Below are 144,179 nucleotides of genomic sequence, written 5' to 3'. Positions count from 1 at the left end.
CTCCCATACTCAGTCATCGGCTTCTCTTCTGTCCTGGCTTGACCTTCTCGCTTCCACCCTTCTGGAGATCATGAATAAGGTTAAGTCTGGCTCTCCATTAGACCCTGTGCCCGTCTCTCTAATACGCTTGTTCGATCTCCCCCAGATTTCTATTATCTGCACGTTGCTTAATCACTCCCTTAATACTGCTACGGTCCTCAGTTGCTCGAAGCATGCTATGGTTACTCCTCTTTTGAAGAAACCTACTGCTGATCCCAATGTTTCTTCCAATTTTCGCCCAATCTCGTTATTGCCTATTTTTTCTAAAGTTCTGGAGAGACATATTCATGTACACTTGTCTCAGTACGTCACGTCCAATAACCTATTACACTTTTCTCAGTCCGGCTTCCGCCCGGGATTCTACACTGAGTCCACTCTCCTAGGTGTGACAGAAAATCTACGCCTGCTTCTGGATCGAGGGGAAACAGCTGCACTGATATTGCTTGATCTCAGTGCAGCATTTGACACTGTATCCCATAACATCCTCATTAGATCCCTTTCGAACATTGGCATTGGTGGTACAGCCTTGGACTGGCTCTCGTCTTTTTTGCAGGATCGGACCTTTCAAATTTTCTCTCACTCATCCTCTTCTAAAACTTACTCCTCCCTACACGGTGTACCCCAGGGTTCTATTCTGAGTCCCCTTTTGTTTAACCTTTATGTCACCCCTTTAGCTTATATTGCTCAAAGGTCAGTGTGAAACTTATTTACTTATGCTGATGATTCACTAATTGTTTTTTCCTTAACCCATGGTGACCCCACTCTGCCATCCACCTTGCAAACAGGACTCAACTATATAGCTATTTGGATGATTAGCAACCTGCTTAAATTAAATGGTGGGTAGACAGAGGTTTTGGTACTGGGAAACAAACCTGACCTCTGGAGCCCGAGACACTGGCCTCTAGTCATGGGTGCCCTGCCGGTCCCGGTCGACCATGTGCGCAATCTTTGAGTGACCATTGACAAGAGGTTATCTATGAAGGATCAAGTCAACAAAGTGGCAGCCACCTGCTTTACCATCTTGCAGTGGCTCAGAAAAATCGTCTGGATGCTTCCTTCTAATACCCAGAGATCTGTGGTTAACGCCTTGGTGACCTCCAGATTGGACTACGGTAATGTGCTCTATCTGGGGTCCACCAAGGCGGTCACACGCCGCCTCCAATTAGTTCAGAATGCCGGGGCTCGGCTCCTTTGCGGTTGTCGGAAAACGGACCACATTACGAAGCGTCTGAGGGAACTCCACTGGCTCCGCATTGAAAGCCGTGTGAAGTTCAAGGCTCTATGCTATATGCATAAGATCAAGGCGAAAGTAGCTCCTTTGTACCTTCAGTCTCTAGTTAAGCCTTACATCCCTTCCCGCTCGCTCCGTTCCTCTTCTCAATATTTATTCTGTGTACCCAAGTTCAAACTGTCCAGAATGGGCGGCAGTGCCTTCGCCAATCTAGGACCTAGACTTTGGAATTCTCTTCCATTGGCTATTCGCACTGAGGAAAGCCATGTTCATTTTCGAAGAGCAGTGAAAACCTGGCTCTTCAATCAGTAGGTCACTTTTTGTGTGGTGTCAGGATGTTTCTGTTCAATTAGCACCGGGAAACCCCTACGGGTAGCTGTCGCGCTTTATAAACTCAATAAATAAATAAATACATTTTATCCAGTTAGTAAAAACAAATGGGACTCCCATGCGACGTAGGACTGTGATCATATACGACTAGGATACGGAATCAAACGCTTTTGCATCTTTGAGTAGCACTGCCACTGCCGATAATGTGGGCTCCAGCACGTGCATGGTTGCGAACACTGTACGCAAATTATGTGATGTAGAGCGGGTGGGGACGAATCCCGATTGATCAGGGAGCACCATAATGGGAATAAGGAGCTGCAGCCTGGTTGCTAATATGTTTGCTAATATTTTAACGTCCGTATTGATTAAAGACAACGGACGATAAGAATCGCATCTATCCGGCGGCTTCTCAGGTTTTAAGAGTGCGACTACCAGAGCCTCGCGTTGAGTTGGCGGTAGACATTGGGTCTCGTACGTCTCTTCATATATTTGAAGGAGTCATGGAGCCAGTTGGTCGATATATTCTTTGTAAAATTCGGTCGGCAATGCATCGGTGCCCACAGCTTTCCCATTAGGTAATGCTGCAATAGCATCATGCACTTCGCCCAATGTGAGTGGATGCATCAAAAAGTCTTGCTGCCCCTGTTACAACCATACCAAGGCAATATCATTAAGGTAGCTCTCGAGCTCGTCAGTATCTGCCGTGGGCTGCTGAGCATACATCTTGGTGTAATACTCTATAAATGCATTCAGGATAGCCGGTGTGTCGGAGTGTGCGCCGCCATCAGTAGCAATCTCCTGTATTGTGTATGTCCTGGCATGGGGCTCCTGTATACGATTAGCCAATTTTCTACACGGCCGGCCGCCCTCCCCGTAATAACGTGCCCTGTACAGACTTGATAGATGCTTTATCTCCTGATCAGCTACTTCATTGTATTCTGTGATTTTCTCTTTAATAAGCGCCAGCATAGTGGGATCCGCTCGTTCGCCATATCTGCACTCCAAGTCACTCAACCCACATTCAAGCGCCGCCATGGAGTGACGCAGTGACTTTAAAACCCCGGCTTAAAGACCTATGCATGCCCCTCGATTGTCACCTTGAAGGTTTCCCATAGTGTCTCCATAGTTTGGACAGACCCAGTGTTAAGCAAGAAGTCAGATATAGCCTCGAGAATCCCCTCTCTAAAGACCTCACCAGCAGCGAGGATGATTGCAGCCACCATTGAAAGGGAGGTGGGATGTGCGATGGTAGATTCATGTCAAGATCTACTGGAGAGTGATCCGAGAGCGTTCGAGGTAAGTGTCTGATCTGGGTAGTCCACGTACAGATCTCCTGCGTGCCCAGCCAGTAATCGATGCAGGACCAGGACTGTCGAGCATATGAGTGACATGTACCCTCTTTAGTGTGTGGGTGCCTAAATCTCCATATATCCGTGAGACCCAATAACCACATCCCATCACACACTGATAAGGCAGCTCGCCGGAGAGGGGAGTCAGCCGCAGTCACCCGATCCATAGCAGGATTCAAAACCACATTAAAATCACCCCCACAGATAAGTGGTGCGGGAGACAGCTTGTAAAGTTTACACCACAATGCTTAAAAAAATACAGGGTCATCTACATTAGGCCCATATAAGTTTACAATAGTCAGCCTTGTATTATAGAGCGTTCCCTGCACTATTATGTATCGCCACTCTTCATCTTAAACTACATGTGCTGGTACAAATGGAACTCCCCTCTTTACAAGAATCATATCTCCCCATGCACATGAAGAGTACAAAGCAGCCAACCGTACCCCCGCCCATCTAGTGGAAATGTGTGAGACTTAGTAAGATGCATCTCCTGTAGCAGGGCAATTTGAACATGATGCCAATCAAGATAGGTTAGCACCTGCCGCACTTTCTTAGCATTATTTGGTCCTCTCACATTCCAACTGACCCAGGAGATGTTAGCCCGTGTGAAATCAGCCATGCCTGTGAGTTTGAGATATAAAACCTGTAGTACTGTCTAATAGATGCAAACCATATAGCCCAAGTCTTGTCAACATACCATAACCAATGCAAGTATAATAGAAAAGCGTTCCCCAACCATCCCTCCCACCCACTTCGGCAATGGAACTATGCCATGAGCAGACCCCCCAGTTAGAAGGACAAAAAATAAGCAGTAGTAACCACACGTTGCATAACTTGAGAAGGATTAAAAGAAACAATAGTCGCTTAACGGCACCAAAAAGGGCCCAACCAAAACCCAGAACATTTTGGGGAATTCCCATATCGTGGGTCGCCAGTAGCCCCCGGACCGCCGTGTGAACAGGGTGGGTCGAGATAGGTAGAGATAGGCAAACATACTAACAATCAACAGAGACATACAACAACAACCCCTCATTAATTCAATACCTGTCATGAGGTGCCCCCCCAAGCTGGAATTTTAATGGAAAGTTCAATTAGCCTTCAAACAAACTTTACAAAACCAGAGAGGAACTGAAATAGCTATCATAATGCAGGGGCTACTCCCCTGTCAGGGTGAATCCAAACATAGCACATGCTATAGCCCTGCAAAACAGGACAGACATGTTAGACAGGTACAGTTATCAGCAATGCCTCAAGTGCTCATTCCTCAGAGTCGGAGTCCACATCCTTCTCACGTAGCGTCTCCTGTCATTCAAGCCGCTGGGTATAATGAAGCGCTTCCTTCGGTGTCGTGAAAATACATGCCTTCCCCTTATGTTGAATCCTCAGACAAGCAGGATAAAGCATTGCATATTGAATATGGAGAGCCTGCAGCTTCGTCTTGACTGCATAAAATTCTCGCCAAGCTTGCTGCATTGCGACGGTGAAATCAGGAAAGAATTCCACCTTCATCCCTTGATATTCGAACTTTCCCTTTTCTCTAGCCAGACGAAGCACTGTATCCCTATACCGATAGTTCAGGAGTCTGGCAATTATGGGACGCAGCAGGGCACCAGGGACTGGCCGAGCAGCTAAGGAACGATGGGCCCTCTCCACGATGAGTACCTTAGAGAAGTGTTCTGTACCCAGCAATGTTGTGAGCAGCGTTTCGACGTACGCTTACATGGGCCCGGTAGTTTCCGAAATACCAGTGATATAGAGGTTTTTTCTGCGGGAGCGGGCTTCTATATCTTCGTTCTTTGCCCTGATTACCTCCAGCAGCTTCTCCATGCTAGTACATGATGTGCTAATGACCCCTAGCGACGTGACTTCTTATAGGCCATTGTCAATGCTAACAGTCGACTATAAAATCTTGAGCAAAATATTGGCCTGGTACACACTGATCAGGCGGGGTTTATTCCAACAAGGAACACATCGATTAATGTATGTCGATTGGTGCGAGTGCTGGAATGTGGCCTGGAGGATGACATGTTCCCGGCTGTACTGTTGGTGGACATAGAGAAGGCATTTGACAGCCTAGAGTGGGTCTACTTGGATAGAGTGCTGGAGAAGTTTGGCCTTGGGGAGCGATTCAGGAGATGGACGACCATATTATATTCTCTAGCGACGGCTAGGGTGCGATTGGGGCCTGTTATATCGGCGCAATATCCAATGCAGAGAGGCAGAAGACAGGGCTGTTCGCTCTCGCCTCTGCTGTTCGCATTGGCCATTGAACCTCTAGCGACCCGAGCCAGAATAGGGAGGGCGTATGATGGCCTATCATGTGGTGGGGACCTGCACCATATCTCGTTGTATGCGGATGATCTGCTCCTGTTCCTGGAAGACACAACTGTGGCACTACAAGGAGCAGTGACCCTGCTGACGGACTTTGGGGCACTTTCAGGCCTCAGAGTTAACTGGAGTAAGACATGTGTTTTCCCTCTGAAGGCGGAGATGCAGCAACCAGCGCTGCCCGCTGGACTGATATGGGAACGATCATGCTTTACCTACCTGGGGGTCCGGATCTATCATGATATGGAAGCCATGCTGGAAGGGAATGTAGGGCGCTGTATTAGGGCTTTGAGAGGCTGCATGGCGTTCTGGGCTACGCTTCCTTTGTCGGTATTGGGGAGAGTGGCGCTGTTGAAGATGGTGGCTCTGCCTCGCCTACTCTACTATTTCCGTACGCTTCCGTTATGGATACCCCCAAGATTCTTCAGTGAACTGAAAATGCTCACAATAGATTTTATATGGGGGCATGGAAGGAGCCGAGTAGCGCTTGATACGCTACTAAGACCAAAATTGGACGGAGGATTGGCTGTCCCTAATTTTGAACTCTACTATTTAGCAGCGCAGCTGCAGGTCCTCACGCAGAATGTTGCAAGAGAGTTCAGGGGTACGGAAGAGGCCCGCGGGATGGGAACCCAGAGGCATGTGCTTTCTTATATTGTTATGCAACAAAAACTAGAGTTAAAGGAGTTAACATCAGAAAAAAGAACCCTGAGATTGTGCTGGAACAGAAGCCAGCGCAAGGCAGCTGTGATCCACCCGTATACGCCTGAAATCGCTCTGGGCATGTTGACGGCGCTGCCGCATGGGGGGGGATTGGCCGAGACTATTGGAATGGGAAGAGTTGGGGCTTCAGGTGGTAGGAGACCTATATGCTGAAGGTGAATTGTTGTCCTTCCCGGCACTACAAGACCAGTTTGGACTTCCGTATGGAAGTTTCCTGTTACACATGGCTGTTGTATCCGCGATGAAGAAACATTGGAAGTCAGGGCAAATGGAACCTAAGACCACGATGGCCTGCCAATATGTGGTGATGGCAGCGGGAACCTTCAAGGCGGTCACCTGCCTGCAGTCTCGCATGTTGCAGGAGGGTTTGGTACCACTGGAGGCACTTAAGCAGAAATGGGAAGAGAGTGTGGGGAAGCCCATACCGGATGTGACCTGGGTCCAAATACTGAAGAGGACGTGGAAGGGGAGCAAAAATGCTTGTTTCCAACATGTGCACTTTTTTGTGCTGCACAGGGCCTACCTTACTCTGGGGAAAATCAAGAAGTATTTCCAGGTACAAGATGCAGCTTGCCTCGTTGCTTGAAGGCTGAAGTGGAGTTAGAGCACATGCTGTGGGACTGTCCAAAGCTAGGACGCTATTGGGCGGAGGTAGGGGAATTGTTGAATGAAGCTACAGACAGACAGGTGGAGTACGATATGGCGACTTGTCTGCTGCTTTTGTTCCCCCATACGAAAAAGATTAAGATCTCCAGTAAATTTATTGATTTGGGACTTATGTTGGCACAGAGGGAAATAACCTGGCACTGGAAGTCAAACGAGGGCCCCTCAAGTAGGAGATGGGCGAATGAGATGTGCAAATGGGCTAGTAGTGAAGGAGTAGTTAGACGTAGGCAGGCAACCCGCACGGCTAATGAAAAGAGTTTAGAAATGGCGAGGGCATGGGAGGACTTAGTACAGACATTTAAAAACAGCTTAGAGACTGAAGAAGGTTGAGTTTGTAGGGTTCTGAAAGGAAGTTCCTGGAGATGCATTATATCAATCAATCAGTCAATCAATCAATCAAAGACATTTGTAGAGCGCACTACTTACCCGGAGGGTCTCAAGGCGCTTGGGGGGGGGGGGTGCTGCTACTGCTCGAACAGCCAGGTCTTGAGCTTCTTCCTGAAGGAGAGGTGGTCTTGGGTCAGGCGCAGGTCAGTCGGGAGGGAGTTCCAGGTCTTGGCGGCCAGGTAGGAGAAGGACCTTCCTCCTGTTGTCGCTCTTCGGATGCGGGGGACGGCGGCGAGGGCGTGGTTGGTCGATCGGAGGTGGCGTTTGGGAGCGTAGAAGTTGAGGCGGTTGTTGAGGTAGCTCGGGCCTTGGTCGTGTAGGGCTTTGTGTGCGTGGGTGAGGAGACGGGAGGTGATTCTCTTGTTGACGGGGAGCCAGTGCAGGTCTCTCAGATGTCCGGAGATGTGGCTGCGTCGGGGGATGTCGAGGATGAGTCTGGCTGAGGCGTTCTGGATCCGCTGGAGTCTCTTCTGGAGCTTGGAGGTGGTTCCGGCGTAGAGGGCATTGCCGTAGTCCAGACGGCTGGTGACGAGGGCCTGGGTGACCGTCTTCCTGGTCTCGGTGTGGATCCACCGGAAGATCTTCCGTAGCATGCGCAGGATGTTAAAACAGGACGCGGAGACGGCGTTGACTTGTCTGGTCATGGAGAGGGAGGAGTCCAGGATGAAGCCCAGGTTGCGTGCGTGGTCTGTCGGTTTGGGTGCGGTGCCCAGGGCGGGGGGCCACCAGGAGTCGTCCCAGGCGGAGGGCGAGGAGCCCAGGATGAGGACTTCCGTCTTGTCTGAGTTCAGTTTCAGGCGGCTGGTCGTCATCCACTCGGCTACGTCTTTCATCCCTTCGTGAAGGTTGGCTCTGGCGGCGGCGGGGTCGTTGGTCTGGGAGAGGATCAGCTGGGTGTCGTCAGCGTAGGAGATGATGTTGAGGTTGTGTTGGCGTGCGATGGCCGCGAGGGGGCTCATGTAGACGTTGAAGAGGGTGGGGCTCAGCGAGGATCCTTGAGGGACGCCGCAGATGACTTTGGTGGCCTCTGACTTGTACGGTGGTAGACGGACTCTCTGTGTTCTTCCGTCGAGGAAGGAGATGATCCATTCCAGTGCCTTCTCCTGGATTCCGACGTTGCTGAGGCGCTGCACTAGGGTGCGGTGGCAGACAGTGTCGAATGCCGCGGAGAGGTCTAGGAGGATGAGGGCCGCTGTTTCTCCGTTGTCCATCAGGGCTCGGATGTCATCGGTGGCAGCGATGAGGGCTGTCTCGGTGCTGTGGTTGGCTCAGAAGCCAGACTGTGAGGGGTCGAGGGATCCATTCGTCTCGAGGAAGGCGGCCAGCTGTTTGTTGACGGTCTTCTCGATGACTTTGGCTGGAAACGGGAGGAGCGAGATGGGGCGGTAATTCTTGAGTTCGGTGGGGTCCTCTGTAGGTTTCTTGAGTAGGGCGCTGAGTTCGGCGTGTTTCCAGCTCTCCGGGAAGGTGGCGGTGTCGAAGGATGTGTTGATGATGTCCGGCAGGTAGGGTGCGATGACAGCGTCGGCTTTGTTGAAGACGTGGTGAGGGCAGGGGTCGGTTGGAGATCCGGAGTAGATGGAGTTCATCATGCGGACGGTGTCTTCGGTGCTGATCGGAGTCCAGGAGCGGAGGGTGGTGGTGGGGGGCGGTGGTTCGGTCGTGGCGTGCGTCGGTTGAGTGCTGAAGCTGTTGTGTATGTCCGCGATCTTGTTGTGGAAGTAGGAGGCGAGGGAGTTGCAGAGGTCTTGCGATGGGGTGATGTCGTTGTTTCCTGCGTTGGGGTTGGAGAGCTCTTTCACGATGTTGAAGAGTTCCTTGCAGTTGTGTGCGTTGTTGTCCAGCCGGTCCTTGAATGAAGTTTTCTTGGTGGCGCGGATCAGTTGGTGGTGCTTCCGGGTGGCAAGCTTGAGGGTGGTCATGTTGTCCGGTGTTGGTTCACTTCTCCAGGCTTTCTCGAGGGCTCGGCAGTTCTTCTTGGAGCTCTCGAGTTCGTCGGTGAACCATGGGGCCTTCTTGCTGCCGGGTCTGCTGGGCGGGGTCCTCAGTGGGGCGAGTTCGTCCGCGCAGTTGCTGATCCACTTCGTGAGGTTGTCAGCGGCCTGGCTGGGGTTCGCTGAGCTGGCGGGAGGGTGCTGGCTCAGGGAAGCGGCGAGCTGGTCGGCTGTGATCTTGTTCCAGCTTCTTCGAGCAACCTGTTGCTAGTGGTGGTGGATCGTCGTTCTTTTGAAGGTGAAGTGGACGCAGCTGTGGTCCGTCCAGTGGAGTCCGGTGGCGTGGCTGAAGGCGATGTCTTTGCTGGATGAGAAGACGGCGTTGAGTGTGTGTCCGGCGAGGTGGGTGGGGGTGGACACCAGCTGCTTGAGACCGAGGTTGGCGAGGTTGTCGAGCAGGGTGATGGTGTTGCGGTTGTTGTTGTTCTCCAGGTGGAAGTTGATGTCTCCCAGGAGGATGTAGTCAGCGGAGGGGAGGGCATGCGGGCTGATGAAGTCGGCGATGTCCTCGCTGAATTGAGTGCGTGGTCCCGGGGGTCAGTAGATCAGGGTGCCTCTGAGGGTGGTTTTGGGGTCCGTGTGGATCTGGAAGTGCAGGTGTTCAGCGGTTGTCAGGGTGTCGTCGGTGTTGGTCGTGATGCGGATGGTGTCCCTGTAGATGATGGCGATGCTTCCTCCTGTGTTGTTGATGCGGTCCCTTCGGGTGATCTTGTAGCCCTCCGGGATGGCGATGGCGATGTCGGGCGCTGAGGAGTCGTTCATCCAGGTTTCCGTGAGGAAGGCGACGTCAGGGGCTGTGGTGTCGAGGAGGTTCCAGAGTTCGATGGCGTGTCTGTGGACGGAGCGGGTGTTGAGGAGGATGCACTTCAGGTGGTTGCTGCTGGTGTTCGGCTTGGCGGGTGTTGGTGCGGGACAGGTCCGGATGCAGGTGAACTTGCAGGAGTGGCAGCTGAAGGGTCCGTGGGTTCGTCTCGGGGTGGCTCGGTAGCATCCCGGGATTCGGCCGGTGTTGAGTGCGTTGAGGGTGGCGGCGTCGTAGGTCCGGCGGGTGGGCGGATGTCTGCGGGGGCCAGGGGTCCTGGCACTGGGCGCGGTCCAGGCGCGGACGGGCGCAGACGGGCTTACCTTTGGCGCACCTTCGGCGCTCAATCGGTGCTCCCGCTGCGCACGTCCACTGCGCGGTCGCTCTGGGGGCGTCATAAGAAGGGAGCCGTGAGGGAGGGTCAGCTGGGGGCGGGAGCGTCTTAGCCAATCGGCTGGCGGGGGGGCGGGTCTGCAGGCAGGCGGCGGCGGCGGGAAACCCGGGTGCGGGCTTCTCTGGCGGCCCTGCGGCGGCTGGGGCGCCGGGAGCAGTCGTCGATGGAGGTCGGGCGTCACAGGCAGCAGGAGGGCACAGGAGCAGGAGCGGGGATCGTGGGGGACCAGGCCGGTAAGGGCGCAGTGGTAGCTCCTGAGCGGGAGTAGAGGGTCCCCTTAAGAAGGGAGCCGTGAGGGAGGGTCAGCTGGGGCGGGAGCGTCTTAGCCAATCGGCTGGCGGGGGGCGGGTCTGCAGGCAGGCAGCGGCGGCGGGAAAACCGGGTGCGGGCTTCTCTGGTGGCCCTGCGGCGGCTGGGGCGCCGGGAGCAGTCGTCAATGGAGGTCGGGCGTCACAGGCAGCAGGAGGGCACAGGAGCAGGAGCGGGGATCGTGGGGCGACCAGGCCGGTAAGGGCGCAGTGGTAGCTCCTGAGCGGGAGTAGAGGGTCCCCTTAAGAAGGGAGCCGTGAGGGAGGGTCAGCTGGGGGCGGGAGCGTCTTAGCCAATCGGCTGGCGGGGGGGCGGGTCTGCAGGCAGGCGGTGGCGGCGGGAAAACCGGGTGCGGGCTTCTCTGGCGGCCCTGTGGCGGCTGGGGCGCCAGGAGCAGTCGTCGATGGAGGTCGGGCGTCACAGGCAGCAGGAGGGCACAGGTCACAGGCAGCAGGAGGGCATATTGTATAAGGACAAAGGGTCTCTTCCTTATGTCAGACATTTAGATTAGCGAGGCCCACACCAGTTGCAGTTAGGCGGGGGGTGGGATGGGAGGGAAAGGGACACCATGCGGCTGTAAGGGATGTTGATATGGGAGGGCGGCATGAGCAGTCACCAGGCGCAGGAGGTGGAAACTTACATGCTGAACTGGGGGCACATGGGAAATGTCACCCCAAACGCGTCCATGAGATAGCTGGGAGGTTGGAGACGGAATTAGATATATAGGGACGGCGTGTGCTAGAACCTCCAAGGTGGGCTACAGCGTGGACTGTCCATAGTTTGGGGTTGGGGAGGGGGGTGTTAAAGTAAAAAAGCAGATACTAGATCCTTTGACCGAGTGACGGTCCTGATATCCCTGAGTTACTACCGGGGTTGAATGTTACCGGACCATGCGCCGCCCAGCCTCCGGGATGTGGGCATTCAGGCTGTGTAATGGTTGATGATGGGGTGTGTATGGCGGGGAGGAGGGGCAGTCACATCGGTATGTACAACTGTATGTTTTATATTTTACATCTGCAATAAAAACTATTTAAAAAAAAAATTATGTGCTGATGACCTCCAGGAAATCCTCCGTGTTCGAAATACGCTATTCTGCCTCAGCAATTTGTGAGCCATGTTTGTCAATTTTAGAGGCCATAGTGTCCATACGTAAATTGAGGTGATCAATTTTGTTGCATAGTTAGCATCATATGCTCCAACTTTGTAGTCGCACCAGACTCAGGGTCAGGCTCGGTATCTGAAGCATTAGGTGTCTGGGACTTAGTGTGCTTCTTAGCTTCAAACTGCAACTTACTCTGTTGTTTGTCCGTTCTCCCCATGTAAGATGCTTTTAGTTCCCAGAGTTGCAAATAGAGGTGTCACAGGGAGAGCAGAACACAGTGGTCAGTTCTGCTTCAAGGCACGTCAATAACAGTACATGCAATCCCAGTGTAGCACGCCAGCAAATGGGCGAAAAGTGGAGTCCAAGAGCCAACCCTGTGTTGATATGGGTTAGTCAGCGGCAGCTAGATCACAGTGAGTCTTTACACCAATGCAATGGGCAAACTTCACAATTCACGCGTGGGGTGGGCCAAACTGTCATAACACAATGAAGCGTCTAGCTCCCTCAGCCATAAAGGTCCAGCCAGCTGTAACCCAGGGCAGCGAGTGAGCGCCGTGGGAGAATTACCCCATGCAGTACAGAGTTTTGGCAATATGTGCAACTGGCGCTTGAGATCCGCGCTAATGGAGTGACCAAAGCAGGTATTGGCGCTGAGAAGCACTCATCGAATTAGCCATCAAGCAGGGTGCCCCATACATGCTTCAACCGTAGATGCCACTGTACGCTACTGAAGGGCGGGCTACACAGGGGCAGACCGACCGCCAACACCTCTAAAAAGGCCGTGCCGCAGCCGCGGCAGGGCAGCAGCTGATACTAAGGCCCGAGATTGAGAGCCGCCAGCCGATATCACCCGGGGGTCAAAGGCAGCACTGATAGGTACTCCGAGTCCCTGGCTGACTGCAGTTCTCATGCCCGCCGGGACACCTCCCGCAGATCTCCAGCGCAGGACACAGCACCGCCGCCGCAGCACGGCAGCAGCCGATACCGAGGCCCAAGATCAGGAGCCGCCAGCCGAAATTACCCGGGGGTCGCAGGCCACACTGATGGGCACTCCAAGTCCCCGGTTGATTGCAGTTCTCCTCTCCCGCTGGGACACCGGCCGCAGATCTCCAGCACAGGACACAGCACCGCCGCCGCAGCTAAGAAGCGTGCGGTGAGCCTCTCACCGCGGATCCTCAGGGACACGAAATGGCGGCTGACCGGCGCTGCACAGGACAAGCAGATCCCAACACAGAGCCTTCCACAGCGCACCGAGAGCCAAGCAGCTAGTAGGAAGATTAGTATCACCAGGCAGGTCCCCTGGAAATGAGTCCAAGCGCCATAGATAGGAGATTAACAGCCTGCAGCTCCCAGGGCCACCATCTTGTAATGAGCGAGGCTTGTCGAAATTGGAGCCGTTAGAGGTAGCAGAATTCCAAAGAAAATATTGTGGAGTTGTACGTATCTAGGACCCTAATTAAATATTCCCGATTTATGCCCTTATGTGGTTATAACAAATCATATCCTTATAAAGGCATAAGAATCATATCCATATTTAGTAATAGCCAATGCAGCCCCAATACGGCAAGGCTACTTCCTTAGACTCCTAGAAAGTACAACGAGTTCTTTAAACATACCAAACCTCCAGCAACTCGGGAATTCCCCCTGCTTTTGTTTTGATTTGTCCTAGAAGTCCTGTGAGTCCTGAAAGAACTGCCAGTTCTTAGTGACATCTCTTATTGACGTCTTATGTCCAAACTTACTTCAAAAACGGCACCTTCCAGGTATAAATATACCAACACTTGCCTTAAGCAACACACGGTGGTTTGGAGCAGAGCGGCTATCTACTTACCCGAAGCCCAGCTGATGCGAGTGCCGAAGGAAGCCGTCCCTCCCATTTGACGCACTGAGAAAGACGCTGTCTTTTCTCCTGCCGAACAAAGCCAGCTCCAGTGTTTCCAGTCACCCTTGCGGGTTACTGGGAGATCGAGTCCTGAGAACGAGATACAAGACCTCCTTCATTCTAAAACCAAGGTACGGAGCTGATTAGATCCTTAGAGAATTCTTGATTCAGATTCTTGGCAAAACTAACTTAACTTAAACTGCAACTCCCTTACTCCTTCCCACGTACTAGGCTTAGGTTAGGTACACCGGGGTAGGCGTAATTAGAAGCACCAGTTGAGTACGTTTAGTCAACTTTTATCATTATATGTATTGTATATATTTTATCCGTTTTAAGTATCATATGGCTCAGAAACCATATAAATGCTTTTACAGTATTATTTCATAATACTCCTTTTACTGTACGCACTTTACTTTATGACAAGTATTGCAATTGTGGCAATTCACTTCTCTTGCATGAGAAAGAAGACTGCTCAATAAATAACACCTTTTATTGAAAACGCCCGTCTCTCTATTTCTCTGCACTCTGGTGAAACTAAGCATGCACGATTGACTGAATGAAATAGCTATCTATTGCTTTCACGCGACTCTGGAAATATACTCCTTATTCTGGAGGGAGCAAAGTTGTCATGTTTATGTGGTTGTCAGAAGCTAATTCCTTCTTGTCTAATCAGGGAAGTTAACTCCTCCCTGTTAATTCGAGAAAGTTTCTAGTGACCTCTGAGCTAGCTGGCATACCTAATTAAGTCTAACATATTCAGTAGAGACCTAGTCAACCTCATTCCTACGTCTAAACTACCGTTTATGTTATTACAATGCGCAGAGCCTATTGGGAATATAGGAACTACACTACAGAGTAGTCTTCAGCACTTCAGAAACAGTCTCTGGTCGATTTCAGCCATGGATGGCGCCAGGATATGCGGATGATAAGCGGATAGTAATCCTGACAAGCAGAGCAGCACTAATGTGCGGCCTTCTTCCTCCGGCCTCTCGAGCGCTCCCCCCAAAATATCAGTAGTTAGGAATGCACATATGAAGCATATTTTTTTGTATTTATGTAGTGTGATGGAAAGAAAGATTTTAATAGGGTCAAATCAATTCAACAGACTTTGTTTGGTAAAGTACAAATGATAAATATTTGCTGAAATCTGATTTCCACACAATACTGTTTCTTTGCTATATAATTTTATTAGTAAAACTGCATGTCAGTGCGAAATTTCTTGCCATTTGAATGAAAAATGTCCTTTCTGTATATGACATTATTTATTTATTTATTTAATTTATTTAAGTAGCTTATACAGCCCGCAGCTACCCCCGGAGGGGTGTCCCGGCGCTAAAAACAGAACCTCAGGGAGGGAGGGGTGGGACTAGCTTCTTACAAGACAGGGATCATAATCTGGAGAACAGCCAGGTTTTTAATTTAGCACGGAAGATGGATTCAGACGGGCTGAACCTGAGGTCGAGAGGGAGGCAGTTCCATAGTTTGTCAGTGATTACGCTGAACCCTCTGCCGCCCATTCTGGAACGTCGAAAGCGAGGTGTAATCAAGAGGCGTAAGTTGTTAGATCTCAGTGATCTGACAGATTGAGAAATTGACACTCGCTTTTTCAGGTAGCAAGGTCCGAGGCCGTTGATGGCTCGAAAGGCGAGGGTGAGGATCTTAAATTGAATGCGGCTTGCAATGGGAAGCCAGTGGAGCTCTTTGCGATAGGCGGCAACCGACTGACGGTAGGGGATATTTCCGATCAGTCTGGCTGCCGCATTCTGAACGATCTGAAGCCGATCGATCAGATATTGAGGAGCACCGGCATATAAGCTGTTGGCGTAGTCTAGGTGAGAAGTGATGACGGCCTGAGTGATTGTTTGGCGGGCGTCCAAGGGAAGATAAGGAAGGATCTTCTTAATCATGCGCAGCTTCGCGAAGCAGGCAGAGGTGACCTTGTTGACTTGTGCTTTGCAAGAGAGTGAGTTATCGAACTGGAAGCCAAGGTTACGTGCTGATTGGACAGGGGTGGGCGCAGGGTCAAGTGCTGTGGGCCACCACAGGCTGGGGGAAATAGGTGTTTTTTGGTTAAAAAACAGGACTTCTGTCTTGTCAGCATTCATTCTAAGGTGATTGTTGGTCGTCCAGTCACAGATGTTGTTCAGACATTGGCGGAAGTTGGCAAAGGTGGAGTCTGAGTGGTCTCTAAAGGAAAATATCAGCTGAGTGTCATCAGCGTAAGAGAACACTCTGACTCCACAGGACTCCACCACTGGGGCCAAGGGTGCGAGATAAACGTTAAAAAACAGAGGGCTCAGGGCAGAGCCCTGTGGAACACCACACAGCAGGGGTTTACCCTCTGATTTGAAAGGCCTAAGCACCACCTTCTGAGTTCTGCCAGTGAGGAAGGATTCGATCCAGGCGAGAGCGGAGCCATTGATTCCGACCTGCTTTAGACGGTTTAGTAGGATTTTGTGAGAGACCGTATCAAAAGCGGCGGATAGGTCGAGGAGGACCAGCATGGCCTCCTCGCCCCTATCCACACACTCACGGATAGTCTCAGCCATTCCAGCAGAGCAGTCTCAGTGCTGAAACCTGCTCTGAATCCGGATTGGGAGTCGTGCAGCAGGGAGTTATCTTCCAGATACTCTGTTAGTTGCAGTTGCACAGCTTTTTCCAAAATTTTTGCGGGTTTGGGGAGGAGGGAGATGGGGCGATAATTGGAAAATTTAGTAGGATCGGCGTCCGGTTTTTTCAGAATGGGGACTAGCAGAGCTTCCTTCCACGTAGTTGGGAAGATGCCATGATGGAGGGAGGCATTCCAGATAGAAAGAAAAGAGTTGGCCAGAGAGGGGGCTAGGTCACCCATGGCCTTGGCAGGAATTGGGTCGGAAGGGGAACCAGATCTGCATTGGGTGAATAGCCTGAGTGCGGACTCAAGAGACAACTCGTTATAAGACTGCAAGGAGACGGATTCCGGGGCAATCACATGGGGGATCAGGGGGGGGTACCTCAGGGAATGAGGTACAAATTTTTTCAATTTTTTCAAGGAAATAGTCCGAGAGTCCATCGCATAGTGCCTGGCTGGAGGGGTTCTGCGTGGCCCTGACGGGGGGGTTTACAAATTCTTTGACAATGTTAAAAAGGGTTTTTGAGGAGTTTTTAGCGTTGAAGATTTGTAATGAGAAGTAGTCTCTCATGGTGGCTTTTTTTTGTTTAAGGAATTTTTTCAGAGCGGTTTTGTAAATAGCTTTGGATTCAGGGTCGTAGTTCTGCCACCACTTGCGTTCAAGTAGTTTGCATCGGCTTTTTTCCTCACGGAGGGTTGAAGAGAACCAAGGGGCAGAGGGGCGGGTCCTAACAGAGGAGATGGGTTTGAGGGGGGCGATGGAGTCGATGGCAAGGAGCAATGCAGAGTTGAGTCTAGAAACGTTTCCATCAATGTCACTGGATAGAGGGTCTGGCTGAAAGTTGAATAGGGGGTCTAAGGTAGCACAGGTGACTTTGTGCCATTTTCTCCCTAGCTCTTTCCTGAGGACAGTGGGGGCGGGTCTCGAACTTAGCTCTAGGTTAAAAGGGACAAGATGATGATCAGACCAGGTGAGCGGGAGGGAAGGAAAGACTGTGATATTAGAGAAATTAGCAAAGATAAGATCCAGGGTATGCCCAGCAGTGTGTGTAGGGCCCTTAACTAACTGGCGTAAGTTCAGGCTCTGCATTGTTTCTAGCAGGTTGTTAGCTTTTGAGCAGAGAGAGTTGTCCACGTGGAGGTTGAAATCTCCTAGCACCAAAAAATGTTGGTGTTTGAGGGAGAGATCCGCCAACAGGTGGGTGAGTGCTGTTAAAGAGAGAGTTGAGGCAGTAGGAGGGTTGTAGACTAGTGTGCCCGCCAAAACTACTGCCGCGGTATCCGAGATAGTGAAGTGCAGAGCTTCAATCATCCCGATGTTCGCTAATTTGGTAATAGACAAATTGAGGTGGGATTTTAGGATGATGGCAAGACCACCTCCTGATTTGCCCCCTTCCCGATTGATGCCCTTTAAGAGGTAACCCGGAGGGGTAGCAAGATGGATATCGGGAGAGGAGGTATCTGTGAGCCAAGACTCGGTGAGGAACAGGATATCCCAGGCGTCAGAGATTATTGACGTCCATATCTCGTTGGCGTGGCGGGGCAATGAACGGCAGTTAATCAGACCTGCTTTTAGCTTCAGGGGATGGGACAGGCGTTTCGGCAGGCTGAGGCAGGGAGCGGGGCGAAGGCTCCAAGGCGGGAGCGTAAAATTACATTGAGGGCAGTTGAAAGAGGCATCCTCCAGGTGATCGGGACTACAGCGTGTGGTGGAAGGACAAGTAGTGGGCTTTAGAAGGAGAAGCTGGGATCTGGTCCAGCACGTGCGAGCAGAGACAGCCGGGGAGGCAAGGGGGCTGGCCCTAGGCACGGGCCAGGCGCGGACGGGCGCAGACGGGCTTGCCTTAGGCGCGCCTTCGGCGTGCAAACGGCGCTCCCGCTGCGCTCGTCCGCTGCGCTTGCGTGGGAAGCACATTTAGGGAGAGGGGGTGGGCGTGGCCTAACAGGTGGGCGTGGCCTCGCGCTAGCAGCGATGGCGGCCGTGAGATCTTTCCCAAGGAACAGCGCTAGATCCGCTGTTTGTGGGGTGCCTGCTAGGTGGTAAACACAGAGAAGAGCTCTGGGTAAGATGTAGAAGTTTAAAAAAATGAATCAAACACAAAGTAAACAGTTTTAAAAAACGAGTCACACCACCTCCGGCTTCTGCCTCAGAGGTCTACAGTTTCAATGAGCGCGCTATCAGTCAGCGCTATTCATAGGCTAGGGGGGTGGGCGTGGCACCACCACACCATGCTTTAGTAATTTATTTGTGACAGTGTGCTGTGATGCACCACCAGCTACATACCACACCTTTACCACACTTGGGGGTATATTTACAAGCCCTCATCGCCACTGGAGCATAATTTTTTTTGACTCTCCGGTGGCGCACAGACTTTTTCCATATTTACATGGTGGCTTAACGCCCTCTTGTAAATATGCCCCTTTCCACTGCAGTCCTTTGTGGCAAAGTGGAGTGCACTGGGTGTTGCTATAGGTGTTCCACCACAACACCCATTGCTTTTAGACTCCGACCCAGATTTATAAGGCTGAGGCAGAGCCAACAACTAATGCCATTGAATACCAGGCATTAGAATGACACAGCAAGTAGAAATGATTAATTTCTACTTGTTTTTTTCTCTTTCCATGTGCTACTTTCTGCAGCACACATAGAAGGTGCAAATTGTCATTATTGATTGTTTATGTGCACAAGGGTGTCCCTTCCTGCACATAAACAATCGTCCCTGCAATCATTCAACCTTGCAACATCATGGCAGAGTGACCTCGCTGGCACTAGGCAGCTTTTTTTGCACCATCACTAGGGGAAACACAGGGGTGCACAGTATTCTTGTGAATACGGCACAGCCATGCTTTTTGAAAATGCCGGAGCGCGGCACTGCCAAATTTGGTGCAGCTCTGCGCTACGACATTTTACTCTGAATATGCTCCTTGGTTTTTTCATAATCCCCGTGACTTTAGTGATGTAACATTGATGGCAGCATCCCCACTCTGAAAATTGTTCCAGCACCACTTGTCCTTCTTCTCTGCCTCTTTGATATATAATATTAATCTCTCTAGTATATAACCTTTGATAATATCTCAAGCTAGTTCCTATCTAGGACTTCATGATTGCCTGTTCGTTTTGGATCTGTGTTATAAAGCATTGGGTTGGTTTACATCGCAACTTGGCCACTGGCATTCTATTGACTATGTTATGTAAATTTTTGATTGACTTTAACTAAGGGGTATTCTGCGTTATTTATCTCTATTAAGCACAACTGGACCCTAAGTACCAATATTTTGCACCAGAAATTCTGCAATTGCATCACTGCATATTGTTTCATCAGAGCTCTGAGCTCCCTCCGAATATCTCCTGGGACCTCCTGCCTAATTTCCTCAAACCTGGCTGTTTTTTTTTGCTATACATGTTTCCATCACTGCAGCTTTCAGGGAGTTCCAAAGAATGTAGGCTAAAGTTCCAATTGTCAATAAAACATAGACACTAATTAATCCGCGAGGCTATCTCTTTCCTGATTGCTGAGTCTCTGCAATCAGAGTCTCTGGTGAGGGCCTCATTAAATCAGCAGGGGCCATATTATCAAGAAAGGGCGATACATTATCGCCGCTTTTATCGGCAGGAAACTGCTGCTAAAGTGGCGATAATGGGCTTGATAATATGCCCTTGTGAATTCCCATAGAAGCCCAGGTTCTGGTGTTAACCTGGGCTTCTATGGGAATTCACAAGGGCATATTATCAAGCACATTATCGGTGCTTTAGCTGCAGTTTCCCGCCGATAAAAGCGGCGATTCATTTTATTTTATTTATTTATAAAACTTATTAAGCGCACGAATACCTGAGGGTGTATTGGTGCTGCAATGTATCGCCCTTTCTTGATAATATGGCCCCAGGTTAGATCTTTTTTCGTGTCAGCTAGCTCCTAGCCTATGGTACAGATTACCGATCCAATGATCCGAAAATGTATTTTTCCCCTTGTTCAGAAGTCTTATGACAGGACAATGTTTGATCTATGATTAGAATGTCTATCGTGCACATGTCTTATGCACTGCACAGTGACGGGTGGAGTCAAGCTCTCTAGGGTGGGGAGATCAACATAGGTCTATTTTTTACTCTGACACTCACTCATTCCCCTCCCTCGTTAGTGTTATCATGCCTCATAGGGTGAACCTGATTTACCACTGTCTCCATCCAATACATCACCCATAATAATAGGAACAGTTGCATGTTGAAGCAGTGACAATAGAGTGTATTTGAAGAATTTCTACTGAACCTGGTTAGATGCACATACTGCTGCAAGAGACCAGTTTACCGTCAGGAGATCATGAAGCAGCAACCACCGCCCTCCTTATCAACAGTAGAATGTTGCAAGGAAAACCCAACATGGTGTGTGAATAATAGCCCAACTCCCTCCACTTTTTGTTGTGGCTTAGTGAAAAACCTGGGAAGGACTTGACCTTGACCTAAGTCTCGAATAGCAAACATGTAGGTCTCCTATTGTAACAATATATCCCTCTTTGTTCACTTCAAAACCCTTCATAGCAGAATTAAAGCATTGTACATTGAAAGAAATACATACAAGAGCAAGACTCGTGTATCTTGCTTAATATATCCTCTCTGAGAGCTAGCTCGCCCCTCAACCATTGTGCTTGCTTTCCAAACTCGGGGTGTGTGGAGCTGCATACACATCATTGTAATTTCGTCTGAAGTGGGTGTCCAGTGAATGCTGGACCTGCTCCATTTTAAGCATCTTGTTGTTTAGAAATGTATTTTTTTTTTCAGGGCGCATATCTGGTATATTTGGTCTTTCCATCTGAACATCACGTGTACGGTGTATTGTTTGCTCTGAGGCATTCAATCACCTGGAACAAGGACCTCCTTTTTGCAAACTCAGTGCTGAAAGATGCTGAAGCAACAGAATACAGTGCCCTCAAAAGAAAAATCTACTTTCCCTCTTACCACCTCCATTATCTTTTCTTTTGTAAAAAATATGGTTGAAATCTGATAAGGACTTCCAGGTACACCTTTTTACTGGGGTGAGGCTTATGGTCCCATGTTTCCTGTATAGCTCTATAGCCTCAGACTCCCTAGATCACAGAAATGCATATAATATTCTCTGGGCCTAACCCTTGACAGCTTTTTCCTCAAACCCGGCCGCACCCCACAGATTCCAAAGTTGTTTTGCCTAGCTTGATTTTCCAAGTTTTCAAACTTTCCCTGAATGATGAAATATTCTGCTCCTGCAAGGTAATAATTTCTTGTCTGTGGAGCTCATTCTCCTTTGCTCTATTGTCTCCATTTTCTTCTAGGGAATACACATATTCTGCCAGTGAGCTAATGTCTATCGTAACTTCCAGGAGCTCCTAAGGTCGGTTCTCTGCGCAAAAAAATCCTTTTGCCTTCTGCGTTGGGAAAGGGTGCGGCATCTATTGGAGTATACCTGAATTTTGTTCTTCCTTTGTGCCTTTATCTTCAGTGATAATAGACCTAAGTCACAAGACCACTGGCACATTTAAGTTACACTCAGGTGCACAAAGAATGCCAACTGGGGGTGCAAATTGCATTCTGATTGATAGAACTCTGAACATTTACACTTCCAGGTGGAAACTACAACCCTGGAAAAACGGTGTTGTCAATCATTCATGGGCGTAGGTTGGGCATAGGAACATGCTTGTTCTCTCTGGTTGGAATGGGACTGGGAGGGGATGCCATTCGGAATACTGGAATAGCACACAAAGTAGGGACTTTGTAACCGATTAACAAGGAAAACTGTTAAATATACACCTGTCTACATGCTCCTACACGTTTGTAGAGTTATGAGCTTACATGTTTTAGATACATTTTAAAGAGTATGGCACAGGTCTCCAGGTGTACCGGTAAAGCTGCCATGTGGCATTTTTTCAAGGTGCAGTTTACCCAATGCAGAGTTATACCTACATTACATTTTGTACTGAAGAAAGGAATCTTGCTGTAGGAATGCATATGTTTTCAATGCCCTTTTTACTTTTTACCATATGGAAAAATGTTTATCCATCCAGGAATCCCTTCCCTCCACCCCTGCAAAGCTTTGCAGTGTTCTGTCTCCCAACCGGCCCTAAGAGACTGCTGGGGCAAATATGCAACCCTTTCCAGTGCAGGAAAGGGTTGGAGAGAAGTTTGTAAATGGCCACAAACTCACAGGCATATAGACATTCGCAAACTCTCATGTAAACCGCTTCTTGTTCTGATCATCACAAGCCGCACGTCAGGTTCACAATTGAGTAACCACACACAGTAGTGGCATACAGTTACATAGTATTACACGCATGAATGCCTGCTAGATAATCTCTTTTGTACAACTTGCAGTAGTGAATTGAGTCATTTTTGTCCTTAAATGTACATTTACATTTTCTTGTACGGTCACATTTGGTGCGAGTATGCTCGTAATAGGATGTAATTAAATGCACTACGAATTATGTTGAAAATTAATTCTTGTAAACCATTTGTGCTTTTTGTGATTGAAAACAGAAGAAATCTGTAGGCTGCCACAGTATCCCTACCGTCTTCTTAATTATGTACATCGGGCTGAGCGGCCCGACTCTATGACAGAATCCTGAGTAAATTGTCTTCTATATGGTTTTATTTCTTTTTAACTTTAAACTATTAAATTATTATGGTTTGGATTTTAATTGTTAGATACATGTTAGGAAAATCTTGGATAATGATGATATTTAATCTTGCACTGAGCTGTATGATTTTATGGCATGGATATGGATAACATACCTTTTTATCTTTTGTAATTGATATTTTTTTTTGGTATGTTTCTCTTTTTTATCATTTCTACAGGCGAACACAATATTTTATGACACTTTTTATATGTGTATTGTGTCTTTTATGATTGAAATTATCGAATAAAGACTAACTTGAACTGAACCGATTTAAAAAGAGGATAAAGTAAAGTTGGTGCAGTCATAGAATCATTCCATACACATTTTAACGTTTTTTCACTCCTTATAACGGAATACTCTTCGTTATATTCTTTAACACCATTGTTTGGGCCTGGTCTGCCCTATGGAAATTGGCTCGGATAAATAGCTAAATAAACCTAGGGAGCTCGTGTAACGTTTCTCAATAGGTAAGAAATTGATAATAGGAAATTGTTTTTATATTAGCCAGTTATAGTATATTTACAGAGTTGTGCTGTTTTGTAGCACCATGAGCACAATTGCTCTGTAATCCACCTCAGTGATACCAGTAGGTGCAGCCAGGTTTCAAACCTGTCAGTTTGGGTTAAATGGAGATTTTATGCCAACAGCAATTATCTAACTCAGTGTGTTGTCCAGCTGACTTTTAAAGATGTTGCTGCTTAAAGACGACAAGTGATGACCCTAGACTGCAGTGGCCAAACCAGAATACATTGATCCGCTGACACCAAGCATTAAGGTACTTAAAAAGAATTACGTCAATGGCTGTGTCAAGTGCAACATAACAAAGTGATGGAATGAAGACTTAAATGAATCTCAGCCATTGATGATCTCATAGGCTCTGTTCCAGTCCATCTTTGTTGTCCACTGTGGCACTCGGGGCAGAGATCAGCCATATTCAAATCAGCCTTGGTTTCGCTCCAACAGGAGCAGTCCAGCTTGAACTGATAGGCTCAGTCTCCTCCAGATGAGATCAGAAACAACTGCAGACCAGTTCCAGCCTGCTTTGACTTAATCAGCGAGGGACAGCTTGGACTCTGTGGCATGGCAAGCATGGAACCCATGCCATGGCACATCTGTTACACTTAGGGCCGCTACTGCACCAAAGAACAACACAAATAATAATGTGATGGAGGGGATGCTTCAATAAATCTCAGCCACTGACAATCTCTCTGGGCAGTATTCCACTCCATTGGTTTTGTCTGCTGCACTACCCTGTACAGACACGTCCTATTCAAGTCAGCCTTGGTCTTGCTCACTATCAGTTCTGCCTAAACTGCAAGGTCAGGTCCCTTCCAGGTTGGAACACAACACAAGTTCAAATTCAAAATCAAATTGCATGGGAGAAGAGCAAGAGGAGATGTACTCAAGAGGTTTTCAGAAGAAAAGCAGATTTGTGGAAATTGGAATGAGATCAAATCATCTTTCTTAGGATTCTACAGATTATGTCAAGAATCTCACCTGATTTTCTGCAGGAGTGAGCAGATGAAGCAAAGTGATGTCTCAACTTCCCCAAAAGACAAGGGAGCCCAATGAATACTCAAGGCAACTCTTGTCGCTCAGGCTAGAGGGGAATGAATAGAGAAACAAACACTGCCTCTGGTAACTGCAATTTCTTGAGGGAAGTTCTAACACTCATGAGTTGTCTTCTGACTCGACACCTAAAATATAAACAGAAAAGGATTATCAAGGATTCTATTAAATGTCCCAGGTACACTAGGTGAATCCTTAGTATAAGACATATGTACCTGACAATTCTCCTGTCCTGTCTATGGAGAGTTGTAGAAAATGGAGAAATACTGAACCTCAGTAAGAGCAGGAGTATAGACGTCTGAAATTGATCATGCACACTTGCCAAAAGCACAAAAGACATAAATGTAAAGATGTTTCCCAGATTGTTCCTACCAGATAAATATACATGTACTACATCAGCCTACCTCCTACCATCGTTAGACCCCAGAAATGGTAAAGAGCAGTTTCCTGAAATATAACTTAGCAAATCATAACACCGCAACATATACGGTACATGTAGAGGACTCCAAGACTTCAGTGCCTAATGTGAGCAAAGAGTTAGGGAACATAAACCTGCTTAAATAATACTACTCTTGTAGCACCATTTGGGATATACTAAGTCTTGTGTTTCATTCTAACAGGTGATTCCATAAAATAGAAGAGTTCAAGCGCCCAGCATAGTTCAAGGAGTATTAAAAAACAGGTGAGTATTGTATGTCGAGAGAACATTAGAAGAAAGAGAAGAAGTAGAGAATCTTGAGGTTGGTGATATGGGATTATTACTCGATTTACAGCAATTGCATCGGGAGGGCAAGGGTTTGCAAGGGATGGAAACTGTGAGTCAAACAACAGATTCATTGTGCCTGGATGTGTATGATTGCACTACAACATTATTTAGACCCAAATCTACATTCAAGCCAAATACACTAGGGGTGGGCGGAATTTGCGTAATCGCGTTACGAAAATGTCAGGATCTAGCTAATGTGCCTGCCAAGAAGAAAGGAAAGGAAGCACAGTAGCAGAATGGAACTATGAGTCCCAGAAGGCTCAGGGGGAGGAGGAGTAATTAAAAGGAGGAAGAGCGCAATACTGGGCGAGCGTAATTCTGTACTCATTCGGAGAACCACGTCGGATGGCGAGGGAAGCTGCCAATGCAGAGAGACTGTTAAGCTTTATCGGGGAACTACGGAGCGAGGATCCGCTTGTACTGGACCCGAGATTCTCAGAGCTCAAAATGCCGTCAGGTAGGGAGAGAGGAGTTGCTTAATCCGTCTCTCACGATATCGCACCCCTTTGACTGTTATATATTCAGCTGGCGAAGCCGTGAAGGTAACGGAGTTTGCCGCCTTTTTCATTCCGCCTCTTGAAGCAAAGAGGGCGGAATAAGAACTTCTACCAATTAGGTGTCAACTGCTGTGGAGGCTTCTTTTGATTTACCATCAGCGCGTTGCTTCCCCAGTGATAGAGGAGCGCTGCTGGGTTTAAAGTAATTTTGTTTTCACTTCCGAGGAAGCGTGTTGATTCCCCTGAGAGGAGGAGCGCTAAACTGCTTGACTATAAAGGCGGCGGTTGTTACACCGTGGAAGCCTAGTGTACACTGTTTGGTGACTTAATGGATTCAACATAAACTTGTATTTACAAGAGGCATCTCGGGAAGGGCTATTGATTAACAAATCTCCTGATGACGTAATCAGGAAGTTATTTTGTGTAGGACCAGGTTCATTGTACTTATAGTGGATCAGAGCTTATTTGGTCATTTGATTTGTCAGAGGATCTGCAGTGAAGGTACTTATTGTTTAGTGAGACCTAATGAGAGTAGCATTTGGGGGGGAAGTGTGTATGCTAATGTTGTCTAATTGTGTCTTTCAGATCCTTTGTCCCTGCAGTCCCTTCCCGTCCTATATCCCCTGCCTGATCTGACTTGAACTCAGTGTATATAAGATTGACTTCGGAAAGATCTGGAAGCGGAACCCTTATAGCATCATCCTGACCCTGAGGAGCAAGAGGATCATAACAGAAAATCTCCAAGAAACTGTAAAAAATCTCCACGAACACGCAAAAATTCCGCGAACACCCACAATTGCTTTTTTGCGATGCTTTTTTACTGTTCGCCATCGCTGTTTGCGTGCTCGGGGGAAAATATCTTGTGAAAACGCATTTGAGAACGCGAACAAGCAAAAAATTTAGCGAAGTCGCGGAACGCAGAATTTTGGGCAATTTCGCGTTCTCCGCGGAACTCGGAATTACCCAAATTCCGCGAGCGGAACGGAATTTACCGCCCAGGCCTAAAATACACCCAGAGATGCTTCAGACATATTTTCAGACTTAGTCATTAAAGATTTAAAAGATCTATCTGTTAATTCAAGCAGAGACTTTTGAAAGAATGACAGTAATTTTGAAAAAGATTATCAAGCATTAATCACCAAAATAAAAAACAGACAAGACATAGTGGTCAGACAGGCCGATAAAGGTGGGAATCTTGTCCTTTGGCCACTAGAAGCATATCATTTCAAGGCAATCTCACCATTGAAGGACAAAAAATGATATCTTAAAGTCCCACAAAGCAACTTGTCTGAGGTTAAACAGAAATACCTAAAAGACCTAGCTAGATGGCGAACATTAGGACTACTCACACAAACTGAATATTTGTTCTTCAAAGTAGACAATCTATTATTACCCACCTTATATCTGATCCCCAAAATTCACAAGAATAAAGAAAAACCACCTGGGCGGATGATAATTTCAGCCATTGGTAGTTTATTTGAGCCAACCTCGAGATACCTAGACTCATTCTTACAAACAGATGTACAAGCATTGCCTGCATATATATACAGGATACAAGAGACTTCCTGAATAAGATAGACACAATGGGCTGGAAATAAACATATCTTTTGATTACTTTGGACGTCGCTAGCTTTTATACCAGCATAGCTCACGGAGATGGCTTGCGGGCGATATGTCACTTTTTGAATACAAGACCCATCAATCTATATCAGCACACAAACATGCTAGTTGAAATGTGTAGACTGTGCCTGACAAATAATCATTTAATGTTTGGAGGAGATACACACAGCCATCTACAAGGTACGGCGATGGGTACCTGCTTCGCCCTCAGCTATGCTAATTTACATATGGGCTGGTGGGAGGAGCAGGTGCTCAAAACCAAATATGGCATTACCACATAGTTACGTGGATTAGTTTCATCGACAACCTTTTCATTCTAAGGGATGGTTCAACAGAATTGGCTGAGGTGTTCATACAGGATATTAATGACAATGATTTAAATTTGAAATTTACTGAACACATTAGCATGTCCAATGTTACATATTTAGATCTTGAAGTGTATGTGAACCAAGAAATGATTTGTACTCGCACATACAGAAAACCCACTGCTGGGGATACAATCCTGCATGCCCAAAACTTCCATCCACCACGTTTGAAATTGAGTATACCATATGCGGAGCATTTGAGAATGAAGCAAAACTGTAGCCTAATTACTTACATGAAGCACAGGATGCCCTCACTGAAAGATTTTTGCAAAGAGGGAACAAACATAAGACATTAAAGCAGGCTGAAAAAAAAGTTGACAAGATTGAAAGAGATATACTACTGAAATCTGACACAGAGAAGGCAAAAGAAAAGAAAAACAGCACTGGAAGTCATCTTAGGATGATCACTGGATACAATGCCTACCAGGCTAAAGTGAAAGATGGCCTGTGTAGGCATTGGTATCTAGTTAAACAAGACCCTATATTACAGGGGATGGTATCACGTAGACCTATGGTGACTTTTTATAAAGCAAGGTCTATGAGAAATTACTTCTTTAAAACTAACCCAGAAACAGGGAACGGGGGAGTATGGCTAAAGGCCAGTCCTGGCTTCCACAAATGCTTTAAGTGCAAAGCATGTAGGTTTGGTAAGAATGAATGCCAGGTCATAATTCCACTTATGAGTAGTACATGGAAAATACGATGTTCGTTAAACTGTAAAAGTGACCATGTTTTCTATAGCATTCAGTGTTCTTGCCCCAAAATATATGCTGGGAGTACGATTCACATGGTACACATCGGCATTTTTCAGCATCTCAGGGCGGTAAAGAACAATGAAAAAAGCTATGAGGTTCATAAAGGGAACATTAATAATTTATCGTATTTTGCTATTGATCAAGTACAAAAACTGAGAAGAGGTGGAAACAGAGAAAGCAGACTCCGCCAACTTAAATCAAAATACATAATGTTGTTTACCTCAAAAAATCCATATGGATTGAATGCTGATGAGGATCTGCATGTTCACTTGATATGAATGAGCCATCCATTGCAGTAAGATTGTTTTTATGATATTTTTAATATTGTGTCACTGACCATGTCATGAGTGATGTAATATGTGACGTCATCAGCAGTGCATTGCACGCGCAAGTTATAGTGAGTCCAACTAACTATAACGTGGAATTTCATTGGTTTTATATCAGTAAAATTTCCAGCTAACTATAACATGTGTCAAACCTATGGTCTTTTCAGTGAATTTCATAGGTTTTTTAAATGCTACTTCCTAACTATAACGTGTGTAAAACCTATGGTTTTTTCTGTGAATTTCATTGGTTTTTAAAGTGCTAATTCAGAAAAATGTCGTGTATGCAACCTATACTTTTGTCAATAAAGTTCTGGCAATATTTTTTTCGAAAACAAGCCGTTTTCTTCACTGTTCAAGTTGCATAGAGACTCCTTGTAAAGCGATAGAGAATTCGAAAGTCTGTACCTTGCCTTTTTTAAACACATTAAAATTTGTCTGTAAATAAAAATAGCCTTACTAAACTTTTGTGCGCGACCCGGTGTGCGCACTCTCGGCAACAGTTGTCAATAAAATGGATATCGCATTTCCAGGCTTTCGTGCGCGACCGAGTGCGCGCACCTGCCTATATATTTCGTGAAAACTTTGCAATTTGAACTTATTGAATTTCTTCATACACCCCTCAAAGAACTTATAGTACGTCAAAGAGACTGTACCTAGACTTCTTTTTTTATTCTTATGAAACTTTTCAGTAAATGGAGCCGAATGTCTTTTTAAACTTTCGTGCGTTACCGGATGTACACACCTTGGTATTTTTTTTAGAAATATAAAACGTTTCATACTTTAACAATTGTGAGCTTAAATCCAGCTCAGAAGATATACAAAATCAGGATGGTAGTTGGTTCAACCCGGACCGTTTATTAGAGGTAGATCGTCCGACTCCACCGGAGGACACCCCTAATAAAAAGGACATATATATAAAATGCGGACTAGCCGCTGTATCGTGCTAGCAAACTATAACATATAAATCGTTAGAAAAAACAAAAGGAATCGAGCAAAATCAGTAGGCCACTGATGGGATCTTTTTTTGACCTCGCTAAAATAGAAAAATTAGGAACAACCCCTCATGAGAAATATGAAACTAGTGAGAGGAACCGAGCTCGACGCCATAATGGCTGCAAGACAGCTCGGCTCCGCCGCCCACCCCACCCAAAATAACGACAAATATTATAAAGATATACAACACACAAGCAAAGTAACAGGGTAAAACGTTTTATTAAATAACTATTTACATGGCAGCCTGCTGCAACATGAAAACAACACTTTCAATTGGTTCTTAATAGTTTCAATTCTGGAGTTTACACGCAGCACTCCACCCACTTCCCTCACTATCTTTTCTACTCTCAAGAGAGAACAACGTCCTACATCTTTCGGAAGACTTTGGTGAAATGGCTACCGTATCTCATTCATCTTCCGAATCTGACCAAAATGATCGACTACCTTTAATAAGAAAAAATAAATCTTTCATCTGGCAATTTTTCACTTATCCTGAAGATCAAAAGAAAGTGAATGCACCAAAAGTAACCTGCACGATATGTGACTTGGTTCTCTCAAGAAGAAATCCAGCAAAAAAATATTCCTTTTCCATACATACCATGGTGCGGCATGTCAAACAAGTACACCCTCTGCAATTTGCAGAGGCAACGACAAGAGCCCTGGCCACGCTATTACCATTAGAGGTGGCCAGCACATCTTCTGATCGACGACCTGTATCTCCATCGAGTGCAGAGATGGACTTCAGATATTTAACTATATATGGTCTATAACCTATGGTTTTTTCAGTGATTTTCTTTGGTTTTTTAATAGCAAATATCAAAAGCTTTTTTGTGGAAAATTAGGTATACATAAGCGGCGTTCATTTATGTTCACCACAGCCATTGTTAAAAGTAAAGTGAAAGTCGCGAAACAGTGGCCACGCCATCTAGTCCCTTTTAGGCCCCATCATGCACGTAAGTAACAGCCATTTTCTGTGTCATGGCCTCTCTGCCCACTGCCAATAGCCTATGATTGTTCGAAATTGGTTCTCTTTGGGTCATTCTCTGTTCACAAATAAGCACAGAGTCGCAATACTCTGTTTAGTTTTTGCAGATAGTGAAGGATAGGTAGTGCACACTTTTGTCCCCTTTGTAACCCGTCATGCCTATCTCTGCCCCGTTTGTTGGTAGTTGGTTCAACCCGGACAGTTTATTACAGGTAGATCGTCCGACTCCACCGGAGGACCCCCCTAATAAAAAGGACATATATATAAAATGCGGACTATCCGCTGTATCGTGCTAGCAAACTATAACATATAAATCGTTAGAAAAAACATGAAACTAGAGAGAGGAACCGAGCTCGACGCCATGATGGCTGCAAGACAGCTCGGCTCCGCCACCCACCCGCCCAAAATAACGACAAACACTATGCAAATATTATAAATATATACAACACACCAGCAAAGTAACAGGATAAAACGTTTTATTAAATAACTATTTACATGGCAGCCTGCTGCAACATGAAAACAACACTTCTAATTGCTTCTTAGTAGTTTCAATTCTGAAATTGAACACCCAGTACATCCAGAGGTGATGTCCGACAAGTTGTGTGGGGGGATGCCTTGCTAATGCCGCCACCCCCACCACCTTCTGTAGGAAGGACTCTGGATATGCTTGGTCCCTGAGAGGCTTCGATGTCCCTGCCTTGCACAAATGTCATAAGTTCTGGATGTTGAGTGCCATACTTCAGGGTCCGACAAGTTGTGTGGGGGGATGCCTTGCGAATGCCGCCACCCCCACCACCTTCTGTAGGAAGGACTCTGGATATGCTTGGTCCCTGAGAGGCTTCGATGTCCCTGCCTTGCACAAATGTCATAAGTTCTGGATGTTGAGTGCCATACTTCAGGGTCCAAGAAACGCGGACTCGGAGGGGGCGCTTGGCTCCTGCCCCCTCCCCAAGTCTTGTTCCCCTGGTATGGCCTGAGATCGCCCCCGACATAGGCGGCCGGCTCCCGGGGTCAGGCGGAACTTCTTGCCTTTTGATGCCTTTTCCATTCTGGACCTTGTCCCACAATCCGTTTGACCTGAAGACACGTCCTGCGGTGCCCTGGTCCGACCATCACATATACCTGCGCCAGGAGACGGCGTGGGGTGCACTGGAAGGGAGAGGCGGCGCGAACGAGCCTCTCCCACCTCACCAGGTGGAGGTTTCTTAGCTACACCCCAGCGCTTCACTCGGCCAGCTGAGTTGCGCCTGCTCCTGCGGCACAGTGCCTCGCTCGGCCAGCTGAATTACGCCTGCTCTTGCTATTACACCGTCTCACCCGCCATCCGGCTGAATTGCACCCACTCTTCCGATACAGCGACAGGCGGCTGCCACGGAGCTCAGGAAATGGCGGTCGGCTCCACAGACTTGGGTCATTCTCTGTTCACAAATAAGCACAGAGTCGCAATACTCTGTTTAGTTTTTGCAGATAGTGAAGGATAGGTAGTGCACACTTTTGTCCCCTTTGTAACCCGTCATGCCTATCTCTGCCCCGTTTGTTGGTAGTTGGTTCAACCCGGACCGTTTATTACAGGTAGATCGTCCGACTCCACCGGAGGACCCCCCTAATAAAAAGGACATATATATAAAATGCGGACTATCCGCTGTATCGTGCTAGCAAACTATAACATATAAATCGTTAGAAAAAACATGAAACTAGAGAGAGGAACCGAGCTCGACGCCATGATGGCTGCAAGACAGCTCAGCTCCGCCGCCCACCCCGCCCAAAATAACGACAAACACTATGCAAATATTATAAATATATACAACACACCAGCAAAGTAACAGGATAAAACGTTTTATTATATAACTATTTACATGGCAGCCTGCTGCAACATGAAAACAACACTTCTAATTGCTTCTTAGTAGTTTCAATTCTGAAATTGAACACCCAGTACATCCAGAGGTGATGTCCGACAAGTTGTGTGGGGGGATGCCTTGCTAATGCCGCCACCCCCACCACCTTCTGTAGGAAGGACTCTGGATATGCTTGGTCCCTGAGAGGCTTCGATGTCCCTGCCTTGCACAAATGTCATAAGTTCTGGATGTTGAGTGCCATACTTCAGGGTCCGACAAGTTGTGTGGGGGGATGCCTTGCTAATGCCGCCACCCCCACCACCTTCTGTAGGAAGGACTCTGGATATGCTTGGTCCCTGAGAGGCTTCGATGTCCCTGCCTTGCACAAATGTCATAAGTTCTGGATGTTGAGTGCCATACTTCAGGGTCCAAGAAACGCGGACCCTGAAGTATGGCACTCAACATCCCAAGGGGGCGCTTGGCTCCTGCCCCCTCCCCAAGTCTTGTTCCCCTGGTATGGCCTGAGATCGCCCCCGGCATAGGCGGCCGGCTCCCGGGGTCAGGCGGAACTTCTTGCCTTTTGATGCCTTTTCCATTCTGGACCTTGTCCCACAATCCGTTTGACCTGAAGACACGTCCTGCGGTGCCCTGGTCCGACCATCACATATACCTGCGCCAGGAGACGGCGTGGGGTGCACTGGAAGGGAGAGGCGGCGCGAACGAGCCTCTCCCACCTCACCAGGTGGAGGTTTCTTAGCTACACCCCAGCGCTTCACTCGGCCAGCTGAGTTGCGCCTGCTCCTGCGGCACAGTGCCTCGCTCGGCCAGCTGAATTACGCCTGCTCTTGCTATTACACCGTCTCACCCGCCATCCGGCTGAATTGCACCCACTCTTCCGATACAGCGACAGGCGGCTGCCACGGAGCTCAGGAAATGGCGGTCGGCTCCACAGACTTGGGTCATTCTCTGTTCACAAATAAGCACAGAGTCGCAATACTCTGTTTAGTTTTTGCAGATAGTGAAGGATAGGTAGTGCACACTTTTGTCCCCTTTGTAACCCGTCATGCCTATCTCTGCCCCGTTTGTTGGTAGTTGGTTCAACCCGGACCGTTTATTACAGGTAGATCGTCCGACTCCACCGGAGGACCCCCCTAATAAAAAGGACATATATATAAAATGCGGACTATCCGCTGTATCGTGCTAGCAAACTATAACATATAAATCGTTAGAAAAAACATGAAACTAGAGAGAGGAACCGAGCTCGACGCCATGATGGCTGCAAGACAGCTCGGCTCCGCCGCCCACCCCGCCCAAAATAACGACAAACACTATGCAAATATTATAAATATATACAACACACCAGCAAAGTAACAGGATAAAACGTTTTATTAAATAACTATTTACATGGCAGCCTGCTGCAACATGAAAACAACACTTCTAATTGCTTCTTAGTAGTTTCAATTCTGAAATTGAACACCCAGTACATCCAGAGGTGATGTCCGACAAGTTGTGTGGGGGGATGCCTTGCTAATGCCGCCACCCCCACCACCTTCTGTAGGAAGGACTCTGGATATGCTTGGTCCCTGAGAGGCTTCGATGTCCCTGCCTTGCACAAATGTCATAAGTTCTGGATGTTGAGTGCCATACTTCAGGGTCCGACAAGTTGTGTGGGGGGATGCCCTGCTAATGCCGCCACCCCCACCACCTTCTGTAGGAAGGACTCTGGATATGCTTGGTCCCTGAGAGGCTTCGATGTCCCTGCCTTGCACAAATGTCATAAGTTCTGGATGTTGAGTGCCATACTTCAGGGTCCAAGAAACGCGGACTCGGAGGGGGCGCTTGGCTCCTGCCCCCTCCCCAAGTCTTGTTCCCCTGGTATGGCCTGAGATCGCCCCCGACATAGGCGGCCGGCTCCCGGGGTCAGGCGGAACTTCTTGCCTTTTGATGCCTTTTCCATTCTGGACCTTGTCCCACAATCCGTTTGACCTGAAGACACGTCCTGCGATGCCCTGGTCCGACCATCACATATACCTGCGCCAGGAGACGGCGTGGGGTGCACTGGAAGGGAGAGGCAGCGCGAACGAGCCTCTCCCACCTCACCAGGTGGAGGTTTCTTAGCTACACCCCAGCGCTTCACTCGGCCAGTTGAGTTGCGCCTGCTCCTGCGGCACAGTGCCTCGCTCGGCCAGCTGAATTACGCCTGCTCTTGCTATTACACCGTCTCACCTGCCATCCGGCTGAATTGCACCCACTCTTCCGATACAGCGACAGGCGGCTGCCACGGAGCTCAGGAAATGGCGGTCGGCTCCACAGACTTGGGCCTGGCCTGCAAGGATGGCTCTGGGCAACCCTGGAACTCGGACGCTTGACTGCTAGGGCATGAGCCCCAATCCCAAAAACGTCCCCTCAGCCTTGAAGATTCTACAAGAGTCACCGAGGCCCCCGACTCCTGCAGACTTCCGGTGGGGAGCGACTGCCATGATTGCTCGCGGAATGGCCACGACGTAGCCACGGGGTGCTCTCATGCTGACGCCAGCTTCAGTCTGAAACATCCAGAAACACTGTAGACTACCAATTCGATCAGTTCCGGTGGAGCCCCAACGACGTATCGCGTTGTTGCGTAATCCGTCATATGACGCGCCGCGTTAGCGCACCCGGAAGTGCTCCGGTGCGCGAGGCGCGAAGCACAGCTTCCCGGAAGCAATCCGCTGCGCGGAGCGCGTAACGTAAGCATTTACATTTCAGTTGGTTCTCCCTCACAATATTTTCAATGTCACATAAAAGTCACCCATCACCCACTGCCATCTCTGGCTGTTTCCATGGTAACACCTCATTCTGCACCTGGCTGAAGGCACAGGTCAAAAGTTCATATCTCAACGTTCTACAGCAAAGTAACAACACTGTTTTCCCTCCAGAAACACCTGCCAATCCACAGCTCTGTTACATGTCTTTTTTTTTCACACCCAATAGTACTTTTCGTTTAACATAAACATTAACATGCAACGTACTGTTCAATCTCCACTTCTTACAATCAACCAATCATTTTTATTTTTTAAACCACACCCAGCCTCTTCCTTTTTCTTTATTTAGAATTTCAACTTCTAACTACCATTCCACTTCCAGAACCGATCGGAGGACGACTACAAATCCCTTGAAAATGAAGGTCTGGCTAATAGGACACAGTTATATTCACTGGAGTGAAAAATATGCAGTAAGCAGACGAATTTGCAACCTCGGCTTACCAAATGTACACATAACATGGATTGCCAAAAGAGGATTGAAATGTCACCAATTGATTCCATTGGTGAAAACTTTTATGCATCTCCCAGAACCAGACCTTATAATTGTGCACTGTGGTGGGAACGATCTAGGCACAATCACTGGGGTAGGTCTGGAAATGCTTCTAAAAGACACCTTTCAACAATTAATGACACTTTTTCCTCGATCTGCCTTAGTATATTCCAATATATGCCAAAGAGAGAAATGGAATTGGTCCAATCAACATTGTGCACAATTTGAGAAAGCAAGGAGACATGTAAATAAATCTGTTTCTGCGTTCCTCAGAGATTATAGCATGGGTTCTATTTACCACAACAACTTGCGATACCACATGCAAGACGTCTATAGGAGAGACGGTGTTCATTTCACGAATGAGGGAAACAGAATCTTCCTCTGCAACATCAGGCTCTGCATCGGTACTTACTTATAAATGCAGAAAACACTCAATTAACACAATGGCTCTTTTCAGAGCCACCTTATATCTAAGCACTCAAACTTCTGATTTATCTCCATTTTCACACTCTTGTAAAAAGGTGTGCGCGACCGAGTGCGCGCACCACACAACTTTAAAAAAAAAATATATATATATATTTTCGCCTTTAAGGGCCTTACTGCACACCCTGAGAAAACCTACGCAGCAAAACAATCTCTACCTTCTCCCCTTTCCATGTTCCAACGCTTTGAAATCAACAATATATTTACTCGCAATGACAAAATGGCGGTCAACACTTCCTGATTTCCTTCGAATCGAACGTTAACAGACGTCACGCAGCAAAATTCCGCTCGCGCGCGCAGCCGCTTGAGTGCGCGCACCCGTGCGCGCGTATAGATATATAATTGACTTTAACTTTAATTTCCTCAGCAACTACTGAACGGATTTACACCATTCAAAAAAAAGCGTAATCTGCGAGCCGGACTGTACAGTTTTGCCAAATTTCTTATAAATCCATTCACCCGTTCGACCTGTAGCCGAGTCTAAAGGTCCTATGGAAAATATCATGGAGAAAACACGTTTTGGGACCCCCCTTTTATCTCAGCCCCCACTTGACCAATCGCCCCCAAACTTTTAGGGAAGGAGCGCAGCGGACCGAGCAATCTTCTTTGAGAAATTCGCTAAGATTCTTCAACCAGGGCCAAAGTTATTCCAAATAGAATGTTGAGGATTTCCTATGGAAACTAGGTCCTAACTATAACTACCTACTGGCGACCGCCAGTAGGTAATATATATATATATATATATATATATATATATACATATATATATATATATATATATATATATATATATATATATATATATATATATATGTATATGCAACAAACCCTCCATTCACGATGTGTCCTGGTGATAGGAGACCGGTCAGGTAAGTGTCCCTGGTGTTCCCTCTGGACCCCGCATACGTTCCAGCCTCTTTGAGCAGGTTTCCGTAGGGCAATGAGCTGGAAATCAGTAAATCCAATTCTTCGTACAGTGACAAACTGCACAAGGCAGCAGTCCTTACTTCGATTGCTCGCTGAATAACTTGACAGGAGAAACAGCTTCAGAAGCAGACACCAGTAATGCTCCAACCTGCTTGTAGAACGGGACCACTTGACACGCCCCTGGCTGTTTGGAAATATGCAACGAACCCTCCATTCACGAAGGAAGCGGCCACACGGGGAAATTCTATCAGGAAACACTTTATTGGACAATTAGCTGGGCATGATGCATTTCGGCTAAAATAAGCCTTCCTCAGATGCCGTTAATGTCTGGTTGTTACCACACCCACGTTTAAAATAGTCCCACTGTGCTCCCACTGGGCCAGCACTCTTAGCCCCTGGTCATATGATCGCCCATCTGCTGTAGCCAGGCGGTGACTACATCTCCCAGAGTTCACCTTGATGGGAGGATGTTGCGCGGGGAACCCTCGTTGGAAATAAACGTCTCCATGGACATGTGCTGTGCGGGACTGAACGCGATGTGTCCTGGTGATAGGAGACCGGTCAGGTAAGTGTCCGTGGTGTTCCCTCTGGTCCCCCCATACGTTCCAGCCTCTTTGAGCAGGTTTCCATAGGGCCATGAGCTGGAAATCAGTAAATCCAACTCTTCGTACATTGACGAACTGCACAAGGCAGCAGTCCTTACTTCGATTGCTAGCTGAGGCGGACTGAAGCTGTGCCAATAACTTGACAGGAGAAACAGATGTAGAAGCAGACACCAGTAACGCTCCAGCCTGCTTGTAGAACGGGACCACTTGACACGCCCCTGGCTGGCATGGAAATATGCAACAAACCCTTCATTCACGAAGGAAGCGGCCACATGGGGAAATTCCATCAAGAAACACTTTATTGGACAATTAGCTGGGCATGATGCATTTCGGCTAAAATAAGCCTTCCTCAGATGACGTTAATGCCCGGTTGTTACCACACCCACGTTTAAAATAGTCCCGCTGTGCTCCCATTGGTGCCAGCACTCTTAGCCCCTGGTCATATGATCGCCCATCTGCTGTAGCCAGGTGGTGACTACAACTTCCAGAGTTCACCTTGATGGGAGGATGTTGCGCGGGGAACCCTCATTGGAAATAAACGTCTCCATGGACGTGTGCTGTGCGGGACTGAACGCGATGTGTCCTGGTGATAGGAGACCGGTCAATAACGCTCCAGCCTGCTTGTAGAACGGGACCACTTGACAAGCCCCTGGCTGGCGTGGAAATATTGGATTGGATTGGATTGGATTGGAGTAGGTTCTTATAAAGCACAATAGTTACCCGCAGGCGTCCTAGCGCTAGTGGATGACAGGAGTGTATAATGGAAAGGGAACTGTGTTTATCTGGTGAACAGGAATGTCCTCAATGCGAAGGGATAGGGGGAGGGAGTTCCAGAGTCTGGCCGAATTTACAGAAAAAGTTCGACCTCCACATCTCGCTCTTTGACACCTAGGATTACTTACTCGGAAGGCATGCGTCGATCTAAGCTGTCTGGTGGGATTATATGGACTGATCAGGGTGTGATTTAAAGCTATTCCTTTCTCCCACCTCATCACAAGCTGTTCAAGGCAAACACTCGGGGTCAGGCCCCCTTGTCGCTATTTTGGTGCCTGGGTCCCTAGGCCCACATGCTAACAGAAAGGACCACACTGACACAGTAGTAGGGTACTGGAACTGGAACCGGGCACGTGCGCCCAGCCCCTTTTATTAGCAAGGTCACCTGACAATGGATGGGTGAACAGTGTGGGTCAACACCGGGCAGAACACTAGAATGTGTCCAGCAGGACACTGCACATCTCATAACCCCGCTAGGCAATTATGGGTATCAGATCCTCTCATGCCCTCCTCCAACAAGAGGGCCATCCACTACAAGATATTCAAAGGACTGTAACTCATAGGTTATAAAAGCTTTGGGACTTTTGCTTGCACAATTCTTATGTCAGTAATATACCTCTTGCCTTAAAGCTAAATTATTCTGGGCTTGGTATTGCTTTTTATGACTTGACAAAGCTGGGTATAATCTCTATGTGATGTAACCTTTGTAGTATAGGTGTTATCTTTAGAATACATGCCTTTGGTGTTTTTGTGATATGTCATTAATCAACGTAGGTGTTATGTTCTGTCTAATATTCTTTGAATATTTTGTTTATCTTCTCAGTAAGGCTAAACGAGGTGCATGTTATGTATACCTTCTTGACTATCAACTTCTATAACAATGGCAAGGTTATGAAACAATCCAGAGGCGAAGACAGAAAATAAATAATCAGCAGCTTTGCTGCTGTGTTTGTGGCCTCATGCTTGGGGATTTGCCTTTTTCTGGGGTGCTCCAGTCCCACCTGGGGCACCCACACATGGTTAGGGGTCAGTGGCAGTCCACGATCAGAGTCCCAAGGCTACAGTGGCCCCTCAGTCATCCTCTGTGCTCCCGACCACACTGCCTCCAGTGGGTGGTACAAGGACACAGTGCATCCTTGTGCTGTTATCGCCTCCAAGGTCCAGGGTCTTCTCAACTGTCTCTTTTTCTGTTTTTAAGTGGAATGACTGGAAGTGACAGGCTGTAGCAGTAACAGAGTAGAGGAGCTGAGGAAAGCAGCTGCAGGAGCTGCGAGCCGAGGAGAGTAGCGGCGGGTGTCGCGCCCGGAGGAGAGCAGCCGCGGGAGCAGCGAGCCGAGGAGAGTAGCGGCGGGAGCAGCAAGCGGAGGAGAGTAGCGGCGGGAGCAGCAAGCGGAGGTGAGCATCTATCCTTCGGTGCATTTCTATCTCCCTCGGTGCGCAGCGGGAGCACCTCCACTCCACCTCTGTAGAGATTTCAGAGCAAACTCTGCGGGCACTCCTTCAAAACACGACAGATAGACTGCAGCAGCTGAGCCTGATTTATTGCCTTTCCCTTGGTGTGCGGCAGGAGCCAGGAGCACCACAAAGATTTCCACACTGCCCGTGCAGCTCTTTTTTGGTTTGTTTCACCGTTTCAGCCCAGCCCACAAAAAGCATTTGTGGAGAGTACAGAGAGGGGATTGAGTGGTCCCCCTGTGGGCATTGTTCCCCTATTGTTCCCAGCGAACCAGGAAAATAGTAAAATTAGGGAACTGGGGCAGTGACCTATTACCATCAATAACTACCACTGACCACTATTAATCACCAGACCAGACCATTGGGAGTCCAAAAAAAGGAGGCCTTCTTCCAGAGTGAACACCATGAGATCGGGGAAATCCAGAGACGCGAAACCTGCGGGTAAACAAACGGAAAAAAAAGCCGAGGGGGCCCACGAGACACAGACACTGACACGGACACAGACAGGGGGATGGCATCTCCCAACTATTTAACCCGACCCAAGACCGAAACGGAAATAGAAATTAAGCTGGTGATCGGTCCAAGGAAACACATCTTAAAAACTTCAAATACCCGAAACATTTCAGAGCAAGGGGAGTCGAGCCCTGCCCCCAATGCAGCAAAGGATTTTCCAGCAGCCTGCGCAGAAGGCAGTTCAGAAAAAGTTCCAGGGGGAAAAAAAGTAGATGAATCAGGGTTAACTTCCACCCACAACATCGGTCCTAAAGCCAGCAAACGGGCTCTAATAACAGATTTTTTAAAAGTCTGCCGCAGACTATCATCAGGAAGCTCTAAGGATCACATGAAAAGCACAGAAGGAGACGACATCGAGGATCTCAAGGAAAGCACACCCAAGGTATGCACACCCAAGGAAAGCACACCTAGCAATACTAAAAAAAAAACAACGGTATGCAAAGATAAAGAGTGCAGCAGCAATATCAATATCAGTCACGACACTGGATATCCGGCATGTTCAGGGAGCATTGACATTGGTCTATCCGGACTAGAAGACCAAATCAGTCCATCACCACCCAAAGTGTCAGAGTCTCCCTTGCAATTGTCACCTCCTCAAGCTCAAGATTTCCATCACCACCAGCCAGTACACATTCTAGTCCACAGGGAGCCTGACGTAAGCTTGGACTCCCTTTTTAATCAACAACTTTATTGGCAATCACTCCAAAATGCAAACACAGGATCTGAAGGCAGCCCTTTGAACAACGACAACTTAATTAAAGATCATGATCAACAGGACCATGCCTCAGGCCTGTTCTCAATGGTCCATTTTCCTTCATTAACAACAGAACAGCATCCACTGGAACAAGAGGGTCGGGTGGAAAATGACAACAACCTTTTCTTGCCATCAGGCTTAACGACTCCCACAACCCGCCTCTCAAGAAATCCCAAAGAACCTGATCATTTCATACAAAGCAGGCGCCAGTCCCAAGACACCGTTGAGCCAAGTATTCTAAAGGCGAGGGCCACGCCACTCAAAACCTCCACAGAGCGAGCACAAAGAACATATGGAGCATCTCGAGAATTCACCTTATTTAAGTCAAACGCTCCAGGAAGAACCGATGAGCCCGCCTACGGTATCTGCATGGCCCCAACTATTAAACACAATGGACACGATTGGGAAAGCAATGACACACCATGCAGACAAACATGATATTCAAGTTGAAGTGTTAAATCTCCTATCTATCCATGTGCAAGGGATAGAAACAAACCTGCATGACCTGAACTCAATGATCAAGAAGGTTCAACAAGACAGGGATACTACTTACCATACGTGCCACTGCCCCCTGATAAATCGACAAATTGGCAACAGTACCCATCTTGATGTCGCAGATACTAACTGCCGTTAAGCAATCCCCTCAAGAGTCCAACAAAGCCCCAAAGCAGACATCAGATGAACAACATGGCCAGCAGGGGAATGGAAGCACTGACGGATTCCGGAGGGCAGAAGAGGTACCACCGACCATAATACCACAAGAGGCTGCATTATTTAACCAACCATTAGAAATGCTCAACAACGCAAGCACAAAACAACCAATCCTGTCTGAAAAAGCTAGTCCCAAACAATCCATGCAACCAAATACCCTCACTAAAAGGGAATGAAAACGCCTGAGAAAAGCGAAAAAGAGTAAAACAAACAATGGAGGGTCGATCACTTTATTTTATCAAGAAATTAAGCCCGAGATAAAAGACAAGGGCCCTCCAGAGAGAGAAAACTCTGAAAGTAACATTGGGCCCACGACAGGGTCAAATATCCACAACAACCCCACCACAAAGGAGGATAAAACCATAGCAAGCATAATTCAACACATTGGTAATAATCAACAATTGATGAAAATGTACAGTACATTCTACCCTCTCGTAAGTAAAGAAAAGGTCAAACCACCCAGCCTGGATTCTCAGAAAAGCCCTCCAATACCAACGGGTGGACGTGCCAACACAGAAGAGACAGCAATCAGTAGACAAGGGGATATAGTTGGGAGCAGCACGTGTAAAGGAGGGGGGAATCGGGATGAGTCGATGACTGTAAGCAAGGTTGTCCCTGCCTCGATCTCTAGGGGCATCGCAGGCAACATCTCCCACAACCAACAAAGTCCTGCCCCCCAGATCACGTTCTAATTTGCGCTGCAACTGCCTAATCAAACATCGGGGCAAAAAATCATCACACAGACTCACGATTAACCATAAGCAATAAAGTAGAACTTATCCGCATTACAGTTCAAGGGGACCACATGACCAGGGGCGGTGGGTGACATTTGAAAGTGGTGGGGCCCAAAGTGATTTGCATACAGCACCGTAGCGAGCGAGCGCGGCGAGCGTGCCCGAACCCTAAAAGGGGGGTTTGGGGGGATAACCCCCCCACGAAAAGTTTGAAAAAAAAGAAGAAAAATCGTGCATTTTCAAGCAAATTTGAGAAAGCAGGAAGGTTAATAAAGCAATTGTGCAAGTGCAGTTATTACATTAATAGATGGCATAACATAGGTAGCTGCTTATTCAGTATAACCACAGAGCTTCATATATTCACACTTGTAAAAGCCTCTAATGTGAGCCATGATGTCTTGCCTAAGGCGTAAACTGGACTGTTTAAGGTAATGCATTTGAAATATAAAATGGAATTGTGAAAGGAGTGTGTAGGAAGACTTCATGGACATTGTTGGTAATTTAAACACCATTATTCAGCTCATGGATACCTTCTAATAGTTATGCGCGGCAGCTTGCCTCTCTAAAGGCATAGAAAATCCTCTGAAACATCACACATGATGCATTCTAAAATGTTACAAGTCATGCACTAGGCTGCCTTTTTAAGTACATTACTAAGCACCTACAGGGATATTATTACAGAGTAAAAATATTTGATGTAAACAAGGGAGTAGCCAGAAAAAGAAAATATGCCCCAGACAGGCTTAGAGGGAGAGCTCCCCCTGAGGGAGTTCTAAAACATATTTCCTGCCCCATCACCCGTTGCATACCTTCAACACTCTGAAACACGTCGCTTCATAAACATGGGAAAGAAACTTGATGGAGCTGTGAGGTCCTGCGACAAAGGCAGCGGTACTCTTCCTATAAGCCGGGAAGCTTAGTGTTCCTGAATGACATGCATACATGTGTACCTAAAGTTGTGATGTACCCGTCAATAAAACAAGGTATATAACGCATGCTTAGGTAAAACATACTTTCACCAATGGCTACCTTAACGCGGTAAAAGTGGATGCTATTGTTATCCAACTCAACAGTATTTATTTTATCGACCTTAGAAAAATGAAAGGCTAAGTGGGCAAGCTAGGATTGGAACATGTGATCATGGAGTCCAACAGAGAGCTATGACATAAATGCTTTAGACCACAGACCATCGCTGTTTTGGAGATGTGTTGGTGGGAGGGGCAGAGAGGGCATGGCCACAGACTACTACTGGATAGTTTTGCATGTCCTAAATCTAAGTAATACTGCAACACCTAGAGACAAGGCCACTGGAATTATGCGGCAGGGAAGGACCAAAGTATGTGGCAGGGTTGGCTAGATTATGCGTCAAGAAAAGTCAAATTGTGCAGTGTGATAGTATTACTTCATAACTTTGACAGTTTTACACATGGTAACGGCGTTAAGGCAAATATTTAACCTTACTAATCCCCGATTATGCGGAAAACGCTGCAGCAACAGAATCGCATAATTCTGGTGGTCTTGCCTATAGGTGTGAAACAAACTAGTGATGCAGAGACCTTGTCTGAATGTTGCAAGTGACCTCTAACCTTCAGAGCTCGCAGTGTCACTTGAACTTTGCCAGAGACGTCCAGCGCATTAAGCCTCTGACAGTGACGCATAGGCTTGGCAGTGGCAGAAATCAAGCAACGTTCTTTAAAACTGGAAGATCTGGCTACAGAGGCGGACTAGAAATAAGTTAGTTGAAACGTTGCAGAACCGCCATGATCCTAATATTCAAGTGATCTACATTTTGAGAAAGCTGTAAAAAATGCAAAATTGATCCCTCTGCTACCATCGGCGCAGCTATCAAACTCAGCTTTCATGTGAACTACACTGGACGCCTTCTCTCAAAGTCAACACATACATGATAATAATAACAAATAACAATTCATGCCTTTTTGCAAACGTGTCACATAACCCACACAGCAATAACTCCTCCAACAACGTTATGAGTGCTATCAGCAGAAGCAGCCTATCCAGATGAACGTGATTATCGACAGTTAATCAAAGAAAACAGTTACACAGAATGCATAGTTTATATCTGAATCACCTTAGAGGGATGATCATCTTATAAAAACAGATATTCAGTAATGTTCACATTGTAAAAATCAGCGTTTGCATTTCACCAATTAATGCGCTCTTGCATTTCAGAGGTTGCTGAAAGGCTGTGCACAGGAGATGTTTTCATCACAATACTGTAGCTCTGCAAGAAACGCCAGACACAGACGGCTGCTCAGAGCCAATGTCTGAATCAATCTAGCAAGTTTAGAACTTTACACTGGCAATGGGATTGTGCTTGGTCGAGCAAGTGATCAATAAAGTAAATTCCTGGTTCAATTGTTAGCACCATGCCTTCCTGAAGAATCCGTCCAGTACGCAAGCTTTTGAGACCAGGCTCCGTACTCCGTTCAACTCCCTCTGGGTAGCCTCCAAAATCATGCACGTCAATGCCAAGAAAATGTCCCAGACCATGTGGCATAAATATTGCACCCAGATGAACTTTCACCATGTCATCCACGTTGCCTTTCAAAATGCCAATTTTGGTCAGTTCTTCCAGATGAACTTTGTCTGCTAGACGATGCATATCTGGCCAGGCAACACCTGGTATTACTGCCTTCATGACAGCACGTGATGAATGTCGCACAGCTTCATAGATGGCCTTCTGATCAGGAGTGAATTTTCCATTCGCAGGGAACGTGCAGGTGAGGTCTGACCCATAGCAGTGATATTCTCCTCCCATATCAAACAAGCACAAATCGCCATCAACAACGGTCTTGTCATTTGGGGCTCCAGCATGCCAGTAATGCAAAATGGATGAGTTGTCTCCACTGCCACATATGCAAGTGTATGACGTGTGCCGTATGCCTCCACATTTATACATATAAAACAGGAACAGGCTTTCCAATTTGTACTCTTTTATCCCCAGTTTAGCCGCTTTCATAACCTCTTTATGGGCCTCACTGGAGATCCTGTTACTGTAGCGCAAGACTTCCAACTCCAAGTCGGTCTTAATTACACGGCACTCTACTATTTCTGGATGAAGAATTTTGTTGTTCACTTGAAATTGGCTAATTCCTTCAAATGAAGCTTCTTTGCAGACATTTCCACTATCGGTATTAATGCCACGCAGAGTAAGAAGAACGGACGGGTTCCTTGATGCCAGGACACTGGAAATCTCAACTGTATAGTGCACTTCATCCACTTCATACTTCTTTTTGAAATAATCCCGTGGGTGAATCTTTCAATCTTTCCCATCCAAACTGCATAGCTCTCGGGGAGTCTGGGAACAAAAAGTAACGATTTTCCTGTTTCGACATCAATAGCACCGTAGCAGTCTGCTTCTGGTACTCCAAAGGTCCAATGAAAGAAAGACTCCTGGCGAAAAATAATCCCAGTATCTGTGCAGTATCTTTGGGTCTCTTCCCCTCCTTGCAGCATAACAATGGAATTCTTCTGGACATCTTTGTTCGCTCTCAGTCTTCCTAGAAGTTTTCTGTTTAGTGCAAAGAGTGCAACTGGAACCTTATGGGTTTCATTCCCCAGCCAAAAGTATGGTCCTCAACGCATGGTTGCATCTCATGCCAAACTCGGAGCCCCTATCTTCGTATCCACAGCGGTGCTTAACGAGACTCAACAGGTAATCACAGCCAGCAACATGAATGCTGTAATCACACAATTACTGCCTGGAAGTTTCATTTGGCAGGCAAAGGAAACTTATTCGTTGCATTTTTTTTACACTGCTCTGAAAACTTTCAGGGAAATGGAGTTTCTCGCACTGCAATGGCTGGGTACTGATACCCGAATGGAGAACTTATTTGTTACACAGTTGGCGTCGTATACCACTATGAAAAGCAAATTTCAGAATATATCCTGCTTAGCCCTAATTACAACCTTCTTGGAGCATCTAACTTGTTGTGGAGGGTAAAACGTTGTGTATTCTGCGACCCTCACAGTAGTCCATGATTCAATACATTGATTACAGGAGACATTTGACATCAGCAGGCTGAATTTACTACCTAGTAGAATCTGCAATGTTCCCGAGTGGAAAAGATGAGAGGCTTAAGGCATCTGGAGCTCTTGGAAAGGATAGGGTAGAGTGTGGGTTTAATGAGGAACCCCTTTCGCAAAATGTTTACTTTGTCTGTTTTCAGAAATCATATCTGTGATTTTGACATCAAATTTTAGGCACCTTTATGCCAACCAGAATAGTTAGTCACACAGCGCACATAATACATAAACACAAAGGTCACAGAAAAGTCTGCAGCTAGCACTGTGTTTTTTGGCTGGGCTGCAAAAGAGGTCACAAGTGGTTCTGCTGCATTCTTTTGCTTAAAGCCATTTCAGTCGCTGAGGATTCCCTAAGTGGAAAAAGGAAAACCAAGATCTAACAGGCCGCGCAGGGCCATCCTTTTCAGAGAGCTGCAGACATACATGCACACCCCTCAGAAACCAGGTGGCATTTATAAGTGCCCAACAAAAAAGCTAACATACTCTCAAATTATGCATTCCACATATGTGCAGGTGCTTGCGAGAGCTCGGCTGGTAAATGCATCTGCTGTGAAGCTCTGCATGCAAACAACAGGGTTGAAATGTTGGTGGGAAATAAAGCTTGTCATCCTTCTAAAGCTGATAAAGTAAGTATTGTGAAAGCTGTGTATATTTTATGGCAGCTGTTAACAGCGCTATGGAGCAACAAGTCTGTATGTTAACAGTTGACATGTCTCCAAGAGTAACATAAAACAACAATTTGTAATTATTTCTGCTACATCTGCTGTGGGACTCAAAATCGCTCCAAAACGGTCACTGCTCAGGGTTCAAAGAACTCACGTGGGCTCTCTTCCTCCTTAGGGTTGATGAAGGACGTTACCATTTTTGCCTGCTTATGCCGGCTGTAAAGTCCATCTGTTTCCTGTTACTCATTTCTACAATTAACATGCACTCATCACCAGCTCGAAGAACACACTCGCGAATGCTTCCTTGGGCTAAGGTACCGCAAACAGAGCAATGCAAACACAAAAGTCTCAACATAATCATTACTCGAACCAGCGGACCCCCACTGAATGATTTTTGCAATCCAGGGACCCCTACTGAGTCATTGCTGGAAGCTAGGGACCCCCACCTAAGCATTTTCAATGAATCGAAGCGCAAAACTATACACAAACAAATGCAGAAATAGGAACTCATCCCACAAATACACAAATGAGGAAATATTTAATTTAATTCATAAATACAAATACAAAAAATCGAAATTGTTATTTCAATAGGAATGTGGGAGCATTTCTAAATTCAATTGAGGCTGCACATCCTGCATACTAAATTCTGTGTGATGCATTGGCAGTACCCTGAGGGTACTAACTTCATTTTTAGCCTCCAACGTCCAATTCCTTCACATTTATAGAGCCTTTTAAAATTCCCAATTTTACATTTTGCCTCTTTATTCATAAACACTTTATGAATCCGTTAATAATAATTACATTTTCTAAGAAGTCATGAACCCCCTGCGTAGGAGTTTCGGACCTCGAGAGTGCCCCGATCACAGGTTAAGAACCACTGCCCTCAATCATTCACAAGGACTACGGCGCTAAATGTCTGGCTACGTCATCCAGTAATTGGGACCAGAAACCTGCACTTTGCCTCTTATCGCCTGTCCCCGCCACGAGCCTCAAGAAGAAAAAGCATAGAAGAAGATCCATCAGGGTTCAGGGACTGAAAGTCTGGAACAACCTGGAAGCACAACTCACAGAACCGTGGCTGAATAAAGCTTCCTTTAGTTAAGTAAATCACTGCTAAATGACCTCTTCACATTGGTATTTAATTTGCAAAAAGCCACTCACCGACTCGGATATTCTGGGACGAGTCTCCTTGGCAGTTGCCACGCGCGCTCTCCGGATCGCCTCACCTGTCGCCTGTCTGGTGATGATGACACGCATGCAGACTGTGCCCCCCTAGCCAATCCTGGCGCTGCATGCACCCCCAGGATTGGCTGGGGGGCACAGTCTGTATTCGCCCTGAATCGCCCTGAATCCTCTCGGCCCTGGCGGCCGCTGGAAGAGTACGCTGCGCATGCTCGAGCTGATCACAGCCCTGTGTCACTCAACTTGAGTGACACAGGGCTACACCAGCCCGAGACTTAGGATGCCGGTCTGCAGCTTAGCCGCCCCCAGCCCCGCCGAACCCCCTGGCCTCAGCGGCATGACAAACTGGCAAATGCAATTGTATTTTGCCTGCTTAGTGGACGGCTAAGCAGGTAAAAATACAATTGCTTTTATTTTGCCAAAAGCGTGCGTGCATGTGGCTTGGTGGGGCTACGCCCCCACGCCCCAATGGACACACCGCTGCTGCACATGACATCTTGTACAGGGGATCAATACTAAAATTACTAGAAGAATTACCTTCTATGAGTAATATAAAATCCAGTGACTTAGAAAGTATAGAATTTAAACCAAACCCTCGCCTAACTGGTCCAGACTCTACAATCTTAACATGTACTGATTATAGCCTCATAGACCTAATCCTGAAGCATAGGGAAGACTTCTCAAATTGGGGCATAGAACTAAAAAAGGTCGAGCCCCGCAGTAACCTAGCCCATTACAACAACAACAAATACAGCAACAGAGCCTTTTAAAAGGCGCAAAAGGCCCGAATCAAACCTGCATCAAGGAAGAAGAGGGTCAATCAATTAGACAAATAACAATTACAATTGCACAAGGAGAAGCAGCGGATCTCGGGGTACTTCCCAGGAAAACATTGGGAGCAAAGCAGTAGGGAAACGTATGAACCAGTTCAAGCAAACCACCAAGGAAATCCAGGGGCATTAGGATTTGCTCCTGGAATGGTAATGGCATAAGTGCAAAGTTAGAAGAAGAAGATTTTTTGGAATTTATCCAACATCATGACATACTCCTTTTTCAAGAAACCTGGCAGACAAAAAACTCTCCATTAGTGGGATACAAAGAAAATATAATTCCTGCAAAAAAGGAGGCACAGCATGGAAGGGCCAAAGGGGGCCTGTCGACGTATATATCTTCGGACCTCTCCTGGGGAGACATAAGCATCGATCTTGACTCCTCATGGATGCAATGTACTAAAATAGAGCTTTCACCGTCAGGGGACCTATTAATATTGAATCTCTACTTCCATCCAGCAAGAAAGGAGAAGGACCAAAGAATTAATCAATTAATAGCAGCAATTAAAACACTGAAAAGCACCTACCCAAGTGCCCACATAATAATAACAGGGGATTTCAATATGAATTTAATTCAAGGCCAAGAGCACAATTTACCAAGCTTCATACAGCCAAGGCAGACAAGACCTTATGGGCAAGAAATGTTCTGCAAAACTAGAAGACCTTTTTCTACACACATTAAACGGTAGAGGCCCCTTGGACAGCCCAGCCGCATTCACGAGGGTTACATCTACAACAGGATCAACAATTGATTTTACGCTAGCCGACCCCGATCTATTTCCGTACATAACGGATTTTCAAATTCAGGATCGAGTTGAAAGCGACCATTACCCTCAAACTTTTACATTAACCATCACTCCAGTTGGGTCAGAGCAGGTAAATCCCCTTACATTAAGGACACAACTTTACAATCTAAATCGGCTAACTTGGGACGAAAAGAACATCGACGAAATAATGGAGACATGCCGGTCGTTGTTAACACCTACTGACGCAGCCCACGCTGGAGATATTACGGGGCTCTGGGAGTCTTTCACAATCAACATCAATAAAAAATGTCAATCTACCTTCAAAGATCATAAAACAACCAGAGCCGGAGGAGGACCATGGTATACGCCAAACATACGGGCAATAAAAACGCGGCAGAACAAACAACTAAGGTCAATTCGAAGTAATGGTCTCCAACCTTCACAACAGTCTCTCATAACTATAGAAAAAACGAAAAGGGAACTAAAACACGAAATAAAAGTGGCCAAACGAACATATAAGGAAAACTTTGAGGCCAACTTGCTCCATTCGAGTAAGCAGAGAAACTCGAAACAGTTTTGGGCAAAAATCTATTTCATGCTAAATGGAAAACATTGCCAATCTACCTCTGACATAACAGAACAATATTGGAGTATTCATATTGAAGAGACATACAATTTAAAAACTGAACAGACAACAGATAGCATAGGGGACATCACAAAGGTGACTAAAAGGTGTTCCAGTCCAGAGAAAATATCAGAGGCTAGGAGTCGGAGAAAGGAAAAATGGTTATCGTAGGACACCTCAGTCACTGATTTAAAGATGTTATCCAACCCCAAACTCCATACTGAAATCAGTGAAGTACAGAAAGACAGCAGCATTTTTTGCAGGCACGCGCAAAGAGTAGAACCCGTACAGATAACACAAAAGCAGATTCTGCATACAATAAAACACTTGAGATCGGACGGGGCACCAGGCCCCAACGGCTTACTGAACGCACTGTTCAGGTATGACCCCGAGTTTTGGTCCTGCTACCTAACCAATCTGTTCTCGAATAGTTTAAAGACTGGAAAAATTCCCGACTCCTGGAGGGGCAGCATCTTCCAACCCATTTATAAGTCAGGAACACGCTTAGACCCCAGCAATTACAGATTGATAGCCCTTATAGATGTGGAGGCAAAGATCTATGCAACAAATCTATTGGCAGACTTGGAGCAATGGGTATGCTTCAAAAGTCTAATTCCGAAAACACAGACTGGGTTCAGAGCTGGCATGGGGACTTAAACCAATATTTCAGCACTTACCCTCTTAGCAAAGAAAACGATTGCCAATTCAAACATCCTTTACACATGTTTCGTAAACCTTAAAGCAGCCTTTGATAAAGTGCCAAGAGCCAAGCTTTGGGCTAAAATGAAAGCTTGGGGAATCCCCTCAATATTACTAGAAGCAATCATCAACCTATATTCACAAACCTGGGTTCAGATAAAAAAAGGGGATGGTCAGAGTTTAACCAAGAAATTTCCAACAAAAAATGGGCTAAAACAAGGATGCGTCTGGCGCCATGTTTTTTTAACATATACACAGCCGATTTAGAAAGCAACCTTAGTCTCACTCATGGAGATCTACCCAAATTGGGAAAGTCACCAATAATAAGTCTGCAATATGCGGACGACATTGTGTTACTCTATCAAACCCCGCTTGGTCTACAGCGATTGATTTCTCAACTAGCAATATACATTTCAAAAGAACAACTGATAATCAATTTTTATAAATCTAATGTTTTATGTTTTTCCAGCACTCATAAAAAACACCCCAAATTCATCTGGAGGATAAATTCAAATATTTTATCGCAGGTAGAAATATATAAATATCTGGGGGTTCTTCTAGATCGCCACTTAAGTTTCAAACAACACCTAGAACATGTCAACAAAAAAACAAAACAATTATGCTTTGCATTAAAAACTATACAGAAAAGCCTAAGTGGTAGTTCAACAAACCATCTCCTAAAGGTGGTGGCTCCAAAAATATTGCCAGGGATAACATACGGCTCGGAAATGCTGAATACTAAGGACTCCCAAATGCTAAATCTAGCTCAGTCCAGACTGTATAAAAAACAGTTTTTAATCCCACGACACATCTCTCCGGCGCAGATTCACCTGGAATATGGATTAACGAACCAGATGGAGGCCAGACAAGGTGTTCTGGCCAAATATTACTGGAGTATGAGGGCTGCCGAAGACAACACACTTGCCCACCATTGTTGGGAGGAGGTAGAAACACAATCAACGAACAAAAATTTGATATGTCAAATCTTAAAACAAGCGCTTCAGACGCTAAATCTGGAAGAAGCTTGGCAAACATCCATGTCATATCCTGTTTTAAAAAAATCACAAACAAGTAGAACCCGTACAGATAACACAAAAGCAGATTCTGCATACAATAAAACACTTGAGATCGGACGGGGCACCAGGCCCCAACGGCTTACTGAACGCACTGTTCAGGTATGACCCCGAGTTTTGGTCCTGCTACCTAACCAATCTGTTCTCGAATAGTTTAAAGACTGGAAAAATTCCCGACTCCTGGAGGGGCAGCATCTTCCAACCCATTTATAAGTCAGGAACACGCTTAGACCCCAGCAATTACAGATTGATAGCCCTTATAGATGTGGAGGCAAAGATCTATGCAACAAATCAATTGGCAGACTTGGAGCAATGGGTATGCTTCAAAAGTCTAATTCCGAAAACACAGACTGGGTTCAGAGCTGGCATGGGGACTTAAACCAATATTTCAGCACTTACCCTCTTAGCAAAGAAAACGATTGCCAATTCAAACATCCTTTACACATGTTTCGTAAACCTTAAAGCAGCCTTTGATAAAGTGCCAAGAGCCAAGCTTTGGGCTAAAATGAAAGCTTGGGGAATCCCCTCAAAATTACTAGAAGCAATCATCAACCTATATTCACAAACCTGGGTTCAGATAAAAAAAGGGGATGGTCAGAGTTTAACCAAGAAATTTCCAACAAAAAATGGGCTAAAACAAGGATGCGTCTGGCGCCATGTTTTTTTAACATATACACAGCCGATTTAGAAAGCAACCTTAGTCTCACTCATGGAGATCTACCCAAATTGGGAAAGTCACCAATAATAAGTCTGCAATATGCGGACGACATTGTGTTACTCTATCAAACCCCGCTTGGTCTACAGCGATTGATTTCTCAACTAGCAATATACATTTCAAAAGAACAACTGATAATCAATTTTTATAAATCTAATGTTTTATGTTTTTCCAGCACTCATAAAAAACACCCCAAATTCATCTGGAGGATAAATTCAAATATTTTATCGCAGGTAGAAATATATAAATATCTGGGGGTTCTTCTAGATCGCCACTTAAGTTTCAAACAACACCTAGAACATGTCAACAAAAAAACAAAACAATTATGCTTTGCATTAAAAACTATACAGAAAAGCCTAAGTGGTAGTTCAGCAAACCATCTCCTAAAGGTGGTGGCTCCAAAAATATTGCCAGCGATAACATACGGCTCGGAAATGCTGAATACTAAGGACTCCCAAATGCTAAATCTAGCTCAGTCCAGACTGTATAAAAAACAGTTTTTAATCCCACGACACATCTCTCCGGCGCAGATTCACCTGGAATATGGATTAACGAACCAGATGGAGGCCAGACAAGGTGTTCTGGCCAAATATTACTGGAGTATGAGGGCTGCCGAAGACAACACACTTGCCCACCATTGTTGGGAGGAGGTAGAAACACAATCAACGAACAAAAATTTGATATGTCAAATCTTAAAACAAGCGCTTCAGACGCTAAATCTGGAAGAAGCTTGGCAAACATCCATGTCATATCCTGTTTTAAAAAAATCACAAACAAGTAGAACCCGTACAGATAACACAAAAGCAGATTCTGCATACAATAAAACACTTGAGATCGGACGGGGCACCAGGCCCCAACGGCTTACTGAACGCACTGTTCAGGTATGACCCCGAGTTTTGGTCCTGCTACCTAACCAATCTGTTCTCGAATAGTTTAAAGACTGGAAAAATTCCCGACTCCTGGAGGGGCAGCATCTTCCTACCCATTTATAAGTCAGGAACACGCTTAGACCCCAGCAATTACAGATTGATAGCCCTTATAGATGTGGAGGCAAAGATCTATGCAACAAATCTATTGGCAGACTTGGAGCAATGGGTATGCTTCAAAAGTCTAATTCCGAAAACACAGACTGGGTTCAGAGCTGGCATGGGGACTTAAACCAATATTTCAGCACTTACCCTCTTAGCAAAGAAAACGATTGCCAATTCAAACATCCTTTACACATGTTTCGTAAACCTTAAAGCAGCCTTTGATAAAGTGCCAAGAGCCAAGCTTTGGGCTAAAATGAAAGCTTGGGGAATCCCCTCAAAATTACTAGAAGCAATCATCAACCTATATTCACAAACCTGGGTTCAGATAAAAAAAGGGGATGGTCAGAGTTTAACCAAGAAATTTCCAACAAAAAATGGGCTAAAACAAGGATGCGTCTGGCGCCATGTTTTTTTAACATATACACAGCCGATTTAGAAAGCAACCTTAGTCTCACTCATGGAGATCTACCCAAATTGGGAAAGTCACCAATAATAAGTCTGCAATATGCGGACGACATTGTGTTACTCTATCAAACCCCGCTTGGTCTACAGCGATTGATTTCTCAACTAGCAATATACATTTCAAAAGAACAACTGATAATCAATTTTTATAAATCTAATGTTTTATGTTTTTCCAGCACTCATAAAAAACACCCCAAATTCATCTGGAGGATAAATTCAAATATTTTATCGCAGGTAGAAATATATAAATATCTGGGGGTTCTTCTAGATCGCCACTTAAGTTTCAAACAACACCTAGAACATGTCAACAAAAAAACAAAACAATTATGCTTTGCGTTAAAAACTATACAGAAAAGCCTAAGTGGTAGTTCAACAAACCATCTCCTAAAGGTGGTGGCTCCAAAAATATTGCCAGCGATAACATACGGCTCGGAAATGCTGAATACTAAGGACTCCCAAATGCTAAATCTAGCTCAGTCCAGACTGTATAAAAAACAGTTTTTAATCCCACGACACATCTCTCCGGCGCAGATTCACCTGGAATATGGATTAACGAACCAGATGGAGGCCAGACAAGGTGTTCTGGCCAAATATTACTGGAGTATGATGGCTGCCGAAGACAACACACTTGCCCACCATTGTTGGGAGGAGGTAGAAACACAATCAACGAACAAAAATTTGATATGTCAAATCTTAAAACAAGCGCTTCAGACGCTAAATCTGGAAGAAGCTTGGCAAACATCCATGTCATATCCTGTTTTAAAAAAATCACAAACAAATCAATTACATGTTTTGCGTTTCAATCAGATAAAACCACATTTGCCGGCAAAAGTCATGCATGGTCTGTGATTTCATCCTATAAGCATATGAAACCACAACCCTATTTGCAAGAATGCTTCAGAGACCACTACAAGCGGAAATTGACCTTACTGAGATTGGGTTCCTTTTCAAACAAAGATCTCATCCCAAAATGGCTACAGACCTGGGCATCCCCGGACTGCCGCCTCTGTGGCAACGGAGCAGAGTCACTATTACATCTATTATGCATCTGTAAGGCACTACATGACCTAAGGACGTTACTTTTAAGGCCAATCCTAAGAGCAACTCAAATCCGGACTTGCAGAGCGGCCGTCATAAAATGCCTCAACGGCTCTTCAGTTCAACTGTCCTGTAACACCGTCAACTTTTTGTCTCTAGCATCACAAGAACTAGTAAAGAAAGAATCAGCATAAAACCTAGGAGGGAATGCAACATCAAAATAGTTTTTGGGTATAAAGTAGCCGGCCTTTTTGTCCAATTCAGACCTTTTTCTGTACTCCCTTTCTCCCAAAGCCCCTCTTGATGACAAGCCCTAAGCACAAACATGATCTAACCAGTAAATGTTCAAGGATATGAAACTAAAGTGACTTAAGAAACTGGACAGAAAATAATGCATAGCTGTTTTAAACTTTGCTCCCTCTCCATTTTCTGCAGGCGTTAACAGAAAGCATGGACATATTTACATCGCTGTTAATGATAATCCGCTGCTCTCTGGTTCCATCCCACACGAGGGTCATGATAACTAAAACATTTTTAATGTAATTATTCGTATCTGAATGTTGACGTTTTCATTATGGTGGTATGTTCCACTCTTTTTATGATTTTAACAGATCAAATAAAAGTTGTTTTTTTTTTAAGTGGAGGTGTAAAGTTTTTGAGGCAAGGCACCCGGCCAATTATCTGATGTCCCATCATCCTTCCACCCCCTGGTCCAGTCCCTAGCACAGTATAATGGGGCAATCCAAAATGGCAACTTCAATTTATTTATGGTCAGAGTTCTTCTGAGAGCCGCAGCTCTGATCCCTTCCCATCAAAACTTCGAAGGCGAGCCCCTACTGTGTTGGCCCCAGCGGTCTAGGCTCCCTCCTTTGTTCTAGTGTGCCTGGGCTTTCCCAGCTCGGTGCAGAGTGACAAGCTAATTATCACATGCAGATTTCCCTTGCACACCTTTCCTCTCCCAGAAACTGGGTAATCACTGATAATTGCTCCTATTGTGTGGGAAAGCCTTTGTTTTGCCTTGCTGGGGAGTAGAGAAATTAAGTAGGCCAATTAAGGGGGCAGAGACCTGTTACATATTTATAAGCTGAAACTGAAAAATATGACAAATCTTGAAGCCCCAAAAGATAAAAGATGTGGGTGTCAGTTATTGTGAACCTCAAAATCAAACTCAGTGTGTATGTTTTCCCCAGTTTGGTACTGTGCTGGGCCCTGTATGCCTCAGTGGAACACAACTGTATTTTTAGGCATATTTCGCCTATGTGTTTAATACAGTGAAAATAACCAAAGATTTTCCAGTAAGCATTCCACACCTACACTATGAATGCCTCCTCATATTATAAGGCCTACCCCAGGTCAGTATCAATCTTTGCAGAGACTTTTCTGTGACAGGCTAAACATGTGCTGATACAGTACTGTGCACAGCTGTATTCTCACATGCTCAGCCAGCACACAATGTGCATATGCGTGTGCTCATGTGTATGTATGTATGTATGTATGTGTGTTCTTATATAGCGCTCGACTTACCCTAGGGCATCTCGGCGCTTGCATTGGGAACCCGTCCTGGCTTTTCCCTGTGAGATAACCTGTACTGGGCACCCCCAAGGTGAAAGCCAGACATCCCGCCACGGGGGGCCGTTGTGGAGATTAAGCAAGCTTAATGCCCAGAGCTACATAGTGTGAACCCGTGCTTAGAGTGGGCACCGAAGCGAGAATTATCCAGTCCGTGGACAATTGGGCTCAAGACCCTGCGCACCCTGGTCCCGGGTCTGACCTCTGCTTCAGGGTATGCCTCCTCTAACCAGTGAGCCACACTTCATGTGTAACTAGCCCAGTGCCTCTTATTTGAAAAGACAGGCTCTGGATGTGAACACACTCAGGAAAATTACCGTGAATTTACTGTGAAGGAGACTCAGGTATTGACTCTCACTCACAGTAAGAGTCCCAAAAAAGTCAATTGTGAAAAAGCCAGGTAGGCTAAACGGGCAGAACCCATTTGCTATAATTCCATATCATGATGGTAATGTCTAGAATCCTGTGTGATAACTTGCACGGATAATGCGTTCTGCAAAGTTGTGATCCTGGTAAGACCTGGTCCTATGTGATGTTTACCACAGCAGTGCTGGTGTGCCAGAGGCCAGAGATCCTGCCCTTCACCCCTTCATCTGGATTGGTTTACAGGGTACCACCAACTCCTAATGGTTGCACCTACGACCCTTTCCACAGTAAACTATTAGAACAATAGACAGAATATACATCCTCAATAGTAGGGAAATAGACAGCCTCAATATTTCTTCTGCCACTATGCACACATGCTTGTAATTATATACATTTTAGCACATCATTTTTTTTCTAGAGCCTCATTTTATAACATTCACGGACAATTCGTTCTGTGATGCAATATTTTTTGCGTTTCGTGCACAAGTTTTTTAAATATACTTAATAAAAAGTTACGACTTGCTCAACCCTGTAAATAAAGTATACATTTCATCTATTGAAAGGTAGAATTCTGACAGAAGCCTTGCTACGGTTTGTATCACCTTAATTCCGTTTTCCCTGATCTTCACTCACTTTGCTTGATGCCTGGATTAGTTTCCTAGGTTGTAATATATCGCCCTAGCTGCTCCAAGTGTCATAACACCGTGCGCATGATTAGCCCCGCACAGGCTCATTTTCATTACCCCTGGTCCTGCAGGCACAACGCGCGCCCCTGAGACTCAATCACTCGGAGGACAGGAACATATCATTTGCTGGTTATATAAAACGTTGAGAGCGAGGGCTGGTAATGGTTGTGATGGAAACAGATGGCAGCAGCATGTCAAAAGCCTTCTCTCAGGAATGCCGGCGGGATTTCTTAGATAAAAAGAGCAATTTAACATTGACATCTTCTTTTTCCTAGGATCTCAGAAGGCTTTTTTCCAGGAACGGCATAATACCAGCGCCAATGCTCTGTAAATTGAAGAAATCAATATCTGAAGTTTAAACATTATGAAGATGGTTTTTTTCCAATGAGTTCAGTCAATGCAGAATGATCTGTTCCTGGAAGTCTGGCCGTTTCAAGTGTCTTTTGTGACACGTTTATTCATAGAGGTTCACCGAGGCCGGGGCTCTCAGCCAAGAGCGGAAGAGGGGCTTACTGTTCGGTAGTGTACGACCGCCGTAACTGGTGTGGAGTGGGTCCCTCTAACTCCTAAACACGGTGCCACTGCACCTGGTGCTCTGATGATACACCTCGGCAAGATACAGAGGCCCCTTCTCAATAATCTCCACTGGTTCCCATGAGAAAGCGGGTAAAATTCAAAATAGGCTGCACTATCTTCAAAGCCCTCAATGGCCAAGGCCCCTCTTATCTTTCTAGCAAACTAGCTAGGTACACCCCAGCACGAGTGCTTAGATCAGGCCAGGGACATCTTAAGGATTTTGGGGGCCCTGGGCCAAACATATTTTGGGGGCCCCTGTTCAGAACAATCTTTGAATTTATGATCCACTTTGAGCCCCTGTTTCCCACACAGTTTCTGCTTCCTCAGCTGCTTTAGTGATCCAGTTTGCATCACAGGCATTAGCCTATATATTCCTGATGTAAATGGATGCGTGCAGCTGACAGCGGTAGGATTTAGTGTTTCCTGCCTTGCTACTAGGTTTTTCATATTTTTTTAATTGTATATGTGTGGCTGAATTACTCTGTGCTTTTTAACAATTTCTCCTACCCACGCGCACTTGAACTTTACTTGATTCTGCTTGTCTACACCTCCTTAGCTGCTCCGATTTACATCTCACTTTTACTCCAGTCCTGGTCTGTTACGGCTGATATGCGGATTGTACGGAGGGCTGGGGCTACTATTGAGCTCCTCACTTCCACCCTCGCAGTTGCCGCTTCCTCAGCTGCGTTAGTGATCCAGTTTGCATCAGATGCATTAGCCTATATATTACTGATGCAAACGGACGCGTGCAGCGGGGCGCTGCTGGCGCGCTAAAGGCAAGCCTAGAGGCGTCCGGCGCCAGCCATGCTGCCCCTCCGGTGAGTTTCATCCACTATATTACAATAGGGAAAAACTTCCTAGCCTTAGGCGGCTTCCATTACGTCAGTGTACAGCGGCTGATCCGAGCTTGGAGGTAGACTTTCAATGCAATAAGTACAACTGGTCTCTCCCTCAGCCCAGAATCTCACACCCAAGATCCTTCCATGCAACAATAAGTATAAAAACAATAAGAAAACAGAGGACTTAAAGGCCACCCTTTAAATTGTCGCTCTATGCAAAAGCATGAACCACACATTTATGGCCTACTTTAGGATGAACAACCTGATTTTTTATTTCTCACTGAGACCTGGCTTTCTGAAACCTCCAACCCTACTATCACCTCAGCCATCCCTACAGGTTATTGGAGGTACTGAGTAAGTGGGAAGGGGAGTGGTGTCGCCATAATTAACAATAAAAAACTAGACTGCTCTCCCATCCCGATGGAAAACATCGAGGGTGCAGAGGCCTTTGGCTTCCGCTGTACCTTAACCCCCCAACATAGCATTGCTTTTTTTCTGATTTACAGACCTTCCAATGCAATTGGAAATTTTATTACTATGCTTAATACATCCACCACCTCCCTGGCCTTAAAATACAACAACTGCATTATTCTGGGAGATTTCAATATACATATGGACAATGGAAAAGACCCTCAAACAATTTACTAGTTGGAGACGCTGCAGACCTGCAACATGTTTCCATCTATTTCTTCTGCCACCCATGAGAAAGGCCATACCCTAGACCAAATCTTTTACAACTTTGACATATCAGTAATCCTACCTCTTCCCATTATCTGGTCTGATCACCTCCTTTTAAAATTAATCATTTCCAACTCTGCTACAGCCCCTCTGGCTAACGCAGGGCAGAGGTTCCCTAATTACAGAACATTCCATAAAATATCCATCCTGATGTTAGCAGACACCCTCGGTTGTTCCTCACCAGAGCTGCCTGGCTGCTCCAACTCAAGTGGCCTCTCAATAGATTCATGGCTCCGAACGAACATTGATGCAGCGCTACTGGATGTTTCCCGCTCCTCAAAGAATTTGGCCCCATCAGCTCCATGGGTTAATGATTGCCTCAGATCTAGCAAAAGAAATTGTAGAAAAATGGAACGGAAATGGCGTAAATCCTATCTACCTGAGGACAGGAAGGTGTCTAAAGACAACTTAAAAGCTCATTACATTCTTGTGTGGGCAGCCAAGAAAAACGTCTTTCAAACCAAGATAGAAAATGCCCAAAATAAGAGTAAGGAAATCTTAAGTATAGTTAAATCTTTTACCGCCCCGAAAGCCAGGAACAAAGGAAGGGCCGTGCATGGAAGAATGGTCCAAGAAAATAGCTCAATTCTTCCACAAACAGATCTCTGTGATCCAACAAGCCTTCAGTAACATCTCAGAGGAAGAACTGACCTTCTACCTTGGTTCTAATAGCATATTTCACCTCTTGGATCCTGCATCTTTACTAGCTTTCCCTGAGTTTCAGCTTAAAGAGTCACTGACCCTTCTCCAAAGCATTAAATCTGGCTCTCCTACCGACCCATGTCCAGCAAATATCCTGAACGTATTAGCTCCCACCATAAACCCCATGGTAAACCAGCTCTTTAATGCTTCCCTCTCCTCAGGAAACATGCCGAAATTATGGAAGAATGCTATGATTCTTCCACTGATAAAAAGTCCAACGCCAAACCGACGGACCCTGCCAACTACAGGGCAATCTTCCTTCTTCCAGCCCTCTCCAAAATATTAGAAAAGCATGTAAACAAGGCCCTCCAAAAACACATTGAAGATAGGAAGCTCCTTCATGAGTCACAATCCAGTTTTAGGGCTAACTACAGTACGGAGTCCGCTCTGCTGGAAGTGACTGAATTTATGAAGGGTAAGCGGGACCAGGGAGGTTAGTCTGTTCTGATACTGCGCGATCTGTCAGCGACCTTCGATACGGTCCCACATGAGAGGCTCCTGAAAAGACTTGCTAACATCGGCCTGGGGGAGACCATCTTAACATGGATGTCATCCTTCTTGGCAAATAGCTCTCAGGACATCTGACTGCCCCCTTTCTTATACCCGGTTCCGGCCATGAATGTAGGTGTCCCTCAGGGCTCCATTCTCAGTCTTACCCTTTTTAATATATATCTATCCCCCCTTGAACTTCTGGTAGAAGAAGATGGTGCCAAAAATTTTTCCTATGCTGATGACACGCAGCTGATTTTTATGTGTGAAAAAGAAACCAACTTTGACAGGGCAATGATTAGGTCTTGCCTCACAAACATTTTTAACAGGCTTAAGATCAATCAGCTGAAGTGCAATCCTGACAAAACTGAAGTTGTGTTCTTTGGTAATCCAGAAACGCCTGACTGGAGCTATGGTGGCCAAAAGATCTGCCTCCCCTGCCCGCGGAAAATGAGAAAGTAAAAAACTTAGGAATAGTCATAGACAAGACACTCACCATACGCTTACAAATCCAAAATCTAACTGGTGCTTGATTTGGCATACTCCGGATGCAAAACAAATTCCTGCCACTTTTACCACTTGAGAGCAGAAAGATTGTGGTGCAGGCGCTGGCGAAATCAAAGCTTGACTATGTCAATAGCTTGCACCTCGGTCTTCCCAAATCCCTTATCCAGCGCCTACAAGTGGTACAAAACGCGTCCGCCAGAGCCATCCCGAGACCTAAACCCGAATCTAGTATGACCCCTATTCTTAAGTCTCTAAACTGGCTCCACATAAAAGAATGGATCGACCATCATCTTTAACGCTTTACCCGGCTAAGGATCTGGCTACCTAAATAGGTAGGTTAACCGCTACAAAACATCTAGACCCCTAAGATCTTCCAATACCAACCTGGCAATTGTGCCTAAAATATACTGTGCCCGCACTGGAGGCAGATCCCTCGGGTTTCTAAGATGCAAAATTGTGGGACAGCCTCCCTGAGTCTCTGAGACTAACCACAGACCTACTCTCTTTCAGGAAGAACTTAAAAACCTGTCTTTTTAATAACTGATGCGTCTGTTACATATGTTTTCCTCCCGCTGTTGCGTGCCAGGACACTCTATTCTGAGTAACTACGTGCTTTATTAAATACACTATTTCATTTCATTAGGTCCCTGACAGTGCAAAGGAACACGTTCAAATTCTAAGGGCCTTATTTATGAGGCCTTGCTTCAGTTTTATGTCGCCGGTGCGTCACTTTTAGTGACGCACCGGCAGCGTACAAAATGTGCCATTTTGCGCCCTATTTACAAAGTGACGCATCTAGGCAGATGCATCACTTTGTAAACCCCTGCATCACATTATACCTGCGCCAGGTATAATATATACAGGGTGAGTGTTCCCAGCAAAAAGCCTCGTAGAAGTGGCGCATTGAAATCAATGAGAACTCATTGCGCCACTTCTAGAACCCCATTGCATCAATATCTTACACCTGCCTCAGAGCAGGTGTAAGACTGATGCAGGCAAGCCCCATGTGAAATGACACATTGCTGGAGTTGCGTCTATTTTCAGACAAACACCAGCAATGCACCACTTTTGCGCCTACAGATATGTCAGAAAAACTGACGTACCTGTAACTCCTTGCGACAGTAAATATGATGCATCCAACATGTCGCAGGGAGGGCGCACTAAGAAGTGACGCATTACTGTTTTCACACAGCGATGCATCACTTCTCACAAATGCATCTAATATTCATGGATAGTTATGTGTGTTTTCAATATTGTAACACAGCAGCAGCTCACCAATATTACTGCAAATAATCTCTGTGACTCCCTCCCATTTCTTATGTAGGCCTTGTTTTGATCTAAATGAAACTTTTTTTATGTATATTGCATGAAACAAACACAATATTTCTCTGAAAAATGGCTGTGCTAAACTCTCACACATCAGGTACATAAAAAAATTAATTAAAGGAAAACAGTATCTGTTGAAGCAATATTCAAGGTCATTAGGGCAAAACTCTGGAGAAAGGAGCTGACTGTCAGGGGGCCCCCTCAAGGGCTGGGGCCCTGGGCCAGAGCCCACTTTGCCCCTGTGTTAAAACGTCTCTGGATCAGGCTCTTAACTTTTGCTATGCACCCCTAGAGTTAAAAAAGCGCGTAGCGGAGGCGAATCATTCTCTTACCTTGCCTCTGCATTCTGGAACAAGTTACCTTTTCATCTTTGCAACTGTCAGAATCTTCCCCAGTTCAGAAAGCTGCTGAAAACTCACCTTTTCTAGTTCTTTACCTCGGCTGATCTCTTCCGTCCTAAGCGCCGAGATACCCTCTTGGGTGATTCAGCGCTATTCAAATCAATAAACTTCAAACTTCAACTACTCTGTGCAGGTACAGATAAGCAAAATGTATACATGACATTACTGCATTTTTATGTTATATAAAAACATTTTTGGTCACGTGACACAGATTTTTTTTCACATTTGCCATATTGGTTATGCGCAGTTCACATCTGAAGAAGAAGCAGGTGTGGTTTTGAATGCTCACATAATCTGCCACATGTTCCCTGTCTTTGCTGTCCCACTAGAACGCCGAGCCCAACCTCCCATATTTATTTTTTAGGGCTTGCCGGCGACAGTGCATGCAAGCTATTGTATACAACATGGGGCTTGTAGCCCGGCATTGTTGGCCTCATTGTCACTCTTATTTGCTGCCTACTACTTGGCCAGCACAGTGCTGGCTTTATTTCTTCTTTCGGCTGGAGCCTGGACCAAGTACTGATTTCTTCAGCTTGAATGCTGTTTTCTTGCTTTTCGCACTTAGATGCTACTTTAATTTTTTTCTTCTTCCCTTTCGTCCTTGTTGAATCTTTTGCCATTTCCAGCCATGTTTTACTGTACCGCACACACTTCAAAGAAACCTCTTTACATTTTTTTTAATGGATGTATATTGTGACAACAGACGTTATCTGCTTTCATTGTGACTACAGATATTATCTGTGTCCAAATGCTTTCTTTATGTGAAAAGGTTTTTTGCCAAATGTCACATTTTTTAAATCTTTTTTATGCAAATCACATGGGTTTTGTGCTGCGACCTAACAAGCTTTGGTAAAGCCAATAGGTCTCTCATTTGAGATTAATGGCTCAGCAATTGCCTTTTTTAGGCCGTACAGCATGGGAATTGCTGACGTTGGCAATGATTTGGAAGCATGATGTATAGCAGTTTGGCTAAAAGAAAAAGAGCCTATGATGCATCCAGTGCTAATGGAATGCACCACAACACATTCTTAAACTGTACAGCATGGCTATAAAACATTGCCAAAACCAATAGCTCTCATAGGTGAGACCTATTGGTTTTGCAAATGCTTGTCTCTGGAGGGGTTGTCTTCGAATGATGGAACTGCGCACACTTATCACAATCAATATATGTGAAACATCAAATCACAGGAGCATGTGTAGTAGCCACACTGTGGCTTTCTAAGCGGGCTGTGGGCTATCCTCTGCGTAGATTCAGAATCAAAACAGTTGTATTTATAATGAAATGTTTCATTATAAATAATTGAAATGTCAAACAATGTGCACTACAGCAACATAATTCCTTACTTAATTTCCTACAACTACATTTGTAATTGAAAATTGTGTAAAACATTGTTAGAAAGAGTTATAAGCTTCTATAGTACCTTTTTTTGTGAACTTTTATATTGTAGCATACCAAGGATGCCATGAGCCCTAGTGCAAGCAAGGAAATTTGCCCCTTTGACACATGTTGGGGTGATAATATATAGCAATTATCAGTGTTCAATGGGCCCCTGATGGGTCTGGGCCTGGTGTCTCTGTACCGGCTGCACCAATGGCAGCTTTACCCGCTTTTCTTGCTACAACGGTTCACACTTCGGAAGGTGCAATATTACTAAGCTTCATCTTATGAAGACATATGTTCCAAGTACACAACAGTTATGAACTAAGGGCCAGATTTAGCAATCTTTCATGCAACGCAACGCAGAAAGGCAACTTGCTGCAGTGCGTTAAAGGGCGGGGTGCAGCACCATACTTACCAATATATGGCGCATTTCTGCACTTTGCTACGCCGATGAACCATCTGCTGCCTAGAGCCACCGCAGTCTTCCGTGCGCCATGGTGCCAGGGGTGCCTTCTTTGCTTGCAGAATTGTTTTGGTGCATAAAGGCACACCTTCTGCACAAAACAATCTTCTGAGTCTTTTTCCAATGTGCTACATGATTCAGCACACTTAAAAGGAGGAAACAACGAGGAGAAATCAAAGTATTTCTCCTCATTGTGCCTCCCCTGGAAAGGCTTAGCATTTTTGATGCATTTTTATGTTTTCAAGTCTTGGTAAATTTGGGAATGCGCCATAATCCATGGGTGAATGCGTGGTCACCCTCACGCTTCACCCTCGGACCGACTTCCCACTGCAGACACCGCAAGGCAGCAGCTTGCACTGCCTTGCGTTACTCCAGAATAACCGAGCAATGTAGGGCTGCACAATGTGGCCTTGCGTTGCCTTGTAAATCGGATTTTAGTATTGCATTGCCTGTGTGACACCATGCGTGATGCAAGGGCAATGCAATACATTGATAAATCTGGCCCTAATTGACTATTTATGTGAAGAGATGCCTCTTCCTTCCAAGGGCCTGCTGGGAAAGTGAATTTTCTCTCTATTTGACCTCTGTCTATCCTATTTCTCTACCTAAACCTCTCTCCCTTCCTGCCTACCTCTGACTCAGTCTCTCTACCCTGTCTCCTTTTGAGGATTTCTTAAGGTCCAAAGCAAGACATATTACAACTGTTTTGTGTGATCCTTGTATATTGTAGTATTGCTTGGCATAATGCAGGCTTGAAGTAGCAGGAAATAGGTATTCCAATTCAAATTAGTTCCATATAAGGCGCCCAAGTATGGCTGGCCCCAGGCCCACAAAATTATTATGATGACACGGTGACATTCCTCCATAGCAATATGCAAACAATAATATGTAATATGCACTCCTTATTTAAACAAATTTATATCTCTTTTCTTTCAATAATTAAACCTGGTGCTTACCCATATCTTGACTAGCCCCAGCCAAGTTGGTACAAAATAGAAACAATTCACAGAAACCTGTGTTATGGGAAGCACTATTCACTTGTTCACTATACGTGATAACTTTTTTTCTTATTCTTCATGCATTTTTAATCAAATCTCAACATGTTAAATCTGTCAGACTTGTATTGCAAAAAAAGTTCGTGTAAATTTTCTCCGCAGTCTCACGAATCAGACTGCTAATGTAACCGTCATACAAAACATACAAAGCAAAATATGAATAAACTCTCATCAAAACGATGGTTGTGTTTCTTTCCTTCAAGGTTGTTTTTATTCTTCTTATTTATCAGAAGATATACTACTTAGAATTCTTCAAACAACTCTTCATCATTACACAGGTGAAGTCATATCCCAATGCATTTCGGTATGCACCTTCATCAGGGGAATACACTTCATTAACTACAATAGAGGCAGCATTAGTCAAAGTCCATGTTCTCCTATTTTATGCTTCCTGATCCCACTCTCGTCATGAAACCACTGCTACAATATCAATACGTCTCTTTCCAACTTTCAAAACGTTCCGTTTGGCTTCAACCGTGTCCTTATTCTGCCGCTCTATCGCGATAGCCAAACGGAACGTTTTGAAAGTTGGAAAGAGACGTATTGATATTGTTGGGTGCCTCTTCCCAACTCCCAGCAAAATGAGAGGCAGTTCCCCACCCTGATTCTTAAGCCCTTAAAAAAGTCATTGGATCCAGGCACGGAATTTTGGGCGAAAACTTAGAACCCGCAGGACTTCCTATTGTCAACCGTGTCAAACACCTTTTAAATGCCTACCGCAACCAGGGCCATTTCCTCACCCGCCCCCTCTACCTCATGAAGAATATGTGTATGTCTTCTCAGGTTCATGCCTGAATTACAGTCTCGGATGGACCCACATTGATCCTCATGGACCAACTCACGTATAACAGGGCTCAGACGGCTAGCTAACATTTTTCAAAGGACCTTCACATCAATGTTAAACGTAGTGAGCGGATGATACGCTGCAGGCTCTGTTTTATCCCCTCCAGACTTAGGCACCATGCATATTTTCCCTTCCTGCATGGTTGGGGCAATACGCCTATGTCTTGCGCCTCCAGTTATACTACCAGGAGACGCTCTGAGAGAAATGTTGAGAAGGCCTGGTAGAAGTGTTCTGGGAGCTTTATGCCTAGGGAGCAGCTTTAGCACCGCAATCAACTCTTCTAACACGAGGTCAAACTCCATTCGAGAGTCACCTCCTCCCCCACAATTAGGAGAATGATGTGCCCCAGGAAATCCTGTATCCCTGCTCGAGTAATCGCTGAATCCCTCTTGTAAGCCCCCTCCAGTTGCTGCCGAAATGCTTCCACAACCGCCACCCAAATGGCCATCAGAACTCCATCTGTCACCCTCAAGGGGCCAGCACTGCTTCCCTATGCAATGTCCATGTCAAAACACTCCCCGATTTGTTGCCCTCCCTATGCAGTCGCTGTTGATACTGCGTCAGTAGGAACTTGTCCAATCTGTCCCATATATCTGCTCCGCGGCTGTGCATGGCCCCCTTCTCTCTCTGTCTCCTCATGTTGCCCAGTGCCCCAGTCTGCAGTTCTTCAAGATCTGCCTCTCTCTCATTGAGCACCCGCCCCAATTGCCGCTGCACCCTGCATGTCAAACACATACACTGGCTCTGCAGCACTGCCTTCAGAGCGTCCAATTCAGCAGCACTGTAGGATGTACTCCCCCAATTGTGATCCATATAATCAGCCAGCGAGAGCTCCAGGGCCTCCCTACCCTCCGCATCAGAAAGTACATCAGCTGGAAATCCCCATTGCGCTCCCTGTTCTGGTGCAGCACCCCACCTCATCTCACAGCCAACAGCGGTATGGTCAGATAAAAACCGAGCCAGGTAGGACACAGTCACTCTCCTGTCCACAGGTAGCCCAGCCAACAGCATCAGATCCAATCTGCAATACGTGTTGTGTGTAAGGGAGTGACAAGTATAAACCTGATGCTGCGGAAATTGCAACCAACAAGTCCCAGGTTATGCATCACCACCCTCAATGCAGCAGTCATGCGGGGCTTCACGCCCGGTCGAGATGGAAGGCTGTCCAGATCACCATCCAATACACAGCTGAAATCACCCAACCAAAGCAGCACATCTACATCCTGGCTAACCAACTCTTGAATACCATAAAAGTAATAGGGGTCATCCATATTGGGTGCAGGAGCGATGTATGACATCACAACGCATGCTTTTACCACGCATGCTTTTACATCGCAAGTTTTGCAACGCATGCCTTTACAACGCATAGTGTTGAGGGGTGCTGGATAGTGAATAGTTTAATTTACTATTCCAACTCCAGTCCCCGTGGATAGTAGGGAAGGTGTTGGATAGTAAATTAAATCTATTCCCTATCCTAGAGCGCCCCCCAGCGCAATGCATTGTGATGGTTTGCGTTGTAAAAGTTGCGATGTAAAAGCACTGCGTGGTAAAAGTTGCCTTGTAAAGGATGTTTCCCTGTCAGGGAAAATGAAGTCCCAAGCGCCACCCAAATCAGAGCTCCACTGGCGTATGTGGAGTAAGAGACATGATAAATCTGATTCTTCCACTTCTATGCTGTTTTCAGGCTTCTCTATCACTCAAGTGAGTCTCCTAGAGACAAGCCACATTTATTGTATGCTGTTTCAGAAAGGATAAGAACCTGTGTCACTTGGTGTAAAAGCCCAATCCCCGGACATTCCAAGTCAGGATCCTGTACCTATCCCCCATGTGTTCATGGTAATACGACAAATAACTGCCCTATGACTAGCAATCCACAACCATCCAGTGCGCCTGCATCAACACACATCAAAACAAATTACACCTAACCGTAAACATCCCCTCACCCATGGGCAAATATAGTAAAACATAATGCCTACATGTGTCCACCCAAATGAAGTTCAAGAGTGAACACTTGTATCCATACTCTATCCAGCAGGGACAGGGCCACAACATTAATCCCCAACCCACCCAGTCAGTGAAAAGAATAACTAAGACCAAAAGAAGGACGGGAATAAAAAAAAGTAAGAAAGAGAGGGGGAGAGGAGGTTAATGGAGACACCAATCTGGGCCCTCAGCACAAACCAGAACGGACTGGTCCTCACACAGTAAGAAACCAGCTAAGGATGCCCTTGTGCAGGTACTGATGCACTTCCCCCAACACTCCCACCAGCAGCCACCACCCAGGAAAACACTGTAAATATGTCAGGCATAGGTGCATCCAGCCCCCTGCATATACCAAACACCTCAGTCAGGCAAGCTTTTTCACAAAAAGATTCTATCAGTTCTCTGGAGTAGTCAACAAAGCTTCTGGGACAATGTCAGTCACAGGCCCCAACACATCATCTGCAGTGCACAGCTGTGAAAGGAGACGCCCCCCCACCCCCGACAGACCCTTCCATGTCTCCCACTTCCACAATCCGCATAGTACCATCCTCCTGAATTGTAACTTTATTAGTGGCCTGGCACTCAGTCGCCGCCTGTACCCTCCGGGACAGGCCCTCTCCAGTGCCCTGTCCAGACCCGGCAGCTGGCGCCCCGCGGACACGCTTTCTCCAGTGACCCATAGAGGCTCTGACCGACAGCTCAAACCAGTATCAGACCTCATCCGGGTGTTCAAAGAAATGTGCCTTCCCTAGAAATATGACTTTCAATTAGGAAGGGTACAAGCATACATTCTGATCGCATTGTCCACAGCTTTTGCTTTACAGCCTGAAAGGATTCACACTGTTCCTGTACCTTCTCGGTGTAGATGGACAGACCACAATCTTATTGTTCTCAAACGATGGAACCTCCTGTTCCCTGGAAGCTTTCAAAATACAATCCCAGTCTGATAGTTCAGAATTTTGGCTATAATTTACCTTGGTGGGGCATCAGCAGGGCGCAGCAAAACCAGCACATTGTGTGCCTGTTCAAAAGAAGCCTGAGAGCCCCCGTTGTCGCAGGTGTCATCGCACCCAGCCCTCCAAGATCCCCTCTATTGATGTCCCTTCAGTCTCTCCGGGAAACCCAGCAACCTAATTTTACTCCAACAAGCACAACCCTCCGCCTACTCTACCCTCAGCTCCAGCTCACTGCTTACAGGCGTTATCTTAGCCATTTGCTTGAGCTGCAAGACATCCACCTGCAAACTTTCAATGTTACTCTCTGTCACCTTGTCAGCCACTTTCCTCAGGTCAGCTTTAAGCAGATTGACATCGATAGAAACAGTTTCAATCTTGTGCTCCAATGCTGTGCGGGAACCCTGTATTGCCCCACCAGATCTGCATGTGAGGGTCCCCCATCCCCTCTGGGGAAGTACTCCTGGACTCCATTCCCTGCTGAGTGATCCGTTAGGACGGCTCTCTCTGCAAAGTGTACTGCATGATAGTGTTAGTAGAGGATGAGTGAGTGGCTCTTGTTTAAAGTGATAGGCCCCTAAGGATCTCTGGCCCCAGGAAGCACCAGCAATCTCAGGTTGACCCTCAAGAAAATGCAAGTGCGTCCCTCCAACCCCATATTCTGCAGGTTCCAAAGCCTCTCTGTCGCAGGCTGCAAATGTTCTCTCCACCATGGGGCTCTGAATGGCACTGGAATCCTCAGTGCTCGGCAATGTCCAGGGCTTGCTCGCCCACCATGCCATGTTGATGTAATTGCCTGCTTCGGCGTCTGCCACTGTGTCTCTCTTCTGTACATAGGGGGGAGGAGGAGAAATCCACCTGTGAGTCTCACCCACTGGTCCTCATAGGTCCAACGACAACTTCAGCAGAACAGGGACCATTCTAGGGCATTTCCCAACAGCAAAAGGCAGGGCCCGGCAGCCGGAAGGGGCCCACTCATAGCTGCACCAGGCCCTTACTGCCAGTCCAGTCACCAGCTGTCTTTCCTGCAGGCAAGGTACCGCCAGAGGCCGTGCCCAAAATGAATAAACTGCGGCCCCAGTTCACAGTTACGGGGCTTCCATGACGATTCTCCCTCTCCTTTCTGTGCTCGTCAGCGCTGACTCCTCCAGTCACAGATGCCTCGATCTGGCCCGGCCCAATTGAGCTCCACCTGGCTTGTCCGAATCAATGTGACTCCACAGTGGGGCACTCTGGAGGAGGCCCTATCCGGCCCTCCCTCAGTCCCAATGTTCCTCGCTGGCTAATAGGGGGAACCCCTCAAATCCAAACCACCGTCGCCACTATCAGAAGCGCTGCACAGCAATAAGCACCTCAAGGCCTTCACTGGATTCTGCCAGGCTGCTGGTCGCAGGGCCACCATCGCCCCCAGCAGGATCTGACTTTTCCTCCTACAGTGAAAGGAGGCTTTTAGGTCTCGCCTAGCGATGCAGCACATGCGCTGCACACTGTGGCCAGATCTGTTGTTGTCGATTTAGCTTCTGAAGGGGGACAGAAGACGTGCATGCGCCCGGACAGGCGATGTGCATGTGTACGGATGCCGCGCTCGGTGTATTTTTTTTTTGCTGCAGCGAATAATAATTTGCAAGTGCTTGTTTATAAAATTCTGTAAAATATGTTTAAAACAGGATGTGAAACAGCTCTTCAGGTAGCTGCATTTTGTTAAATCAGCTGCTTTTTTGGTGCCAAAAATATACGTGTAGCTTTTAACGTGGAATGGTGCCGCGTCGGAAGGATCCCGCGACAGCATTAAGAGTTCTGCTTTCGAAGGTTGTCTCAAAAACGCCCAGAACATTTGCCTCCATTCCCTAGTTGACAAGCAGAGAGCCTCATACAAGCGGGTTTGCCCTCTGTTTTTTCCACATTCCGAAGTTTCTGTACATTGCCCCATATGATGTCACCTTTGGCATTTGCTGCTCAGCCCATATCTGCCGTCTGCATCACTTTCATCCAGCCCTCCTCCTTGACATGACTTGTTATAAATCATGATTGCTCTCAGAGATAATCTCGTACACAGTGATTAGACGGCCATTACGCCTGTTACAGCCTCAGTGGTTACTAATGGGAGAAATGCGGACTCGAGGGACGTGCGTCATTGGGACTAATAAACCACAAGATGAACGCGCTTTTCATTCTCTAACACATGCCTGCTGCAGGGGAGCAATGCCAAAGGGGATGATGGATGGTGCGTTTGAGCAAATCAAACACTCACCCCCAGTCAACTGATCTGGATTTAATCCATCATCATTCTTTAGCTCACTCCACCACCCCAGTTCAGACATGGCCATATGCAAATCAGTCTGACCCTGTGCCTCGTGGGAACAGTCCAGCCCGAACTGCCAAGCCATGCCATCCCACACTCCTTCCCATGCTGTTTTGCGTAGATTTACCACTGCAGTACATCCACGCGTTATAGTGCTTCAAAATAGGCCTTGTTGTACAAAGAAACCTTTAACGTAACTGCCATTCTCCCTACCTTTGTCACGCCCCCCTGATGAATCTGATCCATTTCTTGATTCATCCCTGCCTGTTTTAGCTTCCTCATCTCACCCCTGCTTCCCTGGCTCACTTCATTCATACTCGTTTTACCCCGCCACACCCTTGCCACATTTACTCTATCTCTGCCATTAAAACCACAAAGGCCAATCCAGCCTGCCACTTACCCCTTCCTTATCCAAGCCTCATCCCACCATTTAAGGCGAGACATGCCTACCTTTTTCCATTTGACTCCTAGCCCTTGTTTCCACCATCGTTCATCCCCCTCTGCCTTACCCTGCCTACTAAGCGATACCAAAGGGGTTGATGGACGGAGCGCTTGAGCAAATCAAACACTCACCCCCAGTCAACTGATCTGGGTTTAATCCATCATCTTTCTTTAGCTCACTCCACCATCCCAGTTCAGAAATGGCTATATGCAATTCAGTCTGACCCTGTGCCTCATGAGAACAGTCCAGCCCGAACTGCCAAGCCATGTCTTCCCTGAACCGGAAACAAGCATCCTGGGACCGATTGCGGGTTCATAACCCTCATCAGCCAAGCTATCTTGAATCCAGTGGCAATGTGAGCAAGCGACCCACGTCTGGGCATACCCTGCCAACTTAGGGCAAACAAAGCGAAACCAAAGGGGATGATGGACAGAGCGCTTGAACAAATCCAACACTCACCCCCAGTCAACTGATCTGGGTTTAATCCATCATCATTCTTTAGCTCACTCCACCACCCCAGTTCAGACATGGCCAAATGCAAATCAGTCTGACCCTGTGCCTATGGTAACAATCCAGCCCGAACTGTCAAGCCATGTCTTCCCTGGACCAGAAACAATCATCCTGGGACCGGTTTCGGGTCCATAACCCTCATCAGCCAGGCTATCTTGAATCCAGTGGCAAAGTGAGCAAGGGACCCATGTCTGGGCATACCCTGCCAACTTAGGGCAAACAAAGCAATACCAAAGGGGGTGATGGATGGAGCGCTTGAGCAAATCAAACACTCACCCCCAGTCAACTGATCTGGGTTTAAACCATCACCATTCTTTAGCTCACTCAGCCACCCCAGTTCAGACATGGCCATATGCAAATCAGTCTGACCCTGTGCCTCATGGGAACAGTCCAGCCAGAACTGCCAACCATGTCTTCCCTGGACTGGAAACAAGCATCCTTGGACCGGTTTTGGGTTCATTACCCTCATCAGCCAGGCTATCTTGAATCCAGTGGCCAAGTGAGCAAGGGACTCACGTCTGAGCATACCCTGTCAACTTAAGGCGAACAAAGCGATACAAAAGGGGATGATGGATGGAGCGTTTGAGCAAATCAAATACTCACCCCCAGTCAACTGATATGGGTTGAATCCATCATCATTCTTTAGCTCACTCCACACACCCCAGTTCAGACATGGCCATATGCAAATCAGTCTGACCCTGTGCCTCCTAGTAGCCATCCACCACCTCTGTCATCCACTCTTTCTAACCATGGTAGATCACTATTTCACTTATAGGAGCCTAAAGTCTGTCTTATAATCTCGGTCTACTCTTCAACACCTCCATCTCACTGTCCAGCTAATCACTCACCCTCCTTTACTAAACAGCATTCATCCTGCATCATCTACTCAAAGCCAGCTGAACTTCACAGTCTGATCTCCGACAAAGCCCTGGACCTTTTTGTCATCACTGAAACTTGGAAAGAAGTCCCTGCCCCACTTCACAAAGATGTGCCACCTGTCTGCCAAAACCTGCTAAGAAACCAACCCACTAAGATCATCGGCAGTAGCATCAAAACTGCACGGTATAGGTTAGAATATAATGTTTTCCCCATTCTTTCATTATCGTAATGTTGCTTAAAAAGTTTTTGTTTGAGCAGATATGCATTTTTATTAGTAAAGCAAACCCCAAACACTGTGGTACAATACAATATGGTCTCGCTGTTAAGCAAGTTTGAGCTATTGACATTGTAAATGACAATGCCTTTTATTTTCGTTTTTAAAACATAAATAAAAGGCGTTGTCATTTACATTGCCAATAGGTTAAACTCGCGTAAATGTGAGACCTATTGCATTGCAAATGCTTGTTATGCAGGATGTCACTCTCTGCTGTCCAGTAGCAGTGACAGCAGAGCAGGATGCCGAAGGATTAGGTAGGGCGGGATGTCATTGGAGCTTAAGCTCGGCTATGCCCTGTCGGCCATCTTGCCAAGGCATTCCCCCCACGTTTTCTCGACTTTAAACCACATTGCCTGACAATGACTGGTCTTGGACTCCTAGTTGGTAACAGAATGTAGGATCATCATTTCCACGTCTGCAATGAAACACACTGTTCTTGTTTAATACTCGCTTCTTGGAGAAAGGCAGCTGTAAATTTGGATTTCTCAAACATTTTCTTGGTGTAATCCACGATCAGCAGTGTCATGATGACTGCAATACTCTCCTTTCATCATAAATAAATTGGTACACCACTTGAATGTAATACCAAAGAAATGGCACTGATATCAATCTACCCAGGTATAAAATGATGGCACCGGCCATGTAATGTTATTCGGCAGTGGGTTTTTCCTGCTGCCAGGATTCATTTTGCTGGGCACCAAGGCCCATGTAAATATGACCCTGTCCTGTTGAAAAAAAGCCAGTGATGCAGTTAGAAATACAGCTTGCAAGAAGTAAAGACTTTTTACTGTAAGCTGAATTTATATTGGCCAGTAATTGATACCATGATACCATGAGATCTCCTGGTGTGGGGGAGATCCGAGATACACTGAGCATAGACATGTTCTCCTGAATGCCTGGAATGCCAGATATAACTGGATTTTTCTAAGACATGTAGTCTACGCAACCAATTATGCAATATTAACACGTATCTAGGCATTGGCGAATTTTGCGAATCTGGCGTTCGCAAATTTTGCGAATTTGCGAACTCGCAATCCGCAAAATCCGCGAATTCTCGCGAATTTGCAGATTTTTTTTTGTGTTCGCAAGGGTTTCTACCAGTTCGCGGGGGTTTGGTACTAGTTCGCAATTGCGAAATTACTTGTCGGCTCGCAACGGTCGCAACTATGTTGTTTCTACGTCTGGTTCATCATCACAGCCTCCCAGCACCCTCTGTTTCACCCCTGCCACCCTCTGTTTCACCCATGCCACCCTCTGTTACATCAATGCCACCCTCTAATCATCATCACTGTAGATTATGGGGGGGGGGAAGCAAGCACACCTGCCCTGCTTCAACTGACATGAATTAATTTGGGGTTAGTTTATTAATGTGTCACTGTTTTAAAATTCCAGGTCTGGCACCTGCTTCCTTATCAGTAATTTGCTTTCTGTTGCAGTGCAATTTTTTTTCCATGACCTTTGTGGCCTACTTGTAGCTATTCTATGAGCCTGCTTTGAGGGTCAGAGCAGGGTCATACAATTGTTGCAACTAGCAACTGAACTCTGGAGGGGCCCCAGTCAGGAAGCACTACAGGGAATGGTTACTAATGATGAGTTTGAACTCTTGCACCTGCCGAGCGCTTTCAGTTTTGCAAAACTCGTTTTTCTGCAATTTCGCGGGATTCGCGGGGCGCGAACACGCGCGAGATCGGATTCGGAAGCCGCGAATTCGTGCGAATATGCGATTTCTTTTTTTGCGGCGTGTTAGTTCACAAGGTTTTGTGCGTTTTCGTGAGCCGCTTGTAGCGCAAGGCGCGAAGTTACCCTCGCGGTCGTTCAAGGGCGCAGCCATCTTGTTTGCATGACGTATTTCCGTTTCCGGGCGCAAAGTGTAATCTCGCAAAGTGTGCGGCTCGCCAGTACAATTTCGCGAGTGTTCGCGAGGAACATCTCGCGCGAACTTACCCGCGCGGTCGTGAACGGGCGCGGCCATCTTGTTTCTCATTCATTGCTATGGTTCTGGGCATGCTTCTTGTATCCTCTCTAAATCTCTGCCATCCTTTGCTTGTTTGAAGTTTTTTTTGATCTATTTTACTTATTATCTATCCCTCTATTTTTCTAACCCTATATTTTTGTGTTTACTGCTATTTTTTGTTAATTTTAAACTACTTTTTTAAACTCTTTTCTTTTCTTCTCTTCCCTATTCTATTTTCTTTATTCCTTTCCGCCCAGACCATGGTGAAGGGAGCCGGGAAGCATCCCGAGAAGGGGAAGGGTCCCGCACCCCGTGCCCGGCTCCCGTGCGGGCGTTTGAGGGGGGAGCTAGTGATGCCACGGGAGATCTTTAGCGCTGAGGAGGTGGGCGCACTAGTGTTCTATGTACAGCGCCACCTCCCCAGGACCATCATGGAAGGCGGCAAGATCGGAGGCGGGTACGGGATGCGGGAGCGCCAGAAGCGGTGGGATAAGGTGTGCCGGGCCATGTACCACCACTCTCGGGTCCGGCGCACCTACAACCAGGCCACCCACCGCTGGATGGATGTCCTGACCCGTGAACGAGATCTGCTCGACCTGCTTGGCCTCGAGATCCCCGGGCTTGGTGAGTAGTAGTAGTAGCTATTTCTTTACTACTCTGTTTTCTCCTGCTGTGTTATTATATTGCACATTTTTTTTTACCAAGAGCAATAATGCTGCTCATTACATTGTAGGTAAATTATATTTCAAAATCTTCTGTGCATTTCAGGTGCACTGCTCTCCTTCTCAGTTGTGTTGCTACTATGCTTATTTGTTTTCGATTTTGTGTTCATTTCATTGGCCTGTGAAATTATGTATGAGTGTAGTTTAAAGAACTGCGTAATGCTACACACTAAGTTTCAGATGTTTAATTACCGGCGCATCCCTGCAAAGTAGCAGGGATGCGCCAGTAATTGTGCGCCACGCCACCATCACCCATGGTGCGCCGTATTTACAACGTGGCGCACCATGGGCCCAAAACGTCACCAAAGCGTTACGCATCTGTGCCGTAAGGGCGGCGCATTGCTGGAGTTGCGTCGCAACGATGGCGCAGCTCCATCAATGCTCTGGGGTGCCCTATCTCCTCAATGCTGCGTCAAGCCGTACGTCTGCTTCAAGCAGGCGCAGGGTTTGAGTCACGCATCATTGTCATTAAAGTGAGTGATTGAAATCTTGTAGATTTCCCTCAGCCACTTTTAGGATGCGTTCCTGCACAGGAAGGCCCTCCCTTGTGCCGGAACGCCCCCTGATGGCGCAGGGCTTTACAACGTGATGCATCTCCCATATGCGTCCCGTTGTTAATATACGCCGCACCATTGCGCCTCTTTTGTGCTGCCGCTGCGTCACAAAAGTCACGCAACAATGGAGCAAAAGAGCCGCAAGGGGCTTCTAAATCAGCCCCTACTGACTCAAGTCCAGTCCTTCCTTTGTACACATGGCGATAAGAAGAAATAGTGGTGGTGGATTGATAGTTTGAGTATTTTAATGACTGGTTAATGTAGTAGGAAACTTTAGTGTTGTCGCTGATCTGCAATCACGATGGACTTTAGCTGTCACTTCGCGTGCTGCGGACTGCCGCCTGCCAATCCTAGGCAAACCTTTTTAGTACTTTGTGTAGTGAGTTACATAAGAAGTTTCCAATTCGACGGTCCGCAAATCAAGCAATACTAATAACGTAGTAGACCACATGAGATTGGTCAATAATATATCCTGTGGAATAGTTGTCTATTTGCTATTTCGCCAAAATATTTTGTTAGTTCTTTTGAAATGTTTGATTTGGTTGACAAATATCATCCATGTTTTCTGTTTTTCTTTCTTTCATGTTGTACATCAGCTTCCCCCAGGGGGAAGAGGAGGACACAGGAGGAGGAGGAGGGTGCTGTTGAGGATGCAGGCCAGGATCGGGCAGGCGAGGGCTCCTTTGCTGGCCCCAGTAAGTTTTAATTTTAATATAGAGTACTTATTTTTTCCCAGCGTTCCTCATTCGATTTCTTCTAAATCGTCTTTGATATTCTTGTAGACTGGATCTAAATTCTTATCCTGCCTCGACTATGACTCCGTGTGGTATTACTAGATTATTCTTATTAGTCTGTCTGTGTAGCTAACTAAGATTGCACATTTGGCAATTCCATTTGGACTCCCATTCTAGTCAGCAATAGCTGTATGCACAGAGTGCAGTCCTCTGGGATTGTCCATAATGTCTTTTCAAGTCTTCTAAATGTTTATGCTTTGACAATTACCAACAATAAAAAGGTGAATGACCACCAAGAAAGAATAAGATACTACTTTACTTTTGGTTTGGATAGGAGGACAATCCATTCTACTACTGTTGCAGGGACAAATCTGCACAAACAGAACTATGAACACTAAATAATGCATTGCTTAGCTTATCAATTATAATAGGTGCTGTTAGACTTTCCACAGAACTCAGTGATAACAGACTTTGTAGTTGAACCCCCAATCTCCTTACTGACTAGATAGTGTGGCAGAGTCATTTAGCTCCCAAAGTCACCAATGCTTATGATTATTCCCCAATGATGTCAGAGGCACGGACTCATGCTTGCAAAAATTGCAAAACCTTTAGCTCATCCACTCTAGTCTGGAAGACCAAAAACCACAGAGTCTATTTAAGTTTAAAAGCTTTATTAAAAGTAAATACATTTATTAAAATCAAGTTTGCCATAAAAGTAAAAGTTTAACTGAAAATGGAAAAGTGCTTAGTGCTGACGATTAATTAAACACATTTCTTGTGGTCGAGCCGAGCTCTCACCCGGTTTGAACTTGATCCTGCTCGTGTTCTTAGAAGTCAAGCTTCTGTCTGTTAGGACAAAAAGTGGTGCGTGTTATGAATAAAAAGCAAACATTCATCAGTTGTGCCAAAAAGTGCAGCAAGACAACAGCCTTCCCTGGAAAAAGGGACAGTTTTACTTTAGAGTAGACAGTCACAAATTATTAAATTTTATACTGTTTTTCTTCACATTTTTTTCTTCCTCCTAGACCAAATATTATATAGTAGTGAGTGGTGTATTCTAACATTATTAAATGTACTTTGTAGGTGGAACATCTGGAGGCGGGGCCAGCGCGGAGGTGGTGGCGGCATTGGACGAGGAGGACAACTCTGGGGAGGAGGCGGTGCAAGTGCCGGACAAGGACATGCCTGTGAGGGATAACACAGTGGTGGCGGGCAGAGGTAAGCTATATATTCCTTACTCATTGAGATTGAAGACTGCAGAGTGTGCTTTCTGCATGGGTGTATTATAAATAAACCAGGTAGTAGCCTCCTCTAAAGGTACTTCGACTTAGCTGTGATGTTTTTGGCGAGAAGAATCCCAATCAGATCTGAGATGAACTTGATGGATGGGATGAACGAAAAGCGAAAGAAGCGTGTAAGTAAGTGTGGAAGGACGAGAAATGTAATGATGACTGGCAAAGAAGAATGATATGTGTTTGCTTGGTCCCCGAGGTGGCTGGGAAGGAAAGAATATGGTATGGTGCATGGCTGGGTGAATGATGAAGCAAGGATGAGTGGAAGGAGAACAGCCTGGGTGGGTGAAACAGAAACTGTATGTGTGCATATACTTTGAATGGATGGATGCCTGGATCATGGTACTATCTGACTCTTAGATAGCATATGTGCATCTAGAGAGAGTAGACGGTCACTGGATGAACTAAGTGTTACTTTGAAGAGCACGTAACACCGCACCCGCACGTCCGTTCCAGTGTAGGAAAGGCAAGGAAAAGAAGTTGTAATTTTGTCCAAATACTACCATGAATAGTAGCAGTAGTTTGTATTGCAACTGCAAGCACAGCATATATCCGGTTATTACGGTGGACACTCCCTACCTCTCTTAATAACTTTAGTTTAGTATTAGTACGTCATTCATGTGTGGGTGTATCACTGTTCACTCAATAGTAAGCAAAGCACCTAAAGTCATCCCATATGTCATCAAATACATCCCATGTGAAGTGATGGATAATCAGATTATTTAGCTTCTTCATTTTCCTTTTCTAATACTCATTTGCACTGTAGGGTGAAAGCTAAATTAATTAAGCAGTAGCCCTTTTAACAGAGTATTCTCAGTGCCACCCGTAATAGAAAAGTAAGAGCTTCACCACCTGCATGTACTGGACCGGTACAGTAACGCAAGTCTGTCTCACTCACCATGGTGTGCATCTGTTTTTCTCGGGTGCAAGTTCACTGCGCTGGCATTATGCCGGCTTGCATAAGATAATGTACCAATTTTCCTAAACAAGAGAGAAGAAGAAGAATAAGACTGGTGTACTGTCATAGTCGACTATAATGGAAGTCCATAGTGCTCGTAAAATTTGTTCCTTAAACTCCCACTAATGTTAGAGCAAGGATGAAGAAGTCGGAGGTTACATAGATACTGTCCTCAATAGTTATGTACTGTGCTTTCAATTTGCTACTTGTACTGTGACAACTTTCTGCTCAATCATTTTGTGTTAATCTTAAGGAGCATTGGTTACAGACTATGTCTTTCTTTCTTCATATAGTTGCTCCTCCCAAATCCAAGAGACCATCAAGGAGGAGGGAGCTGGCTCGAATGGCCCGGCAACGGAGGCTGGATGCCACTGTCGCTGAATATCGGCGGCTGGTGGCCCTGGAGGAGGAGGAGACGCAGTCTGGCACTACAACAACGTCCACTGGGACAGCTGCATCCTCCTCCGTGCGGGCTGCCAGCCAGCGCAGTGCACCAGCGGTACGGAGCCGGGCTACCAAAGCCAAACGCCACCGCCGAGCAGCAAAGACAGCAGCTGCCCCCCACAGGATTTGCAAGGCACGCCGGCGCCGCTTATCCCTCAGACTGTCCTACCTGGAGCAGGAGGTCCTGAACTATAAGAACTTGGTGGAGCATGATGCCCTGGCTGCTAAAGTCAACAGCACCCTGCCGTAGTGTCCCTTGCCCCTTTTTTAGAGACTTTTGGGGGGTGGGAATTGGGAGTTGGGTTTTTTGGGGACTTTTGAAGGACAATCGTTGGGGTTAGGGAGGGTCTTGCGGGAGATTATTTTGTTAGGGCTATAAAAACATACTTTTTGAAACTTTATCTGACCATATCTGTTTTTTACTGCTTTTGAGTCTGGTGGGTGGGGGTTTAACAGTAAGTTTGTTTTCCTGAATAGTCCTAGGACTTTAGTAGTACTACCGTCAATCTCTCGTCTCTCCTAATACTCCATTATACTACCTCCAACCAAACGCTTATCTTACCTGTAATTTCTGTTTGAAAGTAGGGCTAGGCCCAGAGCTGGCTCCACGGGAAATGGCGATTAAGGTTGCAATCCAGGGCGGCTGAAATTTCCTCCTCATTGCGGTGGTACCAGTGGTGTGACACAGTGGCAGTTGCATTGCTATGGAAAAAAAGAAAATGAAACCTGGTTTGTCCATACTGTAGCATTACAACGGTACGATAGAGAATATAGCAGGTGACAGTACACTAGACTACAACAGTGCCACAATGTAGCGTAACAAATGGTAAAGTATTGATAGTATAACTTGTACTTGTGTAGGATTTCTTTCACAATGGCTACTACTACAAGAAATAGTACTGAAGATGAGTAAGTCTAGAATATATCCTCAGATTCCTTCACCAGCCTGTTGCTATGACCTTATCCTCCCCAGCAAGTGTGTGGAATTATTGATGTCATTTAGTCACACATCAAGCAAAACCACACAACCCGGGGGAAGAGGGTTAGGGTTTGTAAAATGGATGGGAATGGGAGTTTCTTTTTGGGTAGGTTTTGTTGAGAGAAAAAAAAAAAGCACAGCATGGACAAACAATAGTTGAACATAAAGAAATTTTTGGGTACAAAGCTAACCATAAATCTTTTACGTGACATAAAGGAAGTGCATGCACTACTGAATGCATTGTTACAGGAAAGTAAGTAGTACTTTCGACAACCGTGAATGACAGAATGCGACAGTACACAGGGCTACATTAAATTAGGTTTAAAAAATAGCCGAAGTAAAACCTATAGAATGGCTGTAGGGATCAATTTAGAAGCAGAGAGAGATCCAAGAAATGCAGTCACACACACTCATTGAAGAAAAGAATGGATACTGTATCTGTATTGTTGTAGTTGTCCTGTTGAATTTGGTAAGTAAGTTGTATGCAGCAAACAATTCCTCTTATTAACGGCACTCCTCCATTCCAGCTGACGCTTCGTCCATCAATGTTGGTGATCAGAAGACACCCTGTCCACTGCCTGCCTGGCGGATGCTGAATTGCGGCTCGCTAATGTGAAGCCTGACTCCATCCTTTTTTCCCCATTGCACAGACTGAAACCCGGCCTGTAATTATTGAACGAAAAACAGCACTGATAAATAAATATAATAAATATAAGGTATGTACGCTGTGTAGTGCAAAAAGTCACACTTTGATTTTCCTAATAGACAGTACAACATTTTTGAAAGTGCGTACTCTGTCTGAGTCACCTTTTGAAGGATAAATAAGTATGGGCAAATTAATTTAGCGGATCTTTCCCCTAAAGCTAGGTGTACTGTAAACTGTGTTTTAGAACAAAATTAGACCTTCCCAGCAGATCACAAAAAACGAGGCCTAGCAGAAAACTGGTGACAAAACGTACTTCGAAAGTAAAAGTAGGCCCAAATACCCCCTTACCCACCGTGGATTGTATTCAAACCACTTGCAAGCAAGCAAAAGTATCCATAGCCAGCATCGCTCCAAGACTCGAAAACCCCTCCACCCAAACACATGCAATAGAAATACTGCTAACCCTAACGAGCCCTAAGTTAAGAATAGTGGCAGAGGCTTTCTTTAACTATGCCAAATCCCCCCTTTCCCACCATGGATTTTCTTCAAATGACTTGCAACCAAAATTACACATTCTCACGAGTGCTCTAAGACCCCAGAACTCAGTTGCAAAAATCTAGAACAGCCCAAAACACATGCAATCCTGCTGCTAGGGCTAACCCTAACGAACCCTAAGTTACAAAAAGTGCCAAAAGGCTTTTCCTTATGGATTTTGTCTCAACCACTTCTATCCGGTATTAGACCTTCCCAGGAATGCCCCAAGACCCGCCAACCCACCCGCCAAAAAGCACAACACCCCCAAACAGCCCAAAAGCAAAATCTCATACTTACAATATTTCTCGGCCTTCGGTCCAAACGCGCTGTGTAGCTAGGCTATAACTCCAGTTTATCAGCACGGATTTCCTGAAAAGCAAATGCAATCAAGATTAGAGTGTCCCAGCAGTGCTCCCAGACCCCGAAACTCACCCACAAACAGCCGGAACCCCCCCAAAGAGCACCTCAATGGCAAGCAAGTCAGCAAAAACACAAAACAATTTCCGCCTCCGATTTGGTCCAAACCACTTTTATCCGGTATTAGAGCTTCCCAGCAATGGCCCCAGAGCCGTCAACCCAGGAGAAAACGAGTAGAAGACCCCCAAACAGCCAAAGAGCAAAAGTACAAAAATGGGGACTTAGTTATTTTTTTGCCAATTTCCCAAATCACTCCGCGTGCGCTCTGCAGCTAGGCCCTAACTCCCCTCTGCCACAATGGATTTGCTTCAAACCTCTTGCAAACTAAAGTATCCATAGCCAGCAGTGCTCCCAGACCCCAAAACCCACCCACCAACACCAGGAAGCCCCCCAAACAGGCCCCCGAAAACGCTACATTGAGCAAAATGTCAGAAATAGCAAAAGAAAAATCAGTGTGGATTTTGTCCCAACCACTTCTATCCGGTATTAGACCTTCCCAGGAATGCCCCAAGACCCGCCAACCCACCCGCCAAAAAGCACAACACCCCCAAACAGCCCAAAAGCAAAATCTCATACTTACAATATTTCTCGGCCTTCAGTCCAAACGTGCTGTGTAGCTAGGCCATAACTCCAGTTTACCACCACGGATTTCCTGAAAAGCAAATGCAATCAAGATTAGAGTGTCCCAGCAGTGCTCCCAGACCCCGAAACTCACCCACAAACAGCCGAAACCCCCCCAAAGAGCACCTCAAAGGCAAGCAAGTCAGCAAAAACACAAAAAAAGTCAGCCTCCGATTTGGTCCAAACACCTTTTATCCGGTATTAGAGCTTCCCAGCAATGGCCCCAGAGCCGTCAACTCACCCGCAAAGAAGTAGAACACCCCCACAAGTGCTGAGTCTTTCTTCATTTCATCTGCTTTGATGGAAATAGGAGTCTGGGGGAGGAGGATAGAGGAGCATGTTCTTCTGAACTTGTGAACCTGAGGAATGCAGACTGCGGAGCCTTCAAATCAATAAGCAAACAAGTGAAGACAGTTCTGCTGATGGGCTTGTTTTTGTGATTAGGTGATTAAAGTTTGAATTATATTAACTGTGCACAACAAAGAAAGACAGACACACAGGAATAAAAGTGAATAAGGACGAAAAAGAAAGTTATTGATTCATTGTCTCATTTTCAGGGCTCGGTGTCACGGTCCACGAATAAGAATAAGGCTTCGTCATCATACTCTGCAAATTCAGGCAGGGTGAGCTCAGTGTCACCTGACAGAGAAGAAATTCCCTCATCTATGTTGCTGTCCACCTCGTCTTCATCTGGCATGCTTTCTCGTACTCTGTAATCTGGTGGTATGAGGTGCCGATTCATCTTGATCATTGTTAACCTCTCCACATTTTTGGGCGAGAGGCGGCTCCGTTTGGAAGTTACAATGCCACCAGCAGCACTGAAAACACGTTCAGAAGACACGCTTGCGAGTGGGCAAGGCAAGTAGTTTAAAGCCAGGTTGGAGAGCTGTGGCCACAATTCTTTTTTCCCATGCCAATACGCCAATGGGTCAGCATTAACATAGACCTCTGTTGAGTCATTCAGATAGTCCTTCACCATCGCCTCAAGGTCCTCCTCCAAGGTTCCGCCACTTTGCTTAGCTGTTGCTGTGACCTTTTGAGAACCAAACCCAAGCCGAGCTAGCCAATCCTCTTCAGCCTCCAATGTTACTGTTGTGTCTGGTGCAGATGATCCGGTTGCCGGTGTCTTTATTGGCTGAGAGGTCACTTGTGCCGCAGCCACAGGTGCAGAAGTGGATTGTTTTGACTGGGGATGGCCTGCTGATGCTGATGTACTGCCTTTTCCTTCAATTTTCTGCCGTTCTCTTTCAAACCTCTTGGCTGAGAACGCTAGCCACTGTTTGTACTTTGTAACATCTTCATCAGCAAAAGGAAAGAATGCTCGGCCTGCCAGCGCCTTTTTGTAGCGTGGATCCAGAATAGTAGCACAAATGTAATGCTGGTTTGAGTGGATCATTTTAAGACGTTCATCACCTTGTAGGCGCTCTAATAAATTCTCCGCCAAAACAAAAGGGTCTTGGTTTTTTTCATCTTTTTGAAACACAGAACACACCTCCTTCAGTTGGTGCTCCAGCATGTACAACAATGGGATAGCTTTTCCCAAATTACAGTCCTCCTTGCTGACTGCACGCGTGAAGACCTCAAAAGGACGAAGCATGCGTGTCAGGCTTTTAACTATGTCCCATTGCGCCGCACCCATCCTCAGGTCCTCCTTCTGAGCTGTACCCTGTGTTAAGAAATAGTGATCGAGTACCGTATACTGCTCATACAGACGCTCAAGCATGTAGAAGGTTGAGTTCCAACGTGTTGCCACCTCCTGGATGAGTGCTTTCACTGGCATTCGACGTTCATATAGCAGGCTCCTCAGATGCTTCCAGGCCTTAAAAGAATGGCTGAAATGCTTGCACATTTTTCGGCAGGTGTCCAATACCCCATACGCTGCACTGTCTTTATCACTCATTATCACTCAAGAATTTTTTGAGAACCAGGTTTATACAGTGCGCCAAACACGGCACTCTGAAATAGTCACCCAGCTCCATGGCCTTAACTACATTGGCGCCATTATCCGTGGAAACATAACCAATCTGGCGTTTTTTTGGGGACAGCCAGTCAAGGACCTTTGTGTTAAACTCATCCAAAATGTTTTCTGCTGTGTGACGTTTCTCCAAACCAAACATGGCTAGTGTTGCATGTTTCCGAGCAGCTTTAAAAACTTGGTCCGGGTCAACACCTGTGTTTAGCTTTGCTTTAACCCCTGAAAAAGAGACCCAGTGTGCAGTGATGCACATGTATTCAGCGCCTGCGCCACTGGTCCACATGTCTGTTGTCAGATGTATAGTGTGAACAGCACTCTTCTGCAAAGCTGCCCCAATCACCTCCAGAACATCTTCATGTAGTGCTGGAACCGCAACTCGGGCAAAATAGAACCGGCTAGGAACCTTCCATTTAGGGCAGAGTGCTGCCACGAATTCTAGAAAACCAACCCCTTCTACAAAAGAAAAAGGGAGAAGGTCCAGAGCTAGCATTTTAGCCAGGTTAGTGTTATACAGACGCGTCAGTGGGTGGTTGCGTTCATATTGCGCTTCTGTAAACAACATCTTTTTAATGTTGCCCTGGACCAAGCATTTACGGGATAATGATGATGATGATATCTTCGACCCAGTTACGCTCGCTGATGAACTTTTTCGCATTGGTGTCTCACTCTCTCCCACACTTTTAGAGTGGCTCACATGGGGTGTGCTGCTGACAGGGGTACTGGGTGTAAGAGAAGTGTTTGACACGTCTTCTTCCTCTTCATCATCATCAGATGAAAAATCAACGTTTTCATTACGTGCAATTAGGGCTTCCTTGATCGCCTGTAGGTGCGCAAACCATTGGACAGGGTGCTGTCTCTTAAGATGACCTCTCTGGCCTCCGGTACCATAGTTGGTACCAAACTTACCACGACTAACTGCAACCTTACAAATGCTACAAATGGCGAAGTTTTCCCTTTTTGGGCAAACACTAAAGAAGTTCCAAGCTGGGGACTTGAATTGTCTGTGGGGGCCGGAGGAGGCGGCGATACTGGTGGCGGTGGTCTTGCTGCTAATGCCAGATGAAGTGGAGGATGTGGATTGCCGAACTTTAGTATTTTGTGCACTTTCACCACCACTAATTGAGGTCGAGGTGGATGGAGGTCCCTTCTTGCGAGGAAGAAATATGGAAGCGGTATGTGTTGGTGTACTAGTTAACTCCAATGATTGTTGTGTTTCCATTGCCTCCTCGTCGACATCATCATCATGCTCAGCAGCTTCTCGGGCTAGGGTCAAAATGTCTCTTTGCTGCATGCCCACTGGGGCTGCAGAGACCTTTATGATGACTGGCTCGTCGTCGTGAGAGGCTTCATCAGCAGCAGTATCCGCCACTTCTTGTTGAGCCTCATCCCACTCCATAACTATGAGCTTTTCGACGACCTTCTTTTTACGCTTAAGTACCTTTGTCAGATCATGGTGTGCCTCACTCTCAGACGGCCATGATGGTTCCCAATCTTCATCCAGATCATCAGAAGGAGGTGGGCTTGAAGAAGATGTAGACACCCCCCTTGATCTTTTCCTTGCTAGGGATGTGGAAGACAATGAATGATCATCAGGAGGAGTGGCTTCCTCAAATGATACCTCGGTTTGATTGTCGATTTCCTGATGTGCCCCTACTTCGGGAGGAACAACTATTGTGGGGACTTGTGACCCTCCATGCACCTCTGCTTGCACATCTCCTTGCGCTGCCTCTCCTTCCACATGTACTTGGGCTTGTACTTGCACATGTGGTTGTTGTTGCGCTGTGGTTGTTCAACACTTGTCAGATGAGTTACAACAACCTGTGTTGATTCAGGGACATTGCTGCTACTTTCTTGCCATGAGCCAACATCACTGGTCGATGGTGATTGAAGAAGTACACTGACTGCCTCTGCAGCACTCAAGGGCTTGGACTTAAGTTGGCGTGGTGGTGGTGGTGGCGGCACTGAGCCCAATGGAGCGGGGGTGCTGCTCCCAGCTTGTTCCCCAGCAGATCCCGCTGCTGCTGCAGGCGTACTTGTTTTTTTACAAAAAAAAACGTAGCGGACGGCACACCAGCCTCCTTGGTAACTTGCTTCTTCTGCTCCTTACTGGCAACTTTCTTGCTAGAGGAGCTACGGGGAACTCTTTTTGGGGCCATCTTCTTCAGAGAAGGTCAGAACAGCAGGCCGCAGTTGCACGAGTTGCAGTTGTCTGTGGCCAGACGTGACGTCGCGTGACGTTATGCTGCGCACACACACCGCTGCAGGACTTCTTCCTGGCACTGGTGGTTCTCTTGAGTCTTGTGCACCTAAAAGCAATGGAAGACAGAGGAACATCAGTTCAGTTATACACCCCAAAAAAATCGAAAAAACACAGAAAAATCAGCACAATCCCATGCCCTCCATGATGTTTAAATTCAAGACACCCCACAGAAAGACTAGGCACATGCACCACTCACTATCCCTGGTGAAAAGGCCACAACAACAGGCCAAAAAAATGAAAATCACAGAAAAATCAGCACAATCTCAAATCATACAGGCCCTCCATGATGTTTAAATTCAAGACACCCCACAGAAAGACTAGGCCCATGCAACACTCACTACCCCTGGTGAAAAGGCCACAACAACAGGCCAAAAAAAACGAAAACCACAGAAAAATCAGCACAATCACAAACCATCCAGGCCCTCCATGATGTTTAAATTCAAGACACCCCACAGAAAGACTAGGCACATGCAACACTCACTACCCCTGGGCATAAAGGTTGAAAAGTAGGCAAAATGGTTGCAGGCCTAACAACACTGACTGCATTCAAAATGGCCACTTGCCTCCCAGCACATGGCCTGCCTGTACCAGCACTCAAAATGGCCCCCACCCACATGGCCTGTCGCCATGAACACCCCAAAAAATCGAAAAACACAGAAAAATCAGCACAGTCCCAAACCATCCAGGCCCTCCATGATGTTTAAATTCAAGACACCCCACAGAAAGACTAGGCCCATGCAACACTCACTACCCCTGGTGAAAAGGCCACAACAACAGGTCAAAAAAACGAAAATCACAGAAAAATCAGCACAATCCCAAACCATCCAGGCCCTCCATGATGTTTAAATTCAAGACACCCCACAGAAAGACTAGGCCCATGCAACACTCACTACCCCTGGTGAAAAGGCCACAACAACAGGCCAAAAAAAACGAAAATCACAGAAAAATCAGCACAATCCCAAGCCATCCAGCCCCTCCATAATGTTTAAATTCAAAACACCCCACAGAAAGACTCAGTGCACCCACCACTGAGTACCCCAGGGCAAAAGGCCCCAAAACAGCCCGAAAATTCCAAAATTGTAGTTGCAGCAACTGTATTGCCCCAAGCAAACTTACTTGTGAAATTTCTAATCTAAAAGTGATCCAAAGAAAGTCAAAAAGGCCTCAAATCCAAATATCCAGCAGCATCCACAAAAAGTAATCCTTCCAGCTCCAGATCCAAATGAAAAGTGACCAGGAGATGGACAAAGCACTGGGAGGAGCCTGCTGGACAGGAACAGGAAGTTGAAGACTGTGGGGCACTTCCTTCCTCCCACCCCCCCCTCCCCAAAATGGACTCCTCGCAAAAAAAGTGCAGGCAAATGTCAACCTGAGGAGTTATTCAGATAAAAATCATAATTTCCAGAAGGTTTATGCTGCTTGCTGCTGGATTTCTTGTGCAGAATTGCAAATTTTGTATTTTCGCGAGTGCGAGATTGTTGCTGCTCGCCGCATCTACAAGCTCGCAATTGCGAAGTCCCGTGATACGTGATCACGGCGTACTCGCGTTGACAAACTCTCGCTGTGCAAGTTGGCAAGCTGCGATTACGTAATCGCGCTCGCCAAATCCCCACGGGATCCCGCAGCAAGATCTAAAATGGCGCAGCACTCGCATAATATCAAGAAAAACAACTCGGCAAACGCTGAATGACTGTAAGTAAACGCGCGCGCCGCAAAATTGTATCACCAAGAAAAAAAAATCCGCTGCGTGCGAATTTGCGGATTTTCGGTAAATTCGCGAGCGTACGCGGATTGCGAATTTACCGAAAATCCGCAAAATCCTTAATTTGTAATATATTGACTGCCGGTGCCCAAAGCATTGCCCAAAATACAGTGTCCGGTGCTATTCAATGGCCCAGCGCCCGATGCAACATCTGCATATTCCTGTATGCACCTCGCGTCCTTTTAATCCACTTCCAGACACTCCCTGATTCTTTCTCTTTACAGGCTCCTGCTCTCTTCTCGTTCGTGTGTTTCCCCTCTTTCAGACTGTCTGATGAGGAAAAATAAGTGCTGGTGGTCCACTGGCCCCAAAAATGACTGCTGGTGGCCCCCACCAGCGTAAATTAAGCACTGCATTAGGATCTACAGTGCGCAGCTGTCAGTCAGCATGCGCCAGCAGACACTGCTCCCCCTCTTGGTACTAATGGCCCACGCACTCTACAGCTCACCTGCTTTGTAATTGGATGAATGTCTGTCCCCATGGAAAACAGAGCCTCTGAACCCGATTCCAATGCCTGCGGGAGCCTGTGCTTTGCTCTCTGTGTTTCCTCCACTCTATTTAAAAAGTAAAAATATACGTTACAGCCAAGGGTGTATGCTTGCGGAGACGGGCTGCAAGCGTGCTGGCACTCCCCACTGTCAGCGTACGTGGTAAATCAGAAAGGAACTGACTCAAGCACAGCACGAAGCTTCGCTGATGTCAATGTGGAGCTTGTTTGGAGTTTAACATTTCCATTTGCCTGCTATTGTTCTCTCCATGTTACAAGTGGCTAAAACTAAAAAAAACACAAACGCGGCCCAGCAGCCGCGAAAGTGAGACTACTGGGCTAACACGTGGGAGGAGTGGAGGGGAGTGCGAGAGAACAATTCCCTTGCAGGAGCGAGCTAACATATGTTGCCATAGCTCGCTCCCGCAAGGGAATCGCCAAACGTGCATGCATTGCCATTGAAAGCAATGCAATGCGTGCACGTTTTTGGCTGAAAAGCAGAAGCGATTTTTATAGGTCTCTTTCCTAAGTAGCGCATGCGCGCTGCGTAGGCGAGACCTAAAAACTATATATTTTCTAATTCTGTGAGAACTAAGGAATCCTATGGTGCACAACAAACTTCCCTTGCCCTAAATGACAGGCCAATAGAACACTCTGAACATAATGTCAGTTTTGTAGACAATTATTCCCCAAAACATGGTAACTCCTGCAAGTTTTCTCGTGCAGGAACATATCCCTACCAAAGCTTAACCCTCATCTTTGTTCCCCTGGATCTCCTGAGAGTGGGGGTGCCAGGCATGTATGAGTTTCTGTGTGTTCAAGGTGCTCATAGACGATTAACTGGGTGCCATGCATTTTGGAAATCCCCAGTTTAGCTGTCATTTGGTCACATATACCACCCTGGGCTGGATGTATGACGTTACCACGCATACCATTACCACGCATACCGTTACAACGCGGTATTTACAACGCATACCACTACAACGCATAGCGCTTTGAGGTGCTGGATAGTGGTAAGTATAATTTTATATTCCAACTCCAGTCCCCGTGGATACTAGGGAAGGTGTTGGATATAAAATTTAACTTATTTCCTATCCTAGAGTGCCCCCCAGCGCAATGCGTTGTAATGCCTGCGTTGTAAGTGTAGTGCGTGGTAAAAAATGCGTGGTAACAGTTGTACACCCCCTGGGGTGTATGGAGACATACCACAGCATATATTTTTGAACATTTACACGCTCTCAGGTATTTTAACTAGATGCCAGATCTTTCTCGCCCTGATTCGCAGTCCATGATATCATGGTGAACATTACATTTGTCAGATTTTTTGCATTTTCCCCAAAACATGGTAATCCCTCGAATCTCCGTCATGTAGAAAGATATCCCCCCAAAGGCTTCACCTCAATCTTTGTAACACTGGATTTCCTGATTGCTAGGGTACCAGACAGGTATGGGTTTCTGTGGATGCTAAGCAGCCGTGGCCCGTGCAGGTGGAGCCCGGTGGGGGGGTTCATTTTGACGGAAGATGACAAGGGAACATTAAATAAATAATTAATTTCCCCTGGTCACCGTCTATCGGAATACCCCCCGACCGGGCCCCACTGTCGCACCGCTCTTACCTGAATGGACATGGGCTGATGCTGAGTGTTTACAGGCAATTAACTGGGTGCAGAATATTTTAGAAATTAGAAGGCGACTGAAAGTGTAATATCAGTTAGGGTACCTGTCTTTTGGTCACAGGTGTCTCCTCTAGGTTCTACAGAAACATACCAAAACCACATATTATTAGCAACTGTGCATCCTAAGGTTTGTATTGCTGTGTTTTAGACCTTGCACACCCTGGACGGCTGGCTGCAAGATAATGCTATTGTTGACATTTGTCAGATTGTTAGCATTGTGTTTTAAAACATGGTAATGCCCTCCAATCTCCCTCATGCCAAAGCCTAACCCTTAGCTTTGTTCCTCTTGATCACCTCAGCATTAGAATAACAATATGCATGGGTTTTTTAAGGATTGAGGGAGCCTGTGGGATATAAACTGGGTGCAGTGCATTTTGGAAATTTGGAAATGCCAAAGGATTTCTAAGGATTCAGGACGCCCACTGCAGAGATAAACGTGGTGCAGTGCATTTAGAAAATTTTGAAATACCAAATGGCAAAGGATGTCTAAGGGTTCAAGGCGTTCACTGGAGATAAACTTGGTGCATGTAGTTTGCAAATTAGGAAATGCCATTCTCCTCCATCTTGGAGTTGCAGCCTACCTGTGCCCCAGATTGCAGTGAGCAGAGTCCATGAAGTGGTAAGGAGACAGACTAGTGCTGTCTCTTCTCAAGACAAAAAGTTGTTTAAAAAACGATTTTCACTTTCTGTTTTTACTGTCTTTGCCTGTGGTTGTTACAGTTAAAAATTGTAGTTTTAGCCTGCCTGTAATTGCATATTTGATCACCTGTGTTTTGTTTTAAATTTGTGGTTTTCCTGGCTCTTGATTGCCTCCATTTAGCGTGTTGAATTGTGGGATTTGCAGTCCAACTTCTGTAGTTTGTCCCTCTCATTCCTTGATGACAATTCTGTTTTCCCTCCAAATTTCTCCTTTGCTCTGTGCTAAGACCTGTATGTTAAAACAGTGCACTCCCAGACATTTTGTGTTCACAAGCCAGTGAAACCAGCCCCCCCCCCACAATCCCCCCAGCAACAGGGATTTTCTACATCAGAGGGTGCTTCTGTGAGCTGTTTAAACTGTGTTTACTAGGGCCTGTGCACTTCGTTTTTGGCCAGCAGAGGGATTACAGTTTTATTCAAACAGTATTGTTAGATTTCAAGTAAGTGAGGCCCTTACCTGCTGCAGTCCAGAGTGAGGATTGAGCCTGTCTGTCTCCTAGGAGATTCTGAACACGAGAAGCAGCTTCCAACTCCCTGACCAACAAACCTAGTCTGAGGTTTCTGGGACCTTATATGGTCTGCTAGTGGTTGGCACATGTTTACACTGATTGGTGGTTGTATCTGGTGTATCAATTGGATTAGGGTTAATGTCCTCATTGGTTGGGTATTTGAGGGTTCTGATTGGTTTCTGGGTCTGTGATTCAATCATTGTAGGGTTGGGACTAGTCTATGGTTAGGATTTCTATTGGAAGTAGGGACTAGGGCTTCCTATGTTATTGGTTGTTGGGAGTAGGGTGGGACTAGGGCTAGGGTTAGACCTTTAATTGGAAGTAGCGATTAGGGCTTCTGGTGCGATTGGTTGCTGGACTAGATGTGGGACTTAGAGTAGAGTTAGGCTTTCTATTGGAAGTAGGGACTAGGGCTACCTGTGCCATTGGTTGCATGGACTTACTTTGGGACTACTGGTAGGGCTAGGGCCTTTATTGGACGTAGAGATCAGGGTTTTTGAACTGATTGGGTGCTTGGACTAGGGCTGTAAGGTCCTGGTCTCCTATTGGTTCTAGATTTTAGGACTAGTGTTGTGATTGGATAGTGTTAAGGCTTGGGTTCCAATTGGCTGAAGGGGTCACCTGATTTCTAGGGCTATAAAAAAGGCCAGGGTTAGGGCGTCTCAGCCCGGGCTTCGAGGCGAAGGGCAGAGTGGACAAGGGCTGCTGCCTGTTTGAGACTGCTCGAGACTGGTCGGGACTAGGGCCAGAAATGCTGCCTTTTTTCTAATTTAGCAATACCCAGCCCACACCATCCACATCCACAAACAGAGCAACACACTCACACCAAATGTACACCACGCACAACACTATGCACAGATTAATGTACCAGCATGCACTACAAACCCAACCAAACCACATCTACACACACTACTATCCCAACTACCACACATATCCACCATCACCTACAAACAGTACACAAATCTATCCTATACCACTAACCAATACACTCATCACTAAGACAACTCCAATCAACACCATACATCCCATTCAGACACACTCTCCCTGCTGTAATTACACCTAACAGACTACCTTTTATCACTAACAAACATATGTGCTTCCTTCCATCAGTTGTCCAACAAACAACCTTCTCTCCCTTCTAGCATAATAACATTAATGCACAACACACACACTGCACACCACCACACTTTGTAACTCTTGCAACAAACCAGTCTAAGATAAACACTCTCACCTCTACTTCATTCCCTCCTACACACAACATACACTCTACTCACAAACACATCACCACCCCCTCTACGCCACAACCTCCTCTCGCAAACAATACTACACAACCACATCCATTGCATGAAACATATACACCAGCACCCTTTTTCACTACTCCTCAAGGGCAAAACATATCACACAACCCAGCACAACAAGATCTTCAAAGCGCAACACCTCATAATACTTACCATCACAAAATAAAAACATATACCTACCTCTCAAACCACACCAAGGAACAAACTCCAATGCCAAGCTTTCACTCTTCCACCACACTTAACACAGATACAGCAATACAGCACATCTCTTCTAACCGCCTCTCATCCATTGGACTATTTAGAACATTAGTACATGACCCACATGCTGCACCACCTGCCCTGACTCATACACCTTACGCCTTAAACACATGCAAAAAATATAAGCAACATGCCACACCTCACAACTTTGCTTCCCTATGTCTACTTCACAACAATGTTACACCACAAAAGCAACATAGCACTCCAACTCACTCTCAAACACCATCTCCAATACATACACATGCAGACCCATCAAAATGCCTTCTTAGCATGCTGGATGAGGAACACGATACAGAACAGCTACACAATTGCTATCCTAATACAGCTAATACCAGCACTAAAAACACACCTGCTACAAAACCACACAATACTGATCACTCTTCTACAGCCACGGATGGTAGTGGGAGTACCTGCCGGGCGGTGACGTGGGGCGGAGGAGGAGCAGGGTGGGGAATAGTAATGTATGGATTATGGACCTTAACAGGTAAGTAAACATATAAATGAATAAAACGAATTTCGTTGCGTGCGCTGCATTACCAAATGCGATGCAGTGCGCGCAATGAAATTCATTTTATTTATTTATATGCTTACTTACCTGTTAAGGTCCATAATCCATACATTACTACCCCCTCACCCTGCCCTCCCCCTCCCCACATCGCCGCCTGGCAGGTACTCCCACTACTGGCCGCGGTTGCTCTTCTACCAAACAAAGTCCCACTATCACCAAAGGCCACTCACTAAACTGTCTACTAATAAATGCTCGATCCCTCTTTAAAAACAAGCATCACATCTACGACCTTCTCACCCATGCAAAACCAGACATACTATTCATAACCATATCATGGTTGGGAGAAGATATGGCTCCAGTCCTTCATGAAGCCATTCCTCTAGGCTATCAAATAATCACCCAAAATCGCATAGCCAAAAAAGGAGGTGGTCTAGCTGTTGTATTCAGGCAAACAATACATATCACTAAAATTGACAACATCCCCATAAAGAATTGTGAGGTTCTTCTAACAAGATGCAATCCTACACCGTCTTCCGCCTGTAACTTCCTGCTCCTTTACAGGCCTCCACCTAGCAAGGCAACATTCCCAGACGCACTTCTAGACACAGTTTCAAACCTGATAACAATACACTCCAACCTATGCATTCTGGGTGACCTTAACATTTGGTTTGATAAACCCAATATGACCCATCCAAAAACTACTATAATCACCGGCCTAGACGCATTGAACCTGCATCAGATTGTCCACAATCCAACACACACTGCTGGACATAGCCTAGATGTCATTTTTGCTAACACTGAACTAGTTATCTTTCAAACTATAACTCCAGTCACATGGTCAGACCACCACTTGCTTGCCTTCCAACATAAAACAACGCTAAGCGACTCACCTAAAACTACCTTACATCCATCCTCCTATCGGCCATGGAACAAACTCAATTTGGAACACTTGGAAACACAACTAACATCCAGTACAAATCTGGAAACCATAAATTCTGTCCAAAATCCATATGAGTGGCTACAGGAAGCTTTTAACATACCGATACCACTCAAAACCACACAACAGAACAAAAGAAAAAAAGCGCCTTGGAGAAACATAGAAATAAAAGACATAAAACAACAAGTTAGAAAGCTACAACGTACCTGGATCAAAACAAATGCCAAACAAGACAAACTTCAACTACAGAAAATTAACAGATTATACAAGTCTGCTATCAAAAAAGCTAAGAAAAGGTATTCAAAACGCTAAATGTGCAAAAAAAGAATTCTATAAAATACTCAATGACTTTCGCAAACCAAATTGCCTAGAAGGAACTTATCCTGTTACTCAAGATTTCACAGACAAAGTGGAAAATCATTTCATGGACAAAGCAGACACGTTGGGATCGTACTTAAAACAGAAACAAAGCACCAGCACTAACCCTTGTACAAAACAACAATCCAAGAATGCTCTAATTAAGCCTCTCCGTTCCTTCCAACACATGTCACACGATGAATTTATGGACCTGGTCAAAGCAAGCAGGCCTGCAGGCAGCCCTTCTAACCCCTATCCGCCACAAACGTTAAAGACAATTCTTTCAACAACCTCTGCTGCCACTCCAGTAAGAAGAATCATCAACGATTCCTTAGCTACTGGAATATTTCCAGAAGAACTCAAAAAGGCATACATACGCCCTTTACTGAAGAAAACAAACTTGGACCCGCTGAACCCTGACAACTACAGACCCATTACAAATGGACTGTTCCTGGTCAAACTGATAGAAAGAGCAGCGTTCGCCCAGATGTCACCATTCATTGAAGAGAATGACATACTTTCAGGCTTCCAAACAGGATTCCGTCCGGGAAGAGGCACTGAATCTGCCCTCCTTGCCATCTGGGATGACCTAAAGAATACAGTTGACCGCAACGGGGTTGCTGCGCTACTCCTCATGGACCTCTCAGCTGCCTTTGACATGGTTGACCATGACACTCTGAAACAAAGACTCTACGAAGCCAGCATAGAGGGAACTGCTCTAGGCTGGATCGCGTCCTATCTTCGAAATAGAACTAATGTCATCCATACCCCACCTTTCTCATCCAAACCGTATTCCACAAAAGCAGGGGTCCCTCAAGGTTCTATCATCTCGCCCATGCTTTTTAAAATCTACATGAAGTCATTACCAGTACTGATATATAAATTTCACCTTACGTGTTATAACTATGCAGATGACACGCAAATACTCCTTCAACTGGAATGCCCCAAAGACATTGGAAAATCACCAATTTTCCGCTGTCTCAGAGCCGTGGATCAGTGGATGACCGGGAGCCATCTCAAATTGAATGCTTCAAAAACTGAAATAGTCATGTGTGGCGATTGGAAACATTACAATCCACTTGCCGCATGGCCTGATGAACTGAGATCACTGCCTAATGTATTGAAGGAAGTGAGAAACCTCGGAATGACCATGGACTCCAAGCTGTCGATGAATGCCGGAGTGGATAAACTAGCAAGATCAAACTTTGCTACTATAAAAACGCTGCGACAAATTTTCCCTTAGTTGGGATTTCCACACAAGGTCCAAGCTACCATCTACCTTGTTCTGTCCAAACTCGATCACGCCAATAGCCTCTACCACGGATCACCTTTAACAACCATGAAAAGACTACAACGGATTCAGAACTCGGCTGCCAGACTACTCTTGCATATCAAACCGCAAGACCATATTTCCCCTGCCTTGAAAGCCCTGCATTGGTTACCGGTTGCCAGAAGATCCACGTTCAAGCTGCTTTGTATCACCCACAAAGCAATAGATGGAATGGGACCGCTCTTCATCAGGAATAAAATCACCAAACACATTCAACAAAGGAACCTCCTCTCTAAAGGAGCATCTCGCCTCAAAATCCCACCATACAAGAAAAAAACATGGGTGGCACATCCTTCTCTGTTCAAGCAACCACCTTATCTTCAGAAAATTACTCAACATTTGGCTCTTCCCCACATAAGCACCATACGTAAACAGACATTTACAGCATATCCCTCTGTATGCAAGCATTTTTTTTCACTATAGATATGTACCTATCTTTGTGTATTACTTTGTATAAACATGTAAAATAATTATGTTGTTGAGAGAAAAAAATAATAATAATAATAATAATAAATAAAAAAAATCATCTTTGGTCTACATGTACATACTTCCATTGTGCATCTATGTACATTCCATGTACTTGGATCTGTGTGTCTGTTACTTTTCTCCTGAAAAAGCATAACCAATGCACTACCCTATTTATCATCCTGTGCCTCTATCAATTTATTTAATCTACATATACTTACCTCCTTTACGTATCTATATACTTTCAATGTAATTATGGATCTTTATATTATCACTTTCTTCTAATTTAGCATTTCCAATGCACTACCCTTTTTCTCAGCCTATACTTCGCTCAATATATCTTCTAGCCCAACCTTCTGACTCATCTCAAACTTCTTCTACTACACCTTCCAATGCACTACCCTATCTCTCCTCCTATACATCTATCAATATATCCTCTACATCCACTCTCTCATTTATCCCAAACCCCATACCACTACTATGATTGCCAAAATAACCCTTTCTAGACTCTCTCCTACTCTACCCCTCCTTGCATCATCTGACACCTCTTTTACTATACCGATCCCCTAAAACAAACCTTTCTGAAATCTTCCCTCTGAGTCCTCCCCTCCAAAACTCCCTTTTACTCACCCAAAAGCCTCCTCCTACTGCTAAGACCTAAAGAAAAATAAAAAAATCCTTCACTCATTTATCCCTCCACTATCCTTTTCAATCGAAATTAACAGACTAACATGTTCACTCCTCAAATTTCATATTAAACTATACTAATGTACTACCTAAATAACTGAATAACATATCCACTACTCAAATTACTTCATATTTTTTTACTATACTACTTTTCAACAGTAATCCTTTATGGGTTCCGGAGTAGCACAGTACTCGCCAGAAAAGCGCTTCAACACCCATCAGGGGTAACAAGTGCTATATGAATGCAAATCTTTCTTCCCCTTTTATCCCTCCGCTAACCTTCTCACTCCAAGTAACTGTCTAATAACCACCACTGAAATACTTCATATTTCACCATATTAATTCACCACTGATCCTTTGTAGGCTTCCTGAATAGTGTGCGTCAACAAGCGCTATATAAATACAAACCTTTGTCCTCCTCTATCCTTCTGCTATCATTCCAAATCCAATTAACTGACTAACCTATCCACAACTTAAAATGTACTTGCATGTTTCACTATACTAATTCAACACGAATCCTCTATGGGTCCCGGAGTAGTGTGCTACTCGCCGAAAAAGAGATTTGACGCCTCGTCAGGGGTAGTAAGCGCTATATAAATACAATTACAATACAATACAATACACACATATTAATGAGGTAGCTCACGTGGGAGCACCAGTCTGCATCATTAAACAGTTTGCCAGTGCACAGTAAGGGCCAGAAGCCTTCCCTTCCCAACCCAGGCAATTAAGGATGCGGTTCCCAATAGCAGTTGAGGCCGGCATGAGCCCCGTAGGAGGAGCAAAAAAATGGCCACTCAGTGCAGGGCTCTTTTCCCATTGAGGTAATGCATCCAGTGGAATTAACTTTTCTGCAGTTCTTTTTTTTTATTTTACTTTGCCAGGAATAGTGATAAACAGCTAACACCTTCATTAAAACTTCCCCTGTGAAACTGGACTCAAAATCTGCATTAGGAATAACCGTGATGGCATGGTACAGCTGCATGAAGAAAGTGAGGAAGAATAAAAGTTAGCGCCTGGTCGAGCACACTGTGGGCTGTTTTTTCAGCCATGTCTTCCTTAGAACTACTTCTTTATTATAGATTAGTCACACCTGCATGTGCAGTCCCTCAGGACTGATACAGTCTGTTATGAAGGTGAGATGAATGGTTAAAGAGGTTGAATGATTCCTCACAGCAAGGGACTGTGATCTGCTCTCCTGAAATGTTTGACAAAAACACAGAGTGGAGAAGAACAAAACATCTTTTAACACTATCTACAGCGGAAATATCATCTGGGTGTATCATGTGTGTGTGTTAAAATACAGTTATTACAAAAAAGAACGGCAATAGAAATTGTAGGGCCTTTTGTTGCAAGTCAGATGCAGTATGACAGCAGCATTCACAAACCCTACCTATAAACATCCCTGCAGCACAATGCCCTGGTTACTTACCGGTAATCTTCATTACTCCGAGTTTTAAGTCTTCCCCGATATGGTCCTCACATGCCATATTTCAACTCCGTCTGACAGAACCTGTTCCTTAGCTGAACAAACAAATACTCCCAACAGGGCTGCTACTACCCAGAAGCCTGTAGAAAAGAGAGGTACCACCACATCACTTCCTGTTCATTACTTCAGCATCCTAGAACACTAGCTAAAAGTAAGTCTCAAAGTCCAATCAAATATGGCGTGCCCCTGAGTACTCACAAGCCTTCGGGCTGCCTTAGAAAGTGACCGAGTGCAGGAAGCCTCAGTCAGTTTAAATGTTTGGCAGCACCCGACCTTGACTGGCTAGCATTGGATATGGAGGAGGCTAATCAAGAGGATCCAGGGCCTTCCTCTGGCTCCCCTCTTATGGCATCCATACATCTCATGTTTGAGAGAGCTGTGGAGACCTCTTGCAGAGCTAAGGAGGGGACATCTCCTCCTAAAATGCCTGACCCACTCATAGCAGCGCTGAACGGCTGGCGGATTGTGGGTTGACGCTACACAAGCAGAAGTGTTCAGTTTACGAGAACCCAATAGAGTCCATTGGGTATGTGTTCTCAGGAGAAGGACTGTGTGGACACGAAGAAAGTTCAAGTGATACGGAAAACGTTGATCCCCCAAAATGCCATGGAGGTGAGGCGTTATTTTGGGATGGCGATATACTGTGGCCGGTTCATCCCATACATGGCCCTATCTGAGGCGCTGTGAACATTAAAAAGGACTGACGTCCTATGGGAATTGAACACATGCAAAAACATGCCATTTTGCTAGGTGAAGGATGCACTTCTGTCGGATACTACCATGGCCTAGTTCAACCAGAAGGGCCGAATGGAGCTAGTGGTCCATGTGAGCCCAGTAGGGCTTAACCGGTCCTCCTGCAGGAGAAGAGCGAGGGGTCATTGGTCCCCATTGCTTATGCAAGCAGAGCATTGTCAGACACTGAAGCTCAGTATGTTCAGATTGAGTGAGAGGTGCTAGCGATCAGATGAGCTTGTTGCCATTTTCATCTTTACTTGTGCGGGCAGCAATTTAGTGTTGTCACAAATCACAAGCCCCCTTAACCCACTCTTTGTGGGAACGTCTCTAAACGCTCTACCCTGCATTGAGCGGGGGCAGTGCAGCTGCAGCCATATTCATTCGATGTGGTGTACCGCCCTGGAGTGAACAACCCAGTGGACGACCTGTTAAAGCACCCACAGGTACAGTCCGGTCATGGTTAGGCTGAGCAGGACGAATGGGCTGAAGAGTTCATACCAGTGGCAGCTGGTGACATTTGAAAGTGGCAGGGCGTAAAAGTTGCGTATGAGTCTTACATCGCGAGCGTGCGAAGTGCGCAAGGGTGACCAACAGAAAGGGTGTTTGGAAGGCTGCTGAGAACCCCTTACCTTCAACCCGCCCATTTATATATTGCCATATAAGTGTTGGTGGAGATTCTGCCACAGAGCACAGGGTGCCAGCTACCCAGAAAGGGGTGTTGAGGGGTAAGGAAACTCTCCTCACCTGGTCCCTGGTCACCTCTGCCCGCTGTTTGATCCTCAATGATTGGTGCTGGATGCTGCAAGAGAGGTGCAGCTCTCAGACACCCTCGTTCTTCCCTCTCTGGCCCGTCTTCGCCTCTGCCCTCCTCGTGGTTGTAGCAGAGCACTCACTCTCCTGGGCGCACCTCCCCGCCGGCCCCACACTCCCTGTTCGCCTGTTACCTGAGGGCCTTATTACAAACAACAATTATACATTTCTAAACGGGTTCTGTGTGTCGAACTAATCCTGTAGATGGCACCGATTTATTCGCCGCTCAAGTTGCACAGCACGATAGGAAGTTAGGGCCACGGTTTCACAAGATGAACCGTACCCTGAAAGATCCTGCCCCATCCTAAACACGCGCCATTTCTTAGGCTTAGCTCTCACCGCGCGAGCTAAGCAAAACACATGTTTGGCAAATGGCAAAGAAATATAAAAAACTTACCTTGGCTTCCCGACTCGAGTCCCGTCCCGAGACTGCAGTGCAGACTCCCGCCTTCCTGGATTTAGAATGCCTGTGCCGCCGCTCTGTCTGACGTGGTCGTGTGGGCTCTCGTCGTCACTGGAGGCTGCAGGCAGCCTCCCTCCCCTCCATGGCAGCCGGCGCTGATTGGTTCGGCCGGCTGCCCTAACCTCGTCATTTTCCCTAGTCTGCATCCTGCAGAACGAAGAGTGGGAGGTGGCTTGGGGGGAGCGGCTTGCCCACTGTTGCTAATACTGTCTGTTTGGACAGCCTCTCAGGCTGTCCAAACAGTCGGTATTAACAACATTGGTCAAGCCACTCCCCCAAGCCACTCCCCCCTGCCCTGAGGCTCGAGTAACAACAGGAAGTTCTGTTCTGCTGACTGCTTTCTTGCCGTGCGAGAAGGGCAGGCAGAAACAAATGGTAGTTATAAATAAATAACTACCATTTGTTTCTGCCTTCTTCTCGCACGGCGAGAAAGCAGGGGGGGCGGCGCCCAAACGCCCCCATGGTAGAACCGCAGCTGGTTCATACGAATGCTTGCACATGAAGCATGTGCCTGAGCCTTATCAATTGGGGAGGTCAGAGAGGCGACCATGGCTGCAAGCCTGGCCAAGGAGGCATTTCTCAGGTAACAATGGCGCAACTTCCTAGCTGGAGCCAAGCCTAACATTCACCAAGCAACTGACGATGAGCCAACTCTGGAGAGTAAGAGATGAGGTGAGCACCAGCAGTGAGGATCTGCTGCTCAGAGAGAGAGACTTATTGTGATGCCCCAGTGTCTCTGAACCGGGATTGTCGACCTGGCTCATCAACGCCATTAGGAAGTGTGGCTCCCACAATGGACACCTTGGTGGACGAAAAGGCGTGAGGCTGCCACTCATGCAAGGTCACCGGCAGTGAACCACTGTTGACACTCGGGATCATGAAGGAACTGTGCTTCAAATCCTGGTAACGGGTCAGCATGGACTATGGGAGCTTCCCAGATGGCTGGCTCATGGAAGTGATAATAGGCAGTCACGGGGAACAACCTTTATAACGCAACTTTTAGCACGCAGTGCTATTACAAAGCAGACTTTAAAACGAAAACCCTTACAACGCATTACACTGGGGGGCGCTTTAGGATAGGGAATAGTTTTAATTTACTATCCAACATCTTCCCTAGTGTCCACGGGGACTGGTGTTGGAACAGTAAATTAAAATATTCACTATCCAGCACCCCCCAGTGTAATGCGTTGTAATGGAATGCGTTTTAAAACTTGCGTTGTTACAGCATGCGTGGTAAAAGCATGCGTTGTAACAACGTACATCCGGCAGTCACACAAAATACCCAATAGTTGAGCTGGTGAAATCCACCATGTTCTCGAAAGTGAAACTGGTCATAGAGAAGGCGTTTGCTCTGCTTAGGCTTCCGAATGAGGTAACGACTGATAACAGGCCCACATCCCAGGGTCAAGAGTTTAAAGAGTACCATTTGCCACTCAACATCAAACACCGGACGGTGACTCCACCATGGGCCCAGGCCAATGGGAAAGTTGAGGGCTTTATGCGCACATTGAATCAAGCACTTTGAAGAAGGGTGAACATGCTGAGTGTTGTCGCCACTGACTCCTGCAGGCATACTGCGCATAGCACCACAAACTGTGCCTCGATAGATCTGCTGCCTAGTAGGCTCACCAAAGACAGCATCCCAGTGGGGCCTAGCTTGAAACCCGCTACCCTAGACAGACGAGCGGTGCAAGAGAAACAGAGGAACACGAGCAACCGAGCAAGCCAGGTCCAGTGAGGGGTGACCCCTGACCTGCCGATGGGTGATCAGGTTGTCATGCGGGATCGACACCTTGGGTGGAAGTTCTGGATGCCGTTCGAGAAGGAGATCTGGGACGTTATGAACATTCAAGGGACCATGGTCACTGTCCAGAGTGGCCACGCTACTGTGGCCAGGAATGTTTCCTAGTTCAGGCAAGTAGCTTTCTCAAGGGGTGAGAAAGATGGCGACCCAAAGTAGTTGGGTAAGGTAATGTTGGAAGAAATTATGACACCAGGCTCCGGCCAAAAGGGTGTCCTGCAGGGCTGGACTGGGAACCAGAACCGGCCCTGGCAAAGTGCTCGGCCGGCCCCCCTCCCCCCTCTCCGGGAGGAGAGGGGAGGGGGGAGAGGTGCGACCGCGCTCTGTGACAGGGCCGGTTTTCGGCCGTTTTTGTTACAGGGCCGTTTTTGCAGCATAACGGCCCTGTAACAAAAACGGCCCCAGGGCCCCAAAACCGGCCCCCAACCATGCGGCCCACCGGGGAATTGCCCGGTGCCCTCAACGGCCAGTCCGGGCCTGGTGTCCTGGCCGCACTGGTAATCCTGGGGCCACATTGCTGGCTGGGGGTTCCGTGTCTGAAACCGCCCCTCAGGGCTTGAAAACATATGCCAGGTTAGCCAACATGGCCATCCCTATAACTGGTGATGGAGAAGATGGAAGTCGCAGCCAGAGGTATGGACTTCACCCTAATCCTACACCAAGTCAGAGACTGCGAGGTTATGTATGCACGGTGTAAATATATAAGAGTTGAGTTTTTGGTAATAAAAGTTGGAAGGGATGTAGTGCCATATGTATCATGCAAATTCGCATTCGCAAAGGCCAAAACTCGCAGAATTTCGGCCTTTGCGAATGCAAATTTGCTAAATGGTATGTATTATGCAAAATCTGGTGCAAAACAAGGAATCGCAAAATTTGCGATTCCTTATTTTGCAATTGCATTTAAGGAATCGCAAATTTTCCGATTCCTTAAATCCAATGTATGAAGCAAAAAAAATGTGTAAATTGTCCTTAAGGAATCGCAAATTACCACCAAATTCTAGTTGGTGGTAAGTTGCGAATTCCTTGAAAAATGCAAATTTTTGCATTTTTCAAAGTGCCATGTGACGCACATGTTCACCCATGCATATTTCAGGGTTGCAACAGGGTGTCCTTTGGACACCCCTGCACCCTTGAAATTATTCTCAATTTGCGATTAGCAAATTGCGAATCGCAAATTGAGAATAACTTCCCATTCATTCCTATAGGCCTCCTGGCCCATAGAAATGAATGGGAAAGTATTCCTTAATTGCGATTCGCAATTTGCTAATCGCAATTAAGGAATTTTAAGAAATCGCAAAAAAATGCGATTTTGTACATACATACCTATTTGCGATTCTCAAATAGCGATTTCTTAAAAATCGCTACTTGAGAATCGCAAATCAGGTTGATGATACATATGGCCCGTAGAGAGCTACCCGGCCTCTACAGTTCAACGTTGTAGTGTTCACTATATCGGCCTCCATGTTATATGATTTTATCAAAGCATCCTTATTTTACATGTTTGTCATTCCTAGTTGGAACTGTGACTTCATTGGGTGCCAGGCAGTTGTCAGTTGCCTGCTGTTATTTGAGCCTAGCGGTGGTTGGTGCAGTCGTGGGTCCTTCTATCCAATAAAGGATTCTATTTGTCAACGATTTATGTCTCTTGCTCTTATTTGGAAAGTCTCTGTGGATGACTCTCGTCATCCGTAACTAGGCGCTACAAACGTATTGCATCATTCATCCCATTGGCCGGGCACAGTCCGAGGGGATAAATAAAGGACGCGGTGGCCACTTGAGGTCGCTCCCGTGTACTTGAAGGCTGACAGAGTGTGGTGTCCTTACAGCGCTGTGCTTGTGGCCTACCTATGTGTCCGCACTGGGGCAATCGCAGACACAACACCGTCATTACACCCTTACCCCATCCAAAGGTTCCCTGTTGTGCACATGACTTCTTCATCTACACCAACCTTCCCCCTTCTTCTCCCCAGGCGTTCTTCCTCCTCCTTTCTCTCCCTCATCATCCCCTCCACCCCTAGTCCTGTCCCAGATCTTTATTTTCACCGTATATTACTGTTGGACGGGTACTCCTGCAACCTCGGCCGAATGGCTATTGTTCTGCATTGCACTGTCGCACTGTATTTGAATCTCTTCTTTCTGATACATAAATAAATATATAAAAAAGTGGGTTACGGCCATGTCATATGGGGTTATGTGAGTTGGTCCAGGATACGTGGAACGAGAGAGATTAAAAATAATAATAATCACAACATGCACTTTGAAAAGGGACGTAGCATGACAGTTCCGCTAGATGTCAGCAAAGCTTCAAAAATTATTTGGCAGTTCCTAGTGGTAAGTACCAAACTGTCACTTTTTGATAACTTTTACAAAAAAGGTCATATTTATGTACTCTTGCATGATGAAGCAATACTTCAGAAGTTATATTACCCGCATAATTATAGAAAAAATATATGGAATACAGTACTTAAAGAAATATGTCGGTTCTTTAAAAAAAAAAATGTCGTTTTTAAATTACATTTGAAAGCATAAACTATTTGTACAGTGGTAGAAATCCTCACTATATTGCTCACGCCTTTCATCTGAAGCGAATGCATCTCTGACGAGGAAGCTAGTTCCAGGATGCACGGTTTTAGGGCCAGATATACTACGGTATGTGTATGCGATTACAAATAGCAAATTTTAGCAATTTGCTATTTGGTAATTGCAAAGTTTAATACATTTAGGGCCACATGTATGAAAGTTTGAAATAGCGTGTTCCTAATTGCGATTTTCTGCGAATCACAATTAGGAAATTGCTATTTCAAAAGTATGAAACTCTTTTGAGTTTCATTTGCGATTCCCAAGGGGTCGCAAATAGACCTACTTCATGTATATTAGAGGTAGATCGCTATTTGCGACCTATTAGGAGTTGCTAAAATGACAGGATGGTGACCTGCTGTGGTCAGCAGACCACCATGTGAGCGATTGCTTTTGAATAAAGCAATCTTTTTTTTTTTAAATGCAGCCTGTTTTCATTTAGGGAAAATGGGTACATTTAAAAAACAAAAATGAAAAGTTTTCTGTTCATTTTTTAAGAGTAGGCAGTGGGCCGTAGGACCACTGCCTGCTCTTAAAAAATGCTTTACAAACATTCACAAATGGGAACAGGGAATGGGTTACCACCGACTCGAAGTAGGTGGTAAAATGCTAATATTTTGCGACCGCATTTCGGTCAAGAAACTTTCATAAATACCGTTTGGATTCGGTATAAAGAAGTGATGCCCCAAACACGCCCCTTACTAATACCAAATCGCAAATCCAAATTGTGATTCGATAACAGGTTACCAAATCGCAATTTGTGTTTGGTACAAGTCAAAATGCCTTTTTGCGTTTGCAAATGGGCAGATTCTGCAACCTCAATAAGCTTTCATGTTTGTGGCCCTTTGTGATTACCAGTAAATAGACCTGCTTCATTATTATTCATAAGGTAGGTCTCGGTTTGCTACCCACTGGGAATGGCCTGCACTCACAGGGATGATGGCCTGTTGGGTTCAGCAGAGTAACATGTCTGTGATTTCTTTTTAAATAAAGCAATTTTTTTGTTGCAATACAGCACATTTTCCTGAGAGGAAAACGAAATGCATTAAAAAATATAAATGTAAAGCTACCTTTTCATTTTTCAGGAGTGGGCAGGGGTCCGTGGGGCCACTGCCTGCTCTTAAAAAATGTTGGCACCCACTTTCACAAAGGAGAAGGGGTCCATTGAGGACCCCTTCCCATTTGTAAATGGGTTACCACCAACTTGAAGTTGGTGGTCACTGCAGAAGTTTTGTGATCTCATTCCCAGTCGCAAAATATTCCTACATACCAGTGCGACTTGCTATTAGGTAGGGACTCCCTTAACACGCCCCTTCCTAATAGCGGCTCGCAAACCCTCATTGCGATTCGGTAATAGGTTACCAAATCGCAAATAGGGTTTGAAACATCAGAAAATGCTTTTTTCTCACGAATTGGAACGTTTGCGAGCAGGAAAAATCTTTGTACATCTGGCCCATAGTATATTCTGGTGTTGGTGAGCCTGCTAGCCAAGACAAAATCTTTTGGCTGAACTATGGATCTCCAGAGTAGGTCTGAGCTCCTGCTGCTAGACATAGGACATCTTGGCGTGGAACCTGCGATGGGATATAATCTTTTGTGAGTCGGCAGGACCTGTGAGACCCCATGAGAATGTAGGGCTTTGTTATTGGGACTCCATAACTGATCGACAGATCCCATTTCTTAGGAGTAAATAACATGCCATTCCAGCTAAATCTGAAGCAGGGGAAAGTCTTGGTTATTAATGATCGGAACTAAGGGAGTAGCCTAAAAATTAAAATATCCCCCTACTTTGAACCAAAGCTCTGTTGGCACCAAGCAAGTGAAGCAAATGAGCCTGGCCCTCCTCTTCTATCCAAGTACCTTTAAATTTATCATTTCATCCACCCACTGATGTTCACCATTTTACATTTCTATTCTACTATCCTTTCATTGTTGCATCCATTATTCAGTCGTTCTCCAATTCATGGGCCTTTCGATGCAGCCATCGGGTCACTCATCCATCATCTATGTATGCATCCATTCAAACATTCATCCATCTTTTCACTTAGCTATCAATCAAAGAATCCAGCTAACCATCAATTGATCCTTTTGCTCGTCCATCTATTCACACTCTCACTTTTCCATTTACTCTGCTATCCATTCATCCTTTCAATCGTCCATCCACCGATACATCTCCCGTTTCACCTTACTTCCTGTCACCATTCCTACCTTTGTTTCTACCTTTTTCCAACCATTTTTCACTTTTCTATCTACTCAGCTTTCTTTCTTACTCACTACCGCATGCTTTCTGAATTATAATTTTCCTATTTTTTTACCATTTACTTAAAAGAAGTCTTGTTCTCGTCACTGATGCTGGTATTGCCTAATAGCATTAAATAAGAGCTTTACTCGGCAGCTTTTCACAGAGAAAAGGCCTATCAAAAGGCCTACCCCTGCAGTGGCTGCTAAAGTGGGGTGTTTATGACACCCTGATTGGCACACATATATATTGTGGAGGAAGAAGAAAAGGACAACATCGCTGGTTTAGTGAAAGTCATATTGGAATGGCATTGTGTATGGCACAACATACCAGAACTGAGCTTGCAGTTGTCATTGTAGCTGCTCCTGGAACTGTTAGCATGAAAGAAGTTATATACCTGTCAGCCTTAGTCTTCTCTGAAACTTTTTGCCTGCTTACCTCCACTTTTTGCAGATTCTTTTTGATGGCCTTAGGACTCTGCAAACTTTACCACTACTGACCAGTGCTAAAGTGCATGTGCTTCTCCCCTAAACATGGTAACATTGGCTTATTCACAATTGGGATATTTAATTTATCTATAACTAGGGCCGGACTGGGAACCAAAACCGACCCTGGCAAAGTGCTCGTCCGGCCCCCCCACCCAACCGGGGCTTGGGGATCCCGCCAAGCTCTTTGCCAGGACCGGCTATGCTGCAAAAACAGCCCTGTAACAAAAACGGCCCCCAGGGACCCAAAACCGGCCCCACCCGCGCGGCGCACCGGGGATTGCCTGGTGCTCGCTATGGCCAGTCCGGCCCTGTCTATAACCCCCTAGTAGATTGCACCACCTGTGTCCAAGGACTGTAAATCAAATGTTACTAGTGGGCCTGCAGCACTGATTGTGCCACCCACAAAAAAGTAGCCCTTTAAACATGTTTCAGGCATGCTATTGCAGAGTCTGTGTGTGCAGTTTTACTGCAAGGTCAACTTGGCATTTAAAACCTAATGCAAGCCTTAAACTCCCTATTTATTATACAGAAGTCCACCCTAAGGTAGGCCATATGTAGCCCGTAGGGCAGGGTGCTGTACTTCATTTCTGATTGAGTAATTATGTCATTTTTCATATCATTGGAATAGTAATGATAAATCCTCGTTACTGGCAAAGTTGGATTTAACATTACTATTTTATAAATACCACTTTTAGAAAGTGTTAAAGCTCTTTGTGCCTGCAGCCTATCTCCAATACACGTCTGGGATGGGTTACAGCATGACTTGGTGCATTCCCTCTAGACAGATACAAACAAAGGAAGGTTAGGTGTGTCTGAGTACCCATCTGTATCCTGATGGCTCATTCTGGGCACGATGTAAGGGAGGAGCTAACACTCACACCTGAATAGGCAGTGCCCTGTCCCCACACATAGAGTTGGTTACTCCCCTGTAGTGCGTCTGAAGCCAGGGCTCGGCAGAAAGGACTCCTGGGCACTACAAAGACCCTTCTTTGAAGTCACCCATACTCCAAAGGCACATCTGAGTATAAGTACTGGGTCTCTGACCTTACCAAATCAGACACTCCTGGCCCTGTAAAGAAACTCTGTCAGGAAGAAAACTGCTGTGGTGCTACAAGGACTGTCACTCTGCTGGACTGATGCTCTGGAAGAAGTGCTTTTCTGCTGTGCTGCCCAGCTGCCTGCTTCCCTCTGACCCTCTTCCCTCTGACCCTGCTGAGGAAGAACTGGACTTTGCTTGAAGCCAGAGTAATCTCCAAGGGATATTTGGCTGGCCGCCTGTTTTTGAGACTCAGGGATATCAAAGTTTCACCACCTGTTCCTGTGCCTGGTCTATTGGAAGTGGACCCAGGTGCTTGCTCCATTTGAACCGACGCATCTCCTTTCTGCGTGTAGCAGAACCAATAGATGGTTGCTGTTGCAGGAGCAGATTCGGCACATCGCACTCGAAACTAGTGCATCGCCTTAAAGAACAGACACATCAGAACCAACCCACCGCCGCCACTGCAGGGTGGAAAGATCACTAAAAGCATCCCCTCAACTGCATGGAGAAATCCAGTGCATCGTCTATGGAACCAATGCCTCTCGGCTCATTGTTTTACCACCACAGGGTGAAGAAAATCGACGCATCACCTCAACTGCGGGATCGACCCAAAGCATCTCTAGGCTGCATCCCGCATCTCGCTGTTTCGACCAGGATCAAGGTGCTTTGTTAGCAGGCTTTCCCGTCTATGATTGATGGGCTAAGGCTGTACTGATTGTAATGTCTAAACAGCATGTCCATTATGAAGATGATGGTCAAGTGGAAGAACAGACAACATTTCTCAGCTGAGCTTTTATGATAATTGTCCTGCACTGTTGGGGTGGCTACGAGCGTCAAGATGGCGGTCGCACCTTAGGTGTGCTCCGGACCCCTCCGTCATCCGCTCGGCCATCCGTTACCATCGGGACTCAGTGACAACTCCCGTGGTGATTCAATTAAGTGACCGTGCTGATTCCATCCATACAGAAATTCACGAGCTGACCACTACAGCTGAGGTCTCCAAATATCTGTGAGCCATGAAGAACGACGGTGCCCCAGGGCCCAACGGCCTGCCTGCTGGGGTTTTTAAATGTGCCCTGGTAGAGTGGGCGGAATGTCTGACCCCCCTATATAACAACGTGTTTAAGTCATGTCAGCTACTTGACTCCTGGTTAGGCTCGATTCTGTGCCCCATATTTAAGAAAGGAGACCCCACGTCACCGGCCAATTACCGATTTATCGCCCTACTAGATCTAGAGGCAAAGGCATACGCCCGGTGTCTTCTAAGGTCACTTGAAAAATGGGTCGCAGAAAATAACATCATACCCTATTACCAAACAGGGTTTCGGGCATCGGCCTCCACAATAGACAATATCACAACTCTAGCCATTCTGAGTCAACAAGCAGCACAAAAAAAACATCTCCCACTTTACTGCTGCTTTATAGACTACAGTGCGGCCTTTGATAAAGTATCTCGAAACATCTTATGGAGGAAACTGAACAAGTGGGGGATTCCGCAGAGCCTTCTAGGAGCACTCATCTCCCTGCATAAGAACACGTGGGTGCGAATTAAAACTGGCCCAAAGACTATCTCTTCAAAAATTGCTACAGAAGACTGGCTAAAGCAAGGCTGCGTTCTTGCCCCTCTCTTGTTCAATCTTTATACAGCCGACATTGGAATATTCTTGGACAACAGTAATCTTCTTCCGCCAAAACTGGGCCCTGCAAAAAGGTCTTTGCACATATTACAATACGCTGATGACATTGTAATAATGGACCAAGCAAAATCGGGTCTCCAAAGAGCCTTAAGTATGCTCCACATATACAACACCGTCAACGCCCTTAAAATCAACCAGGAAAAGACCAAGGTACTGATATTTGGCAGATGCAAGAATAAGAAAAGCTTGAAGTGGAACATTGGGCCTGCCAGGATTAAAATAACCCTAAAATATAACTACCTGGGAGTCTGGTTCAATGAGACGTCTAGACCAGCAACTCATCTAGCCGCCTTGAAGAAGAGAGCAGGAACAATTACATACTCCCTGACACGATTGAACCTGTCCCTGAGCAGCCCCTCTGCTGAACCCATTTTGAAGGTGACCAAAGCCACTCTACTTCCTGCCCTAACCTACGGGCATCAGGCCTTCCCCGGGGCATGCTCTATTAGTCTTGATCTCGCTCAAATTTCCACCTTTAAAAAAATCTTCCATCTCCCAAGTTTCATCCAGCGGGCAAGACTACGTTTGGAGCTGGGCTTACAAAGACAATCAATCTACTGTGCGGCAGACACCCTGAAATATTTTATAAGGTCACTAAAAGCCGGTGATAATACCTTAAAATCCCAGCTAAAAGAAACTCTTTCTGGTCCTGGTAACCACTGGAACACTCAGATTGAAAAGACCATAACAGTGCTAGAGATTGACAACTTATCTCTCCTTTCAGACACCATTCCATACTCAGTTTGGAAAAAACTTATCAATAAGCAGGTCAAACTAATCTCCCATCGTATGGACCTTCAGGCTGTAAAAGCATCTACCATTTTGCTTCCCTTGAACAATTCTTACCTTCCCGGGAAATCGCAACCTTATCTCCAGGAAAACTTAAATGCAGCAGCACGGAAGAACATAATGTTTATGCGACTCTTAGGCCTGCGTTCGACGGCCTTTAACAGATGGGCTCCAACAAGTGAGGGGGGGCTTGCAGACTGTGTAATTACCACTCCGAATCATGGTTGCATCTCTTGTGCTGTTGCCCCGCCCTGGCTGCCCCCAGAAGGTCTCTCTTGAAACCTTTGTATTTAAAATGGGTCATCAGAACATGCTGGGAGGCATCGGCCCTGTGCTTTACGTCTACAGACATTCAAGTACTTGCTAGGTCTGGAAAATATGTGAGACTTTTGGATAATCTTTTTTTACCTCCTTTGATCCCTGTGTTTCCATCCCCTCCCCACCAAAAACTCATCACAGACTTTTTCTGTCTCCCGGTTTAGAATCTTATGTCATAATTTATTTTTTATTTTAGGTCTAGCAAAGTAACATGTTTACCTTGGCAAATATAAGACTGTTTCTTTTACAATTGTAATGGTCATTAAGCCTGGAGAGTTGTTTTTAGCTTTGTTTCTTTTAATATGATAAACGTGTTAATGCTGACTTTTATAGCAATGGTTTTAAGTAACTGTGCTAAAGTAATAAAAACAAACAAACAAACAGTGACAACCTGCCTTGTGTCCCTTTGCCGCTTTGGGGCCGTAGGAGCTCTGCTTAGGACGGTGTTCGTGATTTTTAGCGGTGTGGGCAGCGCGGTACCTCTAAGATGACAGCTTCTGTCGCGAAGGTCCCGGGCCCACTACCGGCCCGCCGCCCTGGATTTTCCGCATTTGCCCGCACGGTGGGACCTCTGTGGTAGCTGGCACCCCCCACCCGCTTTGTTGACATCGGCCAGTCTCCCCCCCGTGAGGCCTTGTTGCATCGAGCACTGGTGTGTGCCCACAGAGAGAAGGCAGTGAAATCGGCAGTCGGTCGGGCGGCAACGGTCTACCCATTCACAGTACCTGGCGATCTGCGGCACTCCTGTCCAGGGCTGGCCCACTGCTCTGAGATGGGCCCGGTCTGTCTGCTGTGGCTCGGCTCTATGGGGGCCCTGGTGCCCGTAATCAGCGTTCCTGTTGGGCCTGTGTGGTGTGCCTGGGGACGCCAGTGCTTTCCTTGTTGCTCCCTAGGCTGAGGCATTCTTCATACTGTAAGTTGGACCAGTGTGCCTGGTGCCGCAGGCCTCTGCCGGTGGTTTACACATTTTGAAAGCAGTCCGCCCGCTATCCTGGACTGCGGGTGTTGGCGCCGCGGGCCCCCCCGCACCAGAGCTGCAGGACTTGTTGAGCTGGGGCCTGCCGTTTCCCGGGGCCCAGACTGAACGAGGTTGGCGCCGGGAGCCTTCATTGCGCCATGGGGGCAGATTGTGTTGGGCAGGGTAGATTCCTGGCGGAGCCACGAGTCTCCGCTCACTGCGTGAACTGCTGAGGCGGTGCTCCATCGTTGCCCCCCCTACCGGGCCTGTGTGACTTATCCGGCGTCGTGGGCCTCCGCCTGCTGTGGGATCCATTGGGACTGTGGTATCCCACGGGGGGACACCAACAGTCCCACAGGGTGGCCTGCTGGGGGCAGGACTCCCCCCTCGACACCCCAGGGCCCAAGCAGCATCTCTGGAAGTGGAAAACCTGCGGAGTCCACGTGCGGGAGGCCGGCACGCTTCCTGACTGCTCCTGCTGAACCTGAGGACGGTGGGAGTTCTGCAGTGAGTGGCGAGCTCCTGCGCCTTGGACTGGAGGTAAGGAGAAGGGGGTGCCGAGGCATCTGGGATTGGGTGGAGGTTTCGGCCGTTGGTTGGGCGGCAGGCAGGTGAGTGGGGCCCTGGTTAGCACAGCTTCCTTCCCTCCACCCCGTCTCCTCCCCCTGTCCCCCACTCCCGAGGTGCCTCCTGAGACCTGCGGCCGAGGTGAACTGACCCGGCTGGGCCTCTCCTCTCCGGGCCTGGCGCTGACCATTACTGTGCTCCCGTGGCCACCTGCCACATCAGTCCTAGACCCGATACTTTCCCCGCGGACGCTGTGTGTGGTCCAGAGTGGGATCCGGCTGGGGGGTCCTTGAGAACCCGTCCCTCCCCGGGGGCCGAACATGGGTAGATCGAACAGATCAACGAAGGTCCCCGCCACCGAGACAAAAATGGACCGCTTGACCACCCCAGGGGGGTCAACTGGGGGAGTGGCTGGGCAAGAGGCTTCTGCGTCTGCTGAACTGGCCACCATCCTCCAGGCCATCCACACGTCCCAGACTTCGGGGGAGGGCAAAATCGCAGAAGTGAGAGTGGACATGACACTCATCAGGCAGGACCGTCGCAACGCAAACACCCGGATTAAAGAGACTGAGTCTAGGATCTCCTCTGTGGAAGATGACGTGCAGCAACTTAAGGGGCAGGTGGCCCATCTTCAGTCTCATACTCAGGAGTTGTACCGCTGGGCGGAGGATGCGGAAAACAGGTCCAGACGCAACAACCTCCGCCTGGTGGGCTTTCCGGAGGGAGTGGAACAGGGTCGTACAGTGGACTTCCTGGAGAGGTGGCTGAGGTCGTGGTCCCTGGGGAATCCCTATCCCCTTGGTTTTCAATCGAGCGGGCTCACCGGTCCCTGGCCCCAAAACCAATGGCGGGCGCTCCTTCCCGTCCGATCATAATGTGGGTTTTTAACTTCAAGGATCGAAACATCATCCTGTCTCAAGCCTGCAAGCAACAACAGCTTCTCCACGAAAACTGTGCCATTGTGATCTTTCCAGACTACACCCGTGAGGTCCAGGGCCAGCGTCGCTCCTTCGGAGAGGTCAAACAAAAGTTGAGGGCAATTAACATTCAGCATCGACTCCTCTTCCCGGCTCGCCTGCGGGTGGTATTTGCGAACAAAACAATGTTTTTTGACAGCCCTGCAAAGGCTTGGACTTGGGTGATGGAGGAATGCCCTCTGCGGGCTGAGAGATGTGTCCTGGTGGGGGGTATGCGGGGGCGGGCTCGGCCCTCCGCTTCCTCTGCTCCTCAGCCTCCACGTAATCGATCTCGCAGGTGCCGTGACAGGAGGCAGGCCCGCTTGGACTCCCTGCCGGGTCACACACAACAGCCACCCCAGGTCGAGGAGGGAACGTCGACTGGGAGGCGCTCTGGGTCCTCCGGCAGACTGGACGGCGGAGGTGCTGCGTCCTGGCCTTCCGCGATTTACCTCCCAGACACGGACCTCTCCTGTAGCCCGATGGTTTTGAAGGACCCTGCTTGAGCCGGTCTCTGTATGCCGGGCCTTGCTTCGTGGCCGGAGACGGCGCTCTGACTCAGATCTGTTCCTAACTTCCTGATGGTCTTTGTTAACATGCATTCGTTCATGAAGAGGAGCCCTCTATGCTTCCCCATATCCCAGGCGTTTTAGTTTGGTTGTTTGCCCCGTGTACTGGGCGTTGTTTATTGGGGGGTCGACAGATGCTTCTGTTCCCAAAGTGTAGGGTGGGGGGGTGAGGTTAAAGGGGGGTTTGGGTACGTTTTTTCCTGCATGTTGTTCTGATTTTTGTCAGCTTTTGTTTCAGCTAGCACGGAGTGACACATGTTACCAGTAGGAGGGATGGGCGTGCCCCCGTATCAGGCGAATGCACACATCACCGTGGGCTAACAAGCATGTTTGTATAGCCGAAGCCACAAGCTCAGCCTAGACCAGGAAACACCTACCACTTAACACGACCCAACACTTCCCCTATGGCGTCTCTCCACGTGTTGTCGTGGAATGTCAATGGCCTGTTGGACCGACACAAATGCACAGCGATCCTAAGGTACGCACAGCATCTCCGCATAGATATCCCCATGCTTCAAGAAACGCACCTCTTAGGCAACTGCTGCCCCTTCTAAGCTCGCTATGGTTATGATAAGGTATGGCACTCCAGCTTCTCTAGGGGCTCACGAGGGGTTGCCATCCTCCTGAGGCGTACACTGCCCTTTGTCCTCTCTCAAGTGGTACATGATCCTCAAGGTTCATCTGTGACAGTTTGCGAATCGCTGGCTGGTTCACCACTCACTCTCATGTCAGTGTATGCCCCCTCCTCCATGCTCATGCCCACACTTGCACACACCGCTGTCCTGTTACATAATGTGCCCGCTGGCAACATGGTCATTGCGGGAGGCTTTAATGCAGTCTTAGCCCCGGCCCTCGACACAACAAGACCTCCATTTGCCGCCCAGGCGGCGAGTGCGAAACAATTGAAAAACTGGTCTGAGTCCCTGGGGCTCTGAGATGCATGGCTCACAGGGCACCCACGCAGCACCCAATTTATACATACCTCTGCGGATCACCATACCCAAGCGCCCAATGATGCGATCTTTGTCCCCGCACCCGACTGTTCTACGATTGTTGACGTCCGCATTCTCCCCAGAGGCATCTCCGACCATTCCCCGATACTCCTTAGCTCAGGGGCACCACCTCCCTCGGCGCGCCAAACATGGAGGATGAACGCTTGGTTTCTCCAGGATAAAGATTTTAAACAGGAGGTGGGAAAAGAGCTTAAACAATACTTTGCTACCAACGAGGGCTCAGTAGCCTCTCTGGGTACCCTATGGAAGATAGGGAAGATAGGGAAGGCGACCATATGAGGTATCGCAAAATGAAAGCTTACGATCCAGAGGCAATCACAGCGCAGGTGCTTCACTTGGAACAGCTTTTATCCATGTCAGCCCAGACCCAACAATTAGCCCCCATCCGGGAAGACATTAAACAACTATCCCTGGATGCGGCCAAGGTCCTCTGGAGGTCTTCCGTAGCAAGAGTTTACGGCTGGGGGGACAAAAACTGTACAATCTTACATAGATTGTCCACATATCCCAGGGCGAATCGTATCATCCCAGAGGTGGTTGACGCAGCTGGAGCGGTCAATGTGCTCCCGTGGCAATGGCAAATACCTTTGCGGCATACTACCGGAGGCTGTACACAGCACGCACCCCCGAGCTGTCCGTTGCAGCTCTCCTTGACCAGAGTGGGGTGTGCCTCTCCAGGCTGGAGCCAGCTGCTCAGAAGGACCTAGAGCGCCCCATCTCCTAGAAAGAAATTGAAGAGGCGATCACCCTGGTCTCCCCTATTTGGACCCCCGGGTCTGGATGGCCGTCCGCAGGAGTATTATGCGGCAAACCGAGGCAGCCTAGTGCCCCACCTGGCCAGCTTATTTAAAAAAGCCATGGAGAGAGGTTCCTTTCCGCCGGAAACAGATATTGCCACCATCGTGGTTCTCCCGAAATCCCAGCCTCCCTCTTGAGTGTGTGCAGAGTATCACCCCATATCCCTCCTCCATACCGAAATTAAGCTATATGCCACCATTCTGGCCTAACAACTGAAACCCTACTTGGCGTTACTGGTGCGCCCGGATTAATGCGGGTTCATGCCTCAGCGTGGGACCCGCCACTGCCTCCGAAGGATGCAGCTAGCTCTGGCACACCGGCACCTGCTCACCCCATATTTGGCACTCCTGTCCATAGACTTTGAAAAAGCATTCGATTCGGTGGACTGGACATACCTACAGGGCGTGCTGACCGAGATGGGGTTTTGGCCTCACTTCAGTTCTCTGCTCTGGGCCCTGTACGCTCACCTGAGAGCGCGAGTACTGGTCAACGGGGTACTGTTGGAGGCCTTCCCCATTGCTAGGGGCACTAGGCAGGGATGTCCCTTCTCTCCTTTGCTATTCGCCGTGGCATTGGAGCTCTTGGCGTCCCTGGTGCGGGCTGACCGCCTCCGTGGATGGGAGTGGCCCAGTTGCCACCCTCTAGGAGGGCCCTTGGTCCCATGGCCACTGCTATCTCGCACTGATCCGCCTTGTACCACCCAGTTATTGTCTTCTGCAGAAAGCTAAGGAGGCCCACGGCCATTTCCTCCTGCTCTCTTCCTGGTTGGACCCACATCTGCAATGATCTTGCTGACTGCTGCCTGTCCAGGTCGGCCTTGGGACTCAAAGGTGTTCCAGCATTCTACTTGTAGGCCAAGAAGGAGCGCAACCTACCTGTAGCTAGTGGTGCAAAGAGGTAGGGAAAGGTACTGAAAGGTGCAAAGTTCCTCCTAAGTCACCCTTCAGTGCGAATCTCCTAGCCAGGGAGTGGGGTAGCTTACTCTCTGACATCTGCTCCTCCTTCCAGCACTGTAATTTTTCTGGTGTGATCGGCTTGTTGATTGCACACACGCTGTCACAGACTTAAAAGTATTGAAACTCTGAAAGGTTCGATGCCCCGGGGGAGGATGTTAGGGTGGCTGTTAGAGTGGCCACACTGTGTTGAAACCGTCCTCATGAAGGCGGCCCTGCTAGGTCTGGGTGCAGTCTGTGAGTTTGGTGTGTGTCCTTCTCTTACATTTCAGCAAGCACCTCAAGCAGATCACGCCCTAGGACCCCAAGCATCTCAAACACCTCAAGCCCTCCAAGTTCACCAAGCAAGCCACCAAGCTAGTCGGAGTATTGCTGGTTACTGTTGAACTGATGAATTCAATCAACTGATCTAAATTAACCTCTACAAAGGTCCCTCATAGGTGGCCTACCTTTTTGGGATTATTTTTATAAGATGCCATCATGGTGTTTGCTCTTTGGCCATTTAATATCTACCTGTGGGTCAAATGCTACTTCCTTCAGTCCCACCAAACCAAAAACAAAAACAACATTCTGTGTAAGTAGCCACAATCCCATCTCTCTCTCATGAAATTTTTCCACTCTTACATTCTGTCTCTTTTCTCGAAAAGTGGAAAAGGATAAGGAGTTGGAGTGGACCCTGGGCAAAAATAATTTAAAAAAATTGTGTGTTCACAAATGGCTGTGTCTCAGGGCCTGTCCTCATGCCCAAGCCAGGTCAGTCAAATTGGACATAGTCCCGCTTCGCTAAGTCTGTCAAATAACTTATTCTGTTACGTGGAAGCAGTGTAAGATTTGGATGTAGGGGCCGCACTTACGATGAACATTGCTGACATCCAGCTTAAGCCCGAGACCCTCCCCAAGTGTCCCACGGTTCCCGCTGGTGGCCAAGATGCTGTTTATGCAGCGGTTAAACCTGTCACTCAAGGAGATCTCTTGAGGGTCCCACGGGGGTCCCTGTCTGATTTTATACAATGAGGGACCTTGGTGTATCGGTGGACTATTCCCTGCCAGACATCACTGCCCTTACAGAGAAGAATCAGATAAGGGAGGCCAATTTAGGACCACACATTACCTCGGGCAAGGACTTAAGCCCACCTTTGTTTTGTCTACCTAGCCATCCATCATTACCGACCCTGTATTGTAGTACACCATCTTCAAAGGTATGTTTAATGGACACAATACACTCTTTAAACTGTGATTTATCTGTGTCTGCAGGGGCTCAAGTTCTTGTGCAGTCATTTAATCTGGATGGGGGGGATAAGGAGAGGGTAGAGCTCACTCTAATATGTTATTGTGCCTTGAGAAGGTTTTATCTTCAATTTTGGCTTTATTAGATAGATCAGTTGCTAATTCTGACCATGTGCTGGATGTACTGTTTCCATTTTTAGTAGCAGCTCACCTCCTTTGACTCTTGCCCAATGAAGGAAGAAAATGGTATTGAAGTGAAATCTCAGGCATCCCAAACTTAAATTGTGGCTAAAAATGGAGTGAAAGAAATTGAAATTCAGGTGGGTGACCCTGGTGGATTTGGGGGTCACATCTTTTGGCCATTCTAACTGTAACCCAGACGCCACTAAGGAGGCTGACATAGTGCCTTTTTCTTCCTGTCTTACGCACTTGTCTGAAGAGTGTTTTCAAGACGCTCAAAGTGCCAATGCAATTGTCTGAGAATCCCCTTCCCATTTGTCTGATCTCTAAAAAGGGAGCACTCCCTCCTTCTGCTTCTGGTGTTGTTGTCCCCTAGATGATCATTCTAATGTTAAATCACAGAGGGCTTCTACAAGTGGTGATTCTCTTGTGAAGGGCCCCCCTCAGGATGTAACGGGGTAAAATGCCTGAAATGGAAAAAGAAAAGAACCCAGCGTATTACAAAATGTAAGTCCAAAAAACTTAGGTTCTCAAATGCTTAAGAAGAGTCTGGCCCCATTATTCAGTCATCTAAAGCAGAAGTGCAGATGAATGCCCCCTCACATTGAGGTCCAGTGCCTGATTCTCCAGAAACAGAAATGTCAGCAATACACTTTCACTGTCTGAGAAAACAACCTCACTTCCATCTTGAACAAAAGTAGAAGCCAGGTGTATCCGAAATGTGTGCCACAGGCCTCTATTACTCTGGTTCAGTCACACACACCATGCATGTACCCAGGGTCGACTCTAGGGGGGTGCGATGGGGCCACCGCACCGGGCGTTGACTTGGGGGGGAGGGGCCCTGTTTGCAAATATATTATGGCTTGAAAACCTCCTGCTGCCGCGTTCCTTACCTCCAGCAATTTTCAGACATCAATAAAAATGTCAAGATAACTCTGGTGGTTAATGTTCTTCCTGGAGAGACGGGTTTTGTCTAGTGGAAGTTTGACTTCTGGTAAGGTACCTCAGAGGGTTAATATGCCTGCTGCTAAGAAAGTGTGCCATACAGATCACAAAGTGCATATAATGCTATTAGGTCAATGGCTTGCTACTTTTGTCAGAGAGATCTTTTTGTTACTTGCAGTTTATAAGTTAAAATCCTAGTATGGAACAATGAGCTATTAACTGCCATAAAAGAGCTGCATGCAAACTGCAAGGTTTTATTAGACCTACGTGTTTTTTATCTGGCCTTTCCTTAACCTATTCTTGCAAAAAGGGTTCATTTGAATAGAAATGAATTATCTATATCTATACTACTATTATAAAGAGAGTACACAAACCTTTTGGCAAGGTAAACTCGGGTCCCACAGCGCCAATCCACACACCCAATACATTGTTGTAATCCTCAGGGTGTGCAGATGGACATAGGCTATAGAAAATAAAAAAAAAACGTAAATTTAAAAATATAACTTTAAAAAAAAGTAGTGCCCTGAAAGTAGCGCCGGCCGCGACGCTGCGCTGGCCGCGATGTAGCGCTGTCCACAACGTACGTGATGACGAGAAGGTGCGGCGGTGAAGTGAGGAGCGCGGGGAGGAGCGGCAGCTCAGGTGTGTCATGACGAGGAGGAGCGGCGGTGAAGTGAGGAGCGCGGGGAGGAGCGGCGGCTCAGGTAAGGCTCTGGGACACGGGAAATGTCGGGGCGGGAGGGAGCCGGTGCGGGAGGTTGGCCCTGAACAAATGCGGCTGAGGTAAGGCTCGGGCTCTGGGGGCAGCATTTCAGGCTTGCGTGCACTCCTGCCCCGGCCCCCGCCCGCCACGACATTGTCCGGGACAATGTTGTGGCGGGCGGGGGCCGGGTCGGGAGTGCACGGATGCCTGAAATGCTGCCCCCAGCCCCCTTCTGCCCCAGGCAACGCTGGGGAGGGCTGCTAGTTATTATTAAAGAGAACCCCTAACAATTAGTGTTATGTTTTAAATTCTGAATTTGTGCTTTTTCAGACCAAGTACTCTTAAATTATACTGCCTACCAGTATGGATGACACGTGACTCCTAAATCTTGTAATCTTATGTAACATTTGCTATACACTAATTTACACGTGTGATTGTCTCTGTTAAATGGGTGTATGATGATAAGTGCTCTGACACCTGACACTGGTATGAGTGGCGCTATAAAACTAAATGAATCTGAGAGACTGGTTATGGAGACTTGAGGGGCACTGTTAAATGGTGGTAGTGAGGGAATCTGTGCCAATGGTGATCATTAGGGGGGCACCAACAAACATTGTCGCACAGGGCGCTACTAGTGCTAAAGCCGGCCCTGCATGTACCACACAGACTTAGCACAAAAATGTGCAACATAAACTTGGGGTGTTAGCTCTAGGATCTCGGTAAGCACATAGCAGCAGAACTTCAAGCGAGTGGGCCTAGAGAACTCAGCTCCAGTGACACAGATAAAATGGCCTGGCTACAACTATAAATTCACAAACACAGTACTAGGACCTCTAATACTCACTGAGACAAGGAGCCTTCATTATCTGCTGCCACAAACTCCGCTCTGCCTCCAATGACACCTTAAATGCGATGCTGTGGCAAGACATACCAAGCAAATGTATGTGGCCTGGTATCACTAGATAACCAGGACACTAGCGCGCACAACAAAGAGAAAAAGTCTTCCAATAAAACGTTTGGTGAAGATACTTTTATCATTATTTCATCAAGAATTCATAAATGAAATATATACTCAGTTTAAACAATCATATTGAAAATAATCACAATCACAACATTTATATCATGTATACTTTTTGCACAGAACAATATATTCTGAAAACCCAATGCATTTCGGGGTAGAAACCCCTTCATCAGGGGTCTGTAGGAAAGAAAAAGAAGAAAAGAAACTCTATTACTAAGGATGCCTTAGAGGTTTTAAACTTCACAGTGAGGGGATATACGAATTCCTTACCAAAATTGTAGATTCATTCGGTATAACTATACCGAGTGAAGTGTGTCGTGATTTACGGTCAATCTGGGGGATCAGTGAAAAGGAAAAATTTCTTAGTTTGTTATTCATGTTTAGAAAAATATATAATTGCCCAAAAGAGTCCGAATATAATTTACCTGTATCCTGATAGTAAACAGTCTGTCAAAAAAACGAAAATAATGGGGTATTTATTAGGATACATCTAACATATATCACATATTTACGTGATATACTTAAACATTTAAACAAAGGGCTCACCTGCAGGTCTTGCTTTGTGGCCACTATTTTAATGGATCTATGAAAGAATGAATAAGTTGTATGGGTTATATTAAATATAAAATATAACCGAGTGTAAACGCTGTAAGTCAAACAGCAGACTTATAAGTGATATTTACCTGCGAGCCTCGATGTTAATGCGGATGGTCTCGCTTGTATGTATTCGTCGTGTTTAACTAGAAAGGACTGCCGAGCCTGATAGTTGGCGGCCATTATTAAGAGGGAAATATAATTGAAACTTGTGACTGGCTGCACGTTTGGATGTTAAGATATAAAATGTTGTTTTCGAAGTCGCTTTTTTAAGGCACGTGATCTATTTCTAAGTTATCTAGAAAAACATAGAGCGAAGAGAAAGGAAAACATTGCATATTGAGTATCCATTTGGTTTAGCATTAAAGCCAATAAAGCAGATAAACATTGCATTGATAAAGAAACATACTAATGGCCGCCAACTATCAGGCTCGGCAGTACTTTCTCTGTTGCGGATACTGTTTAATATACACTAAAAAGGGACTACGGCAAATGATGTTGAAATCGACATCACAGACCGGGCAGGGACGCCGCTACTAGAGTCGAAATAAACTTAATCGGTAAGGACTAACTTTGAGTCGTTTTCAAATAACAAGGCATTCGACATTCAGCATTTTGCTTACTGAACGCGGTGTTATTTCGCTTTTTCTAGTTAAACACGACGAATACATACAAGCGAGACCATCCGCATTAACATCGAGGCTCGCAGGTAAATATCACTTATAAGTCTGGTGTTTGACTTACAGCGTTTACACTTGGTTATATTTTGTATTTAACATAACCCATACAACTTATTCATTCTTTCATAGATCCATTAAAATAGTGGCCACGCGCAAGACCTGCAGGTGAGCCCTTTGTTTAAATGTTTAAGTATATCACGTAAATATGTGATATATTTTAGATGTATCCTAATAAATACCCCATTATTTTCGTTTTTTTGACAGACTGTTTACTATCAGGATACAGGTAAATTACATTCGGACTCTTTTGGGCAATTATATATTTTTGTAAACATGAATAACAAACTAAGAAATGTTTCCTTTTCACTGATCCCCCAGATTGACCGTAAATCACGACACACTTCACTCGGTATAGTTCTGTTATGTTATGTTATGTTATGCATTTTGTAAAGCGCAACAGCTGCCCCAGCAACGGGGCGTCCCGGCGCTAGAACCATATCATAACCAGCTGAGAAAAGAAAAGAAGGAGACCTACAGGGGGGGGAAGAGATGAGTTTTAATAGCTTTGCGGAAAGCTGCTAGGTTGTCGATGCAACGGATGTGGAGGGGAAGGGAGTTCCATAACTTAGCCCCTAGCAGTCTGAAAGAACGTCCTCCAATGCGACAGAACTTTGTGTGGGGGACCAGGACTAGATGTTGCCCTTTAGAGCGGAGGTTGCGTTGGGGGTTATAGGGCGTTAGCAGCGGGCGGAGGAGCTCTGGTCCCTCGGTATTCAGAATTTTAAAGGCAAAGATGAGGGCCTTGAATTGGATATGGGCTTCCACGGGCAGCCAGTGCAGTCTGTGGATGGTAGCTGTCGCGGAGCACCTTCTAGGCAGGCCTACTATTGCCCTGGCCGCAGAATTCTGAATCCGTTGGAATCTCTTGATTTCAGCTTTGTTGGCTCCTAACAGCAGGACACTCGCATAGTCCAGTCGGGCCAAGATGGTCGATTGTACAATGAGTTGCCGCGTTTTGGGGTCAAAGAAGCCTAGGATGGGATTGAGGCTTCTCAGTAATCCGATACAAGTCGCGGCAACTTTTTTAGTGTGAGACTGGAAAGTAAGTGCAGAGTCCAGCCAAACTCCTAGGTTTTTTGCCAGAATTTTAGGGGGGGGGGCTGGGCCTAGTGAGCAGGGCCACCAGAGGTCACTCCAGCTGTTGGGGTTTTTGCCCAGGAGCAGCACCTCGGTTTTACCTCCATTAAGTTGAAGGCAGTTTGCTGTCATCCAGTTGGCGACGGCGGTCAGTCCATCCCTGAATCTAGTGGCATCGGGGGAAGGAGCCTCGTTAAGGCTGATGACTAACTGTGTGTCGTCGGCGTACGACACCATTGTGAGATCCCACTTTTTGGCAACTTCCGCCAGAGGTTGCATATAAAGATTAAAAAGGGATGGACTGAGGGCAGAGCCCTGTGGGACTCCTTGTCCTATATCTTGGGGTTGGGAGATGAAAGGGGGGGCAGATACCCAGAAGGATCTATTCGTGAGAAACGACCGGAACCATTCTAGTGCCGAGTCTATGATCCCGATGTTTTCCAGTCGTTTTAGTAGGATGGCATGGGAGACCGTATCAAAGGCCGCGCTGAGATCGAGCAGTATCAGCGCGGCACTTTTACCAGTGTCCATAATTTTCCGCAAGTGTTCCGTGGAGGTAAGGAGAGCGGATTCCGTGCTATGGCCCGGCCTGAACCCATGTTGGGAAGGGTCCAGTATATTATTTTCCGCCATGTGGTCATTCAGTACTTTGTTCGCGTGGGCCTCCGCTAGTTTCGCCACCCATGGGAGCAGTGAGACGGGCCGGTAGTTCTCCGGTTTGGAGGGGTCTAGGGTGGGCTTCTTTATAATGGGAGTGACCCAGGCCTGTTTCCAGCAGATGGGTACCGTGGCCGTGGCGAAAGAGAGATTGAGAAGTGAGGTCAAAGATGGGAGGAAGAATTCCAGGGCTCCAAATAAATCTACAATTTTGGTAAGGAATTTGTATATCCCCTCACTATGAAGTTTAAAAAAACCTCTAAGGCATCCTTAGTAATAGAGTTTCCTTTCTTCTTTTTCTTTCCTACAGACCCCTGATCAAGGGGTTTCTACCCCGACATGCATTGGGTTTTCAGAATATATTGTTCTGTGCAAAAAGTATACATGAGATAAATGTTGTGATTGTGATTATTTTCAATATGATTGTTTAAACTGAGTATATATTTCATTTATGAATTCTTGATGAAATAAGGATAAATGTATCTTCACCAAACGTTTTATTGGAAGACTTTTTCTCTTTGTTGTGCGCGCTAGAGTCCTGGTTATCTAGTGATACCAGGCCACATACATTTGTACACACAGTTAGCAGGCACTGATCTAGCGCTGCACACTCACCAAATAAACGACCAAGCTACATTTAAACAGAGTGCAATACCCAATCTATTCATTTTAAGACATACAAAGCAGGCATGTATCTCAGGCACGCTCCTTACTGAAGGCAGCATTGGGGGCTGTCAAGGCAACCGCACTTTGGGACCTGCAACTGGGGCACAACCTCTTTAAAAAAGCGGTTTGGAAAAACGTAAAAAATCTTTCCCTAATAGAGGACAAGGCCGCTTTTGCAAAAAGAAACCATGCCTGGATGACACTAAATACGTATAAATCCCTGACACCACAACTTTATTTCAGCCAGGGCTACCCAAAAATCACAAAACTGAAGTTTCTGAAATACAGATTAGGGATCCTGCCTGGCAGAGAGTATCAACCACCATGGCTTAGGAGCAATGGCCATGAAGTCTGTCCGCTCTACAATCTAGCAACGGGAGACATACTCCACATGACTTGTCTCTGCGAAGAGCTTCGACAAGTCCGTCGACAGCTACTAAGGGACCAGTTCAAGGAGATAGGGACCAGTACGCGAAGGCAGGCTGTGCTTGCATGCTTGAACCCCGCGAATACAAAACTGAATTGTAGATACGTCAAGTTTCTGACTACGATAGAGCAACGACTGCAAAATCTACAACTGGCGGCAACTTCTGGCTCTGGCACCTAACGGACGAACTTTGGGCTGCAAAAGTCTAGCCTGCCCCGGCTCAGGGAATACTGCTCGACAACTACCATCGGTCCCTCACCGCATGGTCTCTGATAAGGACGATTATACAGACTACATTCTTTTATCATATTTTAAGAAATTGTTTTAATTGCAGCGATTGTACTGGTTTTTAATTAACTATACATAATAAAATGTACTTACACTGAGATGGGTATTCGGGGCAGGGAGAAATGACGGTGCATCATGCAAGGGACACTCCCATCCCACATTTCTCCCTTTAATGCACTTTATTTACAGTTTAATATTAATTGAACATTTTGTTATAGGGAATTCAAAGTCCCCAGCTTCAATTCCATCCACCATGTCATAGCTCAGGTGGAATACATTCAACTGATATATTTAATACCATAAGACACTGTACAGAAATTGGACGATTTTTCACTACCACCAAACTCTAAATTAGGCCAACATTGGTCTTAGGTTTCACATTAATTTACGTTTTAATTCCATGGAAAACAGTTACATATGTGTACATGCAAAACATTTTTATTCTTTTCAGCTTTTTTTGTATAATAATTATAATTATACAACGTGCTTTTGCAAGAGGGAATAGCATTTGGTGGAGGAAATGTGGCCTAACTGCCAGAGCTACTGAACTGGGGCACTAAATTCGAGTGGGTTCAACATCCTGTGATTCTGTGCATATCACTTGATCTCCCTGTGCCTTAAAAAATGAATCTGACCTTGTGTAATGTGATCGGGTGCTTCAATGCTCTTGGGCCGCGTTCATTCTATATAAAACTTCCCAAAACAATCATTTTCCTGCCATTGGTGCCATTTGATGATACTCTGGAGTTAAACATCTGGTGTTCTTCCAGTGCATGTGCTGAGTGGATGCTCTCGTGGTTTCACTGGGACTGCCTTATTGAAACAGCTGCATGATCCACTTTCGCAAGGTTGGCTTTAATTCAGGAAATGACCAGAAGTAAAACACATAACAATAATAAAACAAGAGCTAAGGAAAACACACCTTTTGTTAAATTGTCAGATGAAAGAATGCCCGATTGTTTTTACTGAGAAATATGGACGTGAGCGAAGATATAAGCAAATGTCAACAATAGTATGCTCCCAATGGAGCTGCACCCACTATCATCCCTGCCGTACAGAGTCACAGGCAGGTCTAAATCGAGCAAGTTATGATGTTCCTTCCATGAATGGGCGCTCTCCTTACAAGTTGTAATACAGAACCAAACGTGTTGGCAGATTCTGTGTGTAATGAGGTGGGATGGAAGAACAATATGTCTCTGTTGTCAGCTGTAAAACAACATCACACCCGCATGAATAGAAAGAGGGAGGAGCTGGCCCAAGAAACAAGTAAGAACACAACATCAGTATCAGTAATTGGATTTAAAATGGTAGATTTTCAACAAAGAATAACAACCGTATGATGGGGCTGGTTTTCAAGGACAGAAGGGTTAGACATCCTGGGCCAAATTTACTAAAAGTAAATGCTGCACGTAGAAAAACCAGTGCCACTTCTACCAACCCAAATGGCATCGAGCATGGAAGGCATTGTATGACCTTCAATCTTAACAATCTTGGCAATCACCTCTCTGGCAGTCTACTGAGTGAATCTGTCAATTCAGTGCTGCAGTTTAACCTTTGGCTGACATCAGACCCTAACACCCTATTACCAATAAAAACCAAAAAGGTCGCTAGAAGATGGCATTAACCTTGCTAATTCAACACAAACTCAAAGCAAAGCAAACATTGCATGCTGGAAAAGATATTGGAAGAAATGGGATAACAAAAAGGGCATTCTGTTGCCTCCTGGATCATTGCAGATTAGAATATAATAACCAGTCATCAGAATAGCAAAGGGATATCACCACCAAGTGGCACGGACACAGCCTGCTCTCCCCCCAGAGGGCGCTCCAAAATCAACATCGAAGTCTGGAACCCAGATCAGGCTGAAATAACTACTTACCAACCTCATCCTTATAAGGTACAGGGCAGCTACTGTGTTGTATGTGGGCCTCTTCAGAGCAGCAGGTTGATCCCTAATATACAAGAAATCCAGGGTCTCTTCCATCTCATACTCTGGGGTTCCATCTACTAAAGTAGGGGTACTTGTACCGGGAGGGGAAGAAACAGCCATTTTTGACACGAGAGACATAAAATAAGATGTATTCTCCAGAGTTGTGGTTGTTTTAACTCTGGTGTTGATTGTCTCACCAATCTGAAAAGGACCTACAAATCAGTGGAAAACATTTGGTTGCACCCTTGCAATGGGTCTGTGGACTGCCATACTTTATCTCCCACTTTAAACCTTGGGCTGTGACTTTGTCTTCAAATGTATTTATTATGCACAGCATAAGTGTACAAGGGCTGATTCATAAATCCTACTAAGGGCCCGATTCCGATCCGGGTGGGAAGGGCACCGAACGCGATCCAGCCTGAAAAACTACGAGCTGTACACGTGTTTTCCGCCTGACTCGTACAGCTGTACGAGCGAGCAAGTATGATGCGAGCTACGTGAAATTCACCGACCGGTCTGAACCGCTCCGTACGTCTTGGCCATAAGCTAACAGTGGTGTGCAATGGATGCGATTTATGACCAAGCCAGTACGATGCACGCGTCGGACAGCTGTTGCGAGCCGCAGGGCCCGGCTTGCTAAATGTCTGGGAAGTTGCCTTTGGGGGTCTGCGTCGGACCCCTTGTCACCCGCAGCAATACGACTCAGATACAGGGTGGGATCCAAAGGTCTCCCCAACACAGGCATGTATGGTGCAGATGGCACCAACGGGTACCCTCTGTAGGGGGAGCACTTGTGCGAGACGTACCAATCCAGTCAATAGGAGCCCATGTTTGCATCGTACGACCGGCTCCCATTCACTTCTATGGGAGTCTGACTGAACCGAGTCCAGGAGCCTACGGCTGCATCGTACTCGCTCGGTTGGACTGCCGGACTCCGGCTTGGTCAGAAAAGCTCCGGATCCAGCTCGTTCGGAGAGCTTTCCAACCCAGATTGGAATCGCCCCCAGAGTAATGAGGAATGCTTGCACAGAAGAAACTAGTGGAGTGGAAAAGACCGGTGGCTAAATGTGTGGCTAAAAGCAAGAGCAGTAGTAGAATGGTGCCCTTGTGGAAGGCTCTGTTATACTAAGATTTCACAATAGGGATTCTTTTTACCCACTGCCCTGAATCTGTGAGAATCTTTGCTAAAGGAATAACGTAGTCTTGGTAAGGTAATCTATAATCACTAATAAGACTGTCATCACTTCTGAAAGTGGTAAATCGGTTACAAAATCAATCGAGATTTGGTACCAGGGTTGCTGTGATGTGGGCAAAGATTGTAATAAACCCACTGGTTTTTGTGAGGTACCTTGGTTTGAGCACAGATTACACACTGTTGAACATACTTTTCAATATCCTCTCATGCTTTGTTACCACAACTGAGGAGTTAATAGTTCCATGGCTTTCTGTATCCATGTATCTCCTGCAAGTGGAGAGGAAAACTCCCATTTTATGACCAGTCTTTGCAAGTCAAGGTGAGGAATACATAGTTTATCATGATACCTAAGAGGGCCTCAATTCCCCTCTTTCTTGGATCTTCTACCAACCATCCTGAGGGACGAAGTACTTGAGTTTTTTTTTAATTGATGTAAAAACTTCTCTACATCCTCCGCACTTCTTCCTGTCAGCACCCATACAGAAGGTGGGATGATGATAGACTTCCGTTCTCCCCCCCCCCGGAACAAGATATCCTCCTTTCCATGTCTGTTACTTGGCTTATATGTTATCCCATATTTAAACCTTGAGAAGAAAAGGGGTCACCTTGCTTAATGAGTATTCATACATTTAATAGACTTTAAGTAACTTACGTTGTTTTGGTAGGTCCAAACAGAGTCTCCAGTGAGCCAGGGACTCTTTGATGGTCAGAATTTTCCAACTATAAAAGTTGTAATTTCTCTCCAAATATGTTAACATTTTCGATAAGTATTCTACTAGGTGCACAATGCCTGTTTCAGGATTGTTTAGGCAGACAATGACAACAGTGGCATAGGAAGAAACATCTGTCATCACAATGAATGTCAAGTATTTATTTGGTTGTTGTGGTAAAGTTCCTGTCTCCTGAGGCGAAAAGCCGGGAGTTGCTGCATTTGTTCTTTTTAAAACTTGTGTTTCTACTGTGTTTTTAAACCTTGCACTCTGGCACTTTAGGGCGACGTACAGCGGACCTAAGCGCTGTCACGTGACACCCTCGACCGGCTCCCATTGCCGCTGGCCACGCCCACTTCTTGGCCACGCCCCCTTTCCGCCCTACTTATAGCGCTGAACCACGAGCGCTCACCTAGTTCCTGTCTCCTGAGGCGAAAAGCCGGGAGTTGCTGCATTTGTTCTTTTTAAAACTTGTGTTTCTACTGTGTTTTTAAACCTTGCACTCTGGCACTTTAGGGCGACGTACAGCGGACCTAAGCGCTGTCACGTGACACCCTCGACCGGCTCCCATCGCCGCTGGCCACGCCCACTTCTTGGCCACGCCCCCTTTCCGCCCTACTTATAGCGCTGAACCACGAGCGCTCACCTAGTTCCTGTCTCCTGAGGCGAAAAGCCGGGAGTTGCTGCATTTGTTCTTTTTAAAACTTGTGTTTCTACTGTGTTTTTAAACCTTGCACTCTGGCACTTTAGGGCGACGTACAGCGGACCTAAGCGCTGTCACGTGACACCCTCGACCGGCTCCCATCGGCGCTGGCCACGCCCACTTCTTGGCCACGCCCCCTTTCCGCCCTAACGGTCCACTATTTAAATGTGCATCCCCAGAACGCGCAGCGGACGTGCGCAGCGGGCGCGCCTAAGGCAAGCCCGTCTGCGCCCGTCCGCGACCAGACCGCGGCCGGGGCCAGACATGCTGCCGGCAGTGGAGCACAAGGTGGAAGGATAGCGTGGTCAGGTGAGGACCTAAAGGCGCTCGATCCCCCATCTAAATGTTGCCCTCACTCTATAGACCCTATGATCTTCGACCCCCCTCAGATCTGCAACAACTGCGGGATAGCTATTGGCAGCGATGCCTCTGTGTTACCCCCTAATCCCAAATCCCCACCTCAAACTAGTCTTAGGGCGGGCCTACTTAACTGCAGATCCCTAGCAAAACACGCAGATGATGTATGGCTTTTACTAGAAGAGCAGGAATGGGATATCCTGTTTTTAACTGAAACTTGGATCAAAGAGGACAACTTGACCTCCATTGCACTTGCAGTCCCTCTGGGATTTAAAATATGCCTCGGCAACCGCCCTGGGACAAAAAGAGGCGGTGGTGTAGCCATTATTTTTAAAGAGCATTTAGTATTGACATCCTCAGCCCCCACTGCTATTCAAGGAATTGAAGGCCTCCACTTCTGCTTCCAAGTGAGCCCTCAGCTATCACTAGCAGGACTAGTGATATATCGCCCCCCGGTCGGCGCGGACCCCTACCTAACTACTTTATTAGACACGATTGTCCAGAGTTCGCTCCTCCATCCCCTTTTTATTGTGGTAGGCGACTTCAACATCCACATGGATAAACCCGACGGCGCCATGGCAGAGCTGCTCAGAACCACGTTAAATACGGCCAGTCTCAGACTGATCAATGAGGGCCCTACACACACAGGGGGACACACTATTGATCTCATCTTTTCTAATATTAAAAATGTGCTATCTGAGACACCTCTCCCCCTGACATGGTCAGACCACTCACTCGTCCCATTTACACTGAACATTGTGAATGACATCCCTGCGTCGAGTAAATGCTACTTCCTGAAGAGGCAATGGAGAAAACTGACCCCTGATACTATGTGCCCGGTCCTTGCGCAAACCACCCCTTCCCTGACAAACAATGCCAATACGGATGCTATACTGCTCAATGAATGGATTGGAAAGATAGTTTCCTCCATTGCTCCAGCCTCTCGGGCTCTATCAAAAAGAAACTCCCCCTCAGCTCCCTGGTTCTCGCAGGAACTTAGGAATGAGAAAGCGGCCTGTAAAAAACTGGAGAGACGCTGGAGAGTAAACTACGGTCTGGAAGAAAAAGCTAGGTATAAGGAAGCTTCCAAAAGACTCCGGAAAGCCATCAGTAAAGTAAAAAGCGTTTCTATGCGGACTCGATTCTTCAGGCAGAACAGTCTAGCAAACAAGTCTTCAAAGTGGTACAGTCGTTCTTCAAACCAAAATGCATTGAAAGAGAGGTTGTACCCACAGCTACGCTATGCGAGCAAATTTCAGAGTTTTTTGATCATAAAATTAAAAAAGTGTACGACTCTTTTGGTCCAGTAGTAAAAACAATGAAGCAGGACCTAGAGAATAATGGCGAGCTAGGAGAGACCCTCACCCAGTTCATGCATATCCCCCTGAATGAGGAAAGGCAAGAACTTAGCCGCTGCAAATCCGGCTCCCCTGACGACCCCTGCCCAGCTAAACTATGGAGTGCCATAGCGGACTCGGTAGCCCCCACACTTCAATGTATTTGGATCTCTTCCATCACTTCGGGCACTTTCCCGGACGTCTGGAAGCACGCTACTCTCCTACCCCTAAAGAAAAAACCTAATGGAGACCCAGATGACCTTACGAATCTCCGACCAATATCCCTATTAGCTGCCCCGGGAAAAATGCTGGAAAAAGTTATACAGCGCCAACTGAGCAAATTTGTGGAAACCAACAACATTCTACATGAAACTCAATCTGGCTTCCGTCCCGGCTTTAGCACAGAAACAGCGCTCATAGAGGTAGCCGAGTCAGTGAGGTGGTCGATGGATGCAGAAAACTCAGCAATGCTGGTACTCCTGGATCTGTCGGCCGCCTTCGATACGGTGGACCACGCCAGACTACTCAGCCGGCTGGCATAGATAGGTATTCAGGACAGAGCGCTGGGGTGGATAAACTCCTACCTATCTCTGAGAACGAAGAAGGTGGCACTTGGGACGATTTCTTCCACACCCAAAACCCTCAGTTGTGGAGTCCCGCAGGGATCGGCCCTCAGCCCCCTTTTGTTCAACATCTACCTGGCTCCTCTCTTTACGCTAATTGCCAACTGGGGCGTCAAGGCAATCTCATATGCCGACGACACCCAGTTGGTATTTCCGTACTCGGAGATGACGCAGGATTCTTTCTCAAATTTCAAAGGCTGTCTCCAGGACATAGCACACTGGATGAACACTAATAAATTAAAACTAAATGCCAATAAAACCGAAGTCATCTTCTTCGGCAAGGGTCCCACCCCCGCCCCAGAACTCTGGTGGCCTACGGAGATGGGCCCGCCCCCTTCACCCAGTCACTCAGCAAAAAATCTTGGAGTGAGATGGGATGATAACATGTCCTTTACATCCCATATCCAACAAGTGGCCGGATGCTGCCTGAGCAAGCTGAGAAACCTCCGAAAAATCCTAAAACTTCTACCGGTGGGCTGCAGAAAAACGGTTGTCCACGCGACTGTCACCTCACGGCTGGATTATGCCAATGGTTTGTACCTTGGCCTCCCAAAATACCTGACTCACAAGCTTCAGGTAGTTCAGAATGCGGCTGCGAGACTGCTACTGCGAATCCCTTTCAAGCAGTCAGTCTCTCCGCATCTTCGAACCCTGCATTGGCTGTCAGTTGCCAACAGAACAAAATCCAAAGCTCTGACGCTTGCGTTCAGATCTCTGCATGGCTCCTGCCCACAATACCTGAAAAACCGTCTCCCAAGATACTCCCAAAGCCGTGCACTACGGTCCAATGACCGTGTTCTACTGGTTATCCCGCGCGCAAAAAAGGCCCGACTAGGCGGTCGGACCTTTTCAGCGAACGTCTCCGCTCTGTGGAACTCCCTACCACAAGCAATCCAACAAGCACCCTCCGAACCCTGCTTTAAGAAACTGCTAAAGACCTGGCTTTTCACCCAGCCACGCTAACTCTCCTATCTTTGGCCCAGGTTACCTGTGAACTACTAGAGCCGGGACACCTCCTCGAGAGGTAGCTGTTCGCGCTGTATAAAATCCAATATTATTATTATTATTATTATAAAAGCTTACTTTATTTATTGAAAAGCCTCTTCTAGTTCTGCACCCCATTAATAGGGAACCCCATTTTGTGAGTCTTGAGGTGGGTTGAACAATTTCAGAAAACCCTTGAACTAGCAAATAAAAAAAATTGTTAGATTTCTTTCACTGTTTTAGGAAAATGCCATTCTTGTACTTCATTTACTTTGTTTTGATCCACATGAAGTCCTTGACCAGATATTCTAAAACCCAGAAACAACAACTACTGAGACTTCAAAGAGACGTTTCTCCAACCACATACACATCCAGGATGTACCTAAAAAATGTATTTTATGAATTATTAGAATGCCGCTGGGGCACTATACAGACCAAATGACATTATCAGATATTTAAAGTGTCTTTAACTGAGGTTGAATGATTTTTCCCATTCATTTCCTTTATGTATTCTGACAAGTTATAAGCATCTCTCAAGTCTAATTTGAGGAAGATTTTTGCTGATTTAATCTGTGCCAAGAATACAGATATGAGCTGTAGAAGATACCACCTATGAGTCGTGATGGCATTAAATTCATTGTAATCTGTACATGAATAGTACTGTCTGCCTCTCTTTGGAATGAGACAAATCAGGCGTCAATGGCGAGGTGGAATGCCGAATAAACCTTTTTGCAGTTTTTCTCGCATGTCATTTTAGAGTACTCATCGTTCTTTACCGCGAGGGGATAAATACGTATATGGGTAATGGAGATGAGATCAATGTGGCAGTTGTAGGGCCTGTGTGGTGGTAATTTATCTGCTCCATTTCTGCTAAAACTTTCTGCTAACTCTATGTAGGGTTAAGGTATCTGAGAAGGAAGAGATGTTGTTTGTATGCAACAAGTTATTGGATCATCTTGTCTTAATCCCTTGCTTGATATGCGCCAAGGCTGTTGACACTGTGATTAAAAGGCTATAGACTGGTTTCTTCTATTAATCTGTGGATTGTGCTTCCACAACCATGAGGTTCCCAATACCCCAGTATATGTGGGTGAATCTATGAGATTGAACTGGATTGCTTCTAGATGTGCATGGTCTAAGGCCATAACTATCTTTGCAGTCTCCCAACACTTTCCTTCGGCCAATAAGCTTTTTCAAAATCCTCTGTCAAGGAGACTAACCTCCTTGCTGGAAATAAACTTGATAGGGTTTAATCATTAATGGCCGAGTTTGAAAGATTCCAGACAACTGCAGGCAGTATTTGATAAAATGTCCTGCTATTCCATTGTAGAGGCATACCCCTTTTTTAGGTCTCGCAGACCTAGCGCTGGAGCGCGTATGCACTCCTTGCTCTGCAAGGCTTATTCTAATCGGTAAGATTTCAGAAGTCGGAGTATTTGGGCAGAGTCCAGGTGAATGTGTATGCCCAGATATTTTGACGATTCCTCGCACCACTCCAGGGGAAATTCACAATTCCACCAAACCATACCAGAGGTGAGAGGGAATATAACTGATTTGTGCCAGTTGATTCTTAGCCCCGAAGAACTTCCAAATATGATAATCTCCATTATCAGGGTTTCGAAATTCACCTGTGGCTCTTGGACGTATAACATAACATCGTCCGCATATAGGGAGACTAATAAAGGGCCCGTATGAAACTCGAGGCCTCTCTGAAAGTGGCACTCCTGAAAGTGTCGGACCAAGGGGTCCATTGCCAAAATAAACAGCAGCAGTGATAACGTGCAGCCCTGCCTGTTGCCTCGTGAGAGTGAGAAAGATCGAGACAGGGTGCCATTGAGGCGGATTCTAGCCATAGGGCCCTGATACAAGGGAGCATTGAGGCTGATAAATCTCTGGGGGATACCCATCCTACGCATTACAGTAAAAAAAAAGGCCACTCTAGGGAGTCAAAGGCCTTCCCGGTGTCTAGAAGGATTGCTGAACCAGGGTCTTAGGGTTAATTCTGTGCAAAACCGCAAACAGAGTTCATAAGTTTAGAGAGGTGGAAAGATGAGGTACAAATCCCAATTGGGCTGGAGAGATGATTTTGTCCAGCAGCAAGGAGCGACGCAACGCTATCTTTTTAGCTAGGATTTTGACATCTAAATTTAATAGCGATAGAGGCCTGTATGAGCGGCACAGCAGAAGGTCTTTGCCAGGTTTAGGGAGTAGAACAATCACAGCCTCTCGAAACGTGGGTGGGAGCTCATTTCACTCCAAGGCTTCGTTGTAGACCTCGGGCAGCTTGGGAGCTAGTAGGTCCTTGTAGGCTTTGTAAAAGTCGCCCCTTGAGCCATCAAGGCCTGGGGCGGTGGAGCCATTAAGGGCTTCGATCACGCTGATAATCTCGTCAGCGGAAAAGGGCTCTGCCAGGAAGTTCTTCATGAATTTTTCTAGGTACACAAGGGCAATTCCTGAGAAATAGTCTTCCTGCTCTGCCGAGTTATGAGTAACTTTGGAAGTGTATAATATGGAATAATACATAAGGAATTCATCTCTGATGCTGACTGTGTCTGTGAGGAGCGGGCCAGACTGGGATTTTAGCTCTGTGATGTAGGCTTTCCCTTAAGGGGGTTTCAATAGTCATGCCAGAGTGCGCCCGGCTCTCCCCCCCTCGCCATTTCGGCGAGCAATGGCATATTTACTCAAAAAGTGGATTTCCCTGTCAGTAGCCTCGTAAAATTCTGTGAGAAGCGCCAAGAGCCGTCTGGAGTCATCGGGATGAGGGGAGTGCAACTATGCGAGATCGATGGTGTCAAGCTGCTGTTCAATGCGTCAATGCGGGCTAGTGTCCACCTCAAATCTTTCAGCACTCCCAAATGTTTTGAGATACTAACGCCCCTGATGAAAGCCTTGAATGCCTCCCAAAGTACTGCCCAGGAGTCTACTTATCCCGTGTTTAATTAAAAATATTCAACTATAGCCTCTATAATCTCTTTGAAAAAGAGGTCGTCGTTCAGGGTTCTACCTGGAAACAACCATTGCCTCTCGTGTCCCTCGGGTCTGGGGATGCGGAGCTGCAGCACCACCGGAAAGTGATCGGAATATGTTATAGGGAGTGTCTGGTGGAGGAGTACCATGTTGCTAAACCTGGGGAGCACAACCAATAGTCTAGCCTGGTCCAGGTGTCGTGCTGTGCTGAGTAGTGCATGTAGGACCGAGCCGTAGGATTACGTCTTCTCCAGATATCAAACAAATGTAGTGAAACGCATAGTTCTGTCAGTGCTTGTCATGCTCTAGGTTTGGTGTCTGGGGCGGTGGAGTTACTGTCTAAGGTGGGATGTATTAAAAGATTATAGTCTCCGCCCATCCATATGAGGTCTGCACCCGAGCAGAGAACCAGGGCTTGAAGATCTTGAAAATATTCGGGACTGTCAGTGTTAGGGGCATATAAACAGACCAAAGTGATGGTGTGACCTAAAACTTCCCTCTCACTATGATGTGGCGGGCGTCTGCATTGCACTGAGAGCTGTGTAAATGGAAGGGGAGCCGCTTGTGTATTAATATCACTGTCCCGTGGGCGTACGAGCGGAAGTTGGAAAAGAAACAATGTGGACCACAACTAGCAGCAAAATGACAATCTGTGGATTTCGGAGGTGGGTTTCCTTCAGAAACGCCACGTCAATGCAGTGCCTGTTTAAGTATTGAAACACATGTTTCTTTTTCTTATTGTTGTTTAGGCCCCTAATATTCCAGGTGATTAGGGAGATGGAGGTATGGTCAGCCAAGTCAGGAGACATAATTGTTACCCTTGTGGAGGTAGAGTAGCACTGTGACAACTACGAAGAAGTGCGGCAAAGTGTAACAACCATATTTTAGCAATGTAACCCCTGAGTAACAGATCAGTGAATCATTCCCATCCCTCTCCCCCCACCCAACCTCACACCAGTAGACGTCAGGAACCCACCCCATCAAACAATGATTCAATGCATCCAATAAACAACCCAACTGTACTTGCCAATGTGCCAAACGATGCAATAACATCAAGAAACAAAGCAACATGAATAACTCTTGGGGAGGTGGCAACGACCCGTCAACCTCCAGCAATTGAAATTTCCTATGAAGGATATATAATCTGTCCAAGCATCAAAACATGGTTCTATTTTGTTAAGACTGCTAGTCCCAGCGGTTAGAGTTCGCTATCACATGCAGAAGAGGTCAACACTGGCGACTGAGCCGCTATGAGGGGGGGAAGAAACAGGACCGGGCCCCCTCTGTTGACTATTGCTGTGTTTGTAGGTCTTACAAAACTCCTGCACTGCAGTTGGGGAATCAAAGATGTGAGAACGGCCATTGATGTCAACCTGCAGGCAGGCTGGATATAGCAGACCATAGCGAAGTCCCAGGTTTCGCAGGGTGGCTTTCACCCCATTGTACTTTTGTCGTGCCTCTTGCACCAAGGCATTGAAATCGGGGTATAGTGCAACTGTCAAGCCCTGCCAGATGGTCTCGCCTCGCTCTCGGGCCAGACGGAGAGCTGTAACTCTGTCTCTGAAATACATGATTCTAGAGATCATGGGTCGTGTCGGACAGCCAGGATTAGGTTGCGGGCCCAGGGAGCGGTGCGCACGCTCAACAACAAACCCTGTGGTGAACGAGTCTTTGCCAAAGAGGTCAATGAGGAGTGTTTCCACAGAAAGGTCTATGCGGCCGGTGTTCGTGGACTCTGGGACACTGAGAATGCGAAGATTGTTGTGCCTACTGCACGATTCAAGGTCCTCAGTCCTTATTGCCATGTCTTTTAGGATTTTTTCCATCCGATCCAGGTTTTTGGTGGACTTCTAGGTCCGATGTCCTTCCCTCCACGGTGTCCAAAAGCTGGTCGTGAATGTCCAGTCTGGCCCTCAAGGCATCTATCCTCTTTTCGAGTGAGTCAAATCTTCCATCCACTACCCTGAATCCAGCTCTGAGCTCTGCAATTAGGAAAGGCTGGGTATCGTTTGGGTCGGTAGTGGGGACTGTGATGGGGGCCCTCTCCGCCATGGTGACGTCTTGTTCTATGGATTTCTACGCAGGTTTGTCAAATGAAAGCAGTCGCTGCTTAATGTCTTTACGGCCCATTCTCCCCCGACAGTCACCTGGGGGAGACAAAATTGGCGTTAAGAAGTGTACCGGCGACTCAGCTGGGCAAATGATGGGCCTCACCATCGATCGGGCCGTAGTGCAGGGTTCAATAGAGGACTCTGGACTTTCTTGGGGCATCCGACTCTCATAAAATGGCGGCCGCGGCGATAGCCTCTCCCGGGCCGGCTCTGAGACATGGCCAACAGGTCGGAAACGTGCCGCAGTCGCCGTCGCATGTAATGTTGCTGCCAGCAGTGGGCCCCAGAAGCCAAGTCCCCCCCAGTAACGGCGGTCAAACAGTCGGATAGCTGCCTCCCTGGCTCTCCCGCGGTCCTTATCACCGCAGGGCCTCCGGGAGTGTGGGAGACCACTTGCGCCCACTCTGGTCTCGGCGAGGGACCGAGGCACGGCGAGGGAAGCCTGCGGTTGGGGCTGGGGGGAGGGAAGGCCACCAAGCGCTGAATTCACCGAGTCTAGGGCCCTGGCGTGGGCAGCGCCTCCTCAGTATTCTCGGCCTCCAGGATCAACTCGAGGCTGGGGATCTGCAGACCGCACCCGAGAGCGCTGGATCTTCTTCGCTGGCCTCGCCCCCAATGGCGTCGGGCGTCTAAAACTGTTGTATTTTCGCGTTTTGCGGGGGCAGTGATCTCAGGGAATTATCCACACCGTCCGGGGGTCAAGGATGCATGTTCAGTGCTGAGCACTAGTCATTTTTGTCGTGACAGAAGGCATTCTGCTGGATCGGCTGGCGGAGCTTCAGTGCAGCGTACCCATCACGGTCAGCTGCCTGGCCATGCCCGAGGCAGGAAGAGCTTTCACGTGTTCATGTTGTGTTGACGCATGGCGAAGGAAGCGCCGAATATTCTCCGATTGTCTAATAATAAGCCAGCGTGAGGTTAGTATGTTCGGGGCAATGCGCTGCGTGTTCAATTGTTGCTCTTCTGCTTTCATGGGAGAGGTTAGTATGTTCAGGGCAATACGCTGCATGTTCAATGTTTGCTTTTCTGCTTTCACGTCGCTGTGCATGTTTGTGTTTTTTTGATTTGTGGTGAAGGAAGCGCCGACTGTCCACCGATTGTTTAATAATAAACCACAGACAAGTCAGTACCTTCGGGGCAATATGCTGCGTGTTAACTAGAATGGGGCAAGCCATGAGACAAAGAGGGAGGTAGAGGCTCACAGGAAGACAGAGCGAGAGAGACACAGAGGCAGTAAGAGTGAGTGATATGCGCCAGTACTCGCCAGTGTGACAGGAAGCCACGGACAGGTTAGTCCGTTTGGGGCAATACGCTGTGTGTTCAACTCTTGCTCTGCTGCTTTCATGTCGCTGTGCATCTTTGTGTTGTGTTGATTTGTGGAGAAGGAAACGCTGATTGTCCACCGATTGCCTAATAATAGCCCATGGACAGGTTAGTACGTTGAGGCTTCTTAGTCCCTCCTTGTTACCGCCCTGTCTCTTTTTGGCCCCGCCCACCCAAACTGGATCTTTTACTTGCGGCGTTACACTGCAGATACCAAGCTGAGTCTCCAGGGGGAGGAGGGGAAACGAAGAAGGTAAACAAGCCTTTCAGCTGCCCCCTCGTCCCTCCCTCCCAGCCAGGCGCTATCCTCCAAGCGTGGTGTAAATACACCGATGGCCTTCTGTCCGACCCCAGGGGTCAGATTTTCACATCTGCTCTTCATCCTTCTGTAGTTACTGAAAGGTGCCACTGAAAAATCCTCCCCCTTTTAGGTGCCCGTATTTTTTATTTGCATGGAAAGTAGAGGGACAAAACTCTAGGGTGCTAAAGCAAGCCTCTTCCTTGTTGTCCAGTTTAACTGCTGACGTCATCACAGCTCATAAAATGGCCAAGGCGTTCTTAGAACAGGCTATGCCGCCAGCGGGCAGTGGGCTGGCAGCATCGCAGGACCGTTTCTCGGGGTGAAGAAGGTCATTGAGGACACAGCACGGCTGTACACAGCGTAGAAGTATGCCCACAGCCCCTCGTTTGTATAAAGGAGGTCACAACAGGCCCTAAATAGAACAGATTTCCTAACGTCCCAAAGCGACTCCTGCAATCTGGTTGCAGTAAGGCTTTCTGCTCACATTACGGATCCGTACTGTGACACGATCTGCTGAGGACAAGCTGGCTTGCGCCCTGTCCATCTGCTCTTCTAGTAAGACCCTGTCGGTCTCGTGATTACAGAGCTATGCTTGTACAGGGCCTGTGTTTGGCAGCTAACACCGCAGCAAAAACAAGCT

General features: G+C 46.5%; 1 pseudogene; it reads right to left on the bottom strand.

Moving 5' to 3' along the window:
- Positions 1 to 45,037: 45,037 nt before the first annotated feature.
- LOC147728865 (xaa-Pro dipeptidase-like) lies at positions 45,038 to 118,797 on the bottom strand (annotated as a pseudogene).
- Between the last annotated feature and the right edge of the window lie 25,382 nt (positions 118,798 to 144,179).

The sequence above is a fragment of the Lissotriton vulgaris genome, chromosome 3_1, assembly GCF_964263255.1.
Source record: "Lissotriton vulgaris chromosome 3_1, aLisVul1.2, whole genome shotgun sequence".
NCBI classification, from domain to species: Eukaryota; Metazoa; Chordata; class Amphibia; order Caudata; family Salamandridae; genus Lissotriton; species Lissotriton vulgaris.
Note: the sequence above shows the minus strand (reverse complement) of the source record. Positions and strands in the feature narration are given on the sequence as shown.